General features: G+C 53.7%; 1 protein-coding gene across 1 annotated transcript; it reads right to left on the bottom strand.

The window, feature by feature from the left end:
- Positions 1 to 10,848: 10,848 nt before the first annotated feature.
- Positions 10,849 to 90,003, bottom strand: ADAMTS14 (ADAM metallopeptidase with thrombospondin type 1 motif 14). Its single transcript, XM_047073700.1, has 21 exons — positions 89,461 to 90,003; positions 67,613 to 67,769; positions 59,756 to 59,946; positions 44,948 to 45,031; positions 44,080 to 44,236; positions 41,701 to 41,806; positions 39,826 to 39,969; positions 39,198 to 39,330; positions 37,650 to 37,763; positions 35,254 to 35,402; positions 33,214 to 33,389; positions 30,596 to 30,729; positions 30,088 to 30,211; positions 29,001 to 29,081; positions 22,976 to 23,139; positions 21,395 to 21,563; positions 20,780 to 20,912; positions 18,859 to 19,066; positions 14,432 to 14,561; positions 14,194 to 14,304; positions 10,849 to 11,770 (listed from the first exon to the last, which is right to left on the bottom strand). The coding sequence occupies exons 1-21, from the start codon at positions 90,001 to 90,003 to the stop codon at positions 11,289 to 11,291; spliced, it is 3,690 nt and encodes a 1,229-aa protein (XP_046929656.1). The 3' UTR covers positions 10,849 to 11,288.
- Positions 90,004 to 121,896: the final 31,893 nt, after the last annotated feature.

Raw genomic sequence — 121,896 nt, 5'->3', positions numbered from 1 at the left:
CCCGGGTCTCACCTACGCCCCCGCCCCAGCCCCTTCTTGGTGGGCACCTCCACCTCTGCTCGGTCAGAGGCCCCCCTGGCCACACTCGGGGTTCCCGGACTTCCCCAGCCCGGAACAGGGCCCGCCGCTGGAGTCGTTCCTGTCTGCGGCTGCCCCGGACACTCGGGAGCACCTGCGGAGAAGTGGCCTCTGTTAGTAGGAGGTGAGCCAGGCCATGTCGCTGCCCCCGGCGGGCACAGGAACATCCGTCTCCCTGGAACTATGTCCCTCGTCCCGCACCGAGCAGAGCCAGGGACGCCGTTACGGGACGGCCAGGGCCATGGCCACCCTGTGCGGTTCCGCACCAGCTAGTCACAGACCTCCTAGGGCCCAGCCTCGCCCTGGCTCTCGGCATCTGCTGCTTTCCCTTCTGGCTCCTTCCTCTTTCCCTGGACTTCCCCCATCTACCCAGCCCGTCTTCCTTCTCGGTGGCTTTTCTGCACTCAGCATATGGCTCACTTCAGAACCGCTCCTCAGTGTGTCAGGGGTGGAAAGGCCCAGAGAGGGCACGTGATTTGCCCAAGGTCACACAGTGCCCTCAGCCTCAGCAGGTTCACAGTTTTCTGGGAAGCTGGCACGTGACTTTTTTTTTTTTTTTTCCTTTCTGAATTTCTTGGCCAGTTTGCTAACCGTAACAAAATACCACCAACTGGGTGACTTGAACAACAGAAATTTCTTGTCTCCCAGGTCTGGAGGCCAGCAGTCTGAGAACAAGGTGTCGGTGGGGTGGGGTGCCTGCTGAGGGCTGCGAGGGAGAGTCGGATCCGGGCCTCTCCCCCAGCCTCTGGCGGTTTGGCAACAATTGTCAGCCTTCCTTGGCTTAGAGATCTTCCTCGGATTTCTATTTCTGCCTTTATGGTCACATGACCTCTCCCTGTGCGCGTGTCTCTGGGTCCAAATTTCCCCTTTTAGGGCGACACCAGTCACGTTGGATTAGAGGCCCACCCTGCTCTGGTCTGACCTCATATTGCCTAATCACACCTACGATGATGCTATTTCCAAATAAAGACACATTCTGAGGTACTGGGGTTGGGTGCTCAGCACATGAGAGGGAGAGGGGACACAATTCAACCTGTAACACATGCCTGAAGGTCTCCCTAGGCCCATCTGGCCCTTGCTGTCATCTCGTGGCCAGCGGGGTCCTGCACTGGGCGAACACACACTGCTTAGGCGCCTGATTTTTAACCGTCAGAGACTCACCGGGCTCCTGCCCGGGCCGTCCGCTCACCCCTGACGGCTCTTTCCCGGTGGCCATCCTTCCAGCATCCTGCCGTCAGATACCCCTAATAAGCTGAGAACCCCCACACCTACCTGTCTAGCCCTCCCCTCTGCCCCCGAGCTCCTGCCTCTCAACAGGGCTCCCTCCAGGGCTCCCTCACACCTCAGTCCTAGCGCATCATGACCCGGCTGTTGCAGCACGACGCCTCATTCGCCCAAGGGTATCACCCTTGACCCCACAGCCAACCCCTCCCCAACATCTGACTCTCATTTCCTTCCTCCTCCTCTGCTACCCCCTGGTCCAGGCCACCACCGTTTCCGGGCTGATGGCAGCGTCCTTGCTCGTGACTTCCTCTTCGTTCCCTGCGAAGAAGACTTCAAAACCGTATCCCATCATTCTCTTGCGCAACGCCCTGCCCTGGCCACAGGCCCCGCTGTTGCTGCCATCTCATTCTTTGTGAGGCCCTCCCTCGGTCCTCACTCAGACAAGACGTGGGTTTTCTGACAGGCCAGGGAGCCATGGACCCATTCATGCCGTTCCCAGCGGTGACGACGCTCTTCCAGCATTTGCCTGCCGCTCCTTCCCATCCCCGGGTCTCAGCACAGTTACCGCTCCCTCTGAGAGGACCCCGACCATCCTACCCAAGGACAGCTGACCCCTTTCTTCTCTACCCTGTCGTCCGGTGTAGCTCCTCCTAGCCCTTCCGTGATCTGTAAGGATCTTCTTCACTTCATTCCTGACTCGTTCGTTATCTGCCTCGCCCTCAAGCTATAAGCTCCCCGTGGGGACGGACCACATCTGTCTCGTTCACCTCTCTGTGGTCCCGGTGTATACAGTAGGTACTCAATAAGTGTTTGCTGATTGAATGACTGCGTGATGAAAAATTGGCCCCTGCCCTCAAGGAGCCCCAGCCCAGGGGAGGGGACAGTCAGGTGAAACTCATGAGACCATGAGGGACGTGAAGGCAGGGGGTGCAGACGGCTTCAGATGCACACGGACAGTGCCACTGACTCACCCGTGCTTCCTAGGGAGGTGACACCTGGTCCCAGTCTTGAAAGAAGAGTAAAGAAAAGGCAGGGGAACTGCATGAGCCCAGGCCTGCGGGGGCGATGGGACCACCCGAGCTCCCCCTGGCTCCCACCGGCCCCCACACTGCAGTCAGGGCTGCATGGCAGTGAGGAGTGTGCAGGCCAGCTGGGCCTAGATGTGTCCGTTCAGGTGGGTGTGAGCCTTTGGGCACAGAAACCGAAAACCCGGGCGAGGGAGGGAGAGATTCCGAGCCTGGTCCCTGAGGTTGGGATGGAGGGCCTGAGCCCCCCGATGAATGGGTGTTCCTCAGACCTGTCCCCACATGGGTGGTGGGGTTCCAGGACTTCTGTTAGCTTCCTCTCAGCAAGTGCTTGGCCAACGTAGGGTGTGGGGCCCTGATTATCTGCATAATGGCTCCCTGTGAGTGAGCAGGAACCCTACAATGGGAGACATCCCCCGCCAGGGCTGCCCCGGAAGTGGATTTCCAGGTCTCTGTGGATACCATTCAGGGGGGTGCTGAGCCGACAGCCCAGCTGGACGTGAAGGTCACCCACCGCCTTGGACGTGACCCCGGCAGCATGGGCGGGCCGGCCCCGTGCGACCGTGTCTGCAGCTGCAGGTGGGGGGAGACGTTCTTCGGGTAAGAGGGGGAGCCCCCAGGCCAGAGCCCTTTGTCCAGACTAGGGTCTGATGGGAAACTCCCCCGGAGTTGTCCACTCGGTGCTTCCTGCCTCCGCCCACGATTCAATAAGCATTTACTGTGTGCCAGCTGTGTGCCAGGCTCTGAGATGTCAGCCCCTGCTCTCGGGGATTCTCAGGTTATCGGTAGAGATGGATAGGTCACACCCAAACGGATGCCCTGGGTGCTACAGCAGCACAGAGACAGGGCAGCTGAGGCAGCTGGGGGCTCCTGAGGGGAGTGACAGAGGCTTGAATGGTAAACAGCAAGGCAAGGCTTTAGGCGGGAGTACCCTTTCTTTGTTTATAATTTATGTATTTATTTTTGAGACAAAGAGTGTGTGTGTCTGTGCACGAGCAGGCGTGCAGCAGAGAGGGAGAGGGAGAGAGAGAGAATCCCAAGCGGGTTCCATGCTGGCAGCACAGAGCCCGACTTGGGGCTCGATCTCGTGAACAGGGAGCTCATGACCTGAGCCCAAACCGAGAATCAGACGCTTAACCGACGAAGCCACCCAGGCGCCTCTGGCCAACAATACCTTCTCTCTTCTTTCCCGAGGAACTCTGGGATGGAAAGAAATACATGTAACAACGCTGTTCGAACGTAGGGCTTGTGCTGGACACAGAAAGGCAAGCAGGCCAGGCTGGCCGCCTTGGCGCTCTCCAGGCCTTCAAGTCTGCCTTGGGAGGATAGGGCGAGGGCTTCATGGAGGCAGAAGCCCTAGGAGATGCTAACCGTTCCCAGTCCTGTGAAGTCCGATCTTATTCAACCCCCCCCCCCCCCCGCTCTGCTCTACGAGGGGAGCCTGAGGCTCAGAGAAGGGGCTCCAGCAAATAGCTAATGGGCTGGGATTTGGCCCCAACCGTGGCTCCAAAGACCATGCTCTCGCCGCCAACAGCACAGCCCCTCTGAACAGATGGGGCTGCTGACGACCCCAGCAGGCGGAGACCGGCCAACGTTCCTGGACTCCTGGCAATAGCCTGAGGAAAGACCAGAAGTAGGAAGGAAAGGCGGGCCAAAGCAGACTCCTTTCTGACAAGACAATCAGGTCTGGGGGGCGGGGGGCGTGGTAGGGAGAGTTCTGGAGGCGACACTGACAAGGAAATCAGGGAGACATTGTTACGGAAAGGAGGGACCAAGACTGAGAGGGAGGCAAGGGCCCCGGGGAAGTCGGGCCTCTGCCGGTGGGTTCAGGGTACCGCTTCCTGTAGCCCCGCTTCTCTCTGCCCACTGACCAGGGCGGGGTGTGGCCCTCCCACTGGCTGGGCCACCTTGTCCCTTGCTCCCCTTCATCAGGAGGTCTCTACCGGGTCCGTGACACCTCCCTGGCAGTGCTCCACTGAGCTTCCGGGGCACAGGGCCTGTCTTCAGGGCCACCAGCCCCTCCTCCTGCACCAGGACCGTGTGGATGTGAGCCAGCACCGCATGCAGGCCGAGGCCCATCCATGGGCCCTGGGACGCGCTGGGCCCTCACCGCTGAGCTCCCAGAGTCATGCAAAGAGCTGCGGACTGGGAGACAGAGCCCGGGGAGGGTCTCGTGAGAAGACAAGGCCCGGGGGACCTTGCAGGGAGGCAGAGAACCCACCATCTCCCTGTGTCACCGTGTATCCTGCAAGTACTCCATTTATCGAGAGAAAGTGCCGCCCGCAAGGGGCGCCGGGTCTGGGGGGCAGACGGGCCTTCTGCGGCAACCAGAGATCAACTCACCAGCACACCGAGGGCTCTGAAGCAGAGGTTGGAGAAAGGTGGCCTGAGGAAAACCAGCATCGCGCCAGCCAGGGCCAGGGAAGCAGGGAGTCCAGAAGCCCAGCTGCTGCCTCTGGGGGTCAAGGGACGAGAAGAGAAAAATACAAATACAAAAAGGACCATGCTTCCCTTCTGGTAGCCTGCAGCCTCCGTGGGCACAGCCAACTATGCTGTAATTATAAGGAATAATTATTACTTCTAGAGCACTTCTAGAGCCAGACACAGCACTCAGTACCTGACATACGATCAGCAATCTGATAGGTAAGAATTATGCCCATTTTACAGATGAGAGAATCTAAGTCTCAGAGAGGTAAAATGACTTTCCCAGATCTAAGCATTTACCCAGTTAGTAAACGGTGATGCTGGGGATCAGGTAAATCCCTAATTGGGGGAGGAAAGATGTTTTCCTCTAGGGAAACACTGCAGCGTGTTCTAAGAGGTCCTGGGGGGGGGACCAAGCATCCTCCACTACTTTGCTTATTTGATTTAAATTTGGCCGGGGGGGGGGGCGATGCCTGGATGGCTCAGTCAGTTGAAAGTCCTACTGTTGATTTTGGCCGTGGTCCTGATCCCAGGGGCCTGGGATTGAGCCCCGCATCCGGCTCTGTGCGGAGCCCACAGCCTGCTTAAGATTTTCTTCTCCCTCTCCCTCTGCCCTTCTCCCCACTTTTACTCCTTCTCTAAAGTTAAAAAAAAAATTTAATGTTTCTAAAAAATCATTGTTTTTTAACCGGGACAGGGTTTTGCACACAAGAAAATTCATTCTAAACTGTGTGACAAACGTGTACAACCACCAACACATCAAGATCGAGAGCATCTCTATCGCTCCAAAAAGTTCCCTTGTGCCCCTTCCCAGCCCACCTTCTCTGCCACCCCCAGCCCTGGCAACCAGTGATGTTTTCTGTCCTTACAGTCTTGTCTTTTCCAAACTATCCTATGAATGGAATCACCCAATGTTCAGGCTTTTGAGTCTGACTTCTTTCACGAAGCACAACGCTTTTTAGTTCCAGCCAAAATGGTGCATGCATGTACACACGAGGGGTTTATGCTTTTTCACTGCTCAGTGGCATTCTACCGCTCGGATGCGTCACAATTTACTTATCCAGTCCCTGTCGGATACACATTCGGGTTGTTTCCAGTGGGAGTCTATTTCAAATAAAGTCACTGTGGACATTCGTGTCCAGGTCGTTTCGTGGGCAAATGTTTTCATTCCCCTCTTGTGGATACAGAGGGGAGGCATCACTAGGTTGAGGAGAAGCGTATGTTTCTTATCAAAATCTGCCAACATCGGGACGCCTGGGTGGCTCAGTCGGCTACGGGTCTGGCTCTTGATTTCTGCTCAGGTCATGATCTCACAGTTTGTGAGATTGAGCCCCGTGTCGGGCTCTGCACTGACAGCACGGAGCCTGCTTGGGATTCTCTCTTTCCCTCTCTCTCTCTCTCTGCCCCACTCCTGCTCATGCCCTCGCTCTCAATAAACTTAAAAAAAATAAAAATAACAAAGTTCCTATTTTTGACCTGTCTAGTTTGTCCACCCCTTCTTTTTTTTTTTTTTTTTAACGTTTATTTATTTTTGAGACAGAGAGAGGCAGAGCATGAACAGGGGAGGGGCAGAGAGAGAGGGAGACACAGAATCGGAAACAGGCTCCAGGCTCTGAGCCGTCAGCACAGAGCCCGACTCGGGGCTCGAACTCACGGACCGTGAGATCATGACCTGACCCGAAGTCGGACGCTCAACCGACCGAGCCACCCAGGCGCCCCGTCCACCCCTTCTTTTGTGGCGAGTGCTTTCTGTGCCTTCTCTGACCCAAAGTCACAAAGGTATTTTTTGTTCATGTTTTCTTCTAGAAGTGTTATAGTTTCAGTTCATACCTTTAAGTTGATGGCTGGGACTGAGTCCATCTTTGTACATGACATGAGAGCTGGGGGTTTACTTTTGTCCATCCGGAGCCTCCCAATTTCTGGCATCATCTACTGAATCGCCTCAGCACTACGGCCATACGGGTCGATTTCTGGATTCTCCGTTGTGCCCCACTGTTACGTATGTTGATTCTTACACCAGTCATACTGGCTTGATGACTGCTGGTTCTCACAAGTAAGCCTGAAATCAGTGTATATTCTGCCACTCGGTGCCTTTTCAGAATTGTTTTGGCTGTTCTAAATCCTCTTTATGCCCATAAAGATTTTATAATGACTTCGTCAAATTCTAAAACAAACAAAAAAACAGTCTGCTGCATTTTTGATTGGAATGCCATTGCGTTTACAGATCACTGTGGGGAGAATTGACATCTTAACACTGAGTCTTGGGATTCATAAACAGTCTACCATTAGATACTCTTAGGGTTTTCTGCGGAGACGTAGTTTGTGTCCCCGATGCGCTGTAAATGTGTATTGCTTTCTTTTTTTTTTTTTTTCAACGTTTATTTATTTATTTGGGACAGAGAGAGACAGAGCATGAACGGGGGAGGGGCAGAGAGAGAGGGAGACACAGAATTGGAAACAGGCTCCAGGCTCCGAGCCATCAGCCCAGAGCCTGACGCGGGGCTCGAACTCACGGACCGCGAGATCGTGACCTGGCTGAAGTCGGACGCTTAACCGACTGCGCCACCCAGGCGCCCCTGTATTGCTTTCTTAATTTGCACTCTGCAACTTGGCTGGAGCCCCGAGGGGTGATCTCACGGGCCTACTGTCCTCCTCTAGATCTTTCTCGCATGCATCCAGCAGAGGCCTGTGGACAAGAGCTGATGAGTAAATACAGCCCCCCACCCCACCCCACCCCGCCTTGTGCCTGGGGTGCGTCATGATTCCAAACTGTCACGCTAACCTTTAAGGTTTTTTCAAACTTGGTATTTTCTCACCTGCTTACATGTGGACCACTTCGTCCCATGATCTGCCTAAGTGAAAATAGCCTATGGACCCTCTCTCCTGACACGGGTTTGTCACGCTTTGCAACTTTTACCTGCTTGCCTGACCACCTCACCCCTCTGATAAGCTAAAAAAAAAACAAAAAAAAAAAAACAGTCCCACTTTGTAGACTACTAGGCTTTTTTCTTACAGTTTTCTGCAGTTTTCTACCTCCTAAGCAGGATGTGGGTAACGTTTAGTCAGGGCTGTGGCTTGGGCTTCCCAAGGCCCTGGTCAGCAGTCCCTGCAGGGTGAAAGGGTCACAGGGGGACTGGAGCAGGGGTAGGACTGCTCAGGTGGAGGTCTGGGGGCTTTTTCAGGAACCCAAACTCTGACTCTGGCCCACTCCGGTGGCAGACCCAACAGCTCATCTGGTCCCGCTAGCTGAGCGGGCCCCCTAGGCCCCCGCTCCAGGAATACCCCAGGGGCAATGTCGCCCCCGGGAGGCACCCACATCGTCGTCTCTTGCATTTTCTGATCATGTTGTTTCCAGAGGTAGGCACGGCAAACGCTTTCACTGCCGTTTTCCAGAGGGGCAGAGGGGGCCGTGCCCCTCAGAATCTCAGGGCCCAAAGGCTCCCCAGAGCGGTGACGCCCCCATGCTAGACTCTGTGGGGCCGTAATGGTGGGTGGAGGGTCCTCGGGGCTGGTTTCTGGGTCCCTCTCCCTCGAGCACTGCAGGCCCGCTTTGAGATACCGCCCTTTGGCCTGGGAGGACTGATCACAGGTTCCCAATGGTGTGACATTTTAAATTACCTCTCCAGCCCCACAGCGCTGCTCCCAGACCCCGCGACGACGCCTACACGAAGGGCTCCCGCGGTAGCCGGGCTCAGCGCAGCGACAGACTGGCGATGTCCGCCGTGGCGCAAGATAGGGGCACATCAGCACGCATGCCCAGGTGGTATCCCTGCCCCACGAAGTGTGCGCGGTCCTCCGTCAGAGCCAGGGGTGCTGGGGCTCTTAGAGGACCCCACTCTGCCCACCGTACAAAAGGCACGTGTCCCCCACCCCACTCCCCCGCCCGCCCCGGGACCCCAGGACCCTGCTCTTTGCAAGCCATCTGTACCTTGGCCTGCAGAATTCCCTGCCTGAGGTCACAAGGGCGATTTGAGGGCCCGTGCCAGCATCTCCCAGGTTGGCAGGGACGTCACTGTGTGTGCACCCCTGGGCTCCGGTGGTAGTTGTCCAGAATGGGTGGTTCCCAGGGGGAGGCTGTTGGCGGAGGGATATAAACGGAGTTTGGGCTTGAGGGCTAGATGGTCCACACACAGGCATGTGAGGTCTGGAGCGGACCTCTGTGCCTCGTCCTGAGCCCCACGGCTGGCAGGGAAGGGCCTGGGGTACACTCCTTAAAAGCGTGCGGTGGTGGATTAGTGATGTCTGACACAAGCAAGGTGTGAAGCACGGATGACTGGTTTTTTAAATGATTTTTTAATGTTTATTTAGAGAGAGAGAGCGCGCACGCGCACGCACACACACGAGCAAGGAAGGGGCAGGGGTGGGGGGAAGGGGAGAATCCCACACTGTCAGCACGGAGCCCAAATCAGGGCTTGAACTCACGAGCCGCGAGATCATAACCTGAGCCGACATCAAGAGTCGGAGGCCTAACCAACTGAGCCACCCAGGCGCCCCCACGGATGGGTGGTTTTAAGTTATTCCTGCTACGTGCCAGCCCTCCCTGCTCCCCCGGCGTCACGTCCCTTCCCCCGCCTATCCGGCCCTCTCATTCCGCCTGGACTTTTCCAGAGAAACAGTGCTCGCCCCCCCTCTAGGGAAGCCACCCCTTGCTGTCCCTATGCACACCCCGAAACTACCTCCCAGGCACTTCCACGTGGATGGTGACCTGCCCAAGGCCACAGAGCTACTCGAGGGCGCCCCCGCCCACGGTGCTTTCTGGCCTCTCTTCCCTGAGCTGGTGCTCCGAGGAGTCCAAGAGCGAGTGAGGCCGAGGCAGGGAGGCCGAGGCAGGGAGGGTCGAGCCTCTTCGGCTTTGCTCCCCCATCCATCCCCTACCCCCAGGCACCTTGCCCAGCAGAGTACATGAGAGGGAGGCTTCACCGTCCTTTTCCTCTAAAACAGAGACAACGAGAAAAACACAAAACGCCATCTGGGGGTCCAAAACGAAACACCAAGGACAATGTTAATAAATACATAAACGTGTAAAGATCCGGATCTCAGAGGCACGGGAAGTTACACCCCTAACGCCGGCAGGCTGGGTCTCACAGGAATGATTTCAGTGTGTGCCCCAGCGGCCCAGGGAGGGGGTGGCAGCGGGTGGAGAGGACGGCTGGGGAGCCCCCTCCGGGCCTCTGTCCTCCAGGGGTTGTGGGGGTGGGGACCCACTGCTCCTAGGCCTCTAGCCTGGCTCAGAACAGCCCCCCTGCCCCCAGGAAGGCAGGCAGGCAAGCACCTCTGTCACCTGCTGAGGAGTCCGGGACACCCTCTGTGTGACTGGGAATGAGGACCCTTGGGAGAAATCCTGGCACCCCAAGGGGCTTCCTGGGAGCCAGGGGGTCTAGGGAAGTTACCTGCCTTTGGAGGTAACACGGAGGGTAGCTGAGGCCCCACAGCGCTGTGGGTCATGTCACCTCCCTTCCCCCCACCAGGCATGGGGCAAAGGATCACATCCTGCCCTGGGGCTTGGGCCTGGGTGGACTGTGGTCCTCAGCCTTGGGACCTGACTGCACCCCGTTACCCTAGCACCACAAACTTCTGGCCCAGCCCCGGCCAGGTGGGAGAAGACCCCTGACTCCAGCAGGTGTGGTCTTCGGCAGAGAACGATGATGGATGGGGCACGACCTGAGAACTCACATCCCTGTGTCCCAGAGAGTCACCTTCCGGGTCGGGCTCCTTTCATGCTGCAAAGTGACGACCGAAGTTGACCTTCCTGGTGCAGCCAGGGGTCTAGCACCAGTTGTGAATGCCCCGGATGATGAGAATACGCATTCCAGACTGTCCGGGGCCCCCTTCTCTGGGCTGGACCCCGTGAGGTTGGGATGCACCGGAGGTAACAGGAGGTGCCATGTGCGTGGGGCAGAGGTGGTCACCAACACTGCCTTCCGGCCAGCAAGGGCGAGGTGGGTTCTGGCCTTGGCCTTGGCCTTGGCTGGAGGAGCTGTGTGGCGCTCTTGCTATGAAGAGCTGGGCCTGAGACGAACTCGCCTCCCACCCACCCCGGCCCTGCAGCCTGAGCGTCATGACCACACTCACCCCTCGCCCCCTTCCTCGCGGACTGCCCTGAGTGCTCCCCCCTCACCTTCCCTGGTCCCGCTTTGCCTCTCTGGGCAGAGGGGCCAGATAGACAGGACCTCCACAGTGGACCCCACAAGTTCTGGCAAAGGCAGGCAGCTGGAAGGATCCGGGGTGGGGGAGGAGGGGATGCTAGCTGGCCCTCAGTCCTGCCAAGAGACAGACGGGGAGCCCCTGAGAGGTGCGACTGTCCCCCTGGCTGCTTGCTGAGGTATCTCCGGTTAGGGCTTCCCCTGATCTTTTTCTTCCTCACGCGCCCGCTTCACGGGCTCAAGTGTCACAGCCCCCAAACTAGAACAACAAGAAGGCAAATAATTTAGAAGGAAGTCTGTGTTTGCCGCTGCCCCCGCTGCGTGTCCTCTGAGCTGGCGGTCTCTGAGGCAGCACACAGTGTAAACTTGACTGGCGGGATAGGCGAGGCGGGGCTCATGTCCCCAGGGAGGTGGCGGGAAGGCTGGTGCCTGGGTGCTTCGGGTCTTCCCCGAGCCGCCCTTTTTCCTCGGAGACTGGCACAGGTGCCCTGGTCCAGCCCCAAGGCAGTCCCCGGGGGGTGCCAGGGGAAGTGCCCCCAGCTGCTCTGGGGCCCAGTGTCTGGGGAGTAAAGCGGTGCTGGGTCACCGGGGGGCTGGTGCCCAGAGGTCTCGGGAGTTGTGTGGGCTGGCCGTGCTGATGGGCATCTGACCCTGTTGTTCCCACAGTGGGCTCCACAGCATCTGGAGGGGACTTCGGACTCCCGGGAGTAGAGAATGGTGGCGGCGAGGCCAGGCCAGGGTCCGGGCTGGTGTCGGGGCCCAGGGCCGTCTTGGAACAGGACTCACAGCACAGCCGGTGGTAGCCGGGGATGGAGCAGTAGCGATCGAGTGCTTCCGTCTGGCAGAAGATGGACCGGTCCCCCACGCAGGGCTCCGCTGCACGCATATGGCACAAGGACCACTGCCGGGAGGACGCCTCCATCTCCCACTCGGCCCCCCCCAACCGCCGGCCTCCAGCTCCCGCCCTTGCTGGACCTGCTCTAAAGCTTTGCCCTGGAGGGCGCCACGGGCCTGCCTGAAGGGAGAGACTGGCCAGAGTAAGAGCCCTTATTTTACAGAAGAGGAACTGAAATCCCCTAGAGCAGTGGTTCTCAAAAAGGGTCTCCACACATGAAGCATCGGCATCGTCTGGAAGCTGGTGAGCAATGCCAATTCTCAGGCCCCATCCAGACCTACCGAATCAGAAGTTCTGGGCGTGGGGCTTAGTTCTGCGTTTCAACGAAACCTTCAAGTGACTCCAATGCGTGGACCAATCTGAGAACCACGGGCCTACATCAGTAGTCGTCAGATGTGGCTGCTGAGTGGAATCCCCCAGGGGCTTTCCAAATAGGCACTGCCCACCTCCCACGCCCGGGGAGACTGGACGGCCAGTGTGGCCTGGGCGCTGGGTGGTTCTGACCTGCAGCAAAGCTTGGAAACCCTGCTCTCAATGAAGTAGGAATCCTGGTCCCCTCCCAATCCACCCAAAGGAATCCACTCGGGCCAGGGCCAGGCAAATGCCCAGGTAACCCACACTTGGGACAAGCCGAGGCAATATCCTGCCACCCGTCAACACACATTTGGAACACTAAGTCCTCCACCGATAAATCTGGAATCAAGCAGATCTGGGTTCCAACTGAGGCTCCACCACTGAAAAAGTGTGAGCCCTTGGGCAAGCCACTGAAGCTCTCCAACCCTCAGTCTCCTCTCCTATAAAATGGGGATAATGCTAGACACTTACCAATGAACAATAACATTATGATTATAAATAACATTTATAAAGTTCCTGGCATATAGGGGTGCCCACTATATAACTTTCATTTGCTTTGGTTCAGATATCTAAAAATCGTTTTGTGTTTCTGTGATAATTCCAGGTAGGTCTCTCCAGACAATGTGAAGGCAGGAACTTTGCTTTCTGCTAATTTTCTGTGTGTGTGTGTGTGTGTGTGTGTGTGTGTGTGTGTGTGTGTGTTTAGGGACGGGGCAGAGGGTTGGGGGCTGGTTTAGGGCAACAGGAAAATTAGGAAGAAAAAAAAAAAAAAAAAGGAAAGCCAGTGGCCTCTAGATGGCGCCAGAATTCTAGGACCAGAATCAGAGCCACTCTTTGCTCCTGGACAGAAAAGGGAAGGCTATCTGGCACTTGTGCAGCCTGGGTCTCAGAACAGGGGCGGAGCAGCAGCCAGGCCTGGAGCCAGAAGATCCTCTGTGGACATCGAGTGAGATGATTGATGAGCTGAGCTCAGAGAGGTTTAGGGATCCGCACATGGTCACATAGCCAGTTGGTCCTCCAGCTAGAATTTACAGTCTGTGATTTTTCTACTTGTCTTGTCAGACCCTGGTCCTTGAGAAGATGAAGTAGGAAAAGAGAGAGAGAAAGAATCTAGGAAGGAAGTATATGGCCTGGTATATAGCAGATGCTCAGTTAACATTAATGGATGGATGGATGGATGGATAGGTAGATGGATGGATGGATACATGGATGATGGATGATGGATGGATGGATGGATACATGGATGATGGATGACGGATGATGGATGGATGGATGGGTAGATGGATGGATGGATGGATGCATACATGGATGACAGATGATGGATGATGGATGGATGGATGGATGGATGCATACATGGATGACAGATGATGGATGATGGATGGATGGATGGATGGGTAGATGGATGGATGGATGGATGCATACATGGATGACGGATGATGGATGGATGGATGGATGGATGGAGAGATGGGTAGATGGATGGATGGATGGGAGGATGGACTAACTGGCTCCTGATCATGAGGCAGAGAGAAAGTACTACCACCATTTTTGTTATCTGACAGCTAGGCAGGAGTGCGTGCATTATCTCATTTAATTCAACAACCCTACGAAGACAGCTCAGATCTACAATTGCTTATCCCAAAACCTTGAAACCAGATATGACTGATAATTCAGAACTTCTGAGGTTAGAAAAGTAATATTCATATTATAGAACATCTGTCATAGGGAGTGGGATATCCCCTTATAACTACAGCAATGTTTCTGTAGCAAAAGAATAATTGATCTCTTGTTGGGTCAGGCCAGGCTCTGCTGCGAAATGAGTCTGCACCGAATTTAGGGCACCACTTGCAGCTTTCAACATTTTGGAATCGCAGGTAAGGGACTGTGGACCCGTATGGGTAGCACCCCCAGCTCACAGCTGAGGCTCCAGGAGGCTGAGGTCACATGGACAGCCTGGAAACTCGGGCTGTTCCACTGCATGGCCTGTGCTTGCGACATGGCGACCACTGGAAGGTTTGGGCTGGGGGATGGGTCCAGACAGATACACACTTACTTGATAATATCTTGTTAATGGGATGTAGGGGCCCAGACTGTGGCACCCACTGTCCTTCTGGGGTCACAAGTTCCCGAATGTCAGCTCTCGCTGTAGAGTTCTGGAGATTGCCTGTGAGTGGGGACAAGCAGTTCTAGCACTGGGGATTTCTAGGGGGCAAGGATGCAAGCCGGGCTGGGCTTCAGGTCTAGGCCGGAGGAGCTGGGCCTGCCCCCCTCCCCCATCCTATCCAGCTCACCTCCACAGGGGGGAAGGCTGCAGACCTGGACAGTGTCCGGCTTCTCCCCCTCACACTGCCCCAGACTGTTGGCGTTGGTCCGGCACACGACCTGCCGCTGCTGGATGCCCTCCCCGCAGGTGGCGGAGCACTGTCGCGGGAAGGCCGGGGCCCGGTCAAGCCACAGTGGCCGGGGAGGGGTAGGTGGAGAGACGAGAGGAAGGGAGCAGTGAGCTCCAGAGTCTAGCCAATGCCCAGGACGGAAAGGTACAGAGGAGGGCCCCGCGTTTCTACTGACCAGAGGGATATGCAAGGACCGCTCCAAGTAGCCTCAGGAGGACAGAACACCAGCTGTCCGTATTCCTGTGCCAGGCGAATGGCCGAACCTTCCTGTCACCCACGTGGTTAACCCTGGTTCAGGAGGGGACCTCCAGAACCCCATTCCAGCACTTTTGCCTGTGTCTACCATGTCCGGCCTGTGCCTGGGTCCTTAAATATTTTGTGGATCATTCTGGCAAACTCCCCTATTGTGATCCACCAGCCTGAGGGACCTGAAGTAGGTCCACTTACTTGATGATATCTTAATAATGGGATGTAAGCGGGGGCGCCTGGGTGGCTCAGTCGGTCTTCAGTTCAGGTCATGATCTCACGGTCAGTGAGTTCAAGCCCCACGTGGGCTGTGTGCTGACAGCTCAGAGCCTGGAACCTGCTTTGGATTCTGTGTCTCCCTCTCTCTCTGCCCCTCCCCCCTCACACTCTCTCTCTCTCAAAAATAAATAAACATTAAAAAAAAAATTTTTTTTAATAATGGGATGTAAGGACCCGGATTGTGACACTTGCTAAACTGAGAGACCTGGGTGACAGGGTCGCTATGAACCCCTTTAGCTCTGACATTCGGTGACTCTGTGCCTCAACATACCAAAACTCAGCTGACAGAGGCATGTTCACAAGTGTCTCCCGGGGCACCTGGGTGGCTCAGTCGGTTAAGCGTCTGACGCTTGACTTCGGCTCAGGTCACACATGATCTCACGATTCATGGGTTTGAGCCCCGTGTCGGGCACTCCGCTGACAGCATGGAAACTGCTGCTTAGGATTTTCTCTCTCTCCCTTTCTCTCTGCCCCTCCCCAGCTCATGCTCTCTCTCTCTCTCTCTCTCAAAATAAATAAGTAAACTTTAAAAAAAAGTGTCTCCTGGGGTGCCTGGGTGGCTCAGTCAGTTAAGCATCTGACTTCGGCTCAGGTCATGATCTCAAGGTTTGTGGGTTTGAGCCCCGCGTGGGCTCTGTGCTGACAGCTCAGAGCCTGGAACCTGCTTCAGATTCTCTCTCTCTCTCTCTCTCTCTCTCTCTCTCTCTGTCTCTGTCTCTCTGTGCACCCCTCCCCCATTCACACTGTGTCTCTCAAAAATAAATAAATAAAACATAAAAAAAAAAGCATCTTCTTCCCCAAAAGGGAAAGGTGTGGGCACAAAGGAGCCGGAGGCAAACAGTTTGCAGGGCCTGCTGCGCACGTCACCCCCAGGCCTCACCTCCTCTGAGGGACGGAGGCTGGTGGCGGGGGCTCCCCAAAAGCAAGGCTGCACCGTGTGACCAGGCCACAGGACGGGGGAGAGGCCACAGAAATGTACTTCTCCTGCTGGGCCCGAGGGAGACATGAGCGTTAAGGGCCACACAAACCGTGGGACTGGATGGCTCCTCCCCCAAGGATGAATAATGCCAACAGCTCCTGAACGCTCTGTCGGTCTCACAGGGGCAACAGTCTTCCACCACCTGTCACCTCACTGCCAGTGTTACCTAAGGGCCCTTTGTGGGCCAGCAGTCTTCTGTTTTATATTCAAACAAATAAAGCTGTGTGTTGAGGGGAAGAAAACAAAATCTGCCTACATTGTGCGGGGATTTGGGGTATTTAAAAATACTCTTCCTTATGCAATATTCTAAGCATCCAGAAAAGTATGAGGAAGCCTGGTCACGAAAGCCTGTTCACATACCGCCAGCAGCTTGAATATATCAGCTTTCTGGCAGATTTTCAAATACTGTGTTGTGCCTCTTTAAACTTTATGTGCATGGTATCTCATTGGAAGTGATCTGCCTTCATATTTCAGTGCTTTTTCTTACCTATTCCTCTGAGGTTTATCCACATTGGTAAGTATACTTCAAGCTTTTATTGTATGACCAGACCATGATTTTTTTTGACATTTTTAAAATATTTACTTATTTTTGAGAGAGACAGAGACAGAGACAGAGAGAGTAGGGGAGGGGCAGAAAGAGAAGGAGACACAGAATCCAAAGCAGCTCCAGGCTCTGAGCTGTCAGCACAGAGCCCCATGCGGGGCTCGAACTCATGAACCGTGAGATCATGACCTGAGCCAAACTCAGACACTTAACCAACTGAGCCACCCAGGCACCCAGACCATGATTTTTTTGGTCCAATCTCCTAGAGATGGACATTTAGGGTATTTGTTGATATTCTGCTATTACAATTAAGCATTGTTGTACTTATCTTTGTGACCAGAGGTTTTAAAAATTATGGTAAAATATATATATATATCATAACACTATTTTAACCATTTTTAAGTGCGTGGTTCAGTGACATTAAGTACATTCACAATGTTGTACAACCATCACCACCTCCACGTCCAGAACTTTCTCCTTCTTCCTAAGCTGAAACCCTGTCCCCATTAAACACGGACTCCCCATGCCCTCTCCTCCAGCCCCAAGCACCCACCACCCTTCTTTCTGTCTCTATAAACCTGACCACTCTTGGTAAGTGGAATCATACAGCATTTATCATTTTGTGTCTGGCTGATTTCACTTAGCATAATGCCTTCAAGGGTCACAGCAAATGAATTTTTTATTAAAAAAATTTTTAGGGGCGCCTGGGTGGCTCAGTCAGTTAAGCATCTGACTTCGGCCCAGGTCATGATCTCACGGTTCGTGGGTTCGAGCCCCGCATCAGGCTCTGTGCTGACAACGCAGAGCCTGGAGCCTGTCTCAGATTCTGTGTCTCCCTCTCTCTCTGCCCCTCCTCCACTCGCACTCTGTGTCCCTCTGTCTCAAAAATAAACATTAAAAAAATTTTTTTTAAATTGTTTTAATGTTTATTTATTTTTGAGAGAGAGAGAGAGAGAGAGAGACAGAGTGTGAGCAGGGGAGGGGCAGAGAGAGAGAGAGGGAGACACAGAATCCAAAGCAGGTTCCAGGCTCCGAGCTGTCAGCCCAGAGCCCGACGCGGGGCTTGAACCCACAAACCTTGAGATCATGACCTGAGCCAAAGTTGGACGCTTAACCGACTGAGCCACCCAGGCACCCTTCAAATGAATTTTTTAGAGAAAACTCAAGACAAAAATTTCCCTGTGGCCACTTCTAGGGCCTAGGCAGGAGCACTTGGACTGGCTATTCCACAGCCTTCTTATTATCTCCTCTTTCCTACCCTGGCCTCCCAGCAGTGAACTTTCTACAGAGCTGCTAGGTGACCTTTAAACCTGGAATCAGGGCTTGGAACATCCGCATTAAAACCCTTCAACAGCTTCTCACTGCTCGTAGAATACATTCTTTTTCAAGTCTGTCTTTATTTATTTCGAGAGAGCACAAGCAGAGGAGGGGCAGAGAGAGAGAGAGAGAATCCTGAGCAGGCTCCCTGCTGTCAGCACAGAGCGACACAGGGCTCAAACTCACTGTGAGATCATGACCCGAGCCGAAATCAAGACTCAGACGCTTAACTGACTGAGCCACCTAGAAGCCCCACTTGGAATACATTCTAACTTTTCACAAAGCTCTGCAGGACTGATCCCTGCCTGCCTCTCTGTCATCCTGTCCCTTCCATTCAGCTCCAGTCCCACTCTCCTTTGGTTTCTGGAACACGGCAAGGGTCTTCCGGTGGCTCAGCCTTCAAGTCTCAACACAAACGTCACCTCCTCAGGGAGGTCCTCCCAGATACATTACCCCCATTTACTTCCGCACAGCTCCAACCGCCATCTGTAAATGCTTCTGTTACTGGTTTAGGTCTCTCTCACCGGACTGTAAGTTACATGAGGACAAGTCGGTGATGGATTCCAGGCATTCCTAGCACAGCGTGCCCGGCACGTAGTTGGCATTTGGTAAATATTTCTTGAATGCAAGAAAGTGCTTCAGTTTGCTCACCTGTATCACGGGGGTCTTAACCCATGCCTCCTAGTTCTGACCCAGTTCTAGGTCAGAGCACATAGTGAATGAATACAAAGGCCTAGCCCAGGCCCATGGCCCAGCACACGTAGGAGCTCTTGGACTCAGTTTTGAGAAAATTCAGATCAGATCAGATCAGAGGTGGGGAGGGAAATTCAGGCGGAGACTCTCTGCCAGCAGGGAGCACCACATCTCTTAGTAGCTCCCTACCCCGACCCACCTTTTCCCGGACTCCCCAGAGAGGGTGGCCACTGGCTCAGCCCCTCCCACCCTCTGAGAACAACTCACCTGGGACCAGGCTCCCGTGCGCCACTGGGCTGGGCAGGGCACGCGGAGGCAGGGCCGCCGGGCCTCGGGCCGATCCCCAGGGCAGGCCTTGGCCGGCATGGCCTTGTGGGTCCCGTTGGAGAGGGGCAGCAGGCACTGAACCCCCCGGGTCTGCACCCCCAGCTTCCCACAGCTCCGGCTGCAGGCACCCCACTCTTCCATCACCCACCTAGAGGCAGACAAAGCAAAAGGTGAAGGAGAGGCGGGACTATGGGGACGCTTCCTCCCAGGGTCTCTCCCACCCCCTGAATCGCTGCGGGCAGGAGCTGGCAAGTGGGTCTGAGCTTCAGAATGCTGGGAGCCAAGACAACCGTCCACGGGCTCTGCAGCTGCCATAAGGGGGGTCACTTATGATCTCCTCTGCTTCCTCATCTGAAAAATGCACGGTATGATGCACCTTTACATCTGGCACCCTGCATGTCCGCAGGCAAGTTATGAACATCAGAATTCTTTTCAGCACTTCGTAAATAACGGAGTGTGGGCAGGTACTGTCCTAGGTGCTGAGATACAGCACCAGATTCATGGCTGGTAGAGTTGAACTCCCGCCCCTGGGGCTCTTGGGACAGTTAAAGGACGTGTATACTTAAAAGCACTTGGCAGAGTGCATGCATGCAGTAGGCATGTAATAAAGACAGGCACTGTTACTATCGCCGTCAGCACCTGCAGAGTTTTGGTGCCGATCAGCTAAGCTGGTGGTCTCCCACCGTCTTTTGGCCACGGAGCAGTTTCCAAGAGCACCGTAAGCAGATACCACTGGATGAATTAGACAAAGACGAAAATGGCTCTGGTGGGGTGGCGGGAGGGGCGGCCACAACCCACTCCCCTCTCAGGTTCCTGAGACATCTCGTAGCGAATGAGGGCTCTTTCGGCCAACCCCTTCCTTTAAAAGACAAAAAAGGCCCCAAATTTCGTTTGGCATTTTACGGATGAGAAGCTGGGGGCGGGGGGGCGGGCGGTGACGTGCCCAGGACCACAGCCGAGTCAGCGCCGCGTGCTCTGTGGCCACAGACGTTGGCGGAGACAGTGGCCGGCATGCCGTGTGAAGGGGGAGCGTGGAGCACTGAGGGGCAGGGGATCCCGCCTGGGCCAGGCACGGAGAGGCCACGGTGGACTCTGCACTGATCCCCAGCTCCTGTCCTGGCCCCGAGGTCCCCCCAGCCTCAGGGAGCAGAGCTGCCGTGAATCAGCCATGCCGAGTTAGACGGCTCGGACCCCAGAAGATTCCTGGGGAGGCAGGAAAGTGGACTGGGCGCTCTGCCTGGGGCCGGAGAGGCACTGGGGCCATCTCTGTGACGGGCTCAAGGCCACACCTCGACTTCCCAAAAAGTCATAGCTCTTCTCCTCCACGAAGCCCCCTCCAAATAAGCCCAAGAACATGATCTTGTGCCCAAATGAGCCTGTCTCCTCAGGTCAGGGAACCCACTCAGGGGCTAGACTATGGGTGGGGGCCGCCAGACAGCATCCTGGCCTATGCCCCGGCATCTAGAAGCACTGAGATCGACTTCACCTCAACGTCCCCTCGGATCATCGAGGGAAAGCTGTGTCCCCAAAGTGGGCCTCTGTTTCCCCATCTGTAAAAGAATGCTGGAAGGGGCAGAACAAAGGAAGCATTGTCCTTCTTCTGGGAGCGGAAGTTAATCCGCAAACCCCACAGGGGGACAGATGGGGGCGGATGCGGCCAGACCGGCAAGGAGGGCAACACTGGCCACGGACGGAGTCCAGTGTGTGGGCTGCTCTGCTCAGGGAATCCCGGGTGCAGGGGCCGTGACCCTGGACACTCAGGGCCAGGGGAAGCAGCCCCTCCTCCCCGGCCCAGGGCTACGAGAGAGTCAGTGACGCCCATGGGAAGGGGTCAGGCTCCTGGCCGTCCCCGGACACTCACGCAGGCTGGGCACACGGGTGCTGGTTGCAGCGCCGGCGGATGGGCTTGGGCCTCTTCCTGTGGTCACATAGGTGCCGCTGGACCATGTGGTGGTCTCGCCGGCGCCGGCAGCCGTATTTGGTGAACTGGATCCCTGGGGGGAGGACAGGCTGACTTGGGCCAGGTCCCGCCAGGCCCCCGCCGCTCCGCTGGGTCTCAGGGACGGCACGCTCTGGAGGGCCCGTGCCTCCCCCGTGCCTTTGCACCCCTCTTGCCCAAGTCTCTTTCTGAAGAAGCCTTCCTTGGCCAGCCCATCTCATGTGTCCCTGATGTCGTGCCAGCGGTGCAGGGGCTGGGTGGGGGAGGCACCTGGCTCTGCACGGCTGCCTCCCCGCATAGCGGGGGAGCCCTTACAGGGTGCAGGCCTTGCCCCGGTGCTGCTCCCCCACTCCCAGCCCCATCCCCAAGGCTCTGGCCAGGCAGGTGCCACACCCGAGAGATCTTTAAGGGGAAACGGAGGCACGAGCTATGGACACATCAGGTGGAGATAGTGTTGGCCCCCAGCCACTCCTACTCCTCCCCTGCAAAGCCCTGGGCTGCCCCACGAGGCAGCCAGATGGCTGGGCAGGCCCGTACCTCCTCCGCAGGCCTTGGTGCAGGGGGCCCAGCTCTTGAGCGCCCACTCGTAGGTGTCCGTCTCCTCCAGGAGCACGTTGTTGCTCCCAATAAGGGGCAGCAAGTCTTCATGGATGATGTACTTGTAGGCCAGGCTGCTGCGGGGGCCACCCTCAGCTGGGGGGAGCACCTGAGGGGAGACAGAGCAGGTGGCACAGGACTGGAGAGCAGAGAAGCAGGGCCAGCATGGGGGGGACAGGGAGGAGGGGGTCAAAGGAAAGGATGTGGGGTCAGCATCGAGCACGGCCTGGGAGACCATTCAGACCAGCAGCCACGCAGCAAACTCAGGCTAAGCAGCAGGAACAGCCTGCGTGCTCACCTGGGATCATTTTCCTCCCAGACATAAGTCCTCACGAGGACAGGGACCGTGTCTGCTGGTCTGTCTTGCTTACCAGGGCATCTGCGCTACCTGACTCTGGTATGGCCAGGTCTATAGGGCTCTGATCAGATATAAGATGGTCTGTAAGCCTCTGATCAGATATATGGTTGCAAATACCTTCTCCCATTCTGCTCAGCTTGTCTTCTCACTGTCTTCACGATGTCTTTCCAATGTACGAAGGTCCTCAATTTCCATGAAGACCAGTTTACCTATTTTTCTTTTGTTGCTCATGCTTCTGGTATCATAAGATGCAAGGTCAGGAGATTCCCCCCTCTGTTTTCTCTAAGAGTTCTATGGTTTTAGCTCTCTTACTTGGATATTTGATCTAGTTTGAGCTTGTTGTATACGGAGTGAGGTAGGGGTTCAACTTCATCCTTTTACATGTGGCTATCCAGTTGTCCCAGCACCATTAGGTGAAGAGATTATTCTTTGCCCATTGAATGGGTCTTGGTACCCTCAATCATTGGCATAGGTGTATGGGTGGCCAGTAAGTATAAGGTGAATAGAAAATACATGCAGAGTGAAATAATACACTGACACCAACAGGCTTCAGACCCTGCCCTCTAGGACCTCCCTGACTAGTGACGGTCGCACCAGGAAAGAAGCCTGTCCAAGCTCTCCCTGGCATGAATCAGCCAGTGTCAGGGCACCACAGACAAAGCCCCTCCTGGTCTGAGCTCCTGCATTAATAATCCCTGCTCCATAAACCCCGGTCTATGGCCTAGGAAGAGGGGGTGTGGGAAGAGGTGGACCCCAGCAAGGTCAGTGACTGCATCCCCCTCTCCAGAGGCTGGCAGCGTGAGCTGGCATCCCCAGTCACTTGCGGGCAATGCCATAATGCAAGTGGACATTGGATGACGCCAGGGCAACAGGGGGAACCAACGCAGGTGCCTCCTCTCATTCCCAGGCCCTGTTTCTGACGCTGCGTGACGGAGAACAGACTCCCTCTCATAGCAAGACAACCGTTTCTTTCTCCCTCCTCACGTGCGTCCTGCCAGCCTTTGTGCACAGAGGGCATCTAGGCCTCGGCCTTGGCCAGGCTGCTAAAGACACTGCAACACTGCTTCCGACGGGGCTGCGCTGGCTCAACAGTGAAGACTGGGGAGACTGGGCTGGGGCAGCAAGGGGGTGGGCAGGGGCCACCGTACAGGGTGGGGGCTCACCAGGATGGCGATGGCTTCGGGCAGGGGCCCACTGGTCTTGAGGCTTTCCTTGGCGTCCTCCACCACATACTCCCACTCCAGGCCCATTGCAGTAAAGGTCCGGCTCATTGCTTCCTTGCCCTTGGGGTTGAGGATGAAGCTGCCTGTGACCTGGTTCTTCACCGCTGGCCATGGGGAGAGGGTCACACAGATTTCTATTCCCCTCCACAGGAACACTAGCCAGACCTCCTCTGGGGCTTCGAGACCTTCCTAGTGGATCCCCTGGGGCTCCCTATGACCTGTCACCCCTTTCCACCAGAACCTTCCTCAGTCAGATGAGTCACTGCACCGGCTGCACGCAGCACCCCTGCCTCTAGACCCTGGCACACCCATTCCTCCCACCGTCTTCCCTTCTTCCTGTCTGACTAATCTTCACTCCTATGTAAGGCTCAGCACAATGTTCCCCTCCTCCAGGAAGGCTTCTTTTCTTTAAAAAAAAAAAGTAAGTTTTCCTTTTAGTATGTATTTTTTTATTTTTAAGAGAGAAAGGGAGAAAGCGGGGTAGGGGCAGAGAGAAAGGGAGACAGAGAATCCCAAGCAGGCTCCATGCTGTCAGCACAGAGCCCGATGCGGGGCTCAAACCCACGAGAGATCACGACCTGAGCCGAAACCAAGAGTCAGACGCTGAATCAACGAAGCCACCCAGGCGCCCCCAGGAAGCCTTCTTTGATTGCCCAGTCCTCGGGGACTTGCCCTCCCTTCTACAGCAGAGCACGAGGCTAAAAACACAGGCCCTGGCACCAGACTGATCTGGGGAAGTTACTTAGCTGCCCTGTGCTGCCTCAGTTTCGCCATCTGTAAAATGGGAATGCTAATCATCCGTAGCTCATAGGGCTGCGGCCGCATGAAGATAATCGCAGTACCCCCCTCCCACCTATCCACTATGGGGTCCTTGGGACAATTAAAGGAGTCCATAGATGTAAAGAACGAGGCAGAGTGCATGGCATGCAGCTGGCATTCAATAAATGGGAGGCACTATGACTGCCATCAGAACAGGGCCCGAGTAAAAATAAATAAACGTTGAAAAAAAAATTAAAAAAAAAAAAAAAGGGGCGCCTGGGTGGCGCAGTCGGTTAAGCGTCCGACTTCAGCCAGGTCACGATCTCGCGGTCCGTGAGTTCGAGCCCCGCGTCGGGCTCTGGGCTGATGGCTCAGAGCCTGGAGCCTGTTTCCGATTCTGTGTCTCCCTCTCTCTCTGCCCCTCCCCCGTTCATGCTCTGTCTCTCTCTGTCCCAAAAATAAATAAACGTTGAAAAAAAAAATTAAAAAAAAAAAAAAAAAAAGAACAGGGCCCGAGTGTTAGCACTGGTGCCTGTCTCCCCCACAGCCTGTCAGTGTATCTCCTCCGTTTTGGTGTCCTTGGGGCCTGGCACAGAGCGAGTCTTAGAAACACCTGTAAATGTCCACCCCTTAAGGTCCCACTGAGTGAGTAACCCGTAACTTGTTATCGAAAGGTGTCGGGTGGCAGCTGGGTGGGAGTTGTGCAGGGGCAGGCGGCCTGGCAGAGGCCCCTGCGTCACAGCCTTGGCCGCCCTGGAGCAGGCTGGTGAAGGGCTGCAGCCTCGGACCCGAGCCCCTCAGCCCAGGAGGGGGAGCAAAGGCTCTGGAGCCCTGGGGTGTCCCCACCTGGTGCCGACAAAAACCATCCAGGGTAATGACGAGACCATAAGAGCCAACGATTCAGAGCACTCACCATGCACTGGTCACTCTGGCGCCCGCCTCGGCGGAATCCTCACACACATCCCAAGGTTGGTGCTATGATTGCCCCAGATGGGGACCTAGAGACCCGCGAGGGGCAAAGGTGTCTCCTGGACACACAGGGCGCTGGTGGCCCAGCTGTCTGGAGGACCGGCCTCCCTGCTGAGCGAGAGGAGAGATGCCCCTCATCTCTCGATGCCTAATCCCTCTCTGCCCCCAGAATCGCCAGACCTGGAGCCAGAGCCGGGCCCGGCCTCAAGTCTCCCCACGGCTCTGTCTGCTACCCTCTCAGCAGCCGCCGTCCCCAGCCCTGGCTGTACACCCTCCGGTGGGCTGCGTGAACCTCTGAGTCCCGGCCCTACCGCGGACCCCACTCTGGACCCTGAGCATACCCCAGTCTCGTTTCACTGTGCTTCCCTCCATCATGCTTCACAGAGTCTGCATTGTTTACAAACGGAAGATCTGCAGCAGCCCTGTGCCGAGCGAGTCTATTGGTGTCTTTTTTCTGACAGCATTTGCTCACTTTGGGTCTCTGGGTCACAGTTTGGAAATTCTCGCAGTATTTCCAACTTTTTCACGATTATTAAATTTGTCACGGTGCCCTGTGACCAGTGATCTTTGAGGTCACTATTGCAAATGTTCGGGGACACCATGAACCCCACTTATTTAAGACAGCACACTTGGAACGCCTGGGTGGCTCAGTCGGTTAAGCGTCCGACTTCAGCTCAGGTCATGATCTCACAGTCTGTGAGTTCGAGGCCCGCGTCGGGCTCTGTGCTGACAGCTCGGAGCCTGGAGCCTGCTTCTGTGTCTCCCTCTCTCTCTGCCCCTTCCCCGCTCATGCTCTGTCTCTGTCTGTCTCAAAAATAAATAAAAACATTTAAAACAATTAAAAAAAAAAAAAAAAGGACAGTAAACGTAACGGATACATGTGTGTGTTCGGATTGCTCCCCGATCGACCATCTCTGTCCCTCTCCTCGGGCCTCTTTGTTCCCGCAGACACAACACTATTGAAATCAAGTCAGTTAATGACCCTACAATGGCCTTTAAGCGTCCAAGGGAAAGGAAGAGTCACATGTTTCTCACTTTAAATCTAAAGCTAGAAATGATTAAGCTTAGTGCAGAAGGCATGTCAAAAGCCAAGATGGGCGAAAAGCCAGGCCTCTTGTGCCGAACGGTCAGCCAAGTTGGGAAGGCAAAGGAAAAGTTCTTGAAGGAAATTGAAAGTGCTACTCCAGGGGGGTCTGGGGCGGGGTGGGGGGGGGCGGCACTCAGTCAGTTAAACAGCCAACTTCGGCTCAGGTCATGATCTCGCAGTTTGTGGGTTCGAGCCCCGTGTCAGGCTCTGTGCTGACAGCTCAGAGCCTGGAGCCTGCTTCGGATTGTGTGTCTCCCTCTCTCTCTGCCCCTCCCCCATTCGCACTCTGTCTCTCTTTCTCTAAAAAATAAACATTGAAAAAAAATTAAAAAAAAAAAAAAGATCAAACCAGCCACAACATTCCCTTAAGCCAAAGCCTAACGCGGAGCAAGGCCCTAACTCTCTTCAGTTCTATGGAGGCTGAGAGAGGAAGAGGAAGAGAGCGAGGAAGCTGCAGACAAAAGTTCGAAGATAGCAGAGGTTGGAGAAAAGAAGCCATAAAAGCACAAGGTGAAGGAAGCAGCAAGTGCTGATGTGGAACAGCTAAGATAATTCACGAAGGTCACTACAAACAACAGATTTTCAACGTAGATGAGACAGCCTTCTGTTGGAAGGAGATGCCATCTAGAACTTTCACGGCTAGGGAGGAGTGTCCGTGGACTGTCCCGAGGCCTACGTAAGGTAATGGATGACAAGTGCCAGCTCGAGGCCTGGCACATGGTAGATATTAACAGCATGGTTCTCTTCCCTTGACTTCCTTTCAAAGAATCAAAGCCCCCAAATTCCAGGAGAGTCTAACGAGCTTGGACGGGGCCTTGGCTTTCACTGCCAAGACGGCCACCTGTCCTGGATGTCTCCAGAGAGCACGCACATACCCTGTCAGGCACGTGCACAGACACACGCTCACTCTCAATACGTGCAGCTTGCACATTTCCACGGCGGGCTTGCCACATACCTCACAACTGTGCAATCACACAGTGCGGGCCAATGTCAGGTTTCCGTCCCACTTCCCTCCCCGCCCAGCTCCTGGGAGTTCTAACCCTCCAGGGAACTCACGGGCGAGCGTGCCCACACTGAACCTGCCCTGGGTTCTAGAAGCCTCTGCCCCGACCCCCGTGGAAGCCCGGCTGCAGCCTCCACGGAGCACTCCTCGCTGCCAGCAGACAGAGGAGCTAGACGTCCGCAGACAGGGGTGGGGGCTGGGAGGAGTGGGAGGGCTGGCTGGGGAGGCCCCAGGGGCTGCGAGTATTATGGAATCGTCTGAATCATCCATAGGGGTGTAGCAGGAGGAGCGTCTGCAAGCTCCTCCCTCTTCTGGAGTCAGCGGCCCTTCTCTCCTTGCCCCCTCCCCTCCTCTCCCCTGGCCCCTGTTCTGGCACAATCCCCCGGAGCCAGACAGGCAAGTGGGCAGGGAGCTGGCCAAGCCAAGCCCTCCTGACTCATACCCATGCAGAGTGGGGCTGTGGGCAAGGGCCCGGGGCTGGGAGACAGGAGAGCCTGGCGCAGACTGGCTCACCGCGTGGGGGAATCAGGGTACACAGAGGGCCCACAATCCACTGTGGACCTCAGTTTCCCCCTGTGCTTCTTGTCTATTTGCACTACACCCTCTCAGGCGCCTTTCGGAGCAGGTTATAGGGCGTATTCTGCAGGGGGTGCAAGTTCCCCGGGAGGCTTTCACACGTTTTCTGTCATGGTGACGGTAATCTAAAAATACGAATATCGGCATTTTTGGAATACATGAGCCTGCCCAGAGATGTTACGTTTTGCATTCACGTTCATGAAGAGGTGGTAACACGCAGTGCGGCCTGGCGAGCACAGTCGACTCGAGGGGCCTCTGGGACATGCTAAGTAAGGCCCGGCGACACCATGGCACCCATGCCCTCTGTAAGGGGTCTGAACAGACAAGTGCGGGAGGATGCAGCCACTCCCCAGTATCAGGGAAGCATCCTTCTGTCTGCCTGCCCCCGGGACCCTGCTCCAAACCATGCTTACGTGTTTTCAATTGAGATGTAATTCACGTACACGCACTCAGCCTTTGCAAGTGTGCAATTCACTGACTACCAGACCACTGCCCGATTCCAAGACACTTCATCATGCCCATTTGCAGATGCCCCCATCCCCCTCCCACCAGCCCCTGACCACCACTAAGCTACTCTCTTGTGTCCACGGATTTGCCCACCCTGGACATGTTCATTTCTTAACCACCGACTTGGTTTCAGCACAAACAGAACAAAGCAAACAAGTAAGCACAAAAATCTTTCCCCTTACGTTAATGTTCTCAATTTGAATTCTGTTGATTTCTTTTGGGGCCAGAATTTTTCATCTCTCTTGGCTTTAGAGTTGTATAACTCTCGTAAGTAGTGCCTCAGTGACTGTGTTTATGTGTCATCAGATAAGAAGGATTTAAGGGTCCGTGTGTCAGACTGGCTGCAAATTCCTCCTCTTCCTATGTGCAGGCCTCTTTGCACTGGGACTCTACCGCACTTCCCACCAAGAGATCGTCTGTTTCTACAGCTTGAGTCTGGGCTTGGCCATGACACCTGCTTGGGCCGACGGGATGCTACAAAGCATGACACAAGTAGAGACCTGGAAAGTGTTTGCATGCTGGGGCTTGCCTGCTCTTGCCCCCACTGAGGACCATGTGACAGACCACATGAATAATCCCAGGCTAGCCCGCCAGGGACGCGGCCCTGTCACCCCCGTCACCCCAGCTGACAGCCAGTACCAACAACACCTACAGCCCCACCAGATGCTGCATTCACACGAGTTGAGTCCAGGCACAGGAGTAGAAGTAGCTCCAGCTGGGCCCCGCCCAACCTCATGGCCCACAGAACCATGAGCTAACACAAACACTTGTTAGAAACCGTAAAGTTTGGGGATGGGATGTTAGACAAGCAAAAGTTGACTGATACATTCTATGAAAACGGTTTTCTTTTGTGTACAACAGATGGACCGTGGCTGCCCCTGGGGAAGGAAACTGATCCTGGAGGGCAGAGGTGGGAGGGGGAATCTTCACTGGATCCCCATTCACACCTTCTGACATTCGAAGCATGGAACGGGTTGTCTACTCAGCCTAAGTTTAAAAAAATGTTTCTAAGGGTTCCCTGCATTAGACTGCTCTCCTCTGCCCTCCCAGCTCCCCATACTCACCAATGTGGTGGGGAACCTTCTCCAGCTCCTCGATCTGGATGTGCCTGGCACCCGCCGGGATCTGGACCAGTTTGAGAGCTCCTGCCACAGAGCAGGATCCGGAAAAACCGTGAGCATCTTGAGCTGGTGGCCCCACTGCCCAGCACACCCCGTCACCCCCCTCCCCCTGCACGTGCCCAAGAACCTGTTTCCTCATCTGTACAATAGGAAGGGGGGACCCTTGCCCACAAGGTGCCGAGAGGTTCAAATGAGATGCTATGGCTTAAAATGCCCTAAAAACTCTAAGGGCTGTGGCGGGGGGGGGGGGTGGGGAGAGTATGCAGACACTTTGTTGCTACAATTTTCCACTTTCTTGAGCCTACTTTTCTCTCCTGATGTTCCCCCCCCCCTTTCTTCTCATACCTTGAGCCACCATCACGGCTGCCCTGGGCCCCATGGCCCTCCCAATCCCAGGCCTGGAAACAAACCCCTCTCGAAGCCAGCAACTTTCTCCCCACAAGGAGAGATGAGGCAAAGCTATGACAGTGCCAAAGGGGAAATGGATCTAATTCTTCCTAGAGTGTAAAGGACTAATATCTGGCCCTTTTCAACAGCCAAGTGTGGTCAGATGGAAGGTAGGGAGGGAAGTCAAGGAACTCAAGGTACCAGGAGTTGAAAGGAGGCACCACAAGTTGACCAAAAAATGGAGAGAGAGGGGAGAGAGGGAAAAAAAAAAAATTCCAGTCCAGTCTGGGCCACATCCTCAGACGTGTCTGAGCTCTCACTCCCACAATAGCCCCAGGGCCAAAGAGATGGCTGAGTTCCTATCACAGCGCACTGGCCAGCAGAAAAATGCTTCTGAAGTCCTGGGCCCGAATGCAGGCAGTGCTCACTGGAAGAGGCTGCGGCCAGCTGCAGCTTCTGACTCAGTGGCCTGGGGCAGCCCGGGAAGGTCTGGAGGCAGGCTCTGGGTGCCTTCTCCCCTCCCCCGCCCTGAACCGTGGCCCAGCAGAGGAGGGACGGCTTGCCCAAGGGACTCGGGCTCAAGGGCCCCTGCTGGGCCAGAACCCCAGCCACTCCTGGTCATCTCCCAGCCCCAGCCTCTCACCTGCCTTCTTGGAGGCCTTGCCCAGTGTCCCCTTCACGGTCCTGCAGTGAGAGTTGTCGCCGCCACAGACACCGCACTTGTCATCTGCCTTCATGGACCCCACCTCCTTGTCACAGCCAACGGGCTGACGCCAGAGGTGGGGTCAGAGGATAAGGCTCCCGTGCTCCCCACCCCCACCCCCAACCCCAGGCCGGCAGCCCCTGGTTCCCTCCCCAGTCCCCAGGCCCCACGAGTTGACCCTGAACCCAGAGGCATTCCTGGACACGTCACTGCCACAAACTCGCCATGTGACACGGGCAGGTCTTAAACCTGGCCATTCCTCTTCCCTCGAATGGGCTGGGCAATAACCCACTTCTAGGATCCCAGGGTTATGTTGAGGACCAAGGGTGTCACAGGTGGGGAAGGCGAGGAGATGCCTGTCTCCCTAGGGCCCAGGAGAAGCGGGCAGTATAGCCCTCCGGTCTCCCCAGGCAGGCAGAAGGTGGGTGGCCCGGAGCAGGGAACCCACCACACATTCGCCGCGGGCACAGATGCTGTATGGGTCCCGGTAGCTGCAGCGGGTCCCGTCGTGGACCACCTGGTTCATGAAGACCACATCCCCTGTGTCCTCCGACTGGCAGATCAGCTCACACTTCTGGGCATCTGTGGAGAAAGGGACCGTGCTGCATTTCCAGCTGTGCTCAGAGAAAGCGGGCTGGCCCAGAAGGACATCAGCGCATGTCCCAAGCGGGAAGCTCCTGGGCCAGCTCTGGGCAGTGGTGGGGAGCACTGAGTATGGAGCTGGGCCTTACAATCCCTGCGATGTCACCTATTAGCCTAGTGACCCTGGGCAAATCAGCTGACCTCTCGGAGTCTCCGTTCCTTATTTATTATCCCTGATCAATAAAATGCCACATCAGGATGCTAAAGAAAATCAAGTGTTAAAATAATAGTAATGGCCGTAATAATAAGCCAATATATAGTGAATGCTTACCATGTACCAAATACTTCCAAAACCTTTACATACTCTTTTTTTTTTTTTTTAAGTAGGCTCCACGTCCAATGTGGGGCTTGAACTCACGATCCCGAGATCAACAGTCACGTGCTCTACTGACTGAGTCAGCCGGGTGCCCCTACACACTCTTGATGCACGACCTCAAATTTTTTGTGTGACTTAACTCATTTAAACTTTTCAGGAAGTTCTAGGAAGTAAGTTCTACCATTCTAGAGGAGGAGACCAAGGACCAGAGAGGTTAAGAAATTTGCCCAAGGCCACACAGCCACATACTGAGAACCAACTCCAGGATTCTAAACAAGGCAGTCTGGCTTGAGTCCCACACTGACCTCTACATACACTTCAGCAGTCTCATGTATAACAGTGTATCTCAACATGATTGCAAACATCAGGACACCCTGTGAGAGTAAAGCAGGGCAGTAGGCTGGGTTTGGGTTTATAAAACAAAGTTGCAGTGAGAGCGGAAAGGAGGCCCTTCCTAGTTCTAACAATTAATTGTTCTCTTTCCCTTCTGGGCTACTGATGTCCTTAAAAGAAGGTTCCAAAAAACGTAACATATAAACACTTGCTGTGTTTCTTAGAAAAAGGGAAGTTGGGGCTTAGCTAACTTTCTGGAATTTGTCTAAAAGTCCTGGGAAAGCCCAAAGCCCAGCTGCCCCATGGGCCTTGAAGCCCCTTCCTCTAGAGGCTTGTTTGGATCTGAATGGATCTGCAAGGCTTTCAAAGCGAGCCACCCCCTTAGCCAAACTTCTCAGCAACCAAATGCCTCCCCGCCCCTTGTCCCTGGGCTCCTAGGATACATCTTGCCCCAGTACTCAGGGCCCAAGTTCAGAGCCACAGCATCCAATACCACTTTGAACTTCACACACAGGTAGGACCCTGACCAGTACGCCCCAGGCAGGCAGGCAGCCATGGAAGCCAGCGGACAGTGGCGAGCTCCCCAGCATGGGAGGAATTCAAAGCAGAGGGAAAATGCTCTCTGCGATCATATTCTGGAGAGGTCTGTGCACCGGTGGGCGATGGAGAGGCCTCTAATGTCCCTTCTAATCTGAAGACTGTCATTCTAAATGTCAGCTGAATTGCCCTGCAATTAATACTTTGGAACAGGGGCTAAAAGAGGCAGCCCTGGGCTCAGGAGAGGAAAGGCTGCTCTAGTCGGTGCCATCGGAGGCTGAGGGCTGTGTGGTGGGGGGTGAGCATCTGTCCATCAAAGGACCATGGACAGGCTGGCAGGCGAGGTGAACACAGAGGACAGTTAAGGGCCCTTCCAGCATAAAGGCTCTAAGAGGCCGTGAATCCCACCCCTTCACTGGTATCTTGCTGCCGCTACAAGAGCCGTCAGTGAAAAGGCTCCAAAGCAGACAGGCACTGGCCTGCGTCTGTCCCAGAGCAGCCTGGAGGGATTCCGTATGAGGATCCCTGGCCACAGGTTCCCATCTGTGTGCCTCTTCAATCATTTTCATTAGCTGCTGAAACAGTAGCACAGTCAGCAAAACCTAAAACTATGGTATCTAACAGGACGGGGGCTCTCAGCAAAGCCAGGGCACCTGTACCTGTATAGAGCCTTCCCGTACAGGTAAGGGACCTGTGTGAGAGGCACCAACCCCAACAGCCAACACTGCTGTCAGCCGCAATAGCACCTCTGAGTGAAATGTCCCTGGTTCAAAGGGCACCTGGCGGGGGAGGGTGGGTTCAGTCAGTTGAGCGCCCGACTTCGGCTCAGGTCATGATCTCACGGTTTGTGGGTTTGAGCCCCACGTCGGGCTCCACACTGACAGCATGCAGCCCGCTTGGGATTCTCTCTTTCCCTCTCTCTGCCCCTCCTCACCCCCTTACTTTTTCTCTCTCTCAAAAATAAATAAACTTAAAAAAAAAAGAAAAGAAAAGAAAAGAAAAGAAATGCCCCGGTTCCAGATCGTTTCCCCGCCAGGGAACAGTCCTCATAAGCCTACACGTCAGGGATGGCTTTAAGGAGGACGGTGGCCCAAAGACAAGGGCCTGCACAAAGGCGGCCAGCCTGCCGACTGTCCTCCACCATCCCTCCACCTCCACTGGTGGCCCCAGGCACGGGAGGCCCACCTAGCAGATGCCCAAGGACACGGCGGATGGGAGGGGGAGGGGGGCCCACTCACCATCTTCTGGCTCGTAGGGGATCCAGCTGTGCTTGGCGTCCCGGTGGATGTAATAAGAGTTGCGCCTCGCACACTGCTGGGCCCGGAAGTCCTCGTGGGGCCCCGGGCACTCCTCGCTGTTGCACACCTGGTACTGGAACATGGGCCCTGAGCACAGGCGGCCTCCGTAGGCTGGGCTGGGGCAGGCAGAGAGACCCGGTGACCTTGCCGGGGGAAGGCTGGGGAGGGCCAGGCTTCCCGCGTGGCCCCCAGGGGCAGCTCGGCCTTCTAGGGGAACATAAAGCGGCTGCTCGAACGTAAACTAGAGGGCTGCTCGTGGTGGGGGCTGCCGTGCTCAGAGCCCTTCCAGATTCTTCTCGCTCCACCCCTGGGGCATATGCCACCTGTTCCCCTGTGTGTTGGCGTGAGGGGCGGTGGGGGAGCTGAGAAGCACGGAGCCAGGGATGAGCAACCCTCTCCAATTGGGCTGGAAGAGAAACCAGTCTCATTTATCTCTGTGCACCCTTCGAATCATGACTCACGGCCTGACATACCACGGGGCACTCCCTCCCAAGGTGCCCCCGCGAGTTCCCATCTGCACCCGCTTCGCGTCCTAATAAACTAAGCAGTGGTAAAAACAGACTTGGGTCCCGAATGAGAAGGCCTGGCTAGGTCTAACCCCACGTCCCGCCTATGCAAATCTTGGGCAAGTCACTTCGTCCCGCTGAGCCTTAATTTCCTCTTTAAAGGTGAGACCCGGATACCTCTTCGGCCACCTACCTCCTGGTGTGTCGGTGAGGAATAAATAAGAAATGGCCTATGACGTACTCTGTACTGTCTGCCATCATGTTAAGAGGACTGGGTAGCATTACGGATGCCAAGCGTCCAGGCGTAGGTGACCACGGCTCCGCTCCCGGACGCTGGGGCGTCACGGGGGTTCGTGCACCCAAGCGCTCAGCCTTCTACCTGGCGCGGAGCAAGTGCTCGATACACGGTAATAATTGTAACAGCAGCTGTCATCCGTTAGTGCTTAATCTGGGCTGGGCACAGCGCTGAGAGGACACGTATTCTTTCACTTAAGCCTCGTAAAATAAAAATAGTTCTTATCACAGCGGAGTTTGAAAGAGGGCAGCTCTGATGGAGGGGATAACCATCCACCTGGAAGGTGTTTTACTCGGAGTGGGCGCCACAGGGCCCTGCTCCAACCCCGGCTCTCCCCCCACCGACAGGTGGAAGTTACGGGGCGGGCCGTTTGGCTCCTGTTTGCAAAAGGTCAGCACAGCCGTCTGACACAGGAATAGGGTCCTCTGGGCGGTAGTGAGCTTCCCATCCCTGGAGGTAAACGGCCGAGTGTGAAGGACCCCTCCTGAGGATGCGAGGGAGGGTGGCCAACACTGAGCTACAGCATGCAGGGGGCCTGCTGTTCAGCGGAGTCTCGGCATCCCTGGTCCCCGGAGCCCGCTGACCCACACGGCCGCGTGTGACCCACACCGCCAGCCCTCATCTCGCCCGAGGCTGTTCTGAGCAGCCTGGGAGAGGCAGGCCATGGCCAGCTGGCCCTCGGAAGTTCCAAAACCATGGGAGAGATCCCCATAGAGGGGACAAAAGGGGAGAAACAGACCGATCCCCCAGAATGTTGGATTTACTGGGGCAGTGAAAGGCAGGAGTTGATGTCAAGTTTTGCTTCCTGGGGTAGAAAACAAACATGGCCACTGAGCATTTAGATCAGTGTTTTCTCAAAGCTTAGCCAGAGGATCCGGGTCACGGGCAGGCTCGTGAAACTGGGGGAATCTTTGGGCCCACCCAGAGTCTTCTGCACGTGAGAGTCTGAGAATCACCGGTTCAGACCGAATCTCAGCCTGATGGGAGATGTCGGGCCCGGGTGGAAGTGATGTGGCCCCCCCCCCAAACAATTTTGGGTCCCCACCATCAGGATACAGGCATCTGCAGGGTCCTTCTCTCTAGTGTCCTGCCCCTCGGTGCCTTCCTCACCCAGCCCCTCCTCAGGCCTAGGGAGGGAGGGGGTCCCCTGCCCTGCCCACCTCAGCCAAGAGCACTCACGGGGGATTGTCACAGCTCCGGCTCCGGGATCGAACGCCACCTCCGCATGACCGTGAACATGACCCGAACTTGGTCCAGGAGCTCCAGCCTCCATCCTGGCCATAAGTCTGCTCCGGCGACTTCCAGATGCAGTGACCTTTGAAGCACCACTGGGATGGAGCAGAGGGAATGAGGTTACCCTGGGCACCCCACCCCCCGCTGCCTAGCCTGCTAGGAAGGGTGCCCGACTGCGCACATGGCACAGCTGGTGGGTGCCACAGGTGAGCCCAGAGAAAGGGACATTGAGAGCACGAGCCCCAGGGTGACAGAATCCCACCCACACCGCAAGCCAAGTGACCTCCAGCAAAGGGCTCCCCTTCCTGAGCCTATTCCTCTGGTGTCCACTGTGGATAACAGCACCTGCCCCCAGGGCTGCCGTGAACCTCCAAGGAGATAATGCCGGACACACACAGCCCTCCAAAAATGGCAGAGAGTATTGCTAATGACGGTAATAATTATGCAATTATTTGGTTTATCACCCCCGGAGAAAAAAAAGAGCTGATAGGGGAGAGAAGACACAGTCTTACCATGTTAATCTAGAGTAGATCTTGGCTCTGTGTCTCAAAATCACCACCCAGAGGCCACAGGCTGGTGTGTTTGTGGGAGGCAAGCCAGCCACACAGGGAGGTCCATCCATGCACAAATGGAGGGGGTATACGAATGGAGTCTGAGAGGCCTGGGTTGGAACCCCAGCTCAGCCATTACTAGCTATGTGCGGCTTTGGCGTAACTTCACCTTGCTGAGCCTCAGTCTACTCATCTGTTAAATGGGACTGTTCTAAGACCTAAAGGCAGTAATACCCACAAAGGCCTTAGCTCAGGGCCAGGCACAAAGGCGGGCTCGACCAAAGTAACCCCCTCCCCTTCTCCTGCAGGGCAACATGTATGAAGTACAGCAAAGCTCCCTGGGTCTTTTTAAAGAGATAACAGAGTGGCTCTCAGCCTTAGAGTCACCTGGGGAGCTTTTAAGACTCCAGATGCCTTGGGGCGCTTGGGTGGCTCAGGTGGTTAAGCGTCCGACTTCAGCTCAGGTCATGATCTTACGGTTCATGAGTTCGAACCCTGCACTGGGCTCTGTGCTGACAGCTCAGAGTCTGGAACCTGCTCCCTCTCTCTGCCCCTCCCCTGCTCATGTGCATGCACTCTCTCTCTCAAAGAATAAATAAACATTAAAAAAAAAACACCTCCAGATGCTTTGACTTCACCCCAGACCAACGGAGTCAGAATCTCTAGGAGTGGGGAGTTTTTACAGCAGCAATAGTGTACCTTACATACTACAAAAAGTCTCTCCGGTCAAGTGTGCAAGTCAACAATTCTTCACAATCGACAGCGTTGTGCAACCGTCACCACGTCCAATTTGAGAACATTTCCATCACCCCAAAGAGATCTCCGTGCCCACCTGCAGTCGTTCCCTGTTCTAGAGGTGGGGACTTTTAGAGCTCCCCGGATGGTTCCAATCTGCAGCCAGAATTGATTGATTGTCACATGCAGTTGTGACGGAAGGACCTGGAACTCTGGAAATACCAGGAGCCAGTGTACCGAGTCTCCGGGGTAAGAACCCGCCAGGTGTGGAGCCCACTGGGCCATGCATAGCCGTGGGAAGCCCCATCCATCTGTGAGGAGGCAAGCCCTCCACATGTGATGTGAGCGGGCAGAGCCTCGTGAGGGCAGAGGGCAGAGGGTGGGCTAGGGGGGCGGGTCCTGTGGCTGAGTAATAACCCTGGAGCCTCTCTTAACACCCTGCTTCTTCCCAGCTCTCTGCTTTGCTCCAGCGTGACTCAGTGATTCAGAACAACCCAAAGAGTGGAAAGGCCACTTGGTCAGGGGTCAGCAGGACCCGAAGTTCAATGAATGGCCCAAGGTCACCACAGAAATCAGAGAAGGGCCAGCAATATAGCAGAAGTGGATTTTAGAACCCCTCAGGCTCTTAGACCCGGCCATGAGGTCCCCCATACAAATGATGCCCTGGCACCCACACCTGCTCAAGAGGGCAAACACATGCCAGGTGATATGTGAAAGGGCAGGTCTGGGGCAGGGGAGGCAACACGCATGTGGGAGAACCAGCACGGTGGGCCGGGGAGGGAGGCGGGCAGGACACCTGGAGTCTTCCCTTCATCCCTTCCTTTGCCTGCCTGGGCCTCGCTCTTCTCATCTGTAAAATGGGGGGAAGGCTTCCTGCCAGACGGGCGATGAGATGATGCCAAACTCTGTGAAGCAAGCGACTGTGGTGTGGGAGAGCGGGTGTACCTATGAGTTCCTGGGGGGCTCCACGCACACACACACGCAGCCACACGCCTGGGGGGCAGGGGCTCCCCTGGGACCTGCACACTCCTGCTGCAGCCCCGGGAACGCAGGTACCTGGCCAGGGGCACACTCTGTCCCGTCCAGCGGGGGCCCCTTCTTGGTCTTGCAGAAGTACGGGTTGTCAGGATGGCTGCACCACAGCTGTTTGCAGGGCTCGAAGGTCTGGAACTGCGCGGTAAGGGGACGGGGGTCACCGGCTACACTGGCCCTCAGGCTCTGACAAGTTGTCCAGGGGGCAAAGGGCAGTGATGGAGAGGAGTGGTGCGGTGGACGCTGGGGCCACAGCGCTGTGAAGGAGGCAGGAGGGCCCACACCCTCAAACTGGACCCCACTCCAAGCGCCATGGCCTCCGGTGACCCCTCTTCCCTCCAGCGGGGCACCGAGAAGGGGCAGGCCACAGCCCACATCCCTTGTCGGCCCCCCAGGCCTCCCTCCTTGCCTTTGCAGAAGCCACTGTGACACTGGGCAGGGACGAGGGTTTCGAGGGTCTGAGGCTCCAGGGAGGCTTGGGCCTGCCGACGTCCCCTGAGCCCAGTGCCTATCGGGGCTTCAAGGGGCTGTCGGTCCAGCCAGGACCCCAAGACACCCAGACAAGGTCAGGACTCCCAGCATCCTCTAGTCTCACCAGCCTGTGCCAGATGTTGGTAATCTCCTGCTTCCCACTGTCCAGGAGAGCCCAGTTTTTTTCTCTCCTATCATCCCCCTGCCAGCCGGACCAGTGTCCTCCAGATACAGCCCTGGGCATTGAAACCCCTCTCCACCCCCAGCTCAGAGAGCACGTGTCCCAGTGTGGCCTGGACAGACACGGAGCCTCCTGGGCCTGCAGAGCTGAGGAGGGGCCTGCATTCCTGGATGGGATGTTTGAGGCGCTGGAGTCACCAAGGCCTGACCCCTCAGAAAGACCCCTGCCCTGGGATGTCCCCTTCTCTGAGCCTCTGCCTGGATGCTTGTTAGCAGCTGCTCAGTTCTCTCCTGGGTGGCTCTAGCTAATCCCCAGGGCCAGGCTCTCCCTCGCCCTGTCCTGCCAGGTAAGGAAGGGCTATGCCCCCTTGTATGTGTCTCCTGGGCATGGGGTGCAGTGGGGGGGGGCATGCAATTCACCGCCTGGAGAAGAGTTATGTGGCGGGCGACACAGGAGAATTTCACAAGGGTGACGAATCAGCCCAAATCATCCTACCAAATCCCTGAATAGCAGACAGAGGCAACTATTCCTCCATCGGGCGAGAGCCCAGTGGCTGATGTGACAGAGGAACTGCCTGGCAGATAAGCTCCCTGATAACCCAGCCCAGCCAGGATCCCACCAGTCACCTGCCGCTCTGTTCTACTATGTTCCATCTTTCCCAGGAGTAAAGCATCCCCGAGCCACTGCACACACCTGCCCCCAAAGCTGGGACTGGGTGGGGAAGTTATGTAGCAGAAGGTGGCGGGGCCAGGTGCCGGTCGCCCTGGATCCCCCCCGCCATGGCAGCTGGCACGGAGCCTGTGGGCCCATCACCAGGCTACCTGGCCAGGAGGGAGGAAGATGTTCTGTGCAGGACCAGCCTGGGTCACAGACGGACACGGCCCTGATTCTCCAGCAGTCAGGGGCTGGTGGGAACTCACCGCAGAGCAGGTATGGTATCCAGAGCCGAAGTCAAAGCGGCACTGCTCGTCCATCGAGTAGTCAATGCCCGGCAGCTCCGGGGGCTGGGGCCAGGCGGGCGCAAAGGGGTCATCGAGGAGGCAGTCGTAGGAGCTGCCGGTGGAGACAAGGAGGTGAGCCAGGCTGAGGCCGGCGCTCCCCAGCTCTCCTTTCCTGGAGGTGGGGGTTTAAGGAGCAAAGAAGGCCTGCAGGAATCCATCCTTGCTGCCCTCCGCTAGGAGCCGTGTCTTCCAGGGAGGAAGGCTTGGTCCCTGGACCGTTTGAGGGCTCACTGCACCGAGGGAAGAAAAGTCAGGCCGCCACACAGGACGTACTCGGGGCCCTGGCCAGCTGCCGCCTGAGGTGGGTGACAGTGTCTCTGCCCACACCTGCCGCCCCCCCCCCCCCAAGTCCTCTCTGTACCCATTCTTGGCCTTGAGCTCCTGAGTCTAAAGCTTGTCCTGGGCCCCTGATGACCTGGGAACTGAGCGTGTGTCAGGGGCAGGGAGGTACAGGGAGGGAGATGGCTGAGGTTGGGTTGGGGGGGGGGGGGATGAAGGGCAGGCTGCATGCTCCCCAGTCCCCAGCCCGGAGGTGGAGGTGACCTACGGGAGGTAGCGGCTCAGCTCCACTTTGCTGCAGCGGGACCAGTGGAAGCGGTGGAAGGCAGCCTGCACCAGGGGTGCCATGACGCTGCCCAGGCTGGTCTCGTCCGCACAGCCATTCCCCTGACCGTCATGCTCCATACCGAGCCTAGAGGGTGGTGGGGGGGGGGGAGGCGGAAAGACGGGAATCCTGAGTCATGCCAGGGAGCCCGTCCCCGGGAAAACAGGCAGGTGGAACAGCAGTGGGAGACCATGCCCTGACCAGGCTTCAAACTGGACGGAAGCTGAGGGTCCCCCCTGCTCCCCAGTGGGGCTGGACTCATTCTGCCCTCCTGCCCCCTCCTCAAACCCCACCCGCCCTCACGGTTTCCATGGCCAGCTCAAGCCCCACTCCGACCCCAGACACCCTCCCTGGCCACCCTGACTGAGGGCTGACCTCCCACGGTGGCGGCCACTTGCCCCACCATTAACACCTCACATGCCACGACGTGCTCTCTTCGCCAGACCCAAGGCCTTCAAGTACAAGGACCCGGTCTTCATTTGGTTCAGCTCAACCTCATTTACCGAGTGGCTTACTTAAGCTTCTCCGAGACCCTGTAGTACTTTAGCACGGAGCTCTGTGCCTGGTACACACCTACCATGATGATAGTCTAAATTTAAAAGCTTGGGTTTTTTTATAATTAATACTTAATGCCAAAGCCCAGAGGTTCTAAATTCTCAAGTACTCCTAGGTGGCTGCGTCTGGCCTTGACCACTAGACAGACAGACACAGGGACCTCTGGTGCTGACCTTGGCTCTCCACAGGGAGAGGTCTCTGCTTTGGGAAGAGTGGACCCCCGGCCTCCCACGTACAGGAAGACAAACTCCCAGCTCTAAAATATGTGGAACCATGGGCAGGAAGAGACCTCACGGGTACCCTGGGTGTCAGCCTCCATGCTGCAGAGGAGGAAACTGAGGCCCGGGAGACAAGGGGTCACCGCCCGGTGAGGGGAAGAGCTGGGATGAAGTCCACATGGTCTCTGTGCTGACAGGGCCGGTGTGGAGAGGGGCACGGCAGACAGCAGGGGGCAGAACCCCTCTGGGCTGGCCCACTCCCCTGCTCCCCAGGCCCTTCACCTGCAGCACACAGCCCTCCCTCCGCGTGTGCACTGGGGAGGGGCCGGGCCAGGAGTGCGTCCCTCAGCTCTGCCCCCTGGGCAGACGACGCCAGGAGGCATGACTGTAGCATGGGCACATTACCAGAGGACACGCTAGATGTCAGTGGCTTATCTCCTTTCTCCCGGAACGTAGCTTCTCTGGCCTAGTCTCCACGGCAGTCCATCCCTACAACGGGGCCTGGCGCACAGTGGGTGCTCAAGAAATGTTGGTCGCGTGAACGGATATGCTCCCAACAAAATCCAGGCCCAAGGATCAAGCAAGCAAGCCGCCAGCCTGGCCTGAGGCCAGAGCCTCTGTGCACCTGTTGAAGATGGGCTCAGACCAGCGCCCCGATGTGCACCGAGCACCAGTGTGGGCCGGGACAGCTCTCAGAAGGGCCCTGAGTTGTGCATGGGATGAGGGAGAGAGACCGTCCAGAGAACAGACCGCCTCCTATGACGGGATAGTGCATCCGCCTGCCCAAAGACAGGGCCACGTCTGGTTTTCCGTGGCCCTGGGATTTGGGGCTTGGACCCAACGCGGGCCCAGAATTGCCATCTGGGCCCCTGGCAATTCTGGGCCCCTGGGCTCCGTTCCCATCAGCGCTGGGCCTCAGTGCGTGGGCAGCTCCTCTGGCATCTCCCGGGACACTGGGATGGGGGCCTGATCTGGGATAAAGCCTCCCACACCCGCAGAACCCCTCGGAGCTCCCGGCACAGCCCGCCCTCCCGGCGCCACTTACACGTGGCCGGTCTCGTGAGCCACCACGAAGGCCGAGGAGAAGCCATCCTCGTGGTTGAGGGTACAGCTTCTCAACGGGTGGCACATGCCAGTGACAGGCGCATACCCTGCCAGGGAGAGGGAGAGAGGGCGGAGAGAGAGGTCATGGGGAGGTAAAGCAGGACCCAATGAGGTCTGTGACTGACCGGCCACTGCAGGGACATCCTGACGTGGTCACTGCCAGAGGCTGCCTGGAGGAAGAAGGATCCTTGCAAGGCCCGCCCCCTCCCCGCCCCGCCCCACCCAGTACAGCAACCTCGAGCCAAATGCCCCCACACCCTAAAGCTCCACGGAGCCCCTCAGGGCCCACAGCCTCCTCTAATCAAGGCAGTGGGATTTCCAGATGCCCCAAGCCTGCCCAAACCCGACTTCCACGCCGTGCCCCTCTAGCCAGCCAGTCAGCTGGTCAGTCAACAAACACACTCCAAATACTTTTTGATGGGGAGGGCAGGGGTACACTGTGTTACATTCTATGGGGAACCAGAGGAATCAGATCCGAGCCCCGCTGCCCTGCCCCTGTCCCTGCCCCTGCCACACACCCACACTTAAGGAGCAGATGGCTTAGCAGAGAGACTAGGTGGTAGGAGGTCAGCTCACACGAGGGCCCGCAAGGCTACAGTCAAGGGGCATGTGCAGGGGGCATGTGGAGGAGAGAACAGATTCAACTAAGGGGGTTGAGGGCCACCAGGTAATGGCTCATGGGGGGGGGTGGCGGGCACAGGGCTGGGCCCAGAGGACAGGTAAGACTCTGCAGGGGAGGGGATGGGGGGACGTGCTGGGGGGGGGACACAGAAAGGCAGTGCAGGGGGCTGCACGTAGCAGCCCAGTAATGTTTGCTAAGTAGCTACTGTGTGCGAGGCCTGAATTCTTTTTTATTTACTTATTTATTTGAAGAGAGAGAGAAAAAAAAGCACATGTCCATGGGTGAGGGGCAGAGAGACAGAGAGAGAGAGAGAATCCCAAGCAGGCTCCTCGCCGTCACCGCAGGGCCCAACGTGGGGCTCGATCCCACGAACCGTGAGATCACGACCTGAGCCGAAATCAAGAATCAGACGCTTAACCAACTGAGCCACCCAGGCCACCCCATGAGGCCTGCGTTCTAAGGGGCCTGCTTCCCAGCCTCCCCGGGGCCCCGTTATAGGCTGGGAGGGAAGGCTGGGCTGGGAAAGACCTCGGAGAAGGGGTGAGGGCAGAAAGCACTTCCTGCCTGGGGCTGCGGTTATCCAGACGACTCTACCCGGTCTTCAGAATTGCTCAAATGCTCTTTTTTCTGAGACGCTTCGGGGGACTCTAATGAGAGGCTGCCGTGTGAAGGAGCTTCCTGGGGCCTTACTGTCCTGGAGTTCTGAGGTTTACTCTACGTGAGACGTGGGGATACACCTGCACGCGTGTTGGTATGTCTGGCCACATGTGTCTGTGCACGAGCACGCACGTGTAAGTACGTACATGTATCCGCATGTGTAAGCGTGTATCTATGTGATCCGTGTACACGTATATCTGTGTGTGTGTGTGTGTGTGTGTGTGTGTGTGTGAGAGCAAACCTCACACTTGACACTTCGGGGATTCAGACAAGGAGGCTTTGGATAGAGGCATGGCCAGCTGACTCCCTTCTGGAATCAGACCAGGAAAAACTAGAAAGCCCTCAACTCGGAGCCTAAAGATCCAGTCAGAGCTGCAGATCTGTCTCGTCTCTGCTAGAGGGCAGGGGCAAGCCTCTTCGCCACTCTGTGCCTCAGTTTCCCCACCGGGAAAACTGCGAGTGACCAAAGCTTCACGTGTCTGCAGAGCACGCACGACCACAGGCATTTATTTCAGGCCTCCCTCAGCCCTTGTGGCGGGCTGGAATGGGGGAAAGCGGCAACTGTTTTTTCCCCACTCGGCAGGTGGGAGGACCAGGGGAGAAGAAGTGAGCTTGGGTCGCTGCACAGAGAGGTGTGGAGCGTGTCCACACACAAGCCCTGCTAGGTGCCCCGAGGCCTGTGATGAGCCCATATCGATATGGGGGTGGGGGGTGGGGGAGCTGGGGAACAGAAGCATCTTGAAGATGCTGACGGGTCTTCCCGCAGCCAGGCTCTGGGACAGTAAGCCTGACCACTCGCGGCCACCCGCAGGCTCGACCCAGACAGCAGGGACCAGAGCGGGGACCCATTCACTTCCCCTGATCCCCGAGGAAACCACTCTAAAGCTTGCCCATCCAGATGGGCCAGGTCCTTCTCCAGAGTCCCATGAACCTCTCTGTTGACTGGCTCCTCAGAGCTCCTCGGGTGGCTCCAGAGAGCCCAGCCCCGAGCCCCGGCCTCCGCCCTGCAGCTGCAAGACCTGGCCACAGCAAATACAGTACCTTGCGTACCTGAGGGCCCAAAGTCCTGCCGGGTGAGGAAGACGACGTGGTCATGGTGCTCTGCGTGGCTGGGATCCTGGCGCTGCTGAGAGTGTGCCCAGCGACATACCTGCTCCAGGCTGCGAGAGGGGTTCCCCCGCTCGATCAGGCTCAGAGACTGCGGGGGCCAAGAGCGTCAACAGAGAGGGGGTTGCCAGCGGGCACCCGTCGTTCCCCTCCCGGTGGCAGAGGACACTGAGGCCCGTGGGACGCGGTGCCGGTCCCCAGGTCGCTGTGCATGCGCACAGCCCTCCCGCTTCGGGGAACACTCGCGTGCCAGGCCCTGCACCGGGACACCTGTCTGCCGGGAACTCAACGCGCATTCTCTCGCATCCCTCGACCGAGCTGCAAGGCGGGGGTAGCTCTGAGCACTTCTGTGCCTTGTGTTCGTGGTCTCATCTAATCTTCACAACAGCCCCTGGAGGAAGGTGCTACTGCTACCCCCATTCGGGGGAAAAGAAGCCACCAGTCGGTCTAAGACTGCGGAGCCCAGGGCCCCAGGGTCCAACCAGAGCAGGACTTGTCTCGCGGTCACTGCCCGGCTCAGAGCCCATTTCCGCACGGGGTCCTCAAGGAGAGGGATCTCCAGCTGCCAGGGCATAGGACTGCCTGCTTCCAGACTGCAGGGAATCCCCCAGGCCCCGCTTAACATCCCCAAATGCCTCTGCCCCGGAAGCCTCAACTCTAACGGTCTCAGGGTTCTGATTCTGGGAACAAAATGCTTCCTACATGCTGACCAGCCCCTCCCCACACCACAGCCCGTCCGGTGCACCGGTCCCACATCCCCTCTCCCTCCAAACCCTGCCAGTTGCAGAAGGGAGGTGGTCACCTGCCGGTAGCCGACCATGATCAAGCGGACAAGGGCAATGTTTATGTGGGCGCCCAGGGACTCATCATGGTAAATCTCATCCACCTGCAAGGAGAAAAGAGCATGCAATTTTAAGGGAAGCAAACGTTTGTCAAGAGCCTACCACACAGCAGGTACTGAGCCAGGTACCTGACCCGTGTTATCCTCACCATGGCCTTTTCAGGCAGCATTCTTCTCCCTACTGTACAGACGAAGAAACTGAGGCAGAGAGAGGCAAAAGGACCTTCCCAAGGCCACACCGCTAAGTTGCTGCAGAACTGGGATTCAAATCCTGCCCCGCCTAGTTCCACCTGTGCACTCTCTCCACGAAGCCAAGTGTGAGGGGCTGGCCTCACACTCAGCCCTCTGACAAAGACTCATCTTTCCACGGCTTGGGAGAGTCCTTCCACAAATGTCCCCCGGCCCGGGTCGCTCATCCTCAAGCCCCTGGGTACCCCTCCAGTTGCCACGGGAATCGTCTGTCTGCTCCGTTGTGCCCGGGCACTTTTCCACGGCAAATCCAAGGGAAAGTACACGAGGACCTTGGAAATGCAGAGTCTCGGGCCCACCTCCCAAGTCAGAGTCTGTAATCTGAACACAATCCCCGGGGATGCTCAGCCACGGTCAAATTTGAGGACCATGGCCTTGGAAAACTCCCTTCTCCCACAGGCCCAGGGGTCCGTGGGGCAGTGTCCCGCACAGGCCGCCAAAGAATGCTATCCCTCCTACTCCCCGAATCAGGAGACCCGGAACAGTGTCCATGACAGATGGACGAGGCTCTGTCTGTCCACCCCCAGAGACAGGCAGCTCACCCTCCCCTGAGTGCCCATCTCCTAAGGATGCCCCTTGAACAATTCCAGCTTTTTTGTTTTAACTTTTTTTTCTGAATATAAAACATTTCACCCTGTAAACTTTGAAAAGTACAAAAAAAAGGTGAAAGAGGAAAATCAAATTGCCCAAACTACAATCAGCCAGATGTACAATAACCACAGTTAACATGCTTCTTGCCGGATGCGTATCTGTGTGTGTGTGTGTGTGTGTGCGCGTGCGCGCGTGGTGGGCGGGCGGAGGGGGAGGGGGAGGCTCAATTTACAAAACAGTAATCATACTGAATATACCGTTAATACATTGGTTGTTTCATGAAACAGTATTCTGTATGTTTAAAAGCATCACCTCTAGGGGGCGCCTGGGTGGCTCAGTCGGTTAAGCATCCGAGTCTTGGTTTTGGCTCAGGTCATGATTTCACGGTTCGTGGGATCGAGCCCCACGTCGGGTTCTGCTGACAGTGTGGAGCCTCCTTGGGGTTCTCTCTCTCCCTCTCTGCCCCTCCCCCCTCAAAATAAACTTTTTAAAAAAAGTATCATCTCTAATGTCTGCGTATGATGGGCCACGACTTAGATAATTAATCCCCTAGCTGGACGTAACCCCCGAGACTCGCTCAGCGACTCGACCAGTGTCAGAGCACAGCACTGGTGAAGCAATGCAGTTACTGGGGGCCAGAGTCCCGGGTTCGGGTCCTAGCTCTGTGGCTTAGGGCACATCAGGCAACTCCTTGGGACCTCTGTTTCTGTTTCTGTAGAATGGGGATCCTAATGGCTGTCATAGGAGAACTGTGCGGTGGAAGACGGGGGTGCCGACCGGCCACACGCACACTTTCTCCCAAACAAGTCCAACCTAAGAATTCTCTCCTGTTCTCCCAAAATAATCTGCACCGGAGTAACTCTTAAATAACCTTGACATTTCAGCCCCTCCAACTCAGAACGTGGCCTTCTACATGGTCAGTGTCTCAGACCTCCCTGATGTGCCCTGCGGGCAAGCAGACCAGAGATGGGGTGATAAGCAGGCCACGCTCTACACAGACACATCTGTGCCCCACATGTACACATGGAAACCCCACCGGTTGCCCCAGGGCAGGAAAAGAGATCAGTCGCTGGAATGCTTGGGTGGAGGCATCCGCACGGCCTCTAGGCTTTTGGAAATTCTCAGGGGGCCACTGTCTTCCTGCTCTGTCTCTCTCCAAAGCGGGCCAGGCAGGTTGCTGCCCGAATCCTTCCTTACTGTCCCCACACTCAGCAGGCCAAAGCCACCCACCAAAGCCCCCAGTGACGCCTGCTCCAATGGCTGGCATCTCCGGCCATTGGCTGGAGCCCCCAGTGACGCCCGCTCCAATGGCTGGCATCTCCGGCCCAGGACACGGGGAAGTCTTCGAGGTGGGACTGGGGAGGAGGCTGCTGCCTCTCTGAACAAAAAGTAGGATCAGAGCCCGAGTGTCCATCACTGGTGGGGGTTGAGCGGGGCCTTCCGATGCCACCTCCCACTCCGGGTAACTGGCCTAAATGCAGTCCTGAGCAAGCAGAAGGGGACGCACCATCCGGAGAGACCCCACTCAGCACAGCACTCTGAAATAATCTGGCGACCAAATGCTTCAGGGACGGGTGTACATAGACCCCAGGAGCTGGGGGAAAGGAAGGTGGTGTACATGTGGGAGGGAGGGGTCAGGGAGGACTTGCTGGAGGACCCAGAACGCGTCCCGCTGGAGAAGGTCACGGGCCTTTCAGAGGAGATGGGCAGAGGTTCAGGGCAGGGGAGAGAAAGGCAGGAGTCATGCGGAACCATCAAGAGAGCCCCAGGCCGGTGGTAATCAGGGCAGCTGAGGCCAGCCCCCCACGCGATGGGAATCTCTTCCCAGCCCACGCTCCCACACTTCCAGCAACGTGTGTGCTAGCCCGTTAGAAAGTTCTGGGTGCCGTGAGCCCCACTGAACCTTCCCGTCCGCCTCCTCCACTGGCCTCAAGTCTCTCTCTGGAAGTCCCACGGGGCGTATCTGCTCCTTTCCCTGGGAGAGATGGCGGCCACGATCTCTCATGGGACTTCTCTCTGTGCTCACGTCAGTGAAACAGAAAATTTTCCAGGTGGCGAGAGAGACGACAGGCCACTTGCCAAGGAAGGACCATCCATCTGGTTAGGGGTAGGTTGTCAGCAGTGACCAGGGGAGACGCTGAAGTAATAGCACCAAAGTCCCAAGATAAAGAAACCGTCAACCCACAGTCCTGGGCCCAGCAAACCAGCTTTTAAGAACCATGATGAAAGAAGCCATTGTCAATCAAGGAAACAGAAACGGAGCCACCCAGACCCCACTGTCTGCAGGTCTGCAGGAAAGTAAGGTGGAAAGTGATCCCCAACAGGTGGCCCAGAGTGTAAGAGTGGGTGAACAGTTCTGAAGCTCTGAGAGCAGCAGGGTTCAGCAATGAGCAAGTCTAGTCTTTTCTTATGCTAGATCAGGAGATAAAAATAAAGTAATTCTATTTCACACACTTATTCCCTCATTAAAAAAAGGAGGGGGGCCCTGGGTAGCTCGGTCGGTTAAGCATCGGATTCCTGATTTCAGCTCAGGTCATGATCTCACTGTTTGTGAGTTCGAGCCCTACATCGGGCCGTGGACTGACAGTGTGGAGCCTGCTTGGGATTCTCTCTCTCTCCCTCTCTCTGCCCCTCCCCTGCTCATGCGCTCCCTCTCCCTCTCTCTCAAAATAAACTTAAAAAAAAAAAAAAGGTGGGGTTGGCCCTGCCATTCCACATCCCCTAGTGGGGTCCGTCTGGGGTGCCCCGGCACCCTCATCTGCACACACCCCCATCACCCCCAGCCCTTGAGTAGGGCTCTGATTCAGCTGAAGCTGTCCTGACCCTTCCCACAGGCCAAGGAGGGGGCTGGACAGGGCTGCAGAAGTGCCCTGGCACACAGGTCCCGGCCACAGCCGTGAGCTGGTGCTGGAGCCACAGCTAGGAGGGGGAGCCACAGTCAAGAGGTGCAGCCTCCTGAGAGGCCCAGGACCCCGGCCCTCGCGCGGGCGGACCCCTGGCAGGCTCTAATCTGGCTGTGCGCTCAAGAACTGGCTGTCGGCCTCCACCCTCCCAATGCCAAAGGTCAGGCCCGTGCGCCAGCTCTGGGGAGACCTGGAACGGCTTCCCGCGGCTGTGGGTCCCAGCGGGATACATCAAGAGACGCCCACAGGGCAGAAAAGCAGGCTATGTCTGGTGTCCTTCTTCCCCACCTCAGCCAAGGTCAACATCCCCTGCCAAGACCCCAGGGTAGGGCTCCACATCAGATATTGGCTTGGGACGGCCACTGGGCATATACTAGAAAATCAAGCAAACGTCAGGACTCTCTCTGGTCAAGGGGGCACAGAACAGCAGAAGGGAGAAGGTCCGTGATAACGTGACAGAAGCTAGAGACCACGAGGGTTGGAGAAAGAGCCGCTATTCACTGAACACCTACTATGTGCCGGGCACCATGTGAGGGCTTGCATACAACCTCACGCCAGCCTACGGAGAGAGGAATTATTCCCGTCTCACAGGTGAGAAATCCAAGGCTCAGAGCGGTTAAGTAACTTGCCCATGGCCACCCAGCTGGAAAGTGGGAAGGCTCAGATTTAAACTCTGATGCTTTGTGACTCTGAGCCACTCCACACAGCTGTTTTTCCAGAACCAGCTCCTGTGGCAGGCTGGCTGGAGTGGGCTTTCTGTGGCCTACGAGAGAAGATAAGCGAAGCGGGTTTCCACATCCAGTAAACAGCAACACGGCCAGCCAGGGAGTCGTTGTGAGAGCCCCTTCTCTGTTCTGCTGTAACCCTGCATGGCCAGGCCTCCCGGGGGCCTTGTGGCCAAACCCAGGGAGCAGGAAGAAGGGAAGGGGGTTGGGAACTCTGGATCTGTGTTCCGGCCCAAAGGGAGGATCAGACCCCAAGTACCGACAGCAGAAATGCCTGGGGCTCCACTGCGGCTGGCGGGGAGAGCTAGGCCCCTGGGGAGCCCATGGTGGGGGGAGGGGGGTAGCTGGCAGCCTTCCCTTCTGGACCAGGCCAAAATGGGCTTCTCCTTGGCAGTGCGGGGACAGGGGTCCAGCAGAGAATGGTCCCCCAGCCAGCCCCAAGTTCCCACAATGCTAGGGAACACTGCTCCCAAGGAGTTCTGGAGCAGCCTATCCACCAGCCTGGCAGCCAGGTTCAGGCAGGTCTCAAACAGGGAGGGGCCGTGCTGAGAAAGCATGACCCCAGGGTCTCAAGCCCACCCCAAGCTCAAACAGGAGAGGGCAGTGACTGCTACCTAAAGGCTGATGCAGCCACAGCCTGCATGCCGTAACCTGGTGCCCTGGATGCGGTCTTAGAGCAAAAACAAAGGACCTTAGGGGCAAATAGGGGGAATCTGAAACAAATACGGGCTTTCATTAACAATAATGCATCAGTATTGGCTCAGTAGTTGTGACGAATGTACCATGGTAATGGCAGATGTTGAACATAGTGGGGCCCTCGGGAACTCTCTGGACTAGGCTTGCGGCTTTTCTGTAAATCTGAAACTATTCTAAAATCAAAAATATATATCAGTTGAAAAGAGAAGAAGGTTACGTCTAGCTGCCATACCTCCTTGGGCTGCTCCAGACTGTTTGCCCTTCCTGACAGTTCCAGAGACTTTCCTGGGTTTTGATGACCTAAGCAGTTTCAAGGAATACCAGTGGGGCATTTTGCAGACCATCCTTCACTTCGGGTATGGCCCTTCACTTCGGGTCTCATGATTAGATGCGCAGTACGGGCCTGGGGGGGAGGAAGGCCACAGGAGTGAAGGGCCATCTTCCCCACACGATGTCAAGGGCACCCGCCGCCAGCACGACCCGTCACCGACAATGCTGACGTCTAGTGCCTGCTGGGACAGCGCTTGCCAGGTTTCTCCTGCGTAACATACTCTCTCCTTCCCGGCCCCCGTGCTGTGCACTTCAGGACAAAGTCACCGGGCACAGCCTGAACTTCAGGAGTGGGAGTTAGAATCCACCTCCTTGAGGGCAGAGTACCTACGTCAATTATTCGGAATCCTTCTCCCAGCCGTTCATTTATTCTGTCGCTTATTTATCAGTATGAACCCATGGCTGTGTGTTTTTATACTCTGGGTTATACTTCAACGCGACATTAACCTGGTCGCTCAAATTGTCCCAGCTTTGGCCCCCGGGAGCTCTTTCCTTCAGTTGGCTCCTGTGTCCCTTTAACACACCCTTCTTGTTGGCTCTGGGGTTCTTTGTTTTGTTTTGTTTTTGTGTGTTGGGCACTTCCTTACTTTCTGGCAACATGGGAGGCTTGCCTTGGACGTTCTCTGCTCCAGTTGTGACGGCCAACTGTTCCTCGAAGGAGCTCCAAGGAGTCATTACCCCCCCCCCCCCCCCGTCTCGCCGGGAGACAAGCAGGCCCACAGTGATGGCCGAGCCTGCGTGAGCACGGCGGCCACGGGAAAGGAAGCAGCCTCTGCTCGCGTGCCCTCCCTGGTCGCTTCCGGCCTCTGAACCTGAACAGAACGGGGGTGGCCCTGCTTGAAGGTGCGACCTGGCCAACAGTCACCTCTCCTGCCCTTTCTAGTCCCAGGCCCTGGAACTAGCCCCGTGTCTCCCCAGCTCCGACCCCTCTCATCGAGAGCACGAGGCAACTCTGCAGGCCAGACGCTCCAACCAGCACCACGTGGCACGCGTCTGAGATGTTCTCCTTTCCCCGTTGACCGTCACAGGGGGCCAGGTGGCGGTGACAGTGTGCTGTCACCGCTGTCCGTGCAAGCGAGACTCTCACGTGACTCCTGGTGGCTTCACAGGACACTGCAACGCCCTGACATTGCTGGCAGCAGGCCATTTACGGGGTGAGAAAGGAATGGGAGTCCTGGTTGTCTGAAAACTTCCAGGGGCGCCTGGGTGGCTCAGTCGGTTAAGTGTCCGACTTCAGCTCAGGTCACGATCTCGCGGTCCGTGGGTTCGAGCCCCGCATCGGGCTCTGGGCTGATGGCTCAGAGCCTGGAGCCTGCTTCCGATTCTGTGTCTCCCTCTCTCTCTGCCCCTCCCCTGTTCATGCTCTGTCTCTCTCTGTCTCAAAAATAAATAAACGTTAAAAAAATTTTTTTTTAAATAAAAAAAAAAAAAAAAAGAAAACCTCCATTGCCACCTTGCAGTAAAATCAAGAAGGCACCCACATCAAAGTCGCAGAACAGGTTCTGGCTTGGAGAAAATCCAGAGGCAAGGGCGGGGGGGGGGGGGGCTCCCACAGCGTCACCCAGGCTCCAGACGGCACAGGAGCCAATGCCGTGCAGAAAACACGGACGCGGATGGCTCTGTGGCTGAAAGCGACTCTGACAAGTAACACTCGGAATGGAAGAAGTGATGGGAATACCGGACTTTGTCACACCGTCGTATCTACGTGCGCACGTGAGTAACACACGACGAAAATCTAAGCCTCCATCAGGTTGAAAGAGTTCTTCCGACGAGCACAAATAAAAATTCTAAGTGATACGAAAACACCACGTCGGGGTTTAACGGGTAGCACTTTTTCTGTTTCTTAAGTACGTAAAGTAACAGAGCATCTGACAATCGATGGGTTCAGTTTTTTTTTTTTAATTTTTTTTTCAACGTTTTTATTTATTTTTGGGACAGAGAGAGACAGAGCATGAACGGGGGAGGGGCAGAGAGAGAGGGAGACACAGAACCGGAAACAGGCTCCAGGCTCTGAGCCATCAGCCCAGAGCCTGACGCGGGGCTCGAACTCACGGACCGCGAGATCGTGACCTGGCTGAAGTCGGACGCTTAACCGACTGCGCCACCCAGGCGCCCCTCGATGGGTTCAGTTTTGATGAAACGTGGCAAGTGATGTGTTCACACGTAGTGTGTGACCTCCTCCGCGTGGGCACACCTGGTCTGGTGTGGTACATGCATCTACGTGCACACAGCCGGGTTACACATATGGGTGGCTGTGTGTGCGAGTACATGCATGTGCGTGGAAACATGCACTCCATCTGTGCATGTGTGCACTCTCTGGGGGTGTACCCCAGTAACACTGTGCGGCCTGCAGCCCAGGATCCCTGCCCACCCCCCAGGCTGGCCTATGCAGTAGCCAGAGCTGGGCCTCGGTTTCCCCCAGGTTGGGACACTGAGTCCGGGCCAGGGCTCACGAGTCCCCAGCATTTATCCCCCACAACCTGTCTCCATAATGCAGCCGCCTTTATGCCCCAGGTAGGCCTGTCTGAGTGCAAAGAGAGGCACCGTGGAGGCCCAGAAAGACCCCAACTGCCGTGACCTCACCTCGCTGAGCCCGACTCTCCCATCTGAGTGTGAACTGATAAACCTTGCAGAGAGGCCTGAGGACAGAAGGTGAGGCAAATGTCAAGCATTTGGAACAGGGCTTGGAACACATATGTGCTCGATCCGTGGCCTCTCTTGGTTCAGAACTTCTACTTCCCACTTGGGGAGCCGACGAGAGGTCCATTAGGTCAGCCCAGGAATACGGGATTTCAGGAGCGTGACCTCCAATATGGCGACCGAGATGCCTGGTATGAAAGTGCTCTGTCAACCATAAATCTCTCATTACCAGGAGGGGTATTTGTCCTCATTGTTACTGTGTCTCTCCTGCCAGGAATCCCAGTATTCACGCCTTTGTGTTAAGCATTGTTCTCTGCCCAAGGGGGCTTGCTTTCAAAAAGCAATATGGCGACTGGAGCTAATACCTCAGGGCAGGACTCCCGGCCACAAGGGCCACCTTGGCTGCGGGGAGTCCTGTGCCCTGGCTCCTCCTTCAAGATAGCCAGTAGCATCCCATCCCCTCCCGCTGCGATAAACCAAAAATATCTCCAAACCTTCCCCAGTGCCCCCTGGGAAGCAAACTTGCCTATTAAGAACCACTACCTCAAAGTAAGTAGATTCTGCTCCTAGTTGTGGGGGGTCTCAGATTGCCCTAAAAAGCAGTGGAAAGCATTTTAGGGTGAGACAAGACAAGAGAAAGGCCTAAAAAGACAGGGAGGAGGAGGATTTGTGTCCTTCCAATGAGCAGGGAGGATGAGCTGCTCGGAGGCTCACATATCCCCGAACGGAAAACGTCTGGCAGAGCAACACTCTCTGTCAGCACGAAAGCAGTGTTTTTGTGGCGTTCCAAACTGGCCTTTATGATGAACATTTAACGCAGTTATGTGCCAAGAGAATGCCGCCACCCTCCCAGGCTGAGGCCACCAAGGCCCTGGTCTGACAGTCATCTGCACCCAAACCTCCTGGGCCTCGAAGGGCCACCAAGCTCTTCCAGCAGAGCACCGCAGAGGCTTCAGGAAGGGGCCCGGAAGCAGGTCAGAGTGGGTAGGACCCTCTCAGAGGCACCGGCCAACATCTCTACGGCAACCACACCCAACACCTTTGTGGCGTCAGCCTGGCCAGATGGGGTGAGAGCAGGGTGGGCAGGGAGCCTGGGACTGCCAAGAAAGAGGGATCCGGCTGCGGAATGGCTCAGTGAGGACCGATAAAGGGGCCTGTCTCCTTGCCCTCTCTCTGCTCTGGCTCTGGGCCCTCTGAGGATGCCTGCATCCCCCTGTCCCAGAGAGTCCTCACCGCAGAGATTGGCCCTCCTGCCTCCAGGAGCCAAGAGCAGGAAGCAGGCCCGGGGTGAAGCTTCAGAATCCTGACTCAGCTACGGAGACCCATCTCGGGAAGAGGCCGGGGGGTGGAGGCTACGATCTTCCTTCTCCCTCCTCCTCAGAGCTGTTTTGCCCCTGGTTCTACCACAGTGGGAGGGGGAGGGGCGCATGAATTTTGGAATCAGACAGATCTGGGTTCGAATCCCAACTCTGCCACGTACTATCCCGAGCCAAGTCGCTTGGCTTCTCAGAGCCACAGCGGTCAAAGGAATGTCACTGGCGTAAGGCCACTGTGAGGATTCACAGAGCCTGTCTGTGAGGTTCTCAGCCCCGTGCCGGACATGTGGTAGGTGCTGGAACGATACTGTGACATTCGAGAAGGCTCGAGGAGGCTCAGGCTCCGTCTTCTCCTCCCCCCAAATCCAAGCCAGTGCCACCGTCAGGCAATGTTCTTCACCCCTCCTCTCCATGCCAGAGCCCATGCTGTCGCCCGAGGGACCTTCCCGCCACAGCCAAACTCCTGAGAGGTCTCCGCAGGCCTGGCTGCCCCCTCATTCCTACGTCTACAATCCCTCCATACGACGATGATCCACCTCACCAAACCCTTTCCCCCCAGGCTGGTTCAGCTCCAAACCCCAAGCCTCTCCCTCCAGTCCACAGGGACGGCTGCCTCCTCTAAGCTCCTTCAGCACTGGCCTCAACGGTTCCCAAACTATTCCGTGGTCTGAGGCTTGTTTTGGCCGCCAGACCAAAGCTTCTAGAATAAGGTCTGTCACACTAGGCACTCACCAAATGCTGAACAAAACTGCTCCTTATGTTTCAAAGCTCTCAAATGGTTCCCTAGTCCTGAGGCTTGAAGACGCTTTAAGGAGAGTGACCTGGTGCAGATGGGTAAACTGAGGCACGGGCAAATAAAGTCCCTCGAGGGCCCACGAGCATGTGAGGGAGGGAAGGGGGGGGGGTCCTTGCCACCATGTGCAGCTGCATGAATATTTATAGCACATCCCCAGGTTAACGCAAAGGAAAACTGAGAGGCAGGATACCCTGAGAGCTGCCGGTGAGCAGGGCCCCATCAGATGGTTCTGAGGGTTTCACTAACGGCTTCTCCCCCTCCTCCAGGGTTAGCACAATAGGACCATACATCCCGGGAATCGGATCTCTCCCTGATCCTGCTAGGCCAGCCCCGGCCCCGCAAATCAGGATCAGAAATGGTCACAGGCCGGCAGGCACTTTAAGGGGACGGCAAAGGGACACCCTTTATACTGGCTGCGTGAAATCCCTCAGGAAATTAGTGCTTTGAGCTTCAAGCATCCCAGCCAAATAAAGTTCCCACACAAAGGACAGGATGAGCTGCTGGTCCCCCAGGAGGAGAGGTGGTGGGCCACCCATCCACTCACCAACGTGGGCCAGAGCTCTCGCTGGCTGCCCTCCGCACCTGCGACATCAGAACGCAACCTCCCAGAAGATCCCCCTATGGCGAACCAGTTCATCAAGCCCCCAAATTCTTCTTGGGGAACAAGCTCCTGTAGACCCTCCCCATCACTTTCTAACTTTCCCCCTCCTCTCCTGGGCAACTTCATCACCATAAAAAAGGACAGAAAGTATAAACAAGTGTAACCGCAAACGTTATTTCCCATTTGTTCTCCTAAAAACCTACTTGTCTTTCCTAAATAAGCCTATTTGTCCTAACCGTACAAGCCTTTTGCCAAGTCTCTTTCCCCTTAGGTATATAAGTTACAAATTCAAATCACCCCTTTGAGCGACTCATCACTAAGCATCCCCACAAATACACGTATTGCACATGATGATCTTTCATCGGTTTAAATTGCAAGCCCCTGGAACTGAACCTAAGAGGATAGAAGGAAAGTTGTCTTTCCTCCCTGACATCTGGGTCACCAGCCAGAGACAGCACTACCAGGCATGAGGCTTCAGACCTCTATGCAGAGGCCATGTGAAGAGGGTTGGCTCCAAAGTGACAGAGCAGGCCTCAGACCCCAGGCCTGTGGCTTGAACAGATGGAGACAGGATAGCCAGACCTCTCACGGGGTAGTCGGGAGACGGGAGTAAATGAAGTCACATTTACAAGCAGTCTGGCTCCCAGTGCTTGCTCAATGACGGTAATGACTTACAAGGGGATGTTATTTGCAGTTGTCTGGGGACACACAGCAAGGTAAAGGCTCTGAGGGCAGGGACCCCATTTTCTACTCCTCTGAGCCCTCCACTATAGAAGCCATTCTTTTGTCTGCATGCTTGGCTTCCCCACTATCTAGGAAGAGATTCTGTTCCACCTCGCCCCCATGCAAGGTGTTGGGCTTCACCTGGGGACCCAAGCCAACCCTCCAGTCATAGCAATTAGTCAAGGACAGCCACCTGATTGACCCAGGCCAGCCTTCCCTAGAAACATGGGGGGGATTCCTTTGCCTTTGTGTCCTGGGAGCAGGAAGTGTGGGGCCTGGGGTGGCCCAATGGGCCTGTTTCCTGCCATGGAGAGAAAGCCTGGCTCCTATTGGCTTATATCACCAAGAGGACAAATAGGGAGGGGAGAGAGAGAGAGAGAGAGAGAGAGAGAGAGAGAGAGCACCCTACCGGACTAACATCCACTCCCATCATGCCCAATGCCCAGCACGGGGCACGCACCTGGCTGAGAACCGATGAACGCACGACCATCAACACTGGAGAGTGAGGCCAGCTGGGAAGCAGGGCTCCGGGAAGCCTGTCCCACCCTTCCAGATCCTGCTGACCTGCTCACACTTTAGTCCAACCAACGCACATTTAAGGAGAAAGAAAGCAACAGAATGCTCACTGGAGGCACCCAGATGGGAGGCCACAGACCATGAAAGAGAGCCTCTGGTCTTTCCCAGACTCCCAGCCCTCCACCACTCCCACCCAGGCCTTCTCTCCTCACCCCTATTCCCAGGCCAGAATCTAGAAAGGGAGAGACAGTGGCGAGGCCAGCTCTTGGGGGAGGTGGGGGAGGTGGGGGAGGTCCCACCACTTAGTCGCTTAGGATGGTCACACAGCCAGAATCCAGGGGTGTGTCCCCAGTGAGGTTGCTAGCCTTCTAGCTTCAGGAACAAAGACGCAGCCCGTAAGTCGGACGGGCCACCAGACTCCCTGCCATCCCCGGGAAGGGCTTTCTACCTGGGACCCTGGCCAGGCCTCAAGCCCGGAGAATAATTATAACGTGTACCTTGATGGAAACTATGTGTCCAAAGGACACTTTTCGCCTTATCTGAATCTGATTCCATGGAAGCTACGTTACAACTGAGAACCGGATACTTGATAACAATGCAAAGTGTCTATAGATGCACGAATCCTGTCTTCTCTTCTACCCCGTGAAAAAGCCAATTTCGTTCTGTTTGCACATTCATTTCAAAATCCCTGATCGTAAATGTTTCCATTCTTAGGGTTCTCTTCTGAAAGGGTGGTAACACTTGCCTGGTTCCCTCCCTGATGAGTGAGTAAACTAAAATCTTTCACACTTGCCCGCTTTTATTTCTGTATGAGCGTCAGGATTTGACCTTTTCCTGAAAAGTATCCTTTAGCAAACGGAAGGACTCTGGGGCTGTGAATGGGGTCTGGTTCCAGGCTCACACTCCTGGGGTCTTCAGCCCCCGCTCTGGACCCAAGACCCAGGCTCCCAGCACCTGAGGGCTTCCTAAGGGTTCCCCTGCCCCCACCTGCTGGCTCCAGGGGCCAACCCTGCTTTCCCACTGATGGGATCAGTACTAGGCTGCGTGGCCTCAGGTTGGGCTAGCCATCTATAGAGTCTGGGTGGGTGGTGAAGGGCTCCAGGGAGGTGGGTGTGTCCATATTCATAATCACCTGCCCTGCCTCACAAACAGCCCAACGTGGTAGCCTTTGCTCTTAAGAGTCCCACACGGCAGGCTCTTTAAGGGACAGAAGAATTCATATCCCAACAAAGAGGAGGCCGGGGGCTCAGTCCCCCCCTCCCTGGGGCTCAGTGTAATTGGATCTGACTTCTAGCCCCACCTCCGTTTTCTTTACACCCGTATTATGGACACAAACCTGCTACCTTTCTGTCCCCTGCTTTTTCCAACGACCCACTCACCCACTCCACACATACCCATCACCCGTTAGGGGTCCGGGACTGTGCTGTGTGCAGCTGGGGCTCAAAAAAAGTATAAGACAAGACCCCAACCCACCCCTTCAGAGGCTTAGACGAAGGACCACTTCTACACACACACAGACAGTACAGCTCCAAGAACAATGAAGGCGGGCCGGTGTGGGTGCCCCAAGAGATGCCTCTTTGGCATGCCGATTATTTTTTTGAACATGTATCTATTTTTGAGAGAGAGCAAGTGTGCGTGGGGGAGGGGCAGAGAGCGGGAGACAGAGGATCCCAAGCAGGCTCCGAGCTGTGAGCACAGAGCCCAATGTGGGGCTTGAAACTCACGAACCCGTGAGATCACGACCTGAGCCGAAAGCAAGAGTCGGCCGCTTAACCGACTGAGCCACCCAGGAGCCCCATAAGCAGCTTATTTTTTTTTTTATTTTTTTTTTAACATTTATTTATTTTTGAGACAGAGAGAGAGAGAGAGAGAGAGAGCATGAACAGGGGAGGGTCAGAGAAAGAGGGAGACACAGAATCTGAAACAGGCTCCAAACTCTGAGACATCAGCACAGAGCCTGACACGGGGCTCAAACCCACGGACCGCGAGATCATGACCTGAGCCGAAGTCGGACGCTTAACCCACTGAGCCACCCAGGCGCCCCATAAGCAGGTTATTTTTAAGAAACTGCAGGCATATGATGAAGCTCCGAAAACCCCAGTGGAAGTTACCCTTTCGTGGGAGACATTTACATGTATGAGGGAAATGTCCGCCTGTGAGGGTGTTTCGTAGCTGTACCAAAAGCGGGGGATGATTCAGTCTCCGGAAACTCTTATCGAGGCAGGTGAAGACGTCAATCTGCACAACCACCTTTCTGTTCCCTGTGCACCAAACAAAGGCCCCCTTCGGGACCTGGGATCTGGCCCCCCCACCAGCAGATTGAAGGCTCCTTGGCCAATCTTCCCGGCCTGGGATCAGGCATTTTCTCCACAAGGGGAGTCCCAGGGAAGGCCCCTCAACTCCTGGGCAAGCAAAGCCCCTGGCCACGCCTGCCTCAGGCTCTGAATGTGTCCCAGCCCTGAACCCACTGGCCCCAGGCCCCGGGTTGCCAGGGGCCGGCGCCGATGGCCTACGGGCCTCTCAGCCCGGGGCGGGTGTCAGGCCAGCTCAGGCTTGGGTCACTGCTGGGCTAAGGAGCGAGCAGTGCATCCATCAGACAACACCAGGCCCGAGAGAAATCGTGTTCTGAGCAACACTGGTGGCCACCCCCCCCCGCCCCGTTTTGGGACGTGAGGACACTCACGATGTTCATGAGGGTGAGGACGTAGTTCTGCACGTGCTCCTTGCCGTGGAAGCGCACCACGGAGTCATCCACCGCGAGCAGCACCTCGATGCTGTAGCTGCCCGCCTTGGCATGCCGCCGCTTCCGCTCCCCGTCGCCCAGCTGGTTGCCCACCAGGCCCAGCAGGTTGGGGAGGTCGCCCGGGCCAAAGGCTGCCAACCAGGATGGGAAGAGAGACAGAGGTCAGAGCCACGGGAGAAGCTGTCGCCCGGAGGCCGCCCGCCAGCCCGCTGTGCCCCGTCACGTGTGCCCTCTTCCTGCCTCTGTACGAAGCCGACTCAGCGTGAGGGTTCCTCCCACACCTGCCACCTCGGAGGCACAAGCCCTTTTCCAGGAGCCAGGCCACAGCTGAGGCTTTGAGGCGAGGAACACGGAGAAGGGGGACCTCGCCTGGACTCGCAGGCCTAGGTCCCAGGTCCCACTCAGCCCTATCTTCCCCGCATGACCCAGCCCTGCCCCTTCACTCCTCCTGTGACACAGGATGAGCCCTCCTTGATCTCTCACCCAGAAGGTTGCTGTAAAAATCAAATGTGGGGGGCGTCTGGGTGACCCAGTCGGTTAAGTGTCCGACTTCGGCCCGGGTCATGATCTCGAGGTTCGTGAGTTGGAGCCCTGCATTGGGCTCTGTGCGGACAGCTCAGAGCCTGGAGCCTGCTTCGGGTTCTGCGTCTCCCTCTCTCTCCACCCCTCCCCTGCTCGTGCTCTGTCTCTCTCTCCGTCTCTCAAAAATAAGTAAACATTAAAAAAATTTTTTTAAATCAAACAGGGCAGTAGGTGGGAACTTCTCAGTAAAGGAAAATAATCCTGGTGTTACTGTAGCCCATGCAGGGCATTTTAGGAACCCCTGGATATGTCCCCTCAAGTCCCTCTCTCCATCATTGCCAGCCCCCCAAAATTTCACCACCACTGCTTTGCCTTTCGGCAAAAAGCAAAAGATGCATTTAACTAGGAGCTGTGAACTTATATAATCTAAGCGTTGTCATACTTTTCCTATAAAGGACCCGATAGTGAATATTTTACGCTTTATGGGTCCTACAGTCTCAGTCAGCTATTCAGTTTGGCATAAAAGTAGCCACAGATAATATCAAAGCAGACCAGTGTGTCTCTGTCCCAGTAAAACTTAATTTCCGGTGCTGGGTGGCTCAGTCGGTTAAGCATCCAACTCTTGATTTCGGCTCAGGCCATGATCTCAGGGTTTGTGAGTCCAAGCCCCAGGCAGGACTCTGTGCTGACAGTGGGGAGCCTGCCTGAGATTCTCTGTCCCCTTCTCTCTCTGACCCTCCCCCACACGTACCTGTGTGCATTCCCTCGCTCTCTCTCTGTCTCTCTCTCAAAATAAATAAACTTAAAAAAAATTAATTTCCCATGGTGGGCCTTAGTTTGCTGACCTCCAGTCTAATCCAATCCAATCCAATTCTTACAACTCTCAGGTTACTGCCCCCAATATACAGGCAAACAAACTGAGGTTCAGAGTAGCTTGTCCAGGTCTGTCTGAATCAAGACACCAGGCTTTGAAGCATCACCATCGGTGCTGCTACTTAGAAAGGTAGCACCTTAAGTCGTTATCAGTCATTTGCACCATAGTCTGAACAAACTACAGCAACATTTGTTGGGGCAGTGGAGTTGAGGGTTCATGAGGACACGGTGGGAAAAGCCAATGAAGGGGAGCAGAATTTGCCACCCCAAAATACGTCTCTGTGGTGTGAGGATTATTTCAGGCTGATTATTTTTAAGAAACAGCAGAGGTGGGAAAAGCTCTGGAAATTGAGAAGTGACCCTTTAAGGGAAATCTCCATTCGTAAGGGGGTCTCCCACCCTGCACCAGGAAGAAGGATGACTCTAAATCTCTGGAAACTCTTTATCAATAGAGAGGGAAATGACTTAACTCCACATAACAACCTTGCCCCTGTTTGCTGTGTTTTCCTGGTAACCTCCCATCAACTCACCGCTCCTTCCCACCCACCAACGTTTTCTTTTGTCTTTAGCTGATGTTAGGGTGGTGGCTTGGACCATTTGGGGGAGTTACTCAATTTTCCTGAGTCTCTCCCACATACACAGAAGGTATCCATGTAATTAAACTTCTGATTCCTTTATCTTTGTTAATCTGTCTTTTATCACAGGGTGCCTCAGCCAAGAACCTAGAAGGGTAAAGGGAAAATTCTTTTTCCTCCCCCACACTAAGAAAGTCAGATAAGAGGCTGGGGTCTCTTGAGAAGACTCCAAAGCCTTAACATTTCATGATTCCCCTCCATTCTACCCTGAAGTTCTGATACTTGTACCATTAACTTTTCTTTTCTTTTCTTTTCTTTTCTTTTGAGAGTGAGAGTGGTGCAGTGGGGGAGAGGGAGAATCCCAAGCAGGCTCCTCCCTATCAGTGCGGCTCAAACTCACGAACCATGAGATCATGACCTCAGCCAAAACCAAGAGGTGGATGCTTAACCAACTGAGCCGCCCAGGTGCCCCAGACCATTAATTTCTGAGAATATCCAGTTATGCGAGAACCCTCCAGAGAGTGGGACAGGAACTAAGGATAGGAAAATGCCCACCAATACGTCCCCAGCATGTATCAAGGGGAATGACTGCAGGAGGGGCCTCATACTTACTTGGTGGGTGGATGGTAGGTGAGTGGTAAAGGTGGGAGCCCCGCCCTTGAACCCACTGCCTCCCCTGGGTGACAGACAAAGAACCAGATGGTAACAGTACAGTGACTTCAAGGCCTACAGGAGGACTGACTAGGGAAGGCTTCCAAAACAAGACCCAAACCAGGACTGGGGGGTTGACAGAGGCTTCTGGAGGAGAGGACATCTAAGCTGGGCCAGACGGGGAGCGGGAGACAACCTGTTGGAACACGGGGAACAGAGGGTCCCCAGCAGTGGGAATTGTATTAGCAAAACCCACTGTGAGCAAGTGTGGGGTGAAACCATCCACAATATACGTGACCCTTGGGGACGATTCAACAGCTACCTTGGCAGAGACCCAAGATCCGCCTCTAAGCCTCTATCGATATGGATACTTCAGGAACTGAAATCTGAGGACAGGGCAACAGGGAGCCACGGGACCCTGCTATGGTTTCTTTTTCTCTTCCCTTTGGTTCGGGGCTCTCAAGCGCAAAGGAAGGAAAGCACTAGACTGAAGGGCTGGAAAAGCGTGTGCGCACTGGCTGAGTGGAGAAACCAGAAATGCGCGGCCAGCCCTCCGAGTGATGCCCAGCCTGGGGAGCCGGGCTCGGGCCGGTGTCGCCCTCACTAGGCCTGACACAAGCACTCCCGGCGGCCTGGTGCCTGAGCCCAATGGTGAGTACAGAGCCCAGAGGCAAATGCCTGGGACAGGGGAAGGAGACCCCCCAGGAGGGGAGGAGAAGGAGCAAGCGCTCTCTCCACGGAGCAGGGAGACTAAATAGCGGCCACTCCCAACATGTGAGCAGTGCCCACAGGTTGACAGACTGCAAGTGAAAGGTGGACGTGACCCCTCACGGCTCTCCCAGCCACAGGCCTGTCAAAGGGAGGCTCAGAGAGGTCACCTGACTCATCCCAGGTCAGACAGAAAGTTAATGGCAGAAGCCCAGAATGGAAACCCAGGGCTCCCACCCTCACGTGATGACGCCCTATCAGGGCCCGCCCGGATTTCCCTCCCAGCAAAAACAGTGAGGAGCACTGGACAGGGCCTACTGACGTCAACCATAGGCCCTGGAGAGGTGCCCCCCGCACCCTCTTCTGTCTCTCAGGCCAGAAACAGGTAACCTTCCAAGAGGGGAGGGTGGGGGTGGCAGGCCCCCGGGGGGTTTTTCCAGAAGCCCACCCAAGACGCCCCACGAGAATGTGAAATGGTGCAGCCGCTCTTTCAAAGCATTTTGGCAGTTCCCCAAAAGACAAATACGGCGTTTCCACAGGACCCAGCAATTCCACTCCCAGTTACATACCCAAGGGAACTGAAAACATACATCCACACAACTCGTACGTGAACGTTCACAGCGGCGTTATCCTAATAACCGAAAACCGGAAACGACCCACGCCGACCCAGAGGTGAAGGGATAAACAAAATGTGGTGTATTCGTGCAGTGGAAGACCACCCTGCCACCAGAAGGGGTGAAGTAATGCCACGAGCCACACGCGGCTGAACCTCACATGCGGGGCGAGAGAAGCCAGTCCCAGAAGGCCTGCGTGATGCCATTTACGTGAGCCGTCCTGAGGCACATCCATAGAGGCAGAAGGTAGGCTGGCGGTCGCCAGGGGGTTGGAGAGGGGGAAAAGGGGAGTGACTGCTAATTAATGGGCCACAGGGCTTTCTATGGGAGCGACAGAAACGTTCTGGAATCAGATAGTGGTGATGGTTGCACAACACTGTAACCATAGTAAAAATCCACTGAAATGTATACTTGAAAATGATTTAAATGACGGCTTTTATCTCAAGTTAAAAAAACAAAAAAAGAGGGGGCACCTGGGTGGCTCAGTCGGTTAGCATCTGATTCTTGACTTCGGCTCAGGTCATGATCTCGTGGTTCGTGAGTTCGAACCCCGTGTTCACGCTGATATCACAGAGCTGGCTTGGGATTCTGTCTCCCTCTCCGTCTTCCCCTCCCCCACTCACTCCCTGTCTCTCTCTCAAAGTAAATAAAAATAAACTTAAAAAAAAAAAAAAAAAAACGCCGGGGCGCCTGGATGGTTCAGTCGGTTGAGCGTCCGACTTCGGATCAGGTCATGATCTCATGGTTTGTGGGTTCAAGCCCCACATCAGGCTCTGTGCTGACAGCTCAGAGCCTGGAGCCTGCTTTGGCTTTTGTGAGAGATTTTGTGTCTCTCTCTCTCCGCAACTCCCCCACTCGCGCTGTCTCTCAAAAACTGAGTAAACGTTTAAAAAAATTAAAATAAATCAAAACAAAACAAAACAAAACAAAAGCAGCAGCACTAGCCCCAAGCCCCAGCCTGGCAGGCTTCCCCTGAAAGGATGGGCCGCCCTGCTGTCTGATGCCTGCCCCCCCCCCCCTTGCCACAGAGCTGGAACTCTGGCCACAGGGGCACATGGCCCCGAGGCAGACTGTTCCCTCCTCGGGCAGGACCTGTAGGGTGGTAAGGGGTTATTGAGAGCGGACCATGGGTTGAGGAGGGAAAGGGCAGCACTAGGAGCACAGCAGCATCCAGGACACAGCCCCTGAGGCCCAGGCAGTGTCCGTGGGGGAGTCTCTGAGGGGTTGGTTGGGGACCAGCTAGACCTGGAGATCCAGCCAAGGGCATTTCTACCTCCAGACTCTGAAGTTTAGTGTGCCCCCAAGTTCACTGGCAAATGTCAGATACTTCTCCAGTGGAGCCCAGGTGCCTGAAGCCCTTCCACAGGCCACAGCTCAGCTCGAAAACCAATCTGATGGGTCTTCTGACACCTCCTCTCCTCCCTTGAGGAAAGCCAGACATATCCTGGGGAGTGGCAGAGCTCATGTGAAGGAACAAAGACTCGATATCTGTCCTCCAGGAACTGCCTCCCCCCAACCCCCCAGCCTATTTGGGACAAGAAGTCCTGGGAGAAATCCGGGGGGCTCGAGGGTCCAGGAGAGGGGACACCTGAGCTGGGCTGACACTTGGGCAGCATGGAGGCAGACAGAGGTGGAGGAAGGTGCTTGGCCTGAGGCAGACTTCTCAAAAGCCCACTTGCTGGCAGCTAAGCAGGCTCCGACCGGCTGGCCTAGGCCTCTGAGGCATTGCTCTGTGCCAAGAAGTATACCCACCCCTGAAGTGAAACCTTCTGTCCTGATCACGAATGATAAATGGCGACAGACACACCTAGAAATGCTAACCTACTCACCGGGCTCAGACCCACCGCCGGTCTTGAAAGAACAGTGAGTGAGCGTCCCAGGTTTCCAAAACGCCCTCCATTGCCACCTGTCTTTCTAAGGAAAGACACGCATGGGCCTGAGGCATGGCATCACCCATGGGCCCATGACGTTCAGCTGAGAAGCCTGATGACGCAAGCCCCGGCAGCCTTCCTGGGCCTGAACGCCAACTCTGTGAGCTCAGCGGTTTGAGTTTCCCTGCCACTGACCGTGGCAGCAGGCAGTGTGGCTGGTTCCAGGCCCATGGCCATGGAGCAGCACTTCTCCAGGGTCTCCCCAAAAGGGGAGATTTATGCTTTTTGATTCAGAGCTGGCCTCAGATAAAGTGGAGCCCAGTGAGACTTGTCCTTCTTCCCAGCTACAGTAGAAGGCACGGTGCCGTCCCACTCTGCCCTTGAGATTCACCCCAGCCCCCCCCCCCCGAGACTCCACCAAGTCCCTGCCCCCCCCTCCCGTGCCCCCACCCCAGGCCTGCAGAGCCCTCCACCACTCAGCTCAGCCTCTGGTGCCGTGGCTTCTCCCAAGAGGGGCACCGGGAGAGCAGCTGGTACTTCAAAGGAGGTAGTGTATGTGGGGACAACTGGTTTCCACGCATTCCTTCACGCTATGCCCAACCCCACCGGGGCCCTGGCAGGAGGGTGTGGTCCACTCACGGCCAGATTCCACCCAAAGCCTTCTCACGTCCTCCTGGCCAAAGGGGGCTTTGGGACAAAGCTAAGTTGGACAATGAAGCTAGCCATGGGCCCAAGACTAGCACGTGTAGCATCCACTGGTTCATTCACGCAAGCATGGGCCCCGAGTACTGGTGGTATGCGGGCTCCTGTGCCGACAGCCAGGGTGCCAGGACACCCCTGCTCTCAGGGGCTCTCACCCTAACGTGTCACTGGTTACCCTAAGAACAATGCTGTAGTAAGAACAATCGTTCACCAAACACCTGCTGCGTGCCAAGCTCCATGATGGAATTTTTATACCCACTATCGCTGATACACCCAATCTTAAGAGATCAATAATAACCATCCCTACTCTACAGATTAGAAAAATGGGTTCAGAGATTTTAGTCAATTGGTTAGGGTCTCACAGCAGACAGTGTTGGAGGCAGCATTTAAAAATGGTCTGTTGGGGGGTCCATGGGTGGCTCAGTTGGTTGGGTGACTGACTTCAGCTCGGGTCATCATCTCATGGTTCGTGGGTTCGAGCCCCGCGTCAGGCTCTGTGCTGACGGCTCGGAGCCTGGAGCCTGCTTCGGATTCTGTGTCTCCCTCTCTCTCTGCCCCTCCCCTGCTCTCTCTCTCTCTCTCTCTCAAAAATAAACATTTGGAGAAAAAATGGTCTCCTGGGGGCACCTGGGTGGCTCAGTCAGTCGAGCATCCGACTCTTGACTTTGGCTCAGGCCGTGATCTCACGGTCGTGAGACTGATCCACGCATAGGACGCCACACTGACGGCATGGAGCCTGCTTGGGATTCTCTCTCTCCCTCTCTCTCTGCCCCTCCCCTGCTCACGCACGCACCCTCTCTCTCTCCCTCTCTCTCTCTCAAAAAAGAAAAAATAAATAAAATAAAAATAAAAATGGGCTCTGGGACACAAACCTACCTCTGGTGCCCTGATACCTGGAAGTCTCCCTACAAACGCCCTAAGAACTTCCTTAAGCTTCCTTAAGCCCTACGTGGCTTCCTAAGCCACTACCTGTGGCTCCCACGGGCTGAGTGAATTTTTAGGGGGAAGAGCTAACTGCAACCATTGCACCTTCTGCTGGTCAGGGAAGACAGCCTTCCAAAGCAATGTGGAGCCCCTCAGAGACCTCCGGAGTCCCTAGGGCCACAGTTCAGGGGGGCTCGAGTAGCTCACCCGCCAGCTGTAATGGTCCCTAAGCCCCACTGGGGTTTCTCGGCTGGTATACACGGTCCAGTCCCACCTCGCGGAGGAGAAGGCTGAGGCCCGGACTTGACCGCGCGGGACGTGGCGGAGGCGGAGCTCAGGGACCCGCCCAGTGCCTACCTTCATTGTAAAGGTCCCCTCCAGGCTCCGCCCACTCCTGCTGGCCGACTTCCCGGCGGTACACCACGTGTGTCCTCCCGCTGGCCTCCTTCTCCTGCTGCCCCCACTCCAGGGGCTCTATGAAGTAGTCGGTGCTATCGGTGCGGATGAGGCCCGCCTGAGCCGGGCAACGCAGCAAGCGGGAGCAGAGAGGGGGGAGAGAGAAGAGGCGTGAGTACACAGCCCGGGACAGGCGAGCATCTGTGACCGCGAACGTGTATGACTACACGGGTGCGGACCCTTCCTCGAGGGCCTCGGGGAGCCCTGGGATTCCAGCAGGGAAGTGCGCGGGCGGGTGGTCGGACGCCGAGCAAGGGGGCCCAGGTCCATTTCGGGCAAAGCGGATCCGCTTGTACTGTGTTGTGGGGCGCTCCTGGGGTTCCACCTAACGTTTCATTTCACCAAAGGCCTCCAGAGCTTAAAGGGGGTAGGGGGAGGCAGGAAAGGCATTGCGATACATACGCACACACACTGCCTCGGGCACAGAATTCCACCCCAAAGCGCCATCACACAGATTGGCCTTTAACCCCCCCCCCCCCCCCGGACAAGGCGTGGAGATTCCTACCTGTAAAGGTTAATGATCCTGCACATGGGTGCCTGTTCCCACTCCCACACAGCGTGCTATTATGTCAGATTTAAAGCACGTGTGCACGTCCACCAGGGACGCAGTTCATGTCTGCTGACCATAAACGAGCCAGGATAGGGCACAGGAATGAACGCTCTGTTTTTAATCTAATTTTTTTTTTTTTTTTTTTTTTTTTTTTTTGCCTGCGTCAAAATAGTCCTGTAAAAATAATCAGCTGTTGGCCTGGGAAATAAAAACATTAAAAATGCAACCTTGGCCAAGCCCCACAAATGTGTTATTAGATGAAGGCAATAATCACAGGGGCCAATGAAACACGTGTGCAGCCCCCCCAGCCCACACCCTGGGGTCAGCTCTATAAAGCAGTCAGACCAGCCCACCTACTACAGTGCCTGGAAAATAGTAGGCAATCCTTAATGAATTCCTTCACTCATTCCACACGTATCTATTGAGTGCCTTCTACATACCAGCACTGCTCCAGACCCCGGGAAGGCAGCTGTGAACACAAGGTGGTGAACGAAGGAACTATTTTTATAAATCTATCAGACGTTCTCCACTTGGGCAGGAGCAGCCATGCTTCTATGCAACTAAACTCCACCAGCTTTCCCACCTCCCCCTGTTCCGAGATGACTTCTTGGGGGCATCTCCTCGAAGATCTCCTGAGCACGAGTCAGCAGCCACTAATCCTCTCCTGCCAAAGCTACTGCAGCCCCTCGAAATCTGGCATCCCCTGCCCTGTGTGGCCCCCAGATCTCAGTGCCTCACACGAGGGATGCAGGCTCCGGAATGATCTGCACGGCACAGGGCTGGGCTGCGAGGCACTACCATCCAATTCGCCCCTCCTGCCCACAATGATGGACCGCACAGACCTTTCAAGATCACCAGGCCTGACCCAGTCTGAGGCTTCAATCCCTCGACAACATCCCTAGTCAGGGGGCTCTTAACTTTTGCTTGGATGCCTCTAGCAACAGAGAGCTCTCTCCCTCAAGACACAACCTGTTCTGTGCAGGGACAGTGGTGACGTTTACTGAGCTGAAACACACTTCCCTACATTCCACCCTTTGCAAAGTCTTATTCTCGCTGGGATTAACAACAGTATCTTATATAACGGCCACTTATATTGACATATTTCACCTTTACAACAACCTTGTAAGGCAGATGCAAATATTAGACCCATTTCATGGATGAGGAAACAGGCTTAGAATGGTTAACTTGCCCAGTCACCCAGCAAGTAAGTGACAGAACTAGAATAAGAGCCCAGCTCTGTGTGGCTCTTAACCAGGAGGCTCTGTTACCTTAGGCCATCCCAGGGCCCCACTTCTGCCCCCCCGGGGGCCACTCAGCAAGGAAACTTCCCTCCCATACTCCCATCTATACGTCCCTGGGCTTCCCATCTAGTCTGAGCTTACACAGCAAGCAGGATGTTCACATCCTACCTCTGGGCAGAGGGCTTCCCGGAAGCCAGGCCACCTCCCACGTGGATGTGAGAACAGAGGAGAAACTTCCGCACACGGCCCTAAAGGGAACGGACCCCACCACCCCCCAGGCGACTCCCAGCCTGAAAGGATTCTCACCCCACACGCCATCCCCATCACACCCTCAGCCCTGCTCTTGTCAGAAGTGGAAGCCCCAGGATTCCCGGGTCTGGTCCAGCCCCATGCCCACAGTCCTCTCCCCAGGCAAGAGTTACCAAATCCCTACCTGCCCATCCTGGCTAACTGGTAAGGACAAAGACCTGTGATATAACAACCTGGGAAATACGTTTCAAATCCCTCTGTGACTATGGGTCCCACCAAACCCCAGGGGTCAAAGACAGCACTTGCAGCAACGCTCCTGCTCCGTTTTGTGCATCGTTTCTGGCCCTGACAGAGAGTTCTTGCCCAGGATGGGGCGCCCCGTGGGTCTCTGAGAGCCTCCTCCTGGAGAGCGATGGGCGGGCAGGCTCAGCCACCAGATCAGGAAGTGGGCTGGGCAGGTCCCTCCCCCGTGGCCCTCGGTTTCCCCATCCACACCATGAGAGGTTTGGCGGGCTGTCTTCAGCTCTGCCTTGGCCGGGAAACCAGGCACCGCTTGGGGCAGACAAATTGGCAACGGGAACTTTCTGGCTCTCTGCCCCCTTGCCAAATTACTCCTGTCTCTCAATTTATGAGATGTTTGTATTTCTGAAAAGTGGTGGCTAATTTTAAAGAACTACAATCAAATCAAATTTCTGTAGAAGAAATCAAGAGAAGAGGAAAACATATGTTGCTGGAAGACAAAAATACATTGCCGTTTTCACCCATACCTCCTTCTCTTCAAAACAGTAAGTTGGCAGAAATATATATCAGAAAGGTTCTTCATGCAACACAAACAGCCAAAGCAGCTGATTAAGTCCAACTGAGCCACATTCTATGCAGGCCCTCAGGCGATTCTCTCCAAATGGAAACTCTCCAGTGCACAGGCCTGGCCGCCATCAGCCAGGCTCTGGACTCCTTTAGTACAGCTGCTACTGAGGGGCCTCTCCTGGGAGGTGAGTGGCGGAGGGGGACCTGTTGGACGTTTCCAGGATGGCTGGTGACGTCATTTTAGGGGCAAAGGTAATGCCTTCTGCCGTATCTTCATCCAGAGGCCTCCAGGCCGTGCTATCCCAGATTTTTTAGGCCTGCTTCCTTTCAGGGGAAGCCCCAGGTCCAGAGGGGAAGTCCAGGGCTCCTGAAGGAGACGGGTCACGTGGTGATGGGGGAGGTAGGTGTTGGCGTATCCTTGTATCCTGCCTTGGGTCATAATTGAGCAAGTTCAGTTGCTCATTGGTAACCGTCTATCATCGGGATGAAGTCCCAAATATTTCAGCAGATAACGGAAGCCGCGTTATTTTAGAATGAGTATGTGTATGTACGTGTGTAAATATAAACGTGTTTATTCTAAAATCGCATGTACTTGCACGTAAACTGGGAGGTGACGGTACAGTAAACCAATACATCTTGGGGGCCACGGGAAGAGACCCCCAAGGACTGAAATATGTGTCCTTGGAGGTGCCGAGCTCCGGGCTTATATTGAGAAGCTCTCCCGTCGACGTCAGGTCAGGAGCAAGGACCCAGCCTGAGGTCCAGGCACGGGTAAGTGGGGGAACTCCAGGAGGCCAGCTGCAGGCCCTCCCTCTAGGAAAGGGGAGCCTTTCCTCACAAGGAAGAGCCTTTCCTAGTCATCCAGAGCCTCCTGGCTGTGCCCTCAGATTTGCCAACCTTCGCAGAATGCCCAGGAGGGCTTATTTCAAGATGAGAGCCCCGACGAAGCCGGGTGAGAGGTATGCCAGGTCCCCTCTTTCTTCTCCTTCCAAGGTCAGCCTATGTGGGGCCTTCCCACAGGAGCAAGAAACAGAGCAGGCCTCCAACCAACCAGCCCACCACCTCCCAAGGAGAGCACGTTCTCGGGCCCAAACTCGTTCTGGAAATTCCATTACCAAGGTTTTTTTACTGCCAGCTGTGCTGTCTCAGGTCCTAGGCTTCCAGCAAATACAGCTTGAAACTGTTCCACTGTAGGAAATGAAAGAAGGCCCAGCAAGTGGAGGCTGGGGTGATACACACAACTCGGAGCAGCAAGAGAGTCCGGAATGGCTTCCCTCAGGCTCACCCCCCACCCAGCAACCTGCTTCTGTGCCCGGCCACGCTCCCTCCCCAGACCACGGCACCAGCTAGAGCTCAGAAACCCCAACTGCAGGTGTCTGCCTCCCTCCCACCACCCCCAGGAGGACTTCTTTCAAGATGACAGCCCGACGATCCGCTGGGTCCCCTCTCACCGAGCTCATCACGACCTCCAGTGCATGGCCCCACTGCCTCATCACGGCCGATACCCCCGACCAAGCCCTCACTTCCCTTCTTACCACCCTGGACACGGTAATAATTCTGTGAACGCCCACAGCTCTCTCCCTGCCTTTCCCTCCTTCTCACCGTCTCAGAAGAGCCTCTGCCCTGGTTCAACCCAACCAGCCACCCTCTCCCTGTCTGCACACTGACGCACGTGGTGCCCGCTGGTCTCACTTGAGATCAACGGCCACAGCTCTCCCGTGAGCATGATGCCGGCTGGGGATTCTGCTGTGGCTCCCCGCTACACTGATGGCTTAGACTTCGAACACTTCCCACCTCCTGGTCTCCTGTTCTCAAGGAGAAAACAGGCACCGTCGGGCGGGCTCTCTCCTACCCTGCCACCACCCTATGAACTCCCACCCTGCGGGCACCCTGTGCCCTTCCTCACCTCCTGCTCGCCTCCCTCTTACCTCTGCAGAACGCAGCTCCCGCAGTGGGTGCCCCTCTTCCCAGTATCACCGTGCCCACCCTCTCCTGCGCCGTTCTGGTTGGCACACAGATGCGCTCAGGGACCTTCCCCTCTGTGAAACTCCCTCCCGGGCCCCGGCCAGCCAGTGCCAGAGTCCCTGCTTCCCTCCGCACTGTGCACGACTGGGCCGACTGGGCCTGTGAAGTGATGCAGCCACTTTGGAAACAGTCTACGATTCCACAAAACACTACACAGTTACCATATGACCCCGCAATTCCACTCCTTGGCATACACCCAAGAGAAAGGACAACGTATGTCCACACAAAAACTCGTCCGTGAATGTTCACTGCGGCCCTGCTCACGGTAGCCAGAAAGGAGGACTGGTCCAAATGCCCATCAACAGATGAATGCATCCACAAACAAAAAAAGAGGAAGTACTAGTCCATGCTGGAACACGGACGAATCTTGAAAACATAATGCCGAGTGAAAGAAGCCAGGCACCAAAGGCCACATATTCTACAATTCCATCCAAACAAAATGTCCAGAATAGGGAAATCCATAGGGACAGAAAGATTAGTGGTTGCCAAGGGCTGGGGTAATGGATGGGGGGTGGTGATAACAAAAAAGGACACGGGGCTTCTTTTTGAGATGGTGAAAATTTGAGAACTCAAATTGAATGATAATTACCCAACTCTATCCATATCATGAACATTCACTGAACTATACATTTTTTTAAAAAAAAATTTTTTTAAATGTTTATTTCAGAGAGAGAGAGACAGAGCGTGAGCAGGAGAGGGGCAGAGAGAGAGGGAGACACAGAATCTGAAGCAGGCTCTAGGCTCCGAGCTGTCAGCACAGAGCCCGACGTGGGGCTCCGACTCACGAACCTCAAGATCATGACCTGAGCCGAAGTTGGATGCTTAACCAACTGAGCCACCCAGGCGCCCTTAAGTTGTACACTTTAAATTAGGTGAGGGGCACCAGGTGGCTCAGTCGGTTGAGCATCCTGACTCTTGATTTCAGCAGGTCACGATCCCAGAGTCATGGGATCAAGCCCCACGTCAGGCCGTGTGCCGAGCTCGGTGTGTGTCCACACTTGGCACAGAGCCCGCTTATGATTCTCTCTCTCTCTCTGCCCCCTCCCCAGCTCATGCTCCCTCCCTCTCTCTCTCTCTCTCTCTCTCTCTCTCTGTCAAATTAACAAAAATTGTAATAAATTAGGTGAACCGCATGGTACATAAACTGTATCTCAATAAAGCTGTTTAAAAAACACGACACATTCAGGGAGAGGAGAAATGACACAAGGGTGCAAACGGGGACACACGGGCCCCACGGGGCCCCGCGAAGGGACGACGCGTGCCCCTGGGGCTGACACCCGCACACGCGCGGGCAGACAGCAGACACGTCTGCGTGGAGACGACACACAGGCACTCAGACGACAACGCGCGCACGAGCTGCACAGGCTGCCCGTGACCACGGAAGCGTGAGTCAGCACGGCTGGGATAAAAGCCCATGGACGCCGAGATTCCGAGTAATCCAAACCTGATGTGGAAGCCCCGAGCCGCAGGAGCTCTGCCGCAGGAGCTCTGCCGCAGGCTGCACGGCCAAGGCCGGGGCCCCAGCCAGGGCAAGTCTGAAAGCCGATTCTCCCCGAGCTGCAGCCTTGGGGATAGGCAGGAGGAAGGAGCCCCTGAAGGACGGAGCGGACAACCGTCAGGCTTGTCGTCAACTTGTGTGCCCGGCCCTGCGTGCCCCACGTGGGCAGCCTCAGAATTCCCTGAACGGGCCAAAGTCTCGGAAGAAACACCAGGAAGCGGACATCCTCCACCAGCTGGAGGCTGTTATCCGGGGCGACCGCTGGGCCCCCCTTTCCCAGGGCCATGGCCTCTGCAGGCCCCACACCCTGGGAGGTGCTGGGTGAAAGGCTTGCTGGGCCTAGTTCCCCTGCAGCAAGAATCCTTTCGGGGAAGAAGCAATGTGGTCGGTGAGGCGGGTAAATGCAGGGACCTGACAGCCAGGATCCCTGGCGCTGCCCTCCCAAACCGTGTCATCTGGGACAAGTTACCTGACATCCCTGTGCCTCAGGATTATACCGGCACCGATCCTGTGGGTTGCTCTGAGAAATACACACAGAGCACCTAGCACGGTCCAGGCTCGCGGCAAGGACTATGCGAATGTTCCCGCTTGCTGCCAGAATTATCACGATCAACTCCCCGTGTGCCTGGGAGTCCCACTGGCTCATGAGTTCAGTGCTGGGAGCAGCATTCTGGAACCACAGGATGGTTAGCCTCTAACTCCTGGTGCCACCACGACCTGGCTTTCACCCGCTCAGATCGGTGCCGTAAACAGAGGGAACTGCCCGAGGGAAAAAAATACCATGGGTTGAGCACCCAAGGGGAAAAGTCCTTAGCTAGGAGAGGCCTTCCTGGTTTAGGGGAGTTTTAAAGGCGACAAAGGGCCTGTCAAAGGTTAGTGGAAACGCACCCAGCTGCTAGGGAGCGGTCTCTGGGTGGCAAAATTGTTGCAATTTCCTTCTCTTTAAACTCTGTAGGTGTCTTCTAACTTTTCTAGGATTCCCCATCTGAAAAGGAAAGTCCATTCTGCACAGAATGTCTGCCTAGTACAACGAGCAAGTAATGGTTCCATAAGAATTATTTTCAAACGGGCACCTGGGTGGCTCAGCCGGTTGAGCGTCCGACTTCGGCTCAGGTCATGATCTCGTGGTTTGTGGGTTCGAGCCCCGTGTGGGGGCTCTGTGCTGACGGCTCGGAGCCTGGAGCCTGCTTTGGATTCTGTCTCCATCTCTCTCTCTGCCTCTTCCCCACTCACGCTCTGTCTCTCTGTCTCTTTCTCAAATATAAATTAAAAATTTAAGAAAAAAAAGAATTATTTTCTTTTTTTTTTTTTTTTTAAGAAGGTAATGTTTTAATTTTTTTTTTTTTCAACGTTTATTTATTTTTGGGACAGAGAGAGACAGAGCATGAACGGGGAGGGGCAGAGAGAGAGGGAGACACAGAATCGGAAACAGGCTCCAGGCTCCGAGCCATCAGCCCAGAGCCCGACGCGGGGCTCGAACTCACGGACCGCGAGATCGTGACCTGGCTGAAGTCGGACGCTTAACCGACTGCGCCACCCAGGCGCCCCAAAAAAGAATTATTTTCAAACAAAGTTTTAAAAAAGGAGACAAGCCCAATGAAGCCCCCCCTTTTCTGTCATCCAAATTCCCTGCAAGTGGTGTAGAGGCTGCTCCTGGGAGCCAGGCCCTCCCCAAGCCTCAGTTTCCACATCTGAAACCAAAGGGTCACCGGCAGGATGGATTGAGGTCACAAAGCACAAATGCCTCCCTCCCACCACCGAGGTCCTGCCCATGGCAGGGCGGCCAGCCCCTTCCTTCCCCTCCTTCCTTCTCTGGCCCGGCTCTCCTGGCATCCCCGACCTGACCCCAGCTTTTCCATCAGACACACAATAGATTTTTCCAGGAGGCCACAGCAGTGGGTGTCACCGCTAGATGCCCGTTAGAATCATCAGAGGGATTTGCAGAATTACTGGCACCGAGACCACACCCCAGGCCAACGGATCAAATCTCAGGGGATGTGGCCCAGGCATCAGGATTCTCTCCGAGCTGCCCAAGTGATTCTACTGTGCAGCCAGGCCTGGGTACCACTCATCCAAACTCCGGAAGCTTCCCAACAATGGAATGTTTAAGGGTTCGTCCATGTCTCACAAAAAGAGTGGCATCAGCTGGGGCTGTTCGACGAGAATCAGCCGGTCATAATGCAGGAAACGGGCAAGACAGAGAGGGAACGAGAGGACGAGAAAGTGCCCTGGACCAGGCAGGGCCGGGAAGGGCGTGTTGTGAGCACTTCCCGGGGCTGAGCCTGACCGAGGCCAGTCCCCACCTCGTGTACAGGTGCTGCCTTAGGACCCAACCACCTCCTTCCCTCGAGGGGCGGCTCCACTTCGAATGAAGAATAACTCCCCAAAATTGCCCTGAGTTGGGGGGGGCTGGGGAGGGGGCTGTGATCTGCTGGGTGGCCAGTGGCAAGCCAATGATGTCGCGGCCACCCAAGCTGGGGAGTCCACAGCACAGACAGTGAAAACAATTAGTAGCAGTGCCTCAATGACCACAATGAAAGTGCTGATTGTCCTCTGGCACTGTGGGGAGCAGTTCCTCGGGTCTTCAAAAGCTTGGTAAATATTCTTTAAATGAAGGGTGTTCACTTTTATGACAACCCCCCCCCTCCCCAGCAGCAGAGATCCTGGCCCGGGGGCAGGGCAGGGACACACACCTGCAGGTGCTCAGAGACTCCCCATCTGCAGCAAACCCCCGCCCTGGAGCCCAGCCAGAGTTAAGGGCAGACCTTGCCAGGCTAGCAGCCACCCGTCCTTTCCATTCCCTGCGCCCGGGAGCCACGTGGCTCTGAGGCACCCCCTCCTATCACCACTGTGGCCCACCAAGCTCGGGCTGGGAGCTCGACCTTGCCCGCTTGGCCCTGAGTCCCCGCAGTGGCAGCGGCTTCAGGACAAGGAGGCAGGAAGCGGCTTTCGCATGCCAGGGCGCAGTGTGGACGCCAGGCCCCCGGGCGGAGGGGCGGCTCCCTGCACCGAGGCCCCGCAGTCTCCAACCTCCAGCTCAGAGGCAGAGCCGCGGACAGTGGGGCAGCTCCAGGAAGGAGCGTGGCCAGTCCCTCCCACAGCTGGGGGCCAGCCCCCACCGGGTCACTTGTCCCGGCGCAACCTCCCCTCTGAGCCATCCGACGTCGCCCCGGCCCAGAGGGGCGCTGACTGGGTTTTAGGCCATGTTCTCCCCACACGAGATCACGCATGTGAAATGTTCACCACGGAGTCTGACACACAGCAGGACTGCAGCCAGCGATACACGGAGGCTGCGGTGGCAGCAGGGACGGTTTCCCAGGCAAGGTGGAGGAGGATGGGAGGACGGAAGGGGGAGTGGGCTTCGTTCGTCGCTCAGATTCCTGTGCAAGGCCCAGCCCCAACCCCCCCGAGAGGCTCCCGACCACTCAGGCCCTCCAGGCATCCCGGCCCTCCTCTGCACGGTGGCGACGAACCCGTATTTGCCGGGGCTCGTGGCTGTCCTTACTCCTGACCTAGGCTGGGCACCATGGCCCTGTCTTCCAGATTTCTTACAACTCAGACACGTCACCAAACCTTGTCTCTGCTAAGCCCTGTCGGTTACTAGCAACGCAAACGCCCACATCCCAGCCGCTAGGGCCGCTCACCAGGTTCCCGACTCACTTGACACATTCACATACGTCTCTGCAGTTTCTCCTAAACCTCTGTCTGCGGTGCCATTCATCTATTCACTCATTCATTCATTCATTCATTCATTCAGAGATAATGACTGAGCCAGCCCTGTTCTGGGCACTGGGGACACAGCCCCAAATTCCTCCTCACCTGGGGCTAACGTTCTATCGAGGGGGGAGACAGGCAATCATTAAGTAAAACCAGGGCATACCAAGTGGAAACAGCGGTGGGGGAGAACATTTACACGGAGCACAGAAATGGGATCTGGAACTTTTAAGTAGTGGAGTCAGGGAAGAGGTTACTCAGAAGGTGACATCTGAGAAAAAGTCTGAGGGAGATGGCAGTCTCTGGGGAGGAATGCTCCAAAGGAGGGCAGTCAGGGGAGCACAGCCCGAGAGGGGTGGAGGAGGTCACGGGCGGACAGGGAGGAGGGACCACAGCCCAGGCCTGCTTGGCTTTCCCCGGGTGAGTGTCACGGGAGCGCTTGGACTTAACAAGACAGCTCTGGCTGCTGTCATGGGCAGGGGCGTGGGTGGAGGCAGGGAGATCCGTGAGGGAGGCCACAACCATCACCCCCGAGAGAGGTAGTGTCTGGACCACCCCAACACTTGTATTTCCTGTCAAGCCCTGTTACACGGGCCCTGCTCCGTACCTGGAACCACGCGTGTTCACGTGGGCCTCCACACCTCTGTCCCTGCTGTGAGCTCTGCCAGGAATGCCCCTCCCGCCCAGCTCAAACGTCACCCCATCGCCGCTCCCTCCCCTGTGGCCTCAGTGGCTCCTGGCAGCGCTCTGTCCCCATCCAGGGGATTTTCTTGTCTATTCTTTGACATGTGAGCTTCAGGAGGACAAGTACTGAGCCACAAACCCCCTTAAAAGAAGCATCCTTGGGGCCAAGCCTCCTTAACAAACTCCCTTGGGCATATCGCCCTTAATGAGAGGTCTGTTCTCCCATAAAATGTGGCCATGGCTTAGGGGACAGTATGTTTTACCTAGAGTCTCCCCATCTACGGACTGTGAATTATGAGGTAACAAAGCATCAAGCAGTCAGCGCTCCCAGGCCAGCAGCCTGTCGGGCCACAGAACACAAGGCCTCTTTGGGCTCGAGGAGCTAATTCAGAGTGTGGGCTCCTGCCAGCGCCAAGGGGCGGAAATGAACCTCTGCTGTGGGGTGGAGGTGATTGGGGGTATGGGCATTTTCTAGACAGATCAAAGGTAGAAATATCTGGTTGGCTTAAAAGCAAAGGCTGACAAAGGGCTTCAGGCGACCCTTGGGGAACAGGGTTTACATCCAGACCAACCGTGTCCTGACAAATGCTCCCACCTTTGAACAGTTCTCTAAAAGGGGACCGTGCTTCAGGCCCCTCAGCCCGTGTTACCGAGAACAGAAGAAAAGGAGACTGCAGGGTGTTTCATATTCTCTGACAAGTAACGTGTGCCTAACAGCAGCCCACTGCCCTCCAATATTTTGAAAATGGAGAAAACAGTGGCAATGGTGATTTAGGGCCTAGAAACACCAGAAGGCTCTGTTTGACCTTCAAATCCTGTTAACCAGGAGGCTGACGCTTGTTTTTTCTTAGTTGGCTTCCCAGTTTTCGGGGCCCCAAGGACACGCAGAAGCTGAGCATCCTACTCTCCCAGTGGGACCCGGGCCCGAGGACTGCCAGCCCGGGCCCCAGAGGACAAGCACCAGACCAACGGTGTAGGAACACCCTTTTGGGCTCTAAAGCTGTTGCCACAGCTACTGCATCACTGGCCAGCACAGGGCTTACAACCCTGAGTCACTGTCGACATTTACTCAGTCCTTTCCCACTGACTCAGAAGAGGCCGAGTGGGATGGTGGGGGAGCACTGGACTGGGAGTCAGGGGCCCTGACAGTCGCCCTTTGACCCTGGGTGAGTCTCGTCCCTTCCGTGGGCTTCAGCTTCCTTGTCTGGAGAATTAAGAGGGGGCCAAGAGGCCCCCGAAGCCTCCTCCAGCCACAGCTGTCCACACTCAGGCCAAAGTCAGGGTGGCCTATGGAAATGACGTTGAGCTGAACTCACCCCTGGAGGTTTTCACAACAAGGATTATTTGTGCTAACAGGAAACACGGAGCTGCCAGAGCCCAGGCAGCCTGCAAAGATTACTGTTATTGGGCTCGTCATGGTCATTGTTGTTTCTCAGGCTCCGGAGGCAGGCAAGGCCTACATGCTGAACACAGAATGCCAGGCCCCGCAGATGGCTTGGGAACGTCCCACCGCAGGGTCCAGGTGTGGAAACTGGGGCTCAGAGAGATCAAGCGACTCTCCCAGAGTCATGCACAAATCCCCTGGGCCCCCTCCGAAAGCCCACCCCTGGGCCCCCGCCCCACTGAGCACGGCTGACAGATGAAAGGCCAGCGCAGTCCCGAAGACACCCACGGGCCCGGAGGCCTCCCTCCCTCTAGCCCGCCTGAGGACGCCAGGGAAGAAAAATAAAACCAGCCCCCAGACCAGCCCCCAGACCAGCCCCCACTGGCCCTGCTTGAGAGGAGCAGCAGTGAGGTGATGTCTGGCTTTTATTCCATATCATAAATAAGTTATTAATCCAGGGCAGACAGCAAGGCACAGCCATGGGGAGACCGGGGAGGTGAAACTCTGCAAGACCAGACCACCTTGAGGACTGGAAAACTACCCAGGCCCCAGACCCCGTAAGTCCGCTCAGACAGAGGCCCCGGTGGGACAGGGGCTTCTGGGAAGCAAGGAGAGCACCGGAACGGGTGACCAGCGGTCTGGAAACAAACCTACCGTGGATCCTGCCTCAGTTTCTGTATTTATTCCAAGAGATCAGCAAGAGTGAGTAAACGCTACCATGATATTGTTCTAGGCACTATGGCAGAACTTTATATGTTTGATTTCCAGTGAATAAAACGAGGTAGGACACCCACTTCACAGATGTGGAAACTGAGGCTCAGAGAGGTCAAGCGACTTTCCCAGAGTCACCGTGGACGAGCGATGGCAAAGGGGGCTGCAGTCCTCCTGTCCCCGTCCGCACGCCTCTCTGCGGTGAGACTCTGCCGCCACCGGCCTCCAGAGGTGGCACCCATTTCCCCGCTCCTGGAAAACCTAGCCTGGCCTTGTGGCTCTCTTTGACCCACGGAATGCACAGAAGCAGTCACGCAACTGCCCAGACCAGGCCTGAAGAGGTCCCGCAGCTTCCGGCCGTGCTCTCCGGACACCGCAGTGCCAAAACCAGTGCTGCCCGCCGGACGGAGGGAGCTGGGGCCCGCCGGCCAGCACCGACGCCGGATGTGGGAACCGGGCCAGCTCGGACCGTCCAGCCCAGCCCGCCGTCCGGCTGCACACAGCTGCGGGTGACTGGGCCGGCCCCTCAGTTTCCCCGCACGGCCTGTCTCCCCAGCAAAACCTGAGCCGCCCGCCTCCCGGGATTTGGCCGGGGCCGAGGCACCCCATGCCGACCCCTGCCTCCGCCTCTGCGGTCCCCAGGCCCTCATGCCCCGCAACCGGGAGGGGCCCCAGAGGCTGCACGCACCACAAGGCGTAAGAAGGGCCGCAGGCCACGTCCCACCGGAAGAGCCGCACTCACCCTGGCGATGTGGGACGTGAGGAGTTCCCTTTCCCTCCAGAAAAGGTGAAGGGGCTGCAGAGGGCAGGGGGACAGTCAGCCACGGCGGGAACGACAGACACGCTCTGCTCCTCCTCCTCCAGTGGGCTGAGAGGGCGCTAACGTCAGCTCTGTGCCACCTCAGCAGGCTGGCCGCACTCCCTCACAGGGTCAGCTCACCCCGCAGCCACCGAGAGTCTGCCCCGGGGCAGGCCCTGTGCGGGGTCCCGAGGACACACGGGTGACTAAGCTCGGACCCCGCCCTTTGGGAACCCGATGGGACGGGTCCGGGTGAGGACACAAACTGGGGCCAGGAGCAAGTTGCAGCCTGAGGAAAACTTACAGGCCTGGTGAGGTCAGGACGGGGACGGGCTCTGCCTGCCCAGCTGAGAGCCCGGGGACCTCTCTGGGGGTGTCAAGCAGAGCAATAGGTTGCTCTTGACCTTCTTCTTCTTTCCCACCACCCACCTCCCCAGACCCAGCAGATTCAGCCGACAAGTTCACACCGTCCCATAGCAACAGCTGCAGCATATCGCGTACTGAGTACACAGGACAGCTCTAGGAAGTGACCTCCTTTACGATGCCCACCTCACAGGTGAGGAAACGGAGGCACAGAGAGGCCCAGTAACTGTCCAAGGCCACACAGCATGTGTGAAAGCCAGAGCTGGGACTTGAACCCGGGAGATGCGGTTGCAGGGGTCACTCTCTCGTCCCCTCACGAACCGCCCCACTGGCGATCAGAGGCCTCTAGCTAATTGTCCTGCTGTGACACACGCTGTCTTAATAGGACCCTTTGCTTCAAAACCGCTATTTCTGGGGCACCTGGGTGGCTCAGTCAGTTAAGCATCCGACTCTTGATTTCGGCTCAAGTCCATGATCTCCCGGTTCATGAGCTCAAGCCCCACACCCAGCTCTGTGCTGTCAGGGCTTGGGATTCTCTCTCCCTCTCCCTCTCTGTCTCTGCCCCTCCCGTGAGCTCCCTCTCTCTCTCTCAAAATAAATAAGCAAACTAAACAAACACTTTTTTAGGTCACTATTTCAAATTTCTCCTTCAAATACTTAAAGATCTCACAAAGCCAGATGGGTACTTCCTTTAAACAGGGCATACCCCCACACCCCCTGTTTGCCACAGTCCCCCCTCCCCTACCATACGGGGCCCTTTCTCTGTGTCACTCCCTGCTCCTGGAGGCACTGAAGTCACCACCTCCTGTGCAACGTGAGCCCCACCCCATGCTTGGCACCGAGATAAACAGAAGGTGTAAGCCAGCCTCCGGATTCTGGGAACCAGGTGGCTAACGTGAGGGACGTACAAGCGAGTGGAGGGAAGGGGAAGGCACCAGAGGAGGGGCAACCAGCCTGAGCAAAGGCGGGGGGGGGGGGCTGCAAAGTCAGGTGAGAACACATCAGCATGGCTGGGGAGAGGGTGGGGGTCCGCAGAGCAGGAACCACTATCTAGGCCAGGGAGGCGGGAGGAGCAACGAGGGGAGACCAGACCAACCTCTGTCCCTCCCAGGGTTGACAGCACAGCCGAGTGAGGGCAGGCAGCCCGCAGGCCAAGATGTACAGAGACAGGCCAGCTGGGTGGCTGGATGAGGGCACCTCTTGAAACTCCAGGCGTCACACTCCACATCCCCAGGACAGGGGTGGACAGCAGGACAGAGCCAGGGGCTTCCCAAGGAGGTACTGGCTCAGCCCTCTGGCTCCCCAGCCAGCAAGGAGTGGCCCCCAGGGCAAGAACAGGTGCTGACAGGGACACCAATGAGCCACAGGCAAATGTGCAATGGCAGCACCGTACCAGCGTGCATCTGGAAAGATCAGCATCTTCCACCAATACTAACGTAACTCCTGCTTCCAGACCCCCCATGGCTCCCTATGGCCACAGGGGCAAGTCTAAGCTCCACGGTGAGGCACAGATTTTCCAAACTACATTTCCTATGGAGAGCTGGGATGATTAGCCATTTCCCGAATCCTGCGAAGACACAGGATTTCCTTCCCTGCAGAATGCCTACAGTTCCTACTCCTACTGAGGCTTTAATATGCGGCCCAAATGGCCTCTCCCCTCGGAAGCCTTCTCGGAGCACCTCTCCTTCTCAATAGTCCCCTCCAGGCCACCCACCAAGTGCATTATGCTTCCCTGTTTTCCCATAAAACACTGAAGTTTGGTGTGGTCTGTCTGGTTTCGCATTGTCCACTGGGCACGTCAGCCTTTTCTTTAAACTGTGGGCTTCAAGCCCCCTGGGGGGGGTGGGGCGGGCTCAGTCGGTTAAGGGTCCACTTCGGCTCAGGTCATGATCTCACGGTCTGTGAGTTCGAGCCCCGCGTCAGGCTCTGTGCCGACAGCTCAGAGCCTGGAGCCTGCTTTGGATTCTATGTCTCCCTCTCTCTATGCTCCTCCCCCACTCGCTCCCTGTCTCTCTCTCTCTCTCTCTCTCTCTCTCTCTCTCTCTCTCTCTCAAAAATAAATAAACATTAAAAAAATTCAAACTGTGGGCTTCTAGAATTCAGGGAGACAGGGCTGAGTCTCATCCCTGCACCCCCAGGACCTGGTGAAGGGCCGGGCTCTGGACAAGGGCCCACGGATTAAGGCAGCTGCATTATCTCAGCTCAGTCGTGATACTTACACTTCCACGCGTGGAGCCAGTGCTGATCGGCTCATCGTGCTAAGATTGCCGAAGCAGAGGGAAGGCAGGGCTTGGCCAGCCCGGGGACCAGAGGTGGCCTCAGACCCACGCCAGAGAACGCTGCTAATCTACATCCTGCTGCAACGCAAGGGCATCTGATAATATTTACAGTGTTTTCCACTATTAATAATAACTGTAATTACTGTAGTAAATGCTATGGGAAGTAATAAATATTAGTATCAAGAGCCACTGAAATAATTTCCTTTATTAAGACCCCACCATATACCAGATGCTTTGCTTTTTTATATCATCTTATTTAATTCTCTGTACAAGCCTACGAATGGTTGCCCTTCTCTCCTTTTGAAGGTGAGGAATCTATACACAGAGCGATTTAGAAACACATTCAGGGTCACGCGGCCAGTCTGGACCAGAGCGAAGAGACCCCGCACTTTCTGTCGCCCTAGACTGTCTCCTCACAATTACTAACAGCACCTGTCTAGGCCTTTCTACTGGCCGGGCACATTTTGTAACAGCTTTACTGAAATATAATTCATATGCCATACAACTCACCCATTTAAAGCGTAGAATTTAATGGTATTTAGTATATGCACAGGGCCGTGCAACTGCCCCACAATCAATTTTAGAATTTCATCACCCCGTAAAGACACCCCCTCCCCATCTGCTCCCTACCCCACTGTAAACCCATTCTAAAGGCAAAGGACAGAGCCTCAGAGAGCTGCTGTGATTTGTACATTAGGCAGGGGTAAGAAGCAAGGCTGGGACCCAGCCCCTCTGCCCCTCCTCACACAGCCTGCCAGGGGTCTACTCTGTAACCCCTTAAATATGCATGATCTGCAGAGGGTGAAAAACGGAACCAGATGGTGACAGAGCTTACATGTGCCTTGCTTCCACACCAGGCCCGTGACTCACAGAGTCACTGAAGGCAAAGGGGGGACGCACAGCACAGACAAGTCCCCGCCACCCCCAGTGCAGGGGCAGCGAGGCCCAGGACACAGGGAGGCAGAGAAGGCAGTGGGGGAAGGAGCCTTTCGGGCAGTCTGGGATCTAGATGGTTCGTGGGGCCCCACTCCGCTGACCCCATTCCTGCACCCCCAATCCCTCCTGACCCACAAAGAACTGGCCCCTGCCCCAGGCCTCTGTGTTCCTCCCAGGAATTCAGAGCCATAATCGCTAACAGGGGACCTGCTCTGCACTTGACCCCCAGCCCGGGGTCCTGAGGTGACCCGGGTCCTCCCTGCCCACAGGCCCTCAGAGGCTGGGGGTCACAGGAGTGTCAGGAGAACCACTGCACTGACTGGCTGGGCTCCCCGAGACAGGCTCTGAAGAGTGGTCCTGCCTGGGCACATTCCCAGTTGGGTATCCTGGGGCTCCCCCCCCCCGCCCCCCGCCCCAGGGGAAACAATTTGCAGGTAGAAGGGGCCGCCCACATCCCTTATTTCCTTCCCCCACACAAGCCTGCCCTGGGCCAGTCATTCTCTCTGCTGGCCAGAGGCCCAGCACTTCCTTTCACGTTTATAATGTTTGAGCCAATGCCACCTCCTTCAGGGAGGCTTCCTAGATGCCCTGACCAAAATAAGTGGGTCCTTCTGCTGCTGCCTCACACAAAACCGTGATTTGTCTGCTCGTATGTCTGGGTCCCCATTATCCTACAAATCCTACAAACTCATCCAGGGCAGAGGTCCCAGCTTCCTCATTCCTGGGTCCTTCCTGACCCTCTCCCCCCCACTGTGACACACAAGACCCTCTAGAAGAGCAGGTGGGAAACGAGGTCAGTTTTGGCATGAATTAACCGCAGGGCACAGCACCCTCCCAGCGTCTGTCCCAGGTGTCCATGGGGGAGTGGCTCTATGGGATGGCAGTGACACTTGCTGCCCTCCCCCTACCCCCAGGGGGGTTCCAGTTGGCAATGAGGACCAAGCCACCAGTTTAGACATGGCGCTTCCCCCCAGCGCAGCTAAGATCCAAATGGCTGCAGTCTATCCACACAAAGTGTCTTTGTTCAAGCCCTTCTCACAGTTGGAAGGTTGGCTTGGCCATGAGGGCCAAACTCAGGGCTGGCTGTCTTTTCTCCTGGTACCTGCAATGAAGCCTGGTCTGGCACAGAGCATGTCCTAGAACCCGCCAGGCGATGAGGCCTCAACCATAGGTTTAGAGAGGCCTGGCTTCAAATTCCTTCAGCTGGCCTGCCCCACGTCCCAAAGCACCAATGCCAGAGCTGGAAGGGGCTCTGAGCCCCTCTACCCCTCATAGAGGCAAGTGTACCTAAGAGGCAAGTGGAGCCCAGAGAAGGAGAGCAGCATGCCCAGGGTCACACAGCCACGTCTCCAACTCCCAGCTCAGACTCTTTGCAGTTAACAGGCTGTCCCATCCCTACTCGAGGACCCCTCTCCTACCCTGCCCTCCCCTCAAGGTCAGGCCAAGGCCTACCTTCCCAGTGCGCCTTCTGGGATCCCCTCCCCGGTTCCATCCAGCATGGGGATGTACCCTCACTGGCTTGCAGAAGGAAGAGCTTCTGCCCAGAATGCCCTCCTCGCCCTCTGGCCTCAGCAAACTTCTACCCACCCTTCAAGGCCCAGTTCAAACGTGACGTTCCCGGGGCACCAAAGACAACAATCGCTCCCGTCTCCTGAGCACCATCTCCATCGTGCTCTGGAATGCCAACAAGTTAACGCAGAAACTACCAGAGGTGTTTCTCCTGCTTGGCACCCAAGTTCCTTGAGGGCAGGGACAGGGCTCTCTGCGAAGCAGGGTAATAACAACATCTGCATACACACCGCGTACGACCGGCGGGCTTTACAAACCATACGGCGCTGGGCAAACAAGCTCTCTGCCTATCCTCAGATCTCCCCCCCACGGCTCAGTCTCCCCGTCTATACAGCGGGTAAAGATAATGAGTGCACGTCCCCGCGTGCAGGCCGGGGCTGTTGCTGCTATATTCCTCGGGTCACTTTCATTTTCTTACATCTCCCTGAGGGCCTCACCCACGGCCAGTGGTCAGTACGTATTTTTTTGGAAAGAAGGCCTTTTGGGACTTGAGGTGCTAAAGAAGATGGGGTTAAAATCCAAAGACCACACACAGATACAGACTCAAATCTGATCAGAAATGTTACACTGTAGGGGCGCCTGGGTGGCTCCGTCCGTCGAGCGACGGACTTCGGCTCAGGTCGTGATCTCGCGGTTTGCGAGTTCGAGCCTCGCTTCGGGCTCTGTGCTGACAGCTCGGAGCTCGGAGCCCGGAGCCTGCTTCGGATCCTGTGTCTCCCTCTCTCTCTGCCCCTCCCCTGCTCATGCTCTGTCTCAGAAATAAATAAACATTAAAAAAGTTAAAGAAAGAAAAAGAAAGAAAGAAAGAAAGAAAGAAAGAAAGAAAGAAAGAAAGGTTGCACTGTGGCCTTTGGGTCCAAAGGGGGCTCAGCTGGGTCACCGTGAACAGCCCCTTGCTCTCATGGGACACGGGGCAGTTTTCCGGAATGGGCTGGAAATTCTGAAATCCTTGCCCCGGGGAGGCTTCTGCACTGGGCTGTGGCTAGGGACTGGCTCCAGAGACAGCCGAAGGCAGCAGCAGTGGCCTGGGGGCAAGCCAAAGCAGTGGTAGTCATACCACAGGTAGTAATGCTGTTGATCGTCCACTGACAGCTTTGAGGCCCCAACGTACTTTCGTGGGGGCAGCGGAAGAGGCGGTGGCCGCAGCCCTGTCACTGAAGAGCCAACAGCCTCTGTGGCTGCGGACCGGAGAGGGAGTTCACGGTGCGATTCGGTCAAGCCACCGGTCTGCACCAGCACTTTCTGTCTCGCCCTCTGCACAGACACCGCATCCCTGGGCGACTGCGAACATCAGTCACCCCTTAGGGGGGTGATGATGAAAAAAAGAACAAGAAGCCCTGGCCCACATCAAGGCAGTGTGACAATCAGCAGGAAGACACCGTGCAAGGACGGGGACACGGGGAGAAATGCTCCCAGCCCTGCTAGTGAAGAAAGATTCCCCCTTAGCATCCTCCCGATCTGACGCATCCCTCACTTAAAGCAGAAGGGCAGAGGAGCACGGGGGTCCTTTCCTGAGACGCGTCAGCTCATACCTGACAAAGCGTGACAAAGTAAAGCCTGGGACTGCCACACGGGCTCCCAAGCGCCTGGGACACCGGGGATGGAGCCGAACTCCAGCACGAGTCAAGGCTCCGAGAGGGCCACCCACGGCTTTGGGGTTTGTAGTACAGAGCCAACTAGCAGGCGTTCTGAGCTTGGGTGGATGGAACGGGTCCTAAGAAAAGGAACTCACTGAGCTCCTGAGTGGCTCAGCGAGTTAAGTATCTGACTCGATTTCGGCTCAGGTCATGATCTCACGGTTCGTCGATTCGAGCCCCGCGTTGGGCTCCACACGGACAGTGCAGAGCCTGCTTGGGATTCTCTCTCTTGCCCTCTCTCCCTGCCCCTCATCCACACACACACGTGTGTGCTCTCCCTCCCTCTCTCTCTCAAAATAAATGAACTTTAAAAAAGAAATCTGGTTTTTTTTTCATTTTTTTTTAATGTTTATTTATTTTTGAGAGAGACAGAGACAGAATGCGAGTGGGTTAGGGGCAGAGAGAGAGGGAGACACAGACTCCGAAGCGGGCTCCAGGCTCCGAGCTGTCAGCACAGAGCCCGACGCGGGGCCCGAACTCACGGGCCGTGAGATCATGACCTGAACCGAAGTCGGACACTCAACCGCGGGAGAGGAGGCGTCCCCGAAAATCTGTGCTGCGTGGCACTGTCACCACATAGCCACCCACGCACCCCAAGAAACCTGTTTTTTTTAAAAAAGGGGAGCACTCACAGAGGGGAGCACTGGGAAAGAGCAGGCTAACTTTAGGACCAAAGACAGTGGGGGATGAGGGAGGACATAACAATAACAAAAATAACGGCAACTAACACCAACAGAGCCTTGACCCCATGCCAGGCAGGTGCTGACCACCCACCACATTGCCTGGTAAGGTAGGTCCTATTATCGTCACTACCACTCAGCCCCAGGAGGGCGTGGACCATGTCTGTGGCATCCCCCAGAGCCTGAACGGGGCTGGCCACATAGGACGCACACAGTAAATGTGTGCGTTACGCATAAATCCTTGCTTCACACAGAAGGGAAGGCAGCGCAGAGTAATTAACATCTCCAAAGCCTCAGGGCTACTGGGTGGCCCAGCCAGGATTCAGCCCCAGCAGAGCCCGCCTTCCTTACCGCTGCATGTGTCTGGGCTCAGAGAATCCTGCTAGCTTAAGCCGTGGTCCCAGCGCGTCCGGTGGGGGAATGGACAAGGCATCATCCTAACCAGATCTTCCGCACCTGCCAGAGCGTGAACCTGGTGGCCAGTGGGGCATGCAGAGCTCTCCGGAGGCAGTGAGGCCTGTGACTGGCCCAAACCACACATTGTGCCCCCAGGAGTCCCAAACACAGGGAGCCAAGGAGAAAACCACGCCAGCCTGGCTCGGGTAGCCAGGCTTGTCCCTTACCAATCCGTCGCAGTTGCTGATGGCGACAGCTGCCCCTGGCATGCCCGTGACGTCCCCGGTGTAGACACACTCCCGCCGCAAGGGCTGTCGGAACAGCTCCCGAAAATCCTCCTGCCACTCCACGGAGGCTCCGGGCACCACCAGCCGTCGGTTGGGCCGTAGGCGCAAATGCAGTTCCTCCCCGAAAACAGTAACATTGAAGTAGAGGGAGGAGCGCCCCACCCGGCCAGGCTGCAGGGTGGCTCCTTTGCGGCGCAGGGGGCTGCGGGCCACCCGGAGGTGACCTGAGCGTGACCGTGGTGCGGGTGGCTCATCCACTATTGCACTCCCTGAGGAGGCTGCTGCTGGCCCAGACAGCACGTGGGAGAGGAAGCGTCCCCGAAAATCTGTGCTGCATGGCACTGTCACAACATAGTCACTGAGCTTTCCGGAGAGGCGCAGCTCTGCTGGAAGTAAACAAGGAGTTACATCAATGTAGTCTGTGCAAGGGTAAGGGGAGACCGGCAATCCCACGGGCGGAGAGAGCTCTGCAACCCTCAGCATCACCTCGGAGGGACCTCTTAGCCCAAGTTCATCCGATAGCCATCCAGTGCTTCCTGAGCCTCTGGATCTCTGTACTTAGATGAACGGTGTTCAAGTACTCTGTGCACATAACTTGCTTTCTGTAGTCCCCAAGGCCCTGTTAAACTTAACAGAAGAAAAGAAATGATGCCAGAGTCCTGTCTGTCACTCTAGCCACGAGCCTTCCAACTTTGGGCATTGCCAAGGAAAGGGCTGAAATTCCCCGAAAGCCCCCAGGGCAAGGAGAGGGATGGCGGGATCTGCCCAGACTCCCTCAGTGTGCTGAAGTCACCAGCCCAGCCTGGGGTAGGGCCCTCCTCGCCAAGCTCTCTGAACACAGCCAGCAAAACACACACACCTAGAGACCCAGGGGATCCTGGGCACGTGTCAAGGAGACAGGAGCTGGAGAAGGGAGGGAGGGAGTACAGGTTCTATGTTTGTCCAAGTTTAGAAAGAAAACTTTTTAAAGTAAACAGAGGCTGCTGAGATTTCGACACGGCCCAGCACCAAGCCTGGTAAATATAGATCTTCAAAAATAAAGAAGAGACGCATGGGGTGACCTGCCCACTCGGACTGAATTAAGTGTGAGGTCATGGCCCCATGCTCCAGGCTGCATGCCAGCAGCCCGGTCCTCACACAGCTCTCCCTGAGCCCAGCCGGGCCCAGCAGGAATGACAGCTCGCTGGCTTCCAGGCTTGGTGATTCAGGGACGGGAGTGTGGAGGGATTTTTCATTTCCACATGGCTCCATTTTTTGCCTCCCTTAGCCCCCTTCACACTACCGATGAAACCTAGAAAATGACATCTCCCGAAAACCCCCCATGCTCATGGCAGTTACGGTGGGGGAGTACTGACTCTCCTCTGGTTTTACCCATTGAGACCCCCAGGATTTCTGCTAGGGAGATCCCACTTCAGTACATGAGTATAGAGCTCACAGACAAGCAGATGTCCCGCCTAGAAATAACCAGAGCCCCCTCCCCATGCTCAGGTGAGGGTGTGGGGCGTCTGGTCTGTGTGTGAGACGGTGTCTGCACAGAGCCTGAGAATGATGGAGGAGAGAGCTATCAGTGTGTTTCCCAGCAGGAGTGTGAGGGCCAGGTGCTCACTGGGTGTGGGCAACCACCTGCCAGCCTGACTCCGTGAGGATGAGGCAGTGAGACACGCACACACAAGTTGGAGAGACAGTAGGCACTGAAAGTTAAAGGCACACAGGACAGAAACAGACCAATAGTGTGTGTGTGTGTGTGTGTGTGTGTGTGTGTGTGCGTGCGCGCGCGCGGGCGCGTGAGAGAGACAGAGAGACAGAGACAGAGACAAATATATAGCCCCTAAGAAGAGACTCCAGATTCCCAAAACCTCTCCGGGGTCTCTCCACCTCTCATGCCAGAAAGGAAGAGCAAGCTCGGGTCAGCGACCGGGCCATAGGGGAAGAAAGAGCTCAAGCCCAGGGCGCGCACCGCCTCCTGCTCCCCGGAATGCCTCCGGCCCCTCGGGCCCCCTGGGGCCAGCCTGACTCCCGGGCACCCCGGACCCCTCGCGCCCCCGCGCGCCCGACCTGCACGCACCTGGGGTCCGGCTGCCCGCGGCGGCGCAGAGCGCCCAGTGCAGGGGCAGCAGGCAGGACAGCAGCGTGCGGAACGGAGCCATGTGGCCGCGCGCGGACGCGGGCCCGAGGGCGCCCGAGCCCCGGGCTCCGGGCTGCCGACGAGGCTGGAGCGCGCCCCGGACTGCCGAGCGCGGGCCGACCGTCCTCCGCCTGCTCCGCCGCCGCCGCCGGCCCGCCGGCTCCAGGTCCCCCGCGCCACCGCCTGGACCGCTGGCTCCACGCGCCCGAGGCTGCCGGCGAGAGAGCGGAGCGGCCGACGCGCCAGCGCCCCCCGTGCCAACTGCCGCGGGCCGGTCGGTCCGCCCGCGCCGTGACGCTCGGGGACGCGGCGCGAGCCGGCCAAGGGGGCGGCGGGGCGGGCGGGCCGGGGGTGGGCACGCTGGCGGGGCGGGGCCGGGCGCGGGTCGGACGGGGGGCGCTGCGCGGCCGGGGCGGAGCGCGGGGCTGGGGAGTGCAGCGCCGAGCGGCCCTGCCTGATCGGAAGTGCCACGCGGAGCCAGCCGCCTGGGCTCCCCCGGAGTGACGGTCCGTAGCCGCTTTCCTTGTCCCCTCTGCTCCCCTTACTTGACCGCAGGGCCCACTCTCCAGAGCCACCGGGCGGAAGGGATGTCCAACTCCGTTTGGGTGATGAGACGGTGACCACCTCTCCTTCCCTAGAGGGGGTTTCTATCTCCTTTCTCTCCTAGTGGAGTGGATGCCCTCCACTAACTTTATCTACCCGTTTTGCAGACCACGCCTCTGGGCCCCCAACTGCAGGGAGTGACCTGAGTCCGGGTCAAGAGTGTGGTTGAACAAGGTGAGGAGAGAGAGCCCTCCCTGGCTTTGTGCTTAGACAGACCTGATTGGAATCCTAGCCGTGAGCCTCCCTGGGAGAGTTAACTATAGCACGCACTAGGTGTTCCATAAATAAGGCACTCTCCACCTCTGGCACGAATAGCTTCTCCGCGGCCCGAGGTGGGAACAATCCAGAGGCAGGGACGAGTGTGGATTGCTGGTTTTGCAGTGTTGCTGAGACCAGTTCGGTAGTCGGGGCAAATAGCCCAACCCCTGCTTCACTGTATAAATGTGTTCCTAACAATTTGCAAATGACCTGGATTTCAAGTAAGCCAGAGGTGGGAATTGGAGAAAGGATTTTTTTTTTTTTTTTAAGAACCGTGGAATAAAGAATCTTTGTATACAGTGTATAAAGACCCCTAATCTTTCTGCTTTTGAGACCAGACATTTTGTTGTGGGGCTTTCTTAAAGGGAGGCCAGCTTGCGGGTGGAAATTCTCTAAACACACTTCTCTGGGGAATCCCTGGATCGCCTGAGAGAGGACTTGGGTTCCTGCACTCTTCCCAGTCTGCACCCTGGTTAGGCTCTGAATACCTTCCTGCCCTGTGGACAGAGACCCGGATTCCTCAGGATTCCTCATCCTCGGTATTGGAGGGCCGGTGGGTTTCTGAAAGCAGGTTCGGAGAGCTGACGTGGTGTCCCAGGTCACATAGCTCATTTGCAGTGGGGCTGGGATCCCAGTCTAGTGCTGAGCCAGAGAAAGAGACAAGACGAAAGGTCAGTAGACTATTCAAGGCTGAGCTTTGCCAAACCCAGTCTGTGACCAAGGGCAAGTCATTTTCCTCTTTGGGCGGCGGTACCTCATCTGTCAAAGGGGTAACCACGAGGCTCACGGGAGTCAAGGCAAACTCTGACGTCCTGTGGAAATGCAGAGCATTTTCTATTCCAAGGAATACCAAGAGAATTCCAAGGAATTCCAAGAATTCCAAAGAATACCATCCAGTTATTTGCAAATGGCACCAGCAAATCCACACACGTATATATATTTATTTGAAAGAGACTTTGTGTGCGTGCATACACACAAGCAAGGGGGTGAGAGGGAGAAAGAATCTTTTAAAAAAAATTTAATGTTTATTTATGTATTTTCTTAATGTTTTGTTGATTTTTGAGAGTTAGAGAGAGACAGAACGTGAGCGAAGGAGGGGCAGAGAGAAAGGGAGACACAGGATCCTGACGTGGGGCTAGATCCCACAACTTGCGAGGTCACGACCTGAGCCGAAGTCGGACGCTTAACCCATGGAGCCACCCAGGTGCCCCTGGAGAAAGAATCTTAAGCAGGCTCCACACTCAGCACAGAGCCCAATTTGGGGCTCTATCCCACCACCCTGGGATCACAAACTGACCTGTATTAAGTTCAGGAAAAACAGAGTTCCTTTTTCTCATTCTTTTGGGTCCTTTAAGCTCTGTTAAGTCAAGAGCCAGACTGTGGTTTTGTGTGTGAGGACAGATGGAGCAAGAATGTGTGTGTGTGTGTGTGTGTGTGTGTGTGTCCGTGGGAATGTGGAGGAGGGGCTGTGAGGTGACCAGGCTGGAACTGTCTCCATTCTGACCCCCCACAAATGCACTAAATGAGCTCAGGATAAAATGACCTTCCCTTCTCGGGGTCTCAGTTTTCCCAGCTGCAGAGTGGGGGCCCTATGGGGACAGAAGGGAAGAGTCACAGTATATGATGGCTGACTTTCTCCCTTGCCATCCCAGAAGCTTGCCTAGCCCCCTCCCTGAGCCCCACCCCATTCTTCCTGCCTTAGACTTGGTAAGTCAAGAGGGACAGATTGCAGCTGGGACCCCAGCAGCCTGACTCATGAGCAGCGGGCTGGGGCCTCCCCCGGAGCCAGTCCTGGCAAGCAGAGAGCAAAACCTCACCCCGGTTCTCTCCCCCCGCCCCCTTCCCTGGGGCTATAACGGTTGCTTTTGTTGGCCAGTATTGTATGTCCAGGCTCTTTTCCACTGAGGAACCCTTTGTTAGGAAGAGCGGACAAGGGAACATAACTCAGAGTCTGGGCAGAAGGTGGAGGAAAGGGCTGGGTGGCAGGCCCCATTTCTGGAGGTGAACAGGGCCAAAGCAAGGAGGGAAGTTCTGGGTTCCCTGACTCTCACCTTGGGATTCTCGCACAGTGGAATACGGCTTGGGTGTCTCTCTCGCTGATGGTTCTCCAACATTTATCCAACGCTCCTTCTGTCCAAAGCGCTGGCAGCGGAGAGGGATATGCAAAGAGCTTGCACTGCACGGTCAGGAGCCAATTGGAAGGTATGACAGGTGCACGAGAAAGCCTGAAAACCTGGTAAGACAGGAAAAAGGAGAGTGCTCTGGATGAAGGTGCGGAGTCATTGGTGAGTGTTATGGGGATTCCAGAAGGAAAGGGGCTCAGGGCAAGTTCAGTGGAAGGCTTGGGTCCAAGCCAAAGCCCATAGTCCTTGGAGTACACCACGGTGCCTGCACAGGATTCTCGCACCCGCATCCCCGGAGAGGTCACATGGTTCTGTTTGTCTTCCTTCATCTTTTTTTAAAAATGTTTATTGAGAGAGAGAGAGTGCACGCGCACGTGTGCACACAGGGGAGGAGCCGGGAGGGGGGAGAAGGGGTGCGGAGAGAGAATCCCAAGCAGGCTCTGCACTGTTAGCACGGAGCCTGACAAGGGGTTCGGATTCACGAACCGTGAGATCATGACCTGAGCCAAAATCAAGAGTTGGACGCTTAACCAACCAAGCCACCTAGGCACCCCTGGAAAGGTTTTTTAAAAAGATAAAAGGAAGGGGCTCCTGGGTGGCTCGGTCGGTTAAGCAACCAATTTCAGCTCAGGTGGTGATCTCAGTTTGTGGGTTCAAGCCCCGCATCGGGCTCTGTGCTGACGGCTCAGAGCCTGGAGCTTGCTTCGGATTCTGTGTCTCCCTCTCTCTCTGCCCCTCCCCCGCTTGTGCTCTCCATCTCTCTCTCTCTCTCTCTCTCTCTCTCTCTCTCTCTTTCAAAAATAAACATAAAAAAAGATAAAAGAAAGGGGCTCCTGGGTAGCTCAGTTGGTTAAGCATCTGCCTCTTGATTTCGGCTCAGGTCATCATCTCAAGGTTCGTGGGATTGAGCCCTGAGTTGCGCTCCTGGCTGACGGTGCAGAGCCTGCTTGGGGTTCTCTATCCCTACGTCTCCCTCACTGGCAGAAGTGCACGTTCTCTCGCTCTCTCTCAAAAAATAAATAAATGAATTTTAAAATAAATAAATTGCTGTGAAAACTCGAACACTTACAGAAAAGTGCCACCTGCTTGTTTTTTTACAGAGGGGTAAACCGAGGCCCAGAAAGCAGAAGTAACTTCCATGAGACCTCAGAGTGGGTTCGTTCAGGGGCAAGATAACACCCCAAGACTCCTTGCTGCTGGTAAGATGATCCTAGAATACCACCCTGCTGGTTTCTCCACTCCCCGCCCCCACCCACCGCAGGACCTCGGCCCTTTGGCTACTCATCGTTGGCTCCCACCTCATTCCTAAGGGAAGAAGAAAGGTGTGGATCTCTTCCTCCTGACACCTGAGAACCACAGTCCCACTAAGAAGTTCTAGGCCAGGGGCGCCTGGCTGGCTCAGTCGGTAGAGCATGCAACTCTTGATCTCAGGGTTGTGAGTTCAAGCCCCACCTTGGGTGTAGAGATCACTTAAAAATAAAAAAAAAGTTCTAGGTCAATAGCTCTGAAATCAGGGTCCCCCAGACCGGCAGAATCAGCATCACTTAGGTGTTATAAATGAGAATTCTCAGGCCCTACCCCAGACCTATTCAACCAGAATAGGGGGTGAGGCCCAGCAAGCTTTATCAAACCCTCCATGGATTCTGGTGCATGCTCAACATGAGGATCACTATTCTAAGCAAAGCTTTGCAAATCAAGGCCCAATTAGGATGAGAACAAACTCACTGAGGACCTGTGACCTGCTCCTCACTGAAGGCTGCCACCCTCACCTCCTATCCCCAGTTTCTAAAGCTTCGGCTTGAGCCGTCTCTGAAGTCTGGGTCTGGACACAGCTCTGCCTTGTGGCCCTTCTCCGCATCACCCTTCTCCTCCTCCTCCCCCCCACCCCCGCATTCCCTCTGCACATTTCTTGGCGAGTGTCTGATGACCGTATCTGAGAGACCCGGACGGGTTAAGTTAACCACAGTGATTTGTCATACATTACAGAACAGCTGACACCCCCGAGACCGGCTGAACCATGAGATCAGTTAGAAACAATGCTGTTTGTGCCCTGTGTGTGGATGTCGTATGGTTGTGGTTACTGCATGGTGAGGGGTTCAGGGAGAGGAGGTCTCCTCGTCCTAGTAAGGAGGGATGCCAGAAAAGCCAGCTGTCCTTCCGGAATTCTGTTTCTGCCATTCACTCTCCCGAAACTGTAGGTTTATAATTGCAAATCAAAGTCCAGCGCAGCCCCTGATATTGGCCCCTTGGGGCTCAAGAGAAGCGGGCAGAAAACAGAGACCCTCTCCTATTTCCTGGAGCCCCTTGGTTGTAATAGAAGGTCTTAAAGAGATTTGGCAAGGACTCATTTCTCACCAGCCTGTCTTCTAATCCTGGTGTCCTCTTAGATGCCATGGTGGCATCCTGCCAGCAAAGACGGGCCAGGCCTCCATTCCCGTCTTTTCTCTAGATCAGTTGGGTTATATGTAACCAAATAAATAAATATGGCTTAATTTATTACCCCACATAATATAGAATACTGAAAGAGGCCTGGGCGTGCCCAGTTAATTTGGCAGCCCAACAGACTCACCCAATACCCTAGTTCCTTCCTCCTTCTGCTCTGCCATGTTTGCAGTTACTCTTGTCCTCAGTCTTGTCCCCTCTTAGTCACAAAACGGCTGCATCAGCGCCAGCCAAATGCGTATATTCACCAACTGCAATGGTGACTAGAGGCAACAGAAAAGGGAGTTCTTTCTTGTCCCCTCTTTCAAAAATTTTTATTATGCAAATGTTCAAACATAACACGAAAGAAGACAGTAGCATGAAGCTACCCCCAAATCCCCCTCTGGCCCACATTTACCCACAACTCAGCTTCGATCATTATTAGCACAAGACTGGTCTTGTTTCATTGTTACCCCCTTCCCACCACACATCCTGGTGGGATTTTTTAAACTTTACATCCAAATTAGTTAGCATACAGTGCAACAATGATTTCAGGAGTAGATTCCTTAATGCCCCTTCCCCATTTAGCCCATCCCCCCTTCCACAACCCCTCCAGCAACCCTCAGTTTGTTCTCCATATGTATGAGTCTCTTCTGTTTTGTCCCGCTCTCTGTTTTTATATTATTTTTGTTTCCCTTCCCATATGTTCATCTGTTTTGTCTCCTAAAGTCCTCATATGAGTGAAGTCATATGATTTTTGTCTTTCTCTGACTGACTAATTTCACTTGGCATAATACCCTCCAGTTCCATCCACGTAGCTGCAAATGGCAAGATTTCATTCTTTTGATTGCTGAATAATACTCCATTCTATATATATACCACATCTTCTTTATCCATTCACCCATCGATGGACATTTGGGCTCTTTCCATACTTTGGCTATTGTTGATAGTGCTGCTATAAACATGGGGTACCTGTGTCCCTTCGAAACAACACGCCTGTATCCCGTGGATAAATGCCTAGTAGTGCAATTGCTGGGTTGTAGGGTAGCTCCATTCTTAGTTTTTTGAGGAACCTCCATACTGTTTTCCAGAGTGGCTGCACCAGCTTGCATTCCCAACATCCTGGGTTATTTTAAAGCAAATCTCAGGAGTACCTGGGTGGCTCAGTTGGTTAAGCGTCCAACTTCGGCTCAGGTCATGATCTCGAGGTTCATGAGTTCAAGCCCCACATAGGGCTCTGTGCTGACAGCTCAGAGCCTGGAGCCTGCTTTGGATTCTGTGTCTCCCTCTCTCTCTGGCCCTCCCCTGCTCATGCTCTGTCTCTCTCTCTCTCAAAAATAAAATAAAACATTAAAAAAATTTTAAAGCGAATCTCAGACATCACCTCCTGTTTAGTATCAGTAGCTAAGAAAGGCTTGCTCATCTTTAAAAACAAAAACAAAACATCAACAACAAAAAACATAGTGCCTCAGTCACATCTAACAAAATTAACCTCAACTTCTTAAAGTCATCTTATATCCGATCATTGCTTAAATTCCTCCACAAAAATTTTCGTCTTCCTTCGTTTTGTTTTGAAGGCACGGATTGTTCAAATCCGGGTCCAAAATAAGTTCACACAATGTGTTTGGCTGACGGGTCTCAGAAGACTCCTTTAGTCAAATCCATGGGTGGGCAACCTGCACGTGGGGTCAAACCCAGCCCACGGCCTGTTTTTATAAACACAGCCTGCCACCTTCACTTGTTTACATATTCTTGGCCTCATTTCATGCTACAAAGGCACAGTGGAGTCGTTTCTACAGAGCCAGGATGAGCCACAAAGACTAAAATATTTATTACTTGGCCTTTACAGAAAAGGTTCGTTGACCCCTCATCTAAATAATTCTTTTTTTTTTCCTCTCCAGTTTTTGGTTTGAAGAAATGAGGACATTTGTCCCACAGAATCCTGTGTTTTCTGGTGCCCCTTTTGAGGAGCAAGGTAGAGGTTTCCAGAGCAACCCCCCCAGCCCACCCACAGCATTTACCTTCAAGTCTTTTTTTTTTAATACGATTTATTGTCAAGTTAGCTAACATACATTGTATACAGTGTGCTCTTGGTTTCGGGGGTAGATTCCCAGGATTCATTGCTTACCTACAACACCCAGTGCTCATGCCAACGAGTGCCCTCCTCAATGCCTATCACCCACTTTGCCTTTGAGTCTTGATACCCAGAATCCCTCACAGCCAATCCCTGAACAGGCCCGAGGCCCTCCTCGGAAGCACATGGCTGCTCGCGAGATGCCCTCCCAGCCCCCGACCCGGATCCTCCCCGCTCCATCTTCTAGCTCGTGGTCAGCATCTAACAAGCACGCCCCCTGTCCCAGCTCTGTGCTGGACACCAGGGACCCAGAGGTGACCATGGCAGACCGGTCTGTGGGTTCTGAGCTCCTCATCTATTGAGGGTGCTCCCAAGCTGGGAGGGAGGCACAGGTGCCACGAGGGCACAGAGAAGGCGTGCCAAACCTACATTTGTGCAGTTGGAAAACGTTTCCTGGAGGGGGTGCCCAGGGGCTTGTGGGGAGGGTGGTGCGGGATCCAACCTCAAAGGGGCCGAAAAGCTGTGTTAAGGGATCTGGCCCATCCAGAAGTCTCTCACAGCCCCTGGAAGCTTCTATGAGGGGGCGGGAGCAGCATTAGGATTGAAACAGCGAGTGAGATGTAAAATCTGCTCTCAAGTTCCTCGCTCCCACTGAGGCATGAGTCACCCATGGTGGTGCACTGGGCTATTTCGAGCCCAGGGGGTGAAAGGGTCAAGATATAGTGTGAGGGGTGCTTGTAATAGTGTTTTGTCTTTTCAAGATATATCAAATATATATTTTTAATGTATATCTTTATATTGTATTTCATATCATATAATCTGTTTTAATGTATAATTTGTTTTATATATTATATACTGTAAATTATGTAATGATATGATTTTTAAATGCACAATTTATTCGATATTTAATATATAATTTTATTTCTATATTGTTATATAGTTATTAAATTATGTATCAATATAAAATATAGACGTATATCTTTTTCATGTTTATTTTTGAGAGAGAGCGTGCACACCCATGTGCACGTCAGGATGGTCAGTTTGATATGAAATCTTCTGGGTGCAAGCCAGATGCTTTGTTTAAGCTGCGGGGGAGGGTCTGTGAGAGGGAGACAGAGGATCTAAAGCGAGTTCTGCGCTGACAGAAGAGAGCCCCGTGTGGGGCTCGAACCCACGAACCCTGAGATCATGACCTGAGCCGAAGTCAGATGCTTAACCGACTGAGCCACCCAGGCGCCCCCAGACATATATCTTAATATGTATTTGACATATTTCAGAAAGGCGGGATATTCTTCTAGGTCCATATATTTTCTGTGTAGTGGGATACATAACAGGGTAGCCTCCTAACCATGGAATGGAGTCTCTGAAATGATGCCTCGGAGGTAGTGCCTTTTCTCTCTTCACCCAAAGCCACCTTTGCTCCAATAGGTTGCGCTGGGCTATGGCCCCTCTTGGAGCTGGTTTCTAAATGTGGAAGATGAGACTAGAAATATCAATCTCCCGTCAATGATGGCTAAACACAAAGCCCTCTGGGGAGCCGGGGCAGAGCATTTTGCTTCCTTCTTAGCCCTTAAAACGGAATGCCCTGAGTGACTAAGAGTCCTCACCCTCTGCCACTCAAAGGTCAGGTGGGTGGGAGCTGAACCTACATTTGCTCATTTCCAGGACGACCCACCCTCTTTCAAACAGGGGCGGGGTGTGGGGGGGGGGACACACAGGCACCCGCACTTTGCCAATGGAATTCTTGCCTTCCATCGGCACTGAGCTTTCACAAGCCCCATCTTCAAAATCGTCAGGAGTCGACAGTTGTCAGCTGTGTTCTCCAAAAGAGACACAGGCCTTTATTGAGCACTATGTACGAGGTACTGGGGGAAGCATTGCCCGGGCCCCGGGGAAACGTCAGCTCCTCGGGTGACCTGAATGTATGCCTGCTGGTGATTCCAATGGTGAAGGTGGTGGTTTGTATGACGTCTAACATTTGCCCAGCGAGAGAAAAACCTCAGCTGGGACGCCGGGAGGCCAGGGTCCTGGTCAAGGCTCTGCTGCTGACAGGCTGGGGAGCTCTGGGCAGTCCCCTTCCTGCCCTGTACCGTGAGTGTGGGGATGAGATCACCTCTGCGGTGCCTCTGAGCCCCCACCACCCATGACTCAGCCCCCAGGGCTTTGCACACCCTGTTTCCTGAGGCTGGGTGCCTTTTCCCATGCCTCCACCTGGCAAGCTATGCCTCCTCCTTCAGACTCTCTGTCAGCAGGCACTTCCTCCCTGGACCCATTATGACACATATTACTTTTTTTTTTTTAATGTTTACTCATTTTTTGAGAGACAGAGACAGAGCATGAGCTGGGGAGGGGACACAGAGAGAGAAGTCACAGATTCTGAAGCAGGCTCCAGGCTCCGAGCTGTCAGCCCGGAGCCCAACGCGGGGCTCGAACTCATGAACCATGACATCATGACCTGAGCCGAAGCCGGCCGCCTGAGCGACCGAGCCACCCAGGTGCCCCGACACATATTTCTTATGGAAGCATTTCTTATACACTTTCTATTTTTCTTTTTTTTTTTAAGTTTATTTATTTATTTTGAGAGGGAGAGAAAAAAGCATGAGTGGGGGAGGGGCAGAGAGAAAGGAAGAGTAAAGAGAGAATCCCAAGCAGGCTCTGCAACTGACCGTGCAGAACCAGATGCGGGGCTCGAACTCATGAACTACGAGATCACGGCCTGAGCCGAAGTTAGATGCTTAACCAACTGAGCTACCCAGGCGCCCCTTCTTATAAATTGTCTTAAGGGCAGGGCTCAGGTGTTGTCTCATTAAGACCTGGCACACAGTAGGTGCTCAATAAAAGTGCGTTGTACTGGATAGCACTGAGGTCCCTTCCCTCCGCCCTCTACCCTGGGTGAGCGTCGCTCTCCTAAGGGCTAAATCGTTCTTGCAAGAGTCTGAACCCCTCACCGTGAAGGCCGGGAGGTGAAAAAGGATATAGGTCTCCAGGGATACTCAGGCCTTGGGAACTAACTGAGGCTTGCTACACATCATCTCACCCAACAGCTGATGGTGACACCCTTGCGGTCACCATTAGTCACTCATCCGCCACAGGCACTTCTGTTCTTTTTATAACTCCAGGCAGTTGGGGCCCTACACCTGCCCCACATTTACGCTCCACAGGCTTCCGAGATCTGCTTTTTGGCAAGACCTCCAGATCAATTAGCCGAGTCAGTGCTGAGAAGTTGGGAGGTTTGTGGGGTGGGAACCGGGTCAGAAATCCCTCCCAGACACCAAAGAGCTACTTAGGGCCAGTGGCGTTGAGCCTGGTCACGGAGACCAGGAAGACCAGGTCACGGAGAAAGCAAAGTGCACAGACAATTAAAGCACACGGTGAAGATCCAAATCCGGAATGAGCTATAAAAGGGCTGCAGATTGCACGTTACAAGCTGTGTGCTTTCCCGAGTCCCCTCCAGCTGGCCGGCCGGGAGGAAGCTTCCTCCCACTTGGCCGCGACTGACCTCCACCGAATGTTCCAAATAGGTCCACATACCTCTCCCGGCCCCGTGGCCCAGAGAGCAGGGCAGCCGAGAGATGAGTCCTCCCTGGAGGCAGCCACACCCAGTGACCTCACTGCTCACTACTGAGCTGTGAGCACCAGGAGGAGGCAGAAGGCCCTGGGGAGTGGCTTCTAGAAGGAGCACCTCTATCCAAGGACAAATGGCCCAGAAAGCCAAACACAGGCCACAGCTTAGCTCTGGGGCCACATGGGTTTATCAGTCACCTGAAGAAACGTCAGAAGCCGCTGCCCATCCTGTGTTTGGGTGTCGAGCTGCCCTGTAGGGGTCTGGGCTCGACTGGAAATGCCCAGAGTGGTCAGCTGTCAGCTTTGGGGACTCCTTGGCCGTGCCTCCTCCCGCCTGCCCTGAGCAACAGCCGAAGTGACGTTCAGGCACCTTGTTTCCCTTCTACCTCCAGCCCCGTTGCCTCAGTAATAGGAAGGATGGTGAGGGACCGTTACTCCTCAACCCTCCACCACCACTTGGGAGGCAGCATCCCTGGGGTCTTCTATCCCCCATGGGGCCCTTGTTCTTCTCTCTTCCAGAAAGCCATGTGTCCTGTAGCACCCACCCTCACGACTGCAACTATAAAGAGCTGTAAAGGTCTGAGCTGTTACCCTCCTTGGAGGCTAGTCCACTTTTCAGGAGGAAGATGCTAACCGCCTGGGTCAGAGACCAAGGACTTTGTTGTTCGTGGCGCAGCGGGCAGCGTTAGCTTCCTGTTCCCTCGCCCCCAAGCCCCACGGGGCCAAGCCGGAGGCGGGCCCTGGTGGGTGCTGTGACCACAATGGGTTTGTGCCACAGCTGAGGAGCCTTGAGTCTAGGCAATGCCAGTCTTCTAAAGGGGCTGCTAGCAAACAGGCAAGAAGAAAGGCAAGATCATTATCTTCCAGGGCCATTTGTTATGCAAAAGTCCTCAAAAATATAGCCCAGAACCAAAGCTATTCAGGAGACAGACGGGGACCCACTGGAATCATCTCCCAGCAGATACTGTGGAGGTGACGTAAGCCTCTGAGCTGAGCAGAAAATGGGCATCTGTCTCCATAAGTGCAAGGGCAGTGGGGAGCTACGTCCTTTCTGACCCTTGGCCGAGCCCTGCCTTGGACTAGATCATTGGGAAGCAGGGTCTGAGACAATCCAGGTGCAGGCTGGTGGGGGAGCCGGGTACCTGGGGCCCAAGAGAGGGCAGGAGGCCGCAAAAGGGGCAGGAACTTCCAGAACCACATCAAACTGATAAGGGGGGTCCTGAGAGTCCAGCCTCTTAGATGACCTGTTTGTGTCCACCCCCAAAGGACGCCCACCCTTGGGACTCCTTTCCCTTCTCGATGCACATTACTTCCCTGATCCCAGCCAAAGAGAAGTCGCCGGGAGAATCCCGATCTCATCCAGCTAGTAGGAACCTGAGGGCTCCACAAAGTTAGCCCAGAGGGTAGGCCCTGGAATAAGACTGGCCCAGGTTCACGCCCAGTGCTGATGCAGACCAACCGCCTTGGTGACCTGGTGCAAGTCACGGCACCTGTCAAGTGCCTCGCTTTCCTTCTATGCAAAAGAATAAAGGTACCTACTCACGAGGGCTCTTGTAGAGATTAATCCAACCATCCACGGGAAGTGCTAAGCTATCACCCAGTGGCAGCACCGTGAATGGTGACCACTAATGTCCCAGCGACTGCTCTGGTGGTGACGGACCGTGCAAGGCGACACTGCCAGAGAACATAAGCTCTGGTATTCCAACCCAGGTTGCCCGACCTCCTTCCCAGGACGCCCATTCCAACTGGATCTGCCCTCTCCACCCACCCCGCCTCCTTCTTTCCGCCACTTCTCTCCAACCTCGGCAGCCTGGCGCCCTCCACCTTAGGCTGTAGCTACCTTGCCAAGGGGATTCCACACGCCGTCCGTGGTTTGTCCCTGTCGAATGCAGAATCCAGAAGGGCTTCAGGAAAGTCGGTGACGCTGGCTTGCCACTTACCAGCTCTGTGACGGGCGGAACGTTTCTTAACCCCCTTGAGCCTCAGTTTCCCCATCCGTAAAATAGGAAAACCGCAGAGCTGGCTTATGGGACTGCGGTGAGGATTCCTAGATGCTTGGCAGAGTGCCTGGCACGTGGTGAGGACTCAACAGATGTCAGCTGTTACTCTGACTGCATTTATCGTTATTATTCTGAATGAAGATTGTAAAAGACACACCCAGATCTGGGGGGGGGGGGGTTGGTAGGTTCTGTGCTCCAGAAGTAAGGAACTGAGAAGCCAGCAGATGAGCTTGTGGGGAGGCAGAAAAGCCTCTCTGCACACTGTATAAACGTGTGCGGGTGAGAGGGTGCTGGCCCTCAGAAAGGCCTGGAAGCAGAGCAAGCACACAGTGCCACAGAGGGTAAGGACATGGCGGCCGCCAGCTGCGCTCAGCCCTCTGGGGTCCCCCAGCAGCACGAGAAAGGGGGTGAAGATGACCACAGCCATCTGTCGGAGGTCCCAAGGTCCCGTGGGTGCTGGGGCCACAGTGGGGCCAGAGCCAGGTGACTCTGCAGCGTCTAGAAGGCCTCGGACCTACTTCTCACAGATCAGACTAAGCACTGGCTGGGTGCATGGCTGGGGTAACCAGCTCATCCTCGTTTGCCCAGGCTTCTCCGATTTGGGCACTGACAGGCCCTGCCCTGGGCACACTGGAATGGTTGGTCCTGTACTTGTGACCCACTGGCTTCAGAATGGCGCCTATTCCCTTCCTGAGGGCCCCCGGGTGCCCTCAGCGGAGCTGTCCTCAGCCCCAGCCAAGCTCCACTGCTCCATCTTTCCCAAAGAAGTGGCCCCGGGATTTGACTGATAGCATCCACAATGATTGGCAGGTCAGGCTGGACGTGGCCCGGGGTCCAGGGGTCAACGTGACTGTAGCTGGGGCTGGCCCCCACTCCAAGGCAGCCAACTTCAAGGCCAGAAGATGTGCCAGGAGCGGTATAACTTCAACACAAACTTGGTGGAGGTTGTCAGGCACAGGGGTGAGGCCTGCTGGATGGCTGACGAGGGCACATTAAATGCTTATGGAAGTGTCCACCCCCAACAGATCTCAACACAGTATTTTTTAATTGGGGCTCTAATCCCCCAAAGTCTACTATATGTACCTCCCCTCACTGCCAGCTCCCTTGCCCCAGCGAGCCCGTACCCTCTAGAGGCACGGACGATGGTTGGACAGGGGTGGGAGAGATGGGGAGGTCTGATCCGGGACGCTGGCCGCAGGTTTAGAAAGGGGGTGGGGGGCTATCTAAGAAGAAGTTGGGTGAATATGCTAGGCAGTTCCTAGCAGTTGATGGGGAAGAGGCTAGGAGGAGGAGGAGGGGCAAATAAGGATGATCCCACTGGTTCTTCCCGAAGCATCCCCTGAAATGGAGAAGGGAAGTTTGGAAGGGAAAGGCAAGAGCTCGTGTGGAACGAGGTGAGTTTGAAGTTTCTGGGACTCAACCAAGGGAGCCCACACCTGGCGTGCAGTGAGCCCCCAGGCCTGGCGTTCCTGGGAGACAAAAGATCTGAGCATCGTCAGCCTCTGGGTACACAGGCTGGTGAGCTGACTGCGGGGGGCGAGCGCAGTCCAAAGAGAGGCTTGCGGGTGGAATTAAAGCAAGACTGACTCCTAGTAGCTGAAGGTCTTGTCCTCTGAGAGTTTTCTGACTCTTGGGCAATTCACTAACTGTCTTACTGGGACGGGATTGATTTTCAACTCCATTTATCTATCTATCTATCTATCTGTTTGCTTTTACGTTTATTTATTTTTGAGAGAGAGAAAGTGCAAGCGAGAGGCAGAGAGAGAGGGAAACAAAGAATCCAAAGCAGGCTCTAAAGCACCGTCAGCGTCAGCGGGGAGCTCAAACTCGCAAACCGAATTGAACCTTCAGGTCCTGACCTGAGCTTAACCAACTGAGCCACCCAGGCACCCCCCTCAACCCCTTTTATATATAACTCTCCAGCCAACTGTGTGCCAGGGACTTAATTCCCATCCTTGAAACATATTCTTCCGGTGGGATTCTGGATCCTTCTGCAAAGGACAATTCTAGTGACTTCCCTTCCTCTCCAAGGTGGATGAATATGCAAATTTCATCTCCACCATGTCCCTCCATAAAGCCTGTGGTTTGGGGCTCTTTGCTCTTATCTTTTCACTTTGGGGATGAAAATTTTCAAATATATACGAAAGCAAAGAGGATAATAAACTTTCATGCACCCATAAACCAACTTTAATAATTGACTTGTAGCTAACCTCCTTCATTTATACGTTCCCCACTCCCCTATACACACACACACTCCATCCGTACTGGATTATATTGAAGCAAATTATAAATAGTTCATATGTCTCGAAAATATAAGATCTCTTTATTTTTTTTAAGTGTATTTTATTTTTTGAGAGAATGAGAGAGAGAGAGAACGAGCTGAGAAGGGGCAGAGAGAGAGGGAGAGAGAATTCCAAGCAGGCTCCGTGCTGTCAGCACAGAACCCAATGCGGGGCTTGAACTCACAGACCTGAGATCATAACCTGAGCCGAGATCAACAGTCAGATGCCTTACCGACTGAGCCACCCAGGCACCCCATAAGATCTCTTTAAAGAAAGTAAGCTTCTTTATTGAAGTGTAACATATATACTGAAAAGTGCTCAAGAAATACAAGAAATATATACACCTAACTCATGTAGCTACTTCCCAGAACAAGACATAAAGCATCATGAGCTCCCTAGAAGCCCCTCCATGTAGTCTCCCCATCCCTAATCCTTCACAAAATGACCACCATTTCGACCCCTGTCACCATAGATTAGTGTTCCCTATTTTGAACTTCATATACATGGGATCATACAGTTTATATTCTGTTGTGTCTGGTTTCCTTCACTCAATATTTTACATAATTGTTTCCTGTATTGGTTATGTGCTAATTTTTGTTGCTGTGTAGAATTTCACTGCATGCATACACGACCGTTTATTCCCCCATCTTATTATAAATGGACATTTGAGTGGTTTCCATTTGGGCTGTTATAAATAGCACTGCTATGATCATTCTGATGCACAGTATCTGTTGGCCATAGCAATCATTTCTGGGGGTTCTACACCCAGGATCGGGATTGCCTGATCATAGGATACACGTATGTTCATTTTTAAAAAGATACTACTAAATAGGGGCACCTGGGTGGCTCAGTCGGTTAAGCCTCCGACTTCAGCTCAGGTCATGATCTCATGATTCGTGGGTTCGAGCCCCGCATCAGACTCTGTGCTGGCAGCTCAGAGTCTGGACCCTGCTTTGGATTCTGACTCCGTCTCTCTCTGTCCCTCCCCCACTCACTCTGTGTCTGTCCCTATCCCTCAAAAATAAATAAAATGTTAAAAAAAATTTTAAAGATACTACTAAATAGTTGTCTGAATGATTTGACCTTGGGTTGTCTGCATTTTTCTTACAGATTTGTGGCAGTTTATTTATATCCTGGAGTTTAATCCTTTGTTGGACATTTCTATTAAAAATGATTTCTCCTGCTCTGTGGCTTAGTCTCCTCGCTCTTCATATCTTTTCATGAACAAAAGTTCTTTATTTTCATAAAATCTAATTTATCCATTTTTCCTTTAGTAATCCCTTTTGAAATCCTACTTAATAAATCTTTACCTCACCAAGGTCTTAAAGATAATCTCGTCTGTTATCTTTTAGAAGCTTTATTAATTTTTTCATTTGGTTCTATATCCATCCAGAATTTATCTCTACCCGAGGTATAGTAAGGTCCAACATGCATGTTTTTCCTATATGGATATCCAAATTTCATATACTATTTATTGAAAAAAACATTCTTTCATTGCATTTCAGTGGCACATTTCTTGGGAATCTGGTAACCATATATGTGTGTCTGTTTCTGGACCCTATTCTGTCCATTGGTCTATTTTTCCATATGCATGCCAACACCATACTGACTCAATTACTACAGCTTTACAATAAGACTTTATATTTGATGGTAAAAGTTCTCCATTCCGGCTTTGTTTTGCATCTATGTATTCTTGACTATCCTTGGCCTTTCGCATTTCCATATAAATGTTAATATTTTGGGGGGCGCCTGGGTGGCTCAGTCGGTTAAGCGTCCAACTTCGGCTCAGGTCATGATCTCGCGGTTCGTGAGTTCAAGCCCCGCGTCGGGCTCTGTGCTGACAGCTCAGAGCCTGGAGCCTGTTTCAGATTCTGTGTCTCCTTCTCTCTCTGACCCTCCCCCGTTCATGCTCTGTCTCTCTCTGTCTCAAAAATAAATAAACGTTAAAAAAATGTATATAAAAAAAAGAATAAAGTTTAATATTTTTTGAGGGGGGAGGGGCAGGGAGAGAGAGAATCTTCAGCAGATTCCACATCCAGCAAGGAGTCTGACCAGGACTCCATCTCACGACTGTGAGATCATGACCTGAGCAGAAATGAAGAGCTGGACGCCTAACCGACTGAGCCACCTACGTGCCTCTCCGTATAATTTTTAGCATTGGCCTATACATTTCCATATTAAAACAGGCTTTTGTAGAATTGCATTATATCTATGGATCAAAGTGGGGAGCGATGACTTTTCTACAATCTTGACTCTTCTAATTCATAAACGTGGTATATTATTTACCTCCACTGCAGTATTACATTATCGGTCTCACTACTGTTTTGTAGGTTTTTGTATAGCAATCATTCTTTGTTAAAATTTTTTCTAGGAATTTGACGTATTATGATGTTATGATAAACTGAATCATTCTGTAAGGTCTATTTTATAATCCGAGGTGCCTGGAGTGCTTATCTGACTTTGGCTCAGGTCATGGTCTCACAGCTCATGGGTTTGAGCCCCGTGTCCCTGTGTCAAGCTCTGTGCTGATAGCTCAGATCCTGAAGCCTGCTTCATATTCTGTGTCTCCCGCTCTCTCTGCCCCTCCCCTGCTCGCACTCTGTCTCTCTCTCCTTCAAAAATAAATAAATATTTAAAAATTTTTTTTATTTTATAATCACTGCTGATACATTGACTTGGGATCCAGGGACATTGCTAATTTATTGTTAATTCAATGGTTCATTATTAGATTCTTTTCATATGTCATCTTCAAAAAGTTGTATTTCTTTCTTTCCAATCATATGTCTTTATTTCTCTTTCTTGCTTAATGTACCAACTACAACCTCCAATATAATGTTGAATAAACTTGGTGACAGGAAGTACACTTGTCTTGTTCTCATTTTCCAAGGAAAAGCTTTTACAATATCACCACTATGATGTTAGCTGTAGTTCTCATCCATTCTTAGAGTATTAAGAGTTTTTATCACGAATGGGTGTTAGAATTGTATCAAATCCTTTCCATGTATCTGAAAAGGGTCTAGTATCCAGAATATATAAACAACTTTTACAACTCAGCAATAAGAAAAATAACTTACTCTTAAAATGCGCAAAGTATTTGAATAGACATTTCTCCAAAGAAGATACACACAGTGACCAACAGATGCATGAAAAGATGTTCAACATAGTTAGTCCTTAGGAAAATGCAAATCAGGGGCGCCTGGGTGGCGCAGTCGGTTAAGCGTCCGACTTCAGCCAGGTCACGATCTTGCGGTCCGTGAGTTCGAGCCCCGCGTCGGGCTCTGGGCTGATGGCTCAGAGCCTGGAGCCTGTTTCCGATTCTATGTCTCCCTCTCTCTCTGCCCCTCCCCCGTTCATGCTCTGTCTCTCTCTGTCCCAAAAATAAATAAACGTTGAAAAAAAAAAATTAAAAAAAAAAAAAAAAAAAAAAAACAAAACAAAACAGGAAAATGCAAATCAGAGGCACGATGAGATGCTCCTTCCCGTGCACTGGGATGGTATAATCCAAACGACAAATAACCACAAGTGTTAGCTAGGTCGCAGAGAAATTGGAATCCTCATACACTACTAGTGGGAACGTAACATAGTACACAGTGCGGCTACTTCGGAAAACGGTTTGACTATTCTTCAAAAAGTTGAACTTAGAGTTAACCTATGACCCAGCAATTCCACACCTATGCATTTATCCAAGAGAAATGGAAACATAGGTCCCGGCAAAAACTGGCACAAGAATGCTGATAGTGCCATTGTTCATAACAATCAAAAAGTGGAAACAATCCATCAACCGATAATTATTTATTTTTTATTTTTTTTTAACGTTTATTTATTTTTGAGACAGAGAGAGACACAGCATGAATGGGGGAGGGGCAGAGAGAGAGAGGGAGACACAGAATCGGAAGCAGGCTCCAGGCTCTGAGCCATCAGCCCAGAGCCCGACCCGGGGCTCGAACTCGCGGACCGCGAGATCATGACCTGAGCTGAAGTCGGACGCTTAACCGACTGAGCCACCCAGGCGCCCCGATCAACCGATAATTAAATAAACAAAATGTGGTATAACCAGACAATGGAATAGAATATTTTTAGACACAAAGAATAAAGTGTTGTTAAATGCTACAACATGGACAAACTTTGAAAGCCTTATGCTGAAAGAATGCACCCGAACACACAAGACCTCATATACTTGTCATCTGATTCCCTTTATATGTCCAGAATAGGTAAATCCATAGAGAGAGAAAGTAGATTAGGGACAGGCACATGGAGGGGAAGAGAAAATGGGGAGTGACTGCTAATGGATATGAGGTTTCTTTTTGGGGTAATGAAAACGTTCTGACACTAGACGGTGGTGATGGTCGCACAATATCGTGCATGTACTAAATTTTACACTTTAAAAGAATGACTTCTATGGTATGTATCTCTTTTTTTTTATTTTTTTTTTACATTTATTTATTTTTGAGAGACAGAGAGAGACAGCATGAGCAGGGGAGGGGCAGACAGAGAGGGAGACACAGAATCAGAAGCAGGCTCCAGGCTCTGAGCTATCAGCACAGAGCCTGACATGGGGTTCAAACCCACAAACTGTGAGATTATGACCTGAGCCAAAGTTGTATGCTTAACCGACTGAGCCACCCAGGCATCCTTATAATCCAAATTTTCTTAAATATCTCTCAGGAAGGCATCACAATGGAGACAATGACCCTGAATAAATCAGTTGATTTCTATATAAAGACAATGTTTTATACAACAACAACAAAGGAAATTGCGTTTATTTAGCACATGGATGCAGTGTACTATACAGGTCAGTGGGGGCAAGCCTATCAGTTGTGTTGTTCAAATCTTCTATATCACTACTGATTTTATTGTTGTCTACTTAGTTACAGAGAGAGGGAGGCTAAAGTTGTTCACCTGATTGTGTGTCTACTCTGTCCCACTGCTTGAGTTTTCTTCTTTAGGTTCTCTTTTACATGGAGGTTGGATCTTCTCTGTCTTCCATACCTATCACTTTCTCTCATATCTTTTCTTTTTCACTCTCCAGTTTATTTATATTTCTTTTTAATTTCCTCCCTTTTCATCTATTTCTCTTATGGTATTATTTGTGTTATTTGTTCACTCTTGTATTCGTTCTATTTTTTTTTTCATTTCTGAAATGGTTTTTCTTTGTAGAAAAGAAAAACCATTTTTCTTAACTCCATGTAAGCTCTTTTCAAGTCTTCCTTTTGTCCAATCTTCTCATTTATACATTTTTATGATCCTGAGTTATGCTTTAGTTTCATAGCTTCAGTCATTTAAAAAAATTCTTTTAGCTCATTTTCAAATATTAAATTAAAATTTGCATTTGTATTGTGGGAAGTCTTTCTAGAGAACTTCATGGTCTGATAGCCTGTTATGCTCATTAGTCTCTTTTCTTATAAGACACCTGAATGGAACTAGATTCCTTCTCTGCAATCTTATTCTATTGCCCGTTTTTTTTTAATTTTTTTTAACGTTTATTCATTTTTTGAGAGACAGAGTGAGAGCAGGAGAGGGGCAGAAGAGAAAGGGAGACACAGAATCCAAAGCAGTCTCCAGACTCCAAGCTGTCAGCACAGAGCCTAAGGCGGGGCTGGAACTTGTGAACCCCGAGATCATGACCTGAGCCGAAGTCAGTTGCTTAACCGACTGAGCCACCCAGGCACCCTTCGATTGCCCATGTTTGAGACAGGCTTCCCTGTACTCCTGAGTGGGATGAGTAGGTGAAGATTTCTTGGCCAAGATTCATGACTCTAGGGCTCCATCTTCTGTTGTACTGAAAAATGTTTTTGAAATTAGCTTCAGAGAAGTTTAAGAACTGCTTCCTCTGTTACTCTCCCCCACTGTGTGTGTGTGTGTGTGTGTGTGTGTGTGTGTGTGATGCGTGCAGGCATTCACAGAAGCCAGGATCCCCTACTTTATCATCTTTATGTGGATCTTCTCTCTACTTGGCTCCTCACTGTCCTATTATTTACTTCTGGCCATTTCCCCTCAGTGTAGGGCTTTGTCCTAGTTTGGCTGCTGAGCTTCACCATTTCATGGGGAGATGTCATGTGCTCTTGGGAGGATTAATTTACATCATAATTACAAAGCATTTCCCAAGGTGTCTGGCAGATAGTATTACACATGGGATACTTATGATGCTTATTAATGCCTACCCCCTTTTACCATACATACTAGTCCTATCCGTAAACATAAGCTATTTCCTTGATGTGAGTCTCTCTTTCTTGCCTCCGTACCTCTGCGCCTGCTACTCCTTTCCCTGAAAAACCTCTGCACAGTCTCTGCCACTCGATGATCCTTTAAGAGCATCCTATTCTGGTTATATCAGTGGGTTAACTGGACCCAACCAACACTCTGGACCACCGCAGCTCCCCATTTTTAAGCCATGCATCCCAAACCCCCTCTGAGATTTTACACCAGTGGCATAACTTTTATTTAGATTTTTTTATTCTATGCCAAGCCCTTGACATATATTACCTCTTCATCTCCACAACAAAACTCTGATTAAAGGCCCAGTTGGGTAGATACAATTATTGGCCTTCTTTTACATAGATGGACACTGAGGTGGAAAGAGACTAGATACTTATCCCAAGGTTGATTGTTGGTTGTGATAAAGCAGGAATTTCGACCAGGCAGTCTGGTCGAGTTTGAACGTGGTGCTACATCTCTGGATTGTAGCCCTGGCTTGCATGCCTTTGTAACTCTCTCTGTAATCATCAGTTCTTAGCAGTACCCGGCACATAGTAGGGGTTCAGCAAAGACTTCCTCGATGAGCTACAATAGATGGGTGTGCATAGTACGTTGTGTGGGTTAAATGCACGGGGCTGTGGGATTTTAGGAAGAAACCTTCCTAGCCGAAAGGCAAATGGAAAAGTCTCAGACACGGCTCAATTCCTTCCAAAGAGTCATTAGTCAGACTCTTACTCAGAACTTCTTTTTTTCTTTTTTCCATTCAGGTTTGAGCTCAGTGAGATGTTTATGTTTTCACAAGCCCTCGGCCACTAATAACTCATCGCAAAACTCCCAGACATGGCCAGGCCCAGCCCTCAGAACATTCACAAAACCCACACCAATTTTCTAAAGCTCTATAATCTGAGGCCACCGCTCTCACAGAGAAATCCCAGACCTACTGTTGTTTAATAGAAATATCAGAAAATTGAAAGGTCACTGATGAGTTAGAAATCCAATTTTTCCAGACGTTGGAATTTCACTTGGATGTGGATTTACTAGGCAGCTGTATGTGAGCTGGGCTCTGAAGAAAGCACTGGCCTTGAGCCAGAAAACCAGGGCTTGGTCCCTGCTCTGCCACTTGTTGGCTGAGTAACGTTGGGCAAGTACCTCTCCTTGCTGGTTCTCTGTTTTTTCACTAAAAAATTAATCACGGATAACAACGTTCTGCTTATGTCACACCATTGTCGGGCATAGATGAAATAATGTATGTGAAGTTCTTTGCTATAGGCTGTGCTATACAAAATCAAGAGGGTAAGCCAGGGAGCCAGTTGGGAAGGGTGGGCAGCCATCTTTCAACAGGCATCATGGGACCACTGAAGCAGATGAGCGGGCCAAGAAGGCAGTCTGATGAAGAGTGAAGAATAGAGCAGAGGAAGAAAAGGAGATGAGGACTATGTAGTCTAAAAGAGAAAGAACAGGGGCACGTGGGTGGCTCAGTCGGTTGAGCGTCCGACTTCGGCTCAGGTCATGATCTCACGGTCTGTGAGTTCGAGCCCCGCGTCGGGCTCTGCGCCGACAGCTCGGAGCCTGGAGCCTGTTACAGATTCTGTGTCTCCCTCTCTCTCTGCCCCTCCCCCATTCATGCTCTGTCTCTCTCTGTCTCAAATAAATAAATAAATAAATAAGAAAGAACAGACAGAAAGAGTGAGGAGGCTGCTGTCTTTCCAGTTTCTATAAGTACCAGCCTTCTGGGAGATTTCTATAGTAGGCTATCCTTATAGCAGTCCCCATTATTTTCATCCATTTAAAAAAAGCAAGAGACTCGAGTTCTACTACTCATTTCCGTGATATGTACGTTAGCAATCTAGATTCCTGTCTTATTAATCAATAGAGATTAATATGATGGGATAAACGGCAAACCAAGGGTAATTACCAACGCCCTCTTAGTATGGGTCAATCTCATATAAAAGTGTTGTCGGTATGTAGCCATCCTAAGCCTGGTCACAGCCATCATCCACCATGGATTTAGACTTCTTTCTTAAAGCAGGAAAAAATTTCCCCTTCACCTAATGATGGGTGAATTAACTGCGGTTGCTACACTTAACAGTCTTTTGAGTCTTTTGGAATGAAATAGAATAGAATGGATTAGTCTAGCACAAAGTAGGCAATCAACCAATATTTGTTCCATTTAATGTTTGTTGAATGGAATATTTATTGAATCAATGATACAGAATAGTTATTCTTAAAATCTACACTGCTGCAAAAACACCTAGAAAGGCTGAGTTGAATATCATGACATGTATCACAAAGCATGGATGAAACTGAAGATAAGTAAGAGGAATCTCAAGGAGTCAAAAACCAAAGAAGTGACTAGAGAAAAGACCAGGCAGATCAACCGTGGATGCCCGGAGACATGTGCTGATCCAGGAAAACCAGATCCCAAGTTACAATGACCACAGGCATCAAAGGCAATGATATCTTGGGGGGGGGGAGTGGGGGGATGGAAGCTGAGATCATCCCACATAGAATTAAAATACATTCTCCGTGAGCTAATAATGTCAATGAAAGTGTAGACTAGAAAAAGGATCTATTTGCTAGGAAAAGGAATCAAGAAAGACGCTTGTTTTGAGTAAAAGGACAGAGTCTCTCCTAAAGCATGATAACCACAGACCTACCTTCCCTACACGTGTGGTTCAAATTTATACCACCGGTAGGGGGAAATATGCCAAGTCAACAAATAAACATAAATAGAAGGGTAGTACACTGACAGTTGCCTCACAAAAGCAAGTGCAAGCCTGCTTCGACACACTATTCTTCACCCAGGCAGGATTCCCACAGAAAAGTTGCAGCCAAGCATGATCATGGTCTAAAGTGCAGGCAAAATACCCGGGAATACAAGTCACCAAGAGGGGAGATTCCACTGACGTAACAAGATAAAGAAATGGATGCACCAAAGTCTTTGTGTATTGGCATGCCTAAATGTAAAAGTTCAAATAAGTATGCTTGCATGTTTTAAAAGTTTTTCAAGAATAAAGGAGTGGCTGGGCGGCTCAGTCGGTTAAGTGTCCGACCTTGGCTGAGGTCACGATCTCGTGGTTTGTGGGTTCGAGTCCCATGTTGGGCTCTGTGCTGTCAACTCAGAGCCTGGAGCCTGTCTCCCTCTCTCTGTGTGTCTCCCTCTCTCGCTGCCCCTTTCCCACTTGTGCTCTGTCTCTCAAAAAATAAATAAACATCAAAAAGATTTACAAATTTTTTAGATAAATTATAAAAGAAAGAAAACTTTTTAAAGAACATAATCACAGAATGTGGAACAGAATGAAAACATAATCACAAATTTGGAACAGAATGAAACAGAGATCTTAGAAAGAAAAAGTAAATCACTGATGGGGCACCTGGGTGGCTCAGTCAGTTAAGCGGCCCACTTCGGTTCAGGTCACGATCTCACGGTTTGTGAGCTCGAGCCCCGCGTCAGGCTCTGTGCTGACAGCTCAGAGTCTGGAGCCTGTCTCCCTCTCTCTGTGTGTCTCCCTCTCTCTCTGCCCCTCTCCTGCTCGTGTTCTGTTTCTCTCTCTCTCAAAAAATAAATAAAACATTAAAAAAAAATACATCACTGAAAGTAAAAATTAATGGAAGAAAAATCTGGAAGACCACACGTTCTGAAGGTAAGACTGAGAGAAAATCAAGCCACTCATGTGTTGCTGATAGAGTGAATACTGGTGCCAACCCTATGGACAATGTTCGTGTGTGTAAACATATATATATAGACACTCTTCCGGTTAACAAAATTAAATACACGTTATGTTCTGATCCAGCAAATGAATGGGTTATTCAATTGCAACATGGTTTGTAAGAGCAAAAGACTATAAATAACTCAAATGTCTCTCAACGGGAGGCTGGTCAAACAAATTATGTTTCATCTATATAATGAAATATTGTGCAACCATTTTAAAAAATAAAAGAATGAGGAGGGGCACCTGGCACTCGGTCAGAAGAGCATGCAACTCTTGATCTTGGGGTCGTGAGTTTGAGACCCACATTGGGTGAAGACATTGCTAAAAAAGAAATAAGCTTAAAAAAATAAAATTAAGGGTGCCTGGGTGGCTCAGTCGGTTGAGTGTCTTGGCTCTTAGTTTTGGCTCAAATCACGATTCCAGGGTTCATGGGTTCAAGTCCCATGTCGGGCTCTGTGCTGACAGTGTGGAGCCTGCTTGGGATTCTCGGTCTCTCTGCCTCTCTCTCTGCCCCTCCCCCTGCTCTCTCTCTCTCTCCCTCTCTCCCAAAAATAAATAAATGCTCAAAAAATTTTTTTAATTTAATTAAATTAAAAATAAATAAAAGAATGAGGAAGCTCTCTAATGCAAATAAGGAAAGATCTCCAAAGTATACTATTTTAAAACAAAATAATGGCACAAAGCAAGATGTGTAATGTGCTTCCTTTGATGTGAGGAAGGAAGAAAATAAGACATTCATACTAGTATTTATTTATATTTGTGTTGGGAAGAAAACTCTGAGAAGACACCAAAGAAACCAAGAAAGAAATAGGAAGAGGAAAAAAGGTTGTAGCTGTGGAGGTAGGCTGGAATGGGGCAGCAGTGAGATTTTTCAACAACAGATGTGAACCCTCAGATTCAAGAAGAACAAATCCCAGACAGCTTCAATTAGAAAGAAATGCCTATCGAGATACAGACTTTGTGGTAAAACTTCAGAAAATCAAAAACGAAAATATCTTTGAACCAGTTCCTCCTCCGCCAGCCCCCCCCCAAATAAATTCTCTATACAGGAATAACAGTTACACAACAGCAACAATGAAAGCCAGGAACAGCGAAGTGATGTCAAAGCGTTGAGAGGTGTCAACCAGCGGGGCCTTCGAAGTGCCAACTTGCTAAAATTATGATTCAAAACAAAGAGCAGAATAGAGATGTTTCAGGCACACGGAAACTGAGAGCATGGGCTGCCAGAGACAGCCACCGAAGGCACTTCTCGTGGGTTTACTTTAAGAAAAAGAAACTTATCTTCAAGGGAAATTCGGAGCTGAGCAAATAACAGGCGAAGAAATTGATCAGCGTGTGAGTAAATGTAAACAAATGTTGACTGTATCACTCAAGTAAGAGTACCCACGACTCAGCTGGTGCAGGAAAAGTAACACTGAGCAAAAATACCAGACAAAAATAACCCTGAGAATGAGAAAAGGTGATTTTAGTAAATAGCATTCTTTTTTTTTTTTTTTTTGGTGGGGTGGGGGTTATTTCTGAAAGAGAGAGAGAAACAGAGTGCAAGCAGGGGAGGGGCAAGGAGAGAGGGGAGACACAGAATCTGAAGCAGGCTCCAGGCTCTGAGCTGTCAGCACAGAGCCTGACTTGGCGCTCGAACTTATGAGCCATGAGATCATGACCAGAGCCAAAGTCCGATGCTTCGCTGCCTGAGCCACCCAGGTGCCCCTAGTTAATAGCGTTCTAAGATCCTGAAATCCCTGGAAAGAAAAACAGGAAACTTAAGACCTTGCTAGGAATGCGTGTTAGCATTTTTTAGGGGCAACCACGAGAGAATCAGAAAGGCTCTAAGAGTAAACCACTAGAGAGAAAAGAATGTAACTTTTTTAAAAGTTCAGTCAGCCTCAAAGAAGACAGGAAAAGAGGGGAGAGAGCATGGAAAGGCAGGACAGCGAACAAACATAACGGTGATAGAAACAAACTCATGGAACAGTAATTATAAATGGACTTATTGCAGAGTTACACTGCCAGTTACTCAGACTCGATGACATCACAAAAGCCAACTAATTATGTTTAACAGAGACCCAGCTAAAACACGAAAACAAAAGGAATTTAAGAGTAAGATAGAAGATATGCATGTGAGTACTAATCAAAAGAAGGTTGGCATACTTAAAAATTGTTAAGATGGTAAATTTCACGTTATGTGTATTTTACCAAAACTAAAAATAATTATACTAAAAAAAAAGTTGGGATAGCTCTGTTAACATCAGACAAAACTGATATCCCAGGGAAAAGCATAATTTGGGATTTAAAAAGTTTAAAGGGTTTAATTCACCAGGAAGACAAAGCGATACTAAGCTTGTTTAATAACATAGCCTCAAAACATAGAAAGCCAAAGTTGACGGAACTCCCGCTGCAGGGTGAAATCTACAGGTCTTTCTTGAACAATCTGTCTTCACAATGGGATATTTTAACCTGATTCTCCCAGTAATTAATATATGAAGAGACCATAGATTTGAACATAGTACCCTGCGTCAAAAAATCAGCAAACAGGTATTTTTCTCAAGCATGCAGGAACATTTACGAAAAACAGTTATTAAACCACGGAGAAAATCTCAGCCAGCATCAAAGAATGGCTGTCATACAGACAGACATGTCCTGCTATAGTGCAACTGTATCAGAAATCACTAATCAAGTGATAGTACTTAAAACCCCATTTTCTTGGGGCGCCTGGGTGGCTCAGTCGGTCGAGCATCCGACTTTGGCTCAGGTCATGATCTCGTGGTCTGTGAGTTCGAGCCCCGCATCTGTGCTGAGCTGTCAGCACAGAGCCCGGAGCCTACTTCAGATTCTGGGTCTCCCTCTCTCTGCCCCTCCCCTGCTTGTGCTTTCTCTCTCAAAAATAAATAAGCATTAAAAAAAAAAAACATTTTCTTGAAAATGTAGAGACCATACTTTTAAATAACTTACAAGGTAAAGAAAAATCATAAGGAAATTTGGAAAATATTAAGAAAGCAGGCAATAATGAAAATACTTCCCACCAAAACTATCGAGAGGCAGTATAAAAGATTTTGGGGGAAATGTAGAGCCTTAAGTGTTTACATTAAAAAAGAAAAGAAAAGAAAATTAAGCTAAGGATTCAGTTCAAGAAGTTAGTAAAAGAAAACTATAGAAGGAGCCCAAAGAATACTGGGAAAAGGAGGGAAATGAAAAGGTAAGAATGAAACTGATCAAATGGGAAATAATGATACAATAGAGAGGATCAATGAAGCCAAGGGCAAGTTCTTTGAAAAAATTAATAAAAAATAGAAAAACTTTTAGCCAGACTCATCTAAAAACAGAGAGACAGAAACAATGATAAAAAAAAATTGTGATCAAATAGGGGGCATGACTACTGATTCAGAAAGACATTTTTTCTAGGAGTGTGAGAGACAAGTATAAATAATGTCATGGCCACAATGGTGAAATTTCAGACAGATGGGACATTTTCCTAGAAAAATGTAACTTGCCAAAACTGATACCAGAAAAAAAAAAAAAAAGCCAGAAAACTCAAACAGAGCTATAACTGCTGAAGATACGGACTCAGTATTAAAAATCTGCCCAAGTACAAAAATTGGGTGCCAATCTCTGGAGACTCTTCCACAGAATGGAAGCAGAGGAAAGACCCCTCCGGTCGTTTCGTGAGGCTGAGGGGAAAACCACATAACCATAGCAACACATCAGGCTGGTGAGGAAGAAGAACCCAGGAAGAAGAGGAAACCGAGAATAATCACAGGAGGAACAGAATGCCACTGGGACTGCATTTGGTATCTTTAAAATAGGCACGATAATTACAGTATAAACACTGGTGTTGTCGAAGGACCTCTCTGATTATGGTTCATATGCGTAGAGCATGGAGTAGATAGAGTTTATGTAAGTGGACGCAGACAGTCAGGGTCAGGAGCTTCCTCGTGCATTCTGTGTAGACTATCCATGGAGCTTTTCTGTCAAAGGTAAATATTTTGTAGCCCTAGGAAAATGTACCCCCAAATCACACCAACACGCAAAAGAATGAAGTCGGACCGTTTTCCAAACACAAAAATAAATTCTAAGTGGATCATAGACCTAAATGTAAGAGTTAAAACTGTAAGACTCTTAGGAGACAGTATAGGAGTGTATCTCCATGACCTTGGGTTAGGCAAAGACTTCTTAGGTATGACATTGAAAATATAAGCAACAAAAGGACAAACAGAAATGTTGGACTTCGTTAAAGTTAGAAAGATTTGTGCTTCCAAGGACACTCTGAAGGGAGTGAATAGAAAATGTTTGCAAATCATATATCTGAAAAGGGTCTCAAATCCAAAATATATAAAGAAGTATTAGAAATCAACAACAAAAAGACAAATAACCCAATTCAAATAATATATAGATACACATATACATATATATGTATTATTCACATACAACTCAAGCATTTAAAGTGTACAGGTCAGGGGCACCTGGGTGGCTCAGTCGGTTGAGCATCCGACTCTTGGTTTCGGCTTAGGTGGTGATCTCACAGTTTTGTGAGTTCAAGCCCCGCATCGGGCTCTGAGCTGACAGTGTGAAGCCTGTTTGGGATTCTCTCTCTCTCCCTCTCTCTCTGCCCTTCCCCTACTTGCGCTGCCTCTGTCTCTCTCAAAATAAATAAATAAGCTGCCAAAAAGAATAAATGAAGTGTACAATTCAGTGGTTTTGAGCATATTCAGAGTTGCGCACCCACCGCCATGATCAATTTTCATCACTCCAAAAAGGAAACCCTGTGCCCATTGGTGGTCTCTGTTCATCTCCTTACTCACGAGTCTACTTTCTGTCTCTGTGGATGTTGCTGTTTGGAACGCTTCATGTATTTTTTTTTTAAGTTTATTTATTTATTTTTTATTTGAGAAGAAGAGAGTGTGCAAGTGGGGAGAGGGGCAGAGAGAGAGAGGGGGAGAGAGAGAATCCTAAGCAGGCTCCACACTCAGCATGGAGCCCAACAGGGGGGCTCAATCCCATGGGTCTGGGATCACGACCTGAGC

The sequence above is a fragment of the Lynx rufus genome, unplaced genomic scaffold (assembly GCF_022079265.1).
Source record: "Lynx rufus isolate CCGP_SWC_20201006 ecotype Redwood Valley unplaced genomic scaffold, mLynRuf1.p SCAF_11, whole genome shotgun sequence".
Lineage (NCBI taxonomy): Eukaryota > Metazoa > Chordata > Mammalia > Carnivora > Felidae > Lynx > Lynx rufus.
The sequence above is the reverse complement of the archived record's forward strand: the minus strand, read 5'-3'. Positions and strand labels throughout refer to the sequence as shown.

Bases quoted from the DNA above. Each gene is read 5' to 3' on its own strand.
- ADAMTS14 (XM_047073700.1), bottom strand. From the start codon at position 90,003: ATGCTGAGGGTTGCAGAGCTCTCTCCGCCCGTGGGATTGCCGGTCTCC. The intron at 30,212-30,595 runs GTGGGTTCCCTG...CTCTGGCGTCAG, and splicing joins GTGCCCGCGGCGAATGTGTG to CCCGTTGGCTGTGACAAGGA. The intron at 14,305-14,431 runs GTGAGCTGGATA...CCCCACTCACAG, and splicing joins CAGCCTTCCCCCCTGTGGAG to GCAATCTCCAGAACTCTACA.